Below are 140,000 nucleotides of genomic sequence, written 5' to 3'. Positions count from 1 at the left end.
AGACTTGTTCGGCTTGCGTTCGGGGAGTCGCGTTTTTCAGAATTGTATTGAGATCGTTTTCCACAGAGCTCAGATGTCAAAGCACAGCAGCAGCTCTCCACAGCGATCCTCTATAGCGCCCTTTCTCCCGCAGCTCCGTCCTCATTGGAAGGAAGCAAGAGTGAAAGGCTGAAGTGAAATAGAGCGGGGACGAAGGCAGTGAAGAGAGAGAACGTGGGAAGAAGAGAAAAACGCAAGGGAAATAAAGCAGCGTCGTAAAAGAGGTGACGGAGCTGTCCTCTCTATAAGAAGGGTGCCAGCGAGCCTTGCACTCGCTTACGGCCACACCGCCTTGAGCACGCCTGATCTCGTCTGATCTCGGAAGCTAAACAGGGATGGGCCTGGTTAGTACTTGGATGGGAGACCGCCTGGGAATACTAGGTGCTGTAAGCTTTTAAGCGCAGGAGGCGCCCTATCCCCGCTCGCTCGCTCATTCCCCTGTTCACACGTGCAGTGCGGCTTGTCCGTCTGTTTATTTGTCAGCTTTGGCGAGACACGGGTGCTTGTGTATTCGCGTGAGCGTTTTTTATTCTGATCGTGAACAGTTTTACAAGTCCGCAAAGGATCGAGGAAAGGTTTATCGCCAGCTGAAAAGAGATACAGCGCTTCGGCTGTGGAGACTTGTTCGGCTGGCGTTCGGGGAGTCGCGTTTTTCAGAATTGTATTGAGATCGTTTTCCACAGAGCTCAGATGTCAAAGCACAGCAGCAGCTCTCCACAGCGATCCTCTATAGCGCCCTTTCTCCTGCAGCTCCGTCCTCATTGGAAGGAAGCAAGAGTGAAAGGCTGAAGTGAAATAGAGCGGGGACGAAGGTAGTTAAGAGAGAACGTGGGAAGAAGAGAAAAACGCAAGGGAAATAAAGCAGCGTCGTAAAAGAGGTGACGGAGCTGTCCTCTCTATAAGAAGGGTGCCAGCGAGCCTTGCACTCGCTTACGGCCACACCCCGTTGAGCACGCCTGATCTCGTCTGATCTCGGAAGCTAAACAGGGACGGGCCTGGTTAGTACTTGGATGGGAGACCGCCTGGGAATACCAGGTGCTGTAAGCTTTTAAGCGCAGGAGGCGCCGTATCCCCGCTCGCTCGCTCATTCCCCTGTTCACACGTGCAGTGCGGCTTGTCCGTCTGTTTATTTGTCAGCTTTGGCGAGACACGGGTGCTTGTGTATTAGCGTGAGCGTTTTTTATTCTGATCGTGAACAGTTTTACAAGTCCGCAAAGGATCGAGGAAAGGTTTATCGCCAGCTGAAAAGAGACACAGCGCTTCGGCTGTGGAGACTTGTTCGGCTGGCGTTCGGGGAGTCGCGTTTTTCAGAATTGTATTGAGATCGTTTTCCACAGAGCTCAGATGTCAAAGCACAGCAGCAGCTCTCCACAGCGATCCTCTATAGCGCCCTTTCTCCCGCAGCTCCGTCCTCATTGGAAGGAAGCAAGAGTGAAAGGCTGAAGTGAAATAGAGCGGGGACGAAGGCAGTGAAGAGAGAGAACGTGGGAAGAAGAGAAAAACGCAAGGGAAATAAAGCAGCGTCGTAAAAGAGGTGACGGAGCTGTCCTCTCTATAAGAAGGGTGCCAGCGAGCCTGGCACTCGCTTACGGCCACACCCCCTTGAGCACGCCTGATCTCGTCTGATGTCGGAAGCTAAACAGGGACGGGCCTGGTTAGTACTTGGATGGGAGACCGCCTGGGAATACCAGGTGCTGTAAGCTTTTAAGCGCAGGAGGTGCCCTATCCCCACTCGCTCGCTCATTCCCCTGTTCACACGTGCAGTGCGGCTTGTCCGTCTGTTTATTTGTCAGCTTTGGCGAGACACGGGTGCTTGTGTATTAGCGTGAGCGTTTTTTATTCTGATCGTGAACAGTTTTACAAGTCCGCAAAGGATCGAGGAAAGGTTTATCGCCAGCTGAAAAGAGACACAGCGCTTCGGCTGTGGAGACTTGTTCGGCTGGCGTTCGGGGAGTCGCGTTTTTCAGAATTGTATTGAGATCGTTTTCCACAGAGCTCAGATGTCAAAGCACAGCAGCAGCTCTCCACAGCGATCCTCTATAGCGCCCTTTCTCCCGCAGCTCCGTCCTCATTGGAAGGAAGCAAGAGTGAAAGGCTGAAGTGAAATAGAGCGGGGACGAAGGCAGTGAAGAGAGAGAACGTGGGAAGAAGAGAAAAACGCAAGGGAAATAAAGCAGCGTCGTAAAAGAGGTGACGGAGCTGTCCTCTCTATAAGAAGGGTGCCAGCGAGCCTTGCACTTGCTTACGGCCACACCCCCTTGAGCACGCCTGATTTCGTCTGATGTCGGAAGCTAAACAGGGACGGGCCTGGTTAGTACTTGGATGGGAGACCGCCTTGGAATACCAGGTGCTGTAAGCTTTTAAGCGCAGGAGGCGCCCTATCCCCGCTCGCTCGCTCATTCCCCTGTTCACACGTGCAGTGCGGCGTGTCCGTCTGTTTATTTGTCAGCTTTGGCGAGACACGGGTGCTTGTGTATTAGCGTGAGCGTTTTTTATTCTGATCGTGAACAGTTTTACAAGTCCGCAAAGGATCGAGGAAAGGTTTATCGCCAGCTGAAAGGAGACACAGCGCTTCGGCTGTGGAGACTTGTTCGGCTGGCGTTCGGGGAGTCGCGTTTTTCAGAATTGTATTGAGATCGTTTTCCACAGAGCTCAGATGTCAAAGCACAGCAGCAGCTCTCCACAGCGATCCTCTATAGCGCCCTTTCTCCCGCAGCTCCGTCCTCATTGGAAGGAAGCAAGAGTGAAAGGCTGAAGTGAAATAGAGCGGGGACAAAGGCAGTGAAGAGAGAGAACGTGGGAAGAAGAGAAGAACGCAAGGGAAATAAAGCAGCGTCATAAAAGAGGTGACGGAGCTGTCCTCTCTATAAGAAGGGTGCCAGCGAGCTTTGCACTTGCTTACGGCCGCCCAATCATCTCTTATCGCTGACCACCACATAAGCTTCTTTTTCACAGCTCCCTCACACTCAGCACCTTCCCCTGCAATAGCACTCGCTGCATCACTGGCAAATACATATCTAACGACATTCAGGGCATCACAGGACAGTTCCAGATAACCCTGACAACATCCTGTATCTCATTTACTGTATCTCTTGCAAAAAATGCCCAGCTATCTACATTTGGGAAACCGAAAGGAGACTAGGAGAATGCTTCAGAGAACATATTAGGGCTGGGAAGGTTAAAGATTTCTCCAAGCCCATAGTTTTTCTTTTCACCTCAAATAGCCAGGATCTCTCAATGACTGACTTATTTTAATGTAATCTTCTCTATTCTCTTGCAGGTTTTGACTTCACACCTTTCTTCACCTCTCTCCATTTTGCACTTCCTGTGTGGCCTCTCTGCTGCTCCTGCCTCCTCCCCTCTCCCAGCTTTTGTTCTTCTGTGCTATTTAATCTTTGTAATCTGCCTTGTCTTTCTCACACCTGAAGAAGGCTTCACAGCCGAAACATTGAGTTTTCTCTCTTCTCTTTTCAGTATGGAATAAACCTATTACTTGTTCCTTTGCAGACTACACATGCTGACATAGTTTAGTTCAGGTGGGTAGCTGCTTCAATATACATTTGTAAATGTCAATTTAAAACTGTAAAAATAGTAAGATTGTAACTCCACTTTAAAACGTGGCAAGAAATAGACACATGGGAGGCTACACCCTGGAAAGGACATCAGTCCATCCCAGGGCAAAGATATAAAAAATAAACATATAGGCAGCACATATCAAGCCTTACAAGAAATCATTAACAGCCTCAACACACACCACAGGTCCATTAAACTCAAATACACCAAGCATGGTAGCCTGATAGACTTCCTAGACACCACCACATACAAGGTTTCTTCCTTCAACAACACAGACAAACTGGACATCAAGGTATTTTTCAAAGACACATTCACACGGCTTACTGCACAAGGATAGCTTCCACCCAAAACATACTTTAAAAGGACTGGTAAAATCACAACTCCTACACTTCCACAAAATCTGTACACAACAACAAGACTTTGAGGAAGCCAAATACACACTCTTCCAAGCTTTATGCCAGAGAAGATACACACAAAGTTTCCTCAAAAATGTGGTACAAACATTTCTAAATAGAAAAACTCCAGATGACAGAAAAATACCCCTCAACACATCATATTCTCAACTCAGCATAAAAAACAACCAAAAACCATGATATTAGAAAACACAAACATACTAAGGGAGCACAAAATCATATCTGCACACAGAAAAAAACAAAAACCTTCAGCATTAATTAGTCCAAAGCAAGCTAAAACCTGTACAAAACAGATCATATACACCAAGAGCCAAACATTTCATAACAGAAAACAATGATCCAAAACAAAGAAACTAAAGAAATCTTCCAGTTGCAAAGGGCACTCTCAGAAAACATCAATAACGCCATCTACAGCATCCAGTGCAAAAAGTGCGGGGTGACCTATGTGGGGGGAACGGGTAACTCCATCCGAACCCAGCTGACACAACACAGGTACATCAGGAACCACGGGACTGGAAAGCAACCCCAACTGGACAGAGATAGAAACAAAGAAAAAGGAAAGGGAGTGGATCAAAAGACTTAATACTATCTTTACACAAGACCTGAACATCAGAAAAACCGGGAGGGTTTTAGTCGTTGGAAGGAGAGTGCTCTCCTTGTCCCAGATGGTCCCCTCTCGGATAAAATCTGGGAGAAGGAGCTTTGTTCCCCTCTCCTAACTAGCCAGATCCTACAGGGACTGGAACTCTTCACCATACTAACACGCAACAAACAGAAGAATAACTGAAACCAATCAGCTATGGAAACTCACACAGCTTGCACAGTCCTACTAGGGAGGAAAACAAAAGACCCTGATTGCCTATTGAGATGTTAATGGTCCATGCATAATCCCCACCAGGGAAAGCAGAAACCCATTCACCAACTGAAACTGCACCTACTCATACAGAAAGGTACAGAAGGAACACAGACCATAGGATACAAACTAGCCCCCTAAGAGGAACTACAACACACTGCCCCTTACAAAACAGGATAAAAACAGGCCAGCATGGACACAGTGTTCCAGAACAATGCCTGAAGAAGACCCAGGCAAAAACATACCGACACACAGAAAGGCAAGATTGTCTTCCTATGGAGCCACAGATTCTACAGAGGTAAAGCTGCCTAACAGTGGAAACCTAACGGTGTCAACGAAGCTTTAGGCATTTAAATGGTAAGTATGGATCAATCCAGAGTTGACAACGCACGCAACCGTACGGTCACCCTCCACACTGCCTACACAACAAACATGTCAAACAGACAGGATACCTTCCAACAAGGAACCAGGATCATCTACAAAATGATCCAAACAGTCCACCATTTACAAAACACAGCAGTTTTATTGGACGGGAGAACCGAGCACCCGCCAGCCTACGACGGAAGACCGAGGAACTCATAAAACCTGCCAAGCCACCCAAACTCACATATTTGAAGCTGGTAAGCAATGCCAAAAATTGGCTTCACACCACACTGCAGATCCTCGAAGAGCAAAATCTGTCATACAACTAGAGGATCTTGAGCTTCCCCACTGGGAGGAAGCTTTCACACTTGCTTCCAACTGATCAAAGAAACATTATGGGAGGAAATTGCAGAACACCACCTTTGGACCCTACAGTACACAAGCTATCAATACTGGGTTAGGGAAGGACACTCGGGCAGATCAAATTATCACACCAGTTTTTAAATTCTACAACGACTTCTACTGGAAAGACTGCGAACAAGACCAAGTAAGAGTTAAGTTGTTTTATAAAGTCATTATTTTAGAGCAAGGTATAATTCTGATAAAAATACAATAAACAATATGGTGAAGCTATTGGAGAGAAAATTAAGGCTCGGTTAAGAAACTGAAACAGTCTTGACTTGTTCCTTTACACAAAAGTTATTTATTTTCAAAAGAGACCCATGAGAATTCATCTGGTGTGCAAGACCTGCCTGAAGACATTTGACCAGTTTCCTCTTCACCTAAAGAGGGTGTGTATGAAATGAGCCTCAGCAGAGGAGATCAGCAAGGTCCTTCTCCAGGCCAGGAAGGACTTGTTGAATCACCTGAGGAATGGGCAGGTCGGGGATTACAAGAGCATAGGGCTCATGTGTGGTGAGAATGTGAGACTGGCAGAGTCCATGGGTCCATGGACTGTTTTATGTGGAATCCTGAAGACACATCAGCAAGGTAAGATATTTATAATTTATAAGGGTTCTTCTGTTTCATTTCTAACCTTTACCTTTATGTAAGGGTATGTTAAAATGATATACCAGTGGTCCAGATGCCCTGAGCAAGAGGCTGCTGTCAGGGAGGAAGAGATGCCAGAGACTGAAGTGGAAGAGGAAGGGGAAGATGTGAGTTCTGGAGAACTTTCTATTTTTTCCAAATGTATCTTTTGTTTTATACTTGTATTCTAGTTTGTCTTAGAAGTAAAAATGTTTAAATGTGTATTTTGTATTCCTACTGTCCCCCCAGTTCTTAAAAGCCATCAGCAGGCTCTCAGGAAGACGGTGACCCAGGCTGGACTGGACAGAACGCACTCCCTGGATGCTCCTCACCTGACTGGGTTTAAACAGGACCTTACCAAGGATCTTGGAGTGGCAGATTGCTCTCAGGAGGTATTTATTTTTAAAGGCATTTAAAATTGAGCAGTGATATTTCCATAGCACATGTTTTTACTCCTTAGCTTAAAATTCACCCATGTGAAATCTCAGCCATAAACATAGTGACTCTACATTTGTCAGGTAGAAAATGTTTCCAGATTCCTGTTTTTATGGATCCATCTGCATCTTCCTTAAACTTTGTAAAGGGCCTATCCAAAACAACAATTATTTTAACCAAATGAAGACCACTGGACTGTCTCACCAAATCATTGCTAATTATATTAGGAACATAAACCATTTTCCGGGCTACATCCTAAATGATATCGGTGTGAAAGTAGAGGATCCCAGCCTGGCTAACCTCATCATCAACTTCCAAAGTATCCTAAAGGATATTCAGAAGAAGAACAGTAAGAATGTTGCCAAGAGATTACTAAAAATAGGTCATTTTCATTTTAAAACTTCTTTTAGTTGTACTTTTAATTTGAATACAAAAAAAGTTGATGAGTATTAATTTCTCCCACAGATATAGACAGTTGCAGAGTCCAGAACCAAGTACGAAGGATTGCTGGAAGGTGCTGATGGTTGCAAAGAGAGATGTGTTGCACAGACTGGGCAAGACATCACCTTGCCTGAGCAGCTTCTTGTACTGTATTACCTGCAGGCCTTTCTCCAGCTGAAGCACCTGTAGCACCCAGGGGTGGTAAAGAACATGACAGTAAGAATACTTTCATACAACAAAAGTAAGAAATTACATATATAGGATTTTTACAGTTTGGTGTATTCATTTTTATTTTCTCGCTATTACAGGTTGAGGAATGGGTGCAAAGAAAGTGTTGTTTCAACAAGTGGGCACAAAAATGGTCATAATTCCTGTTAAAGAGCACAAAACCTCAAACAACAGCTGGCTTCCTTTGCATTGAGTGAAGAAGAGGAACATGCAAGTTGATGGCTACATTGATATACCCATCCACTCAATTCAGGGTTGTGGTAGAACTGGAACCATCCTGGCAAGCTGTGGATGCAAAGTACTGTATCACCCATAATGTGACACCAGTCCATCACAGGACTCACTCACACCATGGCCAGTTTTCATAGAAGCCAATTAAAATCCATGTTAATACCGAACAAAAGACCTCCACCTGCATAGCTCCAATCATGTACAGTATTTAAGAAAATCTGGAATGTACCTTAATTGCATTTTATTTGTGTTTTATCAGCCGTTTCATCTTTACTTCACTAAACTGCGCTGTAATGCCCAGGTCAGCAGCTGTGAAAGGAGAGGGAGAAGATGGACTGGTCAGCCAATGTATCAACAGTGTCTGAAGTGCTTGAGAAGTGGAAGCCCAACACAGGACTGCCACCAAATGGCATGCAAATTAAAAAGTTGATAAAGTATCAAATCTGGGAAGGCCTGAGCATCACTGACGATCCTGTGAAGGAGAAGAAGTTTGTGACTTCCAGGTGTTTCCAGAAGGGAGAGGTGGTGTGTGATTACAACGGCAAGGTCATCACAAAGACAACTGCTGAAGCTCACAGATGACAGAGGGAGACATGAGATGTCTTTTCTTTTCAGATGAACCTGCACAAAAACTGTGCATTGATGCTCGTGAAAAACACTGAGCCTGCCTCCCGGATAAGGAGGCAAATCGGAAGATGGATAAATCCATCAAAGAGAAAAGACAATGTAAGGGCTGTAAGAAAGTCATTTATAATCAACGAACAGCCTGTCATAATTCTGTCTGTGACAAAAAGGGACATTGTTGAGGGGAGAAGAGCTCCTCTGTGATTACAGCATTTCCAGGAAATAATTTCAAGGTGAAGGACAAGCTCTGGAGTGGTTGGTTCACTGACCATTTCCAAAAAAGGGACTAAGTAAGTATATTAAAGTGCATATTTTGAAGATATTCATTTTCTTGTACCTTGGAATTAATGTAAAAATTATATTCGTGTTAATGTCTTGAAAATAGCATTTCTCATTCTCATCAGCAAGGATATAAGGAAGGGATATGGGACTGCTAAAAAGATACATGATTTTCAGAAGAGTATAGAAGGCAGATAACTATCCCACTCAATTGTTACTGCAAAGAAATGCCACAGTGTAAACAAAAAGGTGAACCATTCTTGAAATTTATTGACAGAATCTGAATAGCACGGCATTCCCAGACCAGGCACTGGAGTTTCCTGCAGCGTTAGATGGGTAGTCTCTTGGTAAGAGAGAGATCGACAGAGTACTGGACTTCATGAACGACACCTTTCCAATTCATCGAGAACAGAGCCCACAAGATCTAGAGTCTAGAGAACAATTTCTTACAATATTAGTGGTAGTTTCTGAATAGGTTAAGGACAACATAGTTGTAGAGCTATCTTGCAACTTCTTAAAAGTTGTAAAAGTGATTACCATATTGCCAGTGGTTTATATTTAAAACCTAAAGATTTTAAATTGAATCTTTCTTAAACAAAGGACATTTTTCACAGGAACAGCAGCCTAAATCAGTTGATGACTGTAAATATGACAAGCTTGTGATAAATTGTAAAGTGCAAAACAAAGTTGTATTGTTTTGGTTTTGTCTTCAACATCATATTAATAGGCATGTTATTTTTAGAGCAGCTGCCTGCCATTCACCACCAGCCAAGATGCCACGAGGTACATGAAATGACCCAGAAGTACTTAATGATACAGAGAAGAGCATATGGGGGGAAAAAAAAGAAGACAAGAAATATCCATTAACACGTGCATCTAGAAGCCAGAAGACGGGTGATGATCAGCATTTCAAAAGCAGACACTGGAGGTTGAATTCAAGTTTTAACAGTGATTGTCTATGTTTGGCTTCAACACAAATCATATTAATATGCTCACATTATTAATTTGTACAAAGTCCCCAATATTCATTACAGGCGATGTTCCCAGGAGTACACACGACCCAGCCAGAACGTGGCTAGCTGACGTGCAGTGGACCTCAGGGAAAGAACTCTTGCCCACACGGATGTCTCTGCTCTGAAAACCACTGGATAAAGGTATATGGCGGTCTGTTCTCAGCTGTTGATTTTGTGAAAAATATTGAATATGAAAGATTGAAGTGTCACTATTCAATGAAGTTCAGACATAAGTATTATGTTGAGAAGCTAGATCTGTTCTACTAATAGCTTTAGTACCTTAATATTGTACTGTTTGCTCTGGTTTTCAGACATCAGTCCAAGATCATTGGTGGGTTAATTGATTTCTGGTAAGATTGGCCCCACGTGTGAGTGTGTGTTTACATTTCTATCTGGCATCCTCAAAAGATGGTTTTGTTTCCTTTTCTTAATTGCTCTTGATTACTAGAGTTTATTTGGCATGATACATTTGTGATAAATGCTTTTTCTTTGTGAATAGTCTTATTTTAATCTACATAATGTCAATGAGTTAGTACCTTAAAGAACAAGCAGTAAAAGAAATGACATTTCAGGTTTATTAGCTAAAGTTACTGAGATTCCTTTACAGCGCAGAGACCCATCTTTAATATGCTGTGTGTGCTCATAATGGACTTGAAATTTGTTTTTGTCACAATGTAAAGGTATAATAAATAGATAATATACTCTATTTATCAAGACTTGACTATTTTAATTCCATACTTCCATTGACTGCTTTGGAATGCATTCCTTACAATTTTCCTAAATAATCATTGTCTCACAGTGTAGACCTGGGTGACATAACAGGGGTCAGGGCTGTGTTTTACTGAAGGTTTGTGTAGACTGGCCATTGTCTATGTGAGACTGTGGGATCACTAGGGGTTCCCCCCCCCAACACCTGTAACATTGTCAAGTGGTATAATTACCTACAAAAGCTAAAGTTTCCTCCATTAAGGGGTCACTATTTGTCAGTCACTATCAGTCCGGGACACTCTATGCTAGATTGGACTGTTGTCTTTGGAAGATGGGGTCACAGGTGATGAAATAGACCACAGTGGCAGTCCTGCCTAGCTGTTATATCACTGACAGACTCACCCACACATTGAGAAGAGAGCACTGGTTTCTGTGCAGAAAGCAGAACAACTCACTTTAACTGGTCAATTAGGTCTAATGAGTTTTATTGCCCTTGACATCTAACTTACTCCAGCCCCCCTTGTGGAAACAACCCCTAATTACTGTTCATGAGCTCCTGGCCACACTTGTTCCCAGTGGAACCAACCTGGAGCAGCAGAACAGAGGTTTTTGTTTCTTTAAGTTGTCTGTTGTTGTAAAACAAGTCATCCCTTACGAATAAAAACTCTCCCTCTAGTCTGGTTGCTATCTCCTTTATTTGCCCCATATTCCCAGGGCAAAGCAGCTGAGTAATCAAAAGCTGAACTGCAAGGAGCTGAATTTCACACTGGGTTACAACAGACCCTGGTGGGAGAATGGGCAGGAGAGGGCCGGTTGTGCTCCTGAACTAGTCCCCTCCTCTCCTACTCTCGTATTTGCATCACAGTCTATAAACTCCAGCCCTATTGCTTTTCTTCCAGTTCATTTTTTTTAATACAGCTCGTGAATTATGTATACTCTTGTGAAGTATCAAGAAAGCACTCTTATCTTTATTCCCGACGGTCTAGCACAGTAACCACAACTCCAATAACTTTAACTAGAGGAAGAAACCCAGCTTCTGCTCAAAAGGAAAAAAAACATTGAAATCATAAATCTCCAACACTGGCTGGAGACTCTGTGTGTCCGTGCTCAGCGGTTATATAGGACAGAACTCAGCGCGCAGCAGGTGCGGCTCATTGCTCTACGCTCCCCGTGCGGAATGCGCGTCTCCTCCTTCCAGACTCGTAACACCGCTGCATACATCCCTCTTAAATCCCAGAAACACAGAAACTCCGGGGTGTTTCTGTGAGTCAGTACTGGGTTTCTCTGTTCAAGGTTACAAGCAGAAACAAATAAAGCGCTGAAAGCAGGAAGTTATTTCTGCTCGTAGGCATAAACGTGTAAAAATAAATTTTCTGATTACTAAACCCCTAATAAAATCCATCTAAGTCTCCCTTTCGTTCCCAATGCACATAACTGAATATAAACCAGTCAAGTTCAGGTACTTTTCTGATGTACAGTATCTGAATAGTTCTGGCGCGGCTGTTGTAACAAAGATACTTACGAACTTTTTTTTCATAAGAGCTCTTGCCGTTTTTAAAATGAATATTTTTTTGAATTCGCTAAATCACACGAAACACCAGCATCACTTATCGTAAGCATCTGACCAATTACATTCCTGAATGTTAAACCCATTTAGCATTTATTTTTAACTTGTTTTTTTTTAAATTACACACCTGTTAACTTAGTCCGGATCGCGGTCACCGAGGACCACTCCTGTCTCCCCAGATGACACTTATTATTTTTAAGATAAACGCGAGATAAACAACGTTTGTTTGAAACCGCTCCACAAATTTTCTCACATGCACGTATTCTCAAATATCACCACAACAAAATCATAAAGTTTGTTTCCACAGACATGACACTATTATGCAATAAACCAATAAATTAATGAACTAGCAGAATCCCAATAAAAACACCCGATCACCTGGCCAGCCCAGCATGTCAGTATCATACATTTTTACCAACAAAACCGCAAAAGCAAAAACCAGCATATATATATCCCATGTTTTTACCTTATTCTGGAGCATGATATATATCCAAAATAACCCAGACTAGTTTATCTCAAGAGCTAGAGACTAGTAAACGTTACTGATTACGTAGTAAATGTTTGAAGAACGAGCGCCAGAAATAAGGCGATTTGACTGGTAAAAACCGCTGTCATTCTTTGTATTTTCAGCCACCCTTAGGGGGTGAGACTTCCTCTAGACGCTTCAGGCTGCATTTTTAGCTGTCAATCATTGACTCAGAAGGGATAATCAATCAGTTTTTTATCAGTTTCTTATCAGTGCTCCTTTTTTTCACACCAGAAGGCAACTCTGAGGTTTTTTTCATTGCATAACAGCAGGTAAAGGCTCTCTAGCAGTGTCTTAAGGTTTTTATAGCAATTGCAATGGTTTTTATTCTTATTATTTTCAATATTTTTATGATTTTTTATTATACTGTAGGTGTGAAATTTCATTCCAGGTCCAGTCTTCACAAAACATGATGTAGAATTTTTTCTAATTGATCAATTTGTCCCAAATTTTTATCCAAGCTAGTAGCCACCTAGAACAAGGTTTTCAAATCATTCCCAGGCCCTTGACATGCATATAGTTGAAAACTCTGACCTCTGAAGACCGAAAAAAAATGTTCGCCAGCTGTTTTTTTTGTTTTTTTTTCATATGTTTGTCTGCTGAGTGGACACATTAAGAAATATAAGAAATTTGACTATTCACACTCAAAGCCAAGGGGGTTAGCTTCAATTTAAGACCTGAACCAGGCTCCTGCTATGTTCTGCTGCAGAGATATAACAAATGTTTAAGGGGGAGGAAATTCCAGGCGGACATTGGCTAAATATGTCACTGGTAGTAAAAGGTTAAGTATTCTTGCCATTTTTAGCATATTGTAAGTGGATTTTTTGCAAACATTTTATTTTTTAAATCACATGAAACACAATCAACCCATTGTAACTTCACATTGATAATTCCTGAGCTTTATAACTGTGTATTATTTCTTTGTACCTTGTTTTAATATTTTTTTTATTATTTTTGAATTTTACAGAGCTTTTTAATATATTGTGAGCATTTTAGTGTCATTTTAAAATAGGACTATCAATGCTCCTGACTTTTAAACCTGTATTTATTCTGACATTATTCTCTCCACCTGCAGATGAGGGAGGTATTTGATTTTTAATTTGTTGATTTGGGGGGAAAATATACATTCATTTCCTTGTATGTATCACCAGTGGGAAACTTGGCATTTTTGGATGAATTGCAATCTTTACTGCAAGGCCTTCAGACTGATATAGAAATGACTGGAGATTTAAATGACACATTTGATAAATCAGACAGGAACAGCATAACATCTAAAATGGCAGAACCCTCTAAAGTACTGAAAAATTTCCGGCACATTCATAATAAATAAAATTTATTTAACTTAAAGCATAAAATTTGCTTTAAAAAGAAAACCACAATTTGTACGATATCATATTTCAATATCGACGTTCAGATGAAGAATTTGAGGATTTGAATATCAATGGAGAGTACATTGATTTTGGGACAATGTTTGCATCTGAATAATCCTTCCTCCTGGAAAGAAGGGAAAAAAAAAGTTTTGAGTCTCAGTCTTCAGGATCCCCCCCAAAAAACGTGCAAATATGTTTCCGATGTATTTTGGATAAAGATATAACTCTCATAGAAGATACATTTTATCAGTTGAATGCAGTCGATACTTTCGACTTTTTATATGATGATAGGACCTACATTTAGGGCTCAGTACTGATAACACTGCTGCTATTGATGGAGTAGAAATAATCAATAGCTGGCAAGTACTGGCAGTTTTTTTTCTGAGGCAAGAAGTCCTAGAACACCTCCTATAAAAATGTTAAGATTCAGAGCAAGAAATATTTTTCCACCTCACCTAATGCTATTGCATTAACGAGGCTGAAGTTGGCTTCTTATTCGCCAGCTGCTGCTTTGCGTTTTTCGTTCCGTCTTAAATGCTGCTGCTGTGATGTTATGTCGTCTTTCGCCTGTAGATGGCTCTCTACAGTCTTTTTTAAAAATACTTATCCGGATGTATTACTGTACATTTCCTCAGTAAAGGGGAATATGTAAGTAGAGACTGTCCAAATTGCATTTTTGTATGAAACACATTTCAGAAACACAACTCACAATAAAACAAACTGGCATGTTATACCAGGAGTAAATAAGACAAAGGCAAAACGTAAATTCACTGGCACTTTCTGCATATTTTCCACAACCTTGCCTTCTGATCATAAAAAGTCTCAAACTCTTGCATTTTACAAAGAAATTTTAATATAGCAGTTTTAAATGGGACATTTAGAACATGGCATATGAGACTATATGGTTAACTGAGGATGAGCAGAGGGTGATCGAACCTACCTCCTGGTTATAAAAATGTCTAAAAATTCTGACACAGATGTGTGAGAGACAATGGAAAAGACTATCAAAATCCTGAACTTCAGGACATTGTACTGTACCGTTTTTTAAATACGACCCTCTGAACATGGCATGAGAGAATACATTGTCAAATGGTCAATGCAATGTTTGCTAAATTGCTAGGGCCCTCCCTTCTTATTTTAAAATCGTCTCATATTTCTGACATCAAGGTGTGAGACACAATATAACAGACTGTCAAAATCCTGAACTTCAGGACATTTTATGATACCATTTTAAAAATATGACCCTCTGAGCATGGCATGTGAGAAAATGGCATGTAAGAATGCATTGGGAAAAGGTGAATGCAATTTCTGCTGAATGGCTATGGCCCTCCCTCCTGATTACAAACTCGTCTCACAATTCTGACACTGAGGTGTGAGACACAATGTAACAGACACTATTAAATTGTGAAGTACAAGAGATTATACTGTTACGTTTTTTTTAATATTGACCCTCTGGCATGTGAGGACTTGTAGTCAACAAAATAGCACACATTCTGCCAATTTGCTTTGTCCCTCCTTCCTCGTTACCAAAACATCTTAGTATACCGACACTAAGGTAAATGTCTCTAAATCCAGAAGTTAAGTTGTCAAAGTATATCGGAGTCAACCGATATTGATCAGGTTCTGCTGATGCCGAGCCCGCAGCCTTCACCATAAGGTCCAATTCCCCAAGCCTACTGACCTTATATGTCCATCCCTTCTCGTCAAAATTCGTATTTTCACAGGGTACCCTTCAGAAATTGCAGTATAGAATGAAAAAACTCCAATTGATCTGTTGGCGATTTTCCTTTAAAAACAAATGATTCTCCAGAAATTTTACGGAGTGTATCACTTACACTGAGACCGAGAAGTGTTAAGCTGTACATGAGTCTTTGTGGCTCGGTTGTTAACCAAAAGGGTGGTGGTTTGAGACCATCCAGGGATGCTATGAGCCTTTTAATGAACACACCCTCTTCACTTCATTTCTCCACGGCCGGTCTTGTACCGCAATCAAATACAGAGCCCGTAGGGGGCAGTAAGCCCGCATATATAGCTCACTGTGTATATAATGAAGAAGCAGAGGTTAGTTTCTCATCTGCATGTTGCAGAGCCTTACGCAACTCGTACCAACAGCTGGGGTTTGATCCCTGCACGGGCGATTAGTTGAAAGACCATTGTAAATGACGTGTAACGGCTTTATCCAGCTGGCTTTTATGTTTCATCCTAAATTGCTATCTTGAAACCAAAATAATTAGAAATATGGAACACAACCGTTGTTCCCCAAGAAGGAAAGCTGTTTTACACTGACGTCACTCCTTTTTATTTAATCCAGATTTTAAAGACAACTCCGCCCTCAAAGGAAATCAAAGGAAAATGTTGTATTAGCACGAGCTGCACAGGCTCTGAATCAGACCATTTCAATTAGTCTGATCAGTGCAGGACAAGTTAATGTAGAATTATTGCTTTGTCTATCTCTTGTTTGTATATAAATGAATGTCTCTGAAAACTTAATGTTAGTTTTTAATTTAGTTTTAGTTTTACGATGTAGGTCATGCGTTGACATATGCACAAACACACGAAATGTCTCATTCCTGATTCAGCTCATGCTCCATAGGAGAGAAAAGATTCCTCCTGTTTCTCGTACAACCATATCAGAACAGAAGCCCGTGTCACCCAGCTCTGATTCAAGATTGAGTCGCATCTTCAACATTTTGTTTTTGTTTCTGATCATTATTTTCTTTAGTTATGATCAATATTGAACTTTTTCTAAATAAAACAAAAATAATCAAACATGCAGGTAGATTTTTTTTAAAAGTATTAGGAGTTGACAGGGCGCTCCTTCGGAATAGTCGTCAGAAAATGTGAGAAAAGGAAAGTTACGTAAACTCTCACACACAGCATTAAAGATTGGAATCTGATCATAAAAAACTAGCTGTCTCCCCGTCGGTAATCAAACCCCAGTTTCCCGCGTGACAGGCAGGGACACAAACAACTTTACTAACTAGGAGCGTTTGCTAGCTATTAGGAGGCATTTACTCTTAATTATGTAACTGTTTTGGGTTTCGACTTTAATTTTCCCAATACCAGTTTTTTACAAAAGTAAAGGCACACGGCATATGTGTGCCACATCACGTCCGAGTTTAGTGACAACTACCTCAGAGATTGTAAGCTGGGTAGTTTCAGATCAGATCACTTTTTTTTTATCAAAGGTTCAAGCAAACCCGAATACTTTTGCAAGAGACATTTCAGAATCCCTGTCAAATCCAGTACGATTGCTGGATCCTTCGAATTCGACTGAACTATAGCACAGATCTGCAGTCCACCATTAGAATACTGTGGGTGCGTTGTATAAGCCACATGGCCAAAATAGTTCTAAAACAGGAGATGCATCCTCGTTTAGGAATGTGGTATAAAGTGAAATGGTCTGGGAAGAGTCCTACGTTTGAACAGTTCAAAATAGACGTAAAGGGGTATTTACGGACTCTTTCGAAATGTAAGAACAAGCTGTGCGGACCTTATCTTTATTTACCTTGTGTAATCGTTTTTCATAAAGTGTAATTGTATTATAGCATGTGCCCCTGATGATTTTCTTGATACGTTATATGTGCTCTTGTTTGTATTGTATGTAGTTTTGTTGTTCAAATAAAACGTAAAAGACACAACTTTCCGGATGCGGCTGCTGTAAAGATAAAATGACATCAAGGGTGCTGTACGCAGAGGTCTGAAACCTGCTCCACAGAAGATCTTTATCCAGAGGTGTTAAAGAAGTCGAGATCTCGCCATGAGAGGGGAAGCATCTCAGAAAAAGCAGGTGCAGTCGGTTCCACGGTCATAACGCCACTAAGTCGGGCGACAAGAGCAAAACCCACCCGACCTCCTCCGAGCAAGTAACAAGACAAAGAGACAGCGCACAGCGGGTAGCGTGGCCGAGCGGTCTAAGGTGCTGGATTAAGGCTCCAGTCTCTCCGGGGGCGTGGGTTCGAATCCCACCGCTGCCAGGTGCTTCTGTCGCCACCTCCTTTCAGCTGACTTCAGACCAAAGGGAGGAAACTGCTTTTTGGCAGTCTCTCGAGAAACTAAGCAGTGTTTAAAGATACTTTCTCAGCTTGACATCAAGGCACAAAACAAAAACCTTCTTGCGTCCTCTCAACCCAAAAGCGCTTTGCCACTTTTTGCGTTATGCAGGGAACGACGTCTGCCCAGATCACTTTTGTGTCAATGCAAATCGTAGTGTGCCCTCCGTTTTAATGTTGGCTGTGCTGGCGTGCCGCTTCTGTCTGTGAAACTTGAATGTTCTGCTTCTTCACACCGAATCGTTGGCGGGGGTTGAGCTTGTTAAATCTTTGCGCATAGCGCTCCTTTGGAAGTACTTTGTCCAAGTTCAAAAGCGATCGTGGGATTTACTTCATGCGTTCAAGAAGCATGCCTCGCACGACAGATTTAAATGGGGAATGGAGCCTGCTTCTTGCTGTTTTTCCTGTGGTTGCAGTTACAAAGTTGATCGTGCTTTCACATTCTGTTAACAGTATTCACTGGCTGAGCTTTATCAGTTGGTTCGTAAAGGAATCTCTGCTTCAGTTCCAGAAAAGTCATCTGTAGTGTGTTTTTTTCCGTGCCCATGGCAGTCTTTTAAAGCTGGTAGTAATGGCGGCGAAGTTAATTTTTTATCCTCTTTAAAAGAATAAGGACGGGCTGGGGCGAGCTCCATTTGCCACTCTTTCAGCTAACCGCCAAACTCGCGAACTGATTACACTGCAGAGCCACAGGCGCCTCGCTTTTCTCCATTCTCTGGGTTAGGGTGAAAAAAAAACACTGCTGGTATTAGCTGGCCTGTTGGGAGTACCTCTTCTTCACTGATAAGCAAGATTTGTGTTTCATCTTTCGCAAGCTGTATAGATTTCTTTCAAAACAAGTTGTTCCAGAAAGGAAACGATAACTTGCATTCACCTGAATTAAAAGGCATGGGATTTGCCCGTAAGGATAAATTCTGTACAGTAAGACAGGAAGAAAGGCACCGCTGGGAATCGGACCCAGGATCTCCTGTTTACTAGGCAGGCGCTTTAGCCAACTAAGCCACGGCGCCGGCAAAGGGCCGTCCTTTGACAGCCACTTGGACACGTCTCAACTGCTCTGAGACATCTGCGTTCGGTGTGCACCGAGCCTGCTCGCCTTGCAAGTTGCCTCATTTACATGCGATAGCTCCACCACTAAGAGAAAGGATGAGAAATGGCTTTTATCTGGCACTTTTCATGTCAGAGGATCTCAATCTGCTTTCCGTGTACAAGAGGATGTCCAACTCATGTAGCTAAAGACGTAGACGACAGTGCTCCACTGAAATCTTGATCTCACAACCCTCGGCATGACTCCGCTGTGTTCTGCTTTAGACAAAGGGGGGAAAAGACTTCTTTCATCACACGTTTTGCACTGTTTACGGTGTTTGCAGTGCTCTTTCTTAAATGAAAACCAGGAATCGGCACCATATGAGGTGAGACTAGATAATATTGGAACAAGTAGCCTCGCCATTCCATGCGTGACGTGAGCAAAGTGTAATTCCTGTCTTTATAGTGTGCTTGTTAGAGACTTAGCTGGCACCCAGAGCGCTTTAAATCCGGGAGTCAGCAGTCCAAGACAAGAGAGCTTCCTTCGTCTATGTTTTTTGCGTGAAGGGGGGAAACCATGCGTGTGCTGCAAACGATCTTAGTATCGAAGTGCCGTCCCACATAACGGATCCGAACAATCTGCTTTACAGAGGAGCACTGCCGGAGCTTATTGTGGCAAACTGAAGACCAGGCCGACCTCTTCTGTGACTCTTGAACACTGAATCTCAAGGTTGTGAATTCAAGCTCCACGCTGGCGGGAAATTCCATAGGTAATGATCACATTTTCTTGCATGCTAATCAAAAGAAATATTAGGAAACTTTTCCCGATACCAGTTTTTTACAAAAGTAAAGGCACACGGCATATGTGTGCCACATCACGTCCGAGTTTAGTGACAGCTACCTCAGAGATTGTAAGCTGGGTAGTTTCAGATCAGATCACTTTTTTTTTATCAAAGGTTCAAGCAAACCCGAATACTTTTGCAAGAGACATTTCAGAATCCCTGTCAAATCCAGTACGATTGCTGGATCCTTCGAATTCGACTGAACTATAGCACAGATCTGCAGTCCACCATTAGAATACTGTGGGTGCGTTGTATAAGCCACATGGCCAAAATAGTTCTAAAACAGGAGATGCATCCTCGTTTAGGAATGTGGTATAAAGTGAAATGGTCTGGGAAGAGTCCTACGTTTGAACAGTTCAAAATAGACGTAAAGGGGTATTTACGGACTCTTTCGAAATGTAAGAACAAGCTGTGCGGACCTTATCTTTATTTACCTTGTGTAATCGTTTTTCATAAAGTGTAATTGTATTATAGCATGTGCCCCTGATGATTTTCTTGATACGTTATATGTGCTCTTGTTTGTATTGTATGTAGTTTTGTTGTTCAAATAAAACGTAAAAGACACAACTTTCCGGATGCGGCTGCTGTAAAGATAAAATGACATCAAGGGTGCTGTACGCAGAGGTCTGAAACCTGCTCCACAGAAGATCTTTATCCAGAGGTGTTAAAGAAGTCGAGATCTCGCCATGAGAGGGGAAGCATCTCAGAAAAAGCAGGTGCAGTCGGTTCCACGGTCATAACGCCACTAAGTCGGGCGACAAGAGCAAAACCCACCCGACCTCCTCCGACCAAGTAACAAGACAAAGAGACAGCGCACAGCGGGTAGCGTGGCCGAGCGGTCTAAGGTGCTGGATTAAGGCTCCAGTCTCTCGGGGGGCGTGGGTTCGAATCCCACCGCTGCCAGGTGCTTCTGTCGCCACCTCCTTTCAGCTGACTTCAGACGAAAGGGAGGGAACTGCTTTTTGGCAGTCTCTCGAGAAACTAAGCAGTGTTTAAAGATACTTTCTCAGCTTGACATCAAGGCACAAAACAAAAACCTTCTTGCGTCCTCTCAACCCAAAAGCGCTTTGCCACTTTTTGCGTTATGCAGGGAACGACGTCTGCCCAGATCACTTTTGTGTCAATGCAAATCGTAGTGTGCCCTCCGTTTTAATGTTGGCTGTGCTGGCGTGCCGCTTCTGTCTGTGAAACTTGAATGTTCTGCTTCTTCACACCGAATCGTTGGCGGGGGTTGAGCTTGTTAAATCTTTGCGCATAGCGCTCCTTTGGAAGTACTTTGTCCAAGTTCAAAAGCGATCGTGGGATTTACTTCATGCGTTCAAGAAGCATGCCTCGCACGACAGATTTAAATGGGGAATGGAGCCTGCTTCTTGCTGTTTTTCCTGTGGTTGCAGTTACAAAGTTGATCGTGCTTTCACATTCTGTTAACAGTATTCACTGGCTGAGCTTTATCAGTTGGTTCGTAAAGGAATCTCTGCTTCAGTTCCAGAAAAGTCATCTGTAGTGTGTTTTTTTCCGTGCCCATGGCAGTCTTTTAAAGCTGGTAGTAATGGCGGCGAAGTTAATTTTTTATCCTCTTTAAAAGAATAAGGACGGGCTGGGGCGAGCTCCATTTGCCACTCTTTCAGCTAACCGCCAAACTCGCGAACTGATTACACTGCAGAGCCACAGGCGCCTCGCTTTTCTCCATTCTCTGGGTTAGGGTGAAAAAAAAACACTGCTGGTATTAGCTGGCCTGTTGGGAGTACCTCTTCTTCACTGATAAGCAAGATTTGTGTTTCATCTTTCGCAAGCTGTATAGATTTCTTTCAAAACAAGTTGTTCCAGAAAGGAAACGATAACTTGCATTCACCTGAATTAAAAGGCATGGGATTTGCCCGTAAGGATAAATTCTGTACAGTAAGACAGGAAGAAAGGCACCGCTGGGAATCGGACCCAGGATCTCCTGTTTACTAGGCAGGCGCTTTAGCCAACTAAGCCACGGCGCCGGCAAAGGGCCGTCCTTTGACAGCCACTTGGACACGTCTCAACTGCTCTGAGACATCTGCGTTCGGTGTGCACCGAGCCTGCTCGCCTTGCAAGTTGCCTCATTTACATGCGATAGCTCCACCACTAAGAGAAAGGATGAGAAATGGCTTTTATCTGGCACTTTTCATGTCAGAGGATCTCAATCTGCTTTCCGTGTACAAGAGGATGTCCAACTCATGTAGCTAAAGACGTAGACGACAGTGCTCCACTGAAATCTTGATCTCACAACCCTCGGCATGACTCCGCTGTGTTCTGCTTTAGACAAAGGGGGGAAAAGACTTCTTTCATCACACGTTTTGCACTGTTTACGGTGTTTGCAGTGCTCTTTCTTAAATGAAAACCAGGAATCGGCACCATATGAGGTGAGACTAGATAATATTGGAACAAGTAGCCTCGCCATTCCATGCGTGACGTGAGCAAAGTGTAATTCCTGTCTTTATAGTGTGCTTGTTAGAGACTTAGCTGGCACCCAGAGCGCTTTAAATCCGGGAGTCAGCAGTCCAAGACAAGAGAGCTTCCTTCGTCTATGTTTTTTGCGTGAAGGGGGGAAACCATGCGTGTGCTGCAAACGATCTTAGTATCGAAGTGCCGTCCCACATAACGGATCCGAACAATCTGCTTTACAGAGGAGCACTGCCGGAGCTTATTGTGGCAAACTGAAGACCAGGCCGACCTCTTCTGTGACTCTTGAACACTGAATCTCAAGGTTGTGAATTCAAGCTCCACGCTGGCGGGAAATTCCATAGGTAATGATCACATTTTCTTGCATGCTAATCAAAAGAAATATTAGGAAACTTTTCCCGATACCAGTTTTTTACAAAAGTAAAGGCACACGGCATATGTGTGCCACATCACGTCCGAGTTTAGTGACAACTACCTCAGAGATTGTAAGCTGGGTAGTTTCAGATCAGATCACTTTTTTTTTATCAAAGGTTCAAGCAAACCCGAATACTTTTGCAAGAGACATTTCAGAATCCCTGTCAAATCCAGTACGATTGCTGGATCCTTCGAATTCGACTGAACTATAGCACAGATCTGCAGTCCACCATTAGAATACTGTGGGTGCGTTGTATAAGCCCCATGGCCAAAATAGTTCTAAAACAGGAGATGCATCCTCGTTTAGGAATGTGGTATAAAGTGAAATGGTCTGGGAAGAGTCCTACGTTTGAACAGTTCAAAATAGACGTAAAGGGGTATTTACGGACTCTTTCGAAATGTAAGAACAAGCTGTGCGGACCTTATCTTTATTTACCTTGTGTAATCGTTTTTCATAAAGTGTAATTGTATTATAGCATGTGCCCCTGATGATTTTCTTGATACGTTATATGTGCTCTTGTTTGTATTGTATGTAGTTTTGTTGTTCAAATAAAACGTAAAAGACACAACTTTCCGGATGCGGCTGCTGTAAAGATAAAATGACATCAAGGGTGCTGTACGCAGAGGTCTGAAACCTGCTCCACAGAAGATCTTTATCCAGTGGTGTTAAAGAAGTCGAGATCTCGCCATGAGAGGGGAAGCATCTCAGAAAAAGCAGGTGCAGTCGGTTCCACGGTCATAACGCCACTAAGTCGGGCGACAAGAGCAAAACCCACCCGACCTCCTCCGAGCAAGTAACAAGACAAAGAGACAGCGCACAGCAGGTAGCGTGGCCGAGCGGTCTAAGGCGCTGGATTAAGGCTCCAGTCTCTCGTGGGGCGTGGGTTCGAATCCCACCGCTGCCAGGGGCTTCTGTCGCCACCTCCTTTCAGCTGACTTCAGACCAAAGGGAGGGAACTGCTTTTTGGCAGTCTCTCGAGAAACTAAGCAAAGTGTTTAAAGATACTTTCTCAGCTTGACATCAAGGCACAAAACAAAAACCTTCTTGTGTCCTCTCAACCCAAAAGTGCTTTGCCACTTTTTGCGTTATGCAGGGAACGACGTCTGCCCAGATCACTTTTGTGTCAATGCAAATCGTAGTGTGCCCTCCGTTTTAATGTTGGCTGTGCTGGCGTGCCGCTTCTGTCTGTGAAACTTGAATGTTCTGCTTCTTCACACCGAATCGTTGGCGGGGGTTGAGCTTGTTAAATCTTTGCGCATAGCGCTCCTTTGGAAGTACTTTGTCCAAGTTCAAAAGCGATCCTGGGATTTACTTCATGCGTTCAAGAAGCATGCCTCGCACGACAGATTTAAATGGGGAATGGAGCCTGCTTCTTGCTGTTTTTCCTGTGGTTGCAGTTACAAAGTTGATCGTGCTTTCACATTCTGTTAACAGTATTCACTGGCTGAGCTTTATCAGTTGGTTCGTAAAGGAATCTCTGCTTCGGTTCCAGAAAAGTCATCTGTAGTGTGTTTTTTTCCGTGCCCATGGCAGTCTTTTAAAGCTGGTAGTAATGGCGGCGAAGTTAATTTTTTATCCTCTTTAAAAGAATAAGGACGGGCTGGGGCGAGCTCCAGTTGCCACTCTTTCAGCTAACCGCCGAACTCGCGAACTGATTACACTGCAGAGCCACAGGCGCCTCGCTTTTCTCCATTCTCTGGGTTAGGGTGAAAAAAAAAACACTGCTGGTATTAGCTGGCCTGCTGGGAGTACCTCTTCTTCACTGATAAGCAAGATTTGTGTTTCATCTTTCGCAAGCTGTATAGATTTCTTTCAAAACAAGTTGTTCCAGAAAGGAAACGAACACTTGCATTCACCTGAATTAAAAGGCATGGGATTTGCCCATAAGGATAAATTCTGTACAGTAAGACAGGAAGAAAGGCACCGCTGAGAATCGGACCCAGGATCTCCTGTTTACTAGACAGGCGCTTTAGCCAACTAAGCCACGGCGCCGGCAAAGGGCCATCCTTTGACAGCCACTTGGACATGTCTCAACTGCTCTGAGACATCTGCGTTCGGTGTGCACCGAGCCTGCTCGCCTTGCAAGTTGCCTCATTTACATGCGATAGCTCCACCACTAAGAGAAAGGATGAGAAATGGCTTTTATCTGGCACTTTTCATGTCAGAGGATCTCAATCTGCTTTCCGTGTACAAGAGGATGTCCAACTCATGTAGCTAAAGACGTAGACGACAGTGCTCCACTGAAATCTTGATCTCACAACCCTCGGCATGACTCCGCTGTGTTCTGCTTTAGACAAAGGGGGGAAAAGACTTCTTTCATCACACGTTTTGCACTGTTTACGGTGTTTGCAGTGCTCTTTCTTAAATGAAAACCAGGAATCGGCACCATATGAGGTGAGACTAGATAATATTGGAACAAGTAGCCTCGCCATTCCATGCGTGACGTGAGCAAAGTGTAATTCCTGTCTTTATAGTGTGCTTGTTAGAGACTTAGCTGGCACCCAGAGCGCTTTAAATCCGGGAGTCAGCAGTCCAAGACAAGAGAGCTTCCTTCGTCTATGTTTTTTGCGTGAAGGGGGGAAACCATGCGTGTGCTGCAAACGATCTTAGTATCGAAGTGCCGTCCCACATAACGGATCCGAACAATCTGCTTTACAGAGGAGCACTGCCGGAGCTTATTGTGGCAAACTGAAGACCAGGCCGACCTCTTCTGTGACTCTTGAACACTGAATCTCAAGGTTGTGAATTCAAGCTCCACGCTGGCGGGAAATTCCATAGGTAATGATCACATTTTCTTGCATGCTAATCAAAAGAAATATTAAGAAACTTTTCCCGATACCAGTTTTTTACAAAAGTAAAGGCACACGGCATATGTGTGCCACATCACGTCCGAGTTTAGTGACAACTACCTCAGAGATTGTAAGCTGGGTAGTTTCAGATCAGATCACTTTTTTTTTATCAAAGGTTCAAGCAAACCCGAATACTTTTGCAAGAGACATTTCAGAATCCCTGTCAAATCCAGTACGATTGCTGGATCCTTCGAATTCGACTGAACTATAGCACAGATCTGCAGTCCACCATTAGAATACTGTGGGTGCGTTGTATAAGCCACACGGCCAAAATAGTTCTAAAACAGGAGATGCATCCTCGTTTAGGAATGTGGTATAAAGTGAAATAGTCTGGGAAGAGTCCTATGTTTGAACAGTTCAAAATAGACGTAAAGGGGTATTTACGGACTCTTTCGAAATGTAAGAACAAGCTGTGCGGACCTTATCTTTATTTACCTTGTGTAATCGTTTTTCATAAAGTGTAATTGTATTATAGCATGTGCCCCTGATGATTTTCTTGATACGTTATATGTGCTCTTGTTTGTATTGTATGTAGTTTTGTTGTTCAAATAAAACGTAAAAGACACAACTTTCCGGATGCGGCTGCTGTAAAGATAAAATGACATCAAGGGTGCTGTACGCAGAGGTCTGAAACCTGCTCCACAGAAGATCTTTATCCAGAGGTGTTAAAGAAGTCGAGATCTCGCCATGAGAGGGGAAGCATCTCAGAAAAAGCAGGTGCAGTCGGTTCCACGGTCATAACGCCACTAAGTCGGGCGACAAGAGCAAAACCCACCCGACCTCCTCCGACCAAGTAACAAGACAAAGAGACAGCGCACAGCGGGTAGCGTGGCCGAGCGGTCTAAGGCGCTGGATTAAGGCTCCAGTCTCTCCGGGGGCGTGGGTTCGAATCCCACCGCTGCCAGGTGCTTCTGTCGCCACCTCCTTTCAACTGACTTCAGACCAAAGGGAGGGAACTGCTTTTTGGCAGTCTCTCGAGAAACTAAGCAGTGTTTAAAGATACTTTCTCAGCTTGACATCAAGGCACAAAACAAAAACCTTCTTGCGTCCTCTCAACCCAAAAGCGCTTTGCCACTTTTTGCGTTATGCAGGGAACGACGTCTGCCCAGATCACTTTTGTGTCAATGCAAATCGTAGTGTGCCCTCCGTTTTAATGTTGGCTGTGCTGGCGTGCCGCTTCTGTCTGTGAAACTTGAATGTTCTGCTTCTTCACACCGAATCGTTGGCGGGGGTTGAGCTTGTTAAATCTTTGCGCATAGCGCTCCTTTGGAAGTACTTTGTCCAAGTTCAAAAGCGATCGTGGGATTTACTTCATGCGTTCAAGAAGCATGCCTCGCACGACAGATTTAAATGGGGAATGGAGCCTGCTTCTTGCTGTTTTTCCTGTGGTTGCAGTTACAAAGTTGATCGTGCTTTCACATTCTGTTAACAGTATTCACTGGCTGAGCTTTATCAGTTGGTTCGTAAAGGAATCTCTGCTTCGGTTCCAGAAAAGTCATCTGTAGTGTGTTTTTTTCCGTGCCCATGGCAGTCTTTTAAAGCTGGTAGTAATGGCGGCGAAGTTAATTTTTTATCCTCTTTAAAAGAATAAGGACGGGCTGGGGCGAGCTCCATTTGCCACTCTTTCAGCTAACCGCCAAACTCGCGAACTGATTACACTGCAGAGCCACAGGCGCCTCGCTTTTCTCCATTCTCTGGGTTAGGGTGAAAAAAAAAACACTGCTGGTATTAGCTGGCCTGCTGGGAGTACCTCTTCTTCACTGATAAGCAAGATTTGTGTTTCATCTTTCGCAAGCTGTTTAGATTTCTTTCAAAACAAGTTGTTCCAGAAAGGAAACGAACACTTGCATTCACCTGAATTAAAAGGGATGGGATTTGCCCATAAGGATAAATTCTGTACAGTAAGACAGGAAGAAAGGCATCGCTGGGAATCGGACCCAGGATCTCCTGTTTACTAGACAGGCGCTTTAGCCAACTAAGCCACGGCGCCGGCAAAGGGCCGTCCTTTGACAGCCACTTGGACACGTCTCAACTGCTCTGAGACATCTGCGTTCGGTGTGCACCGAGCCTGCTCGCCTTGCAAGTTGCCTCATTTACATGCGATAGCTCCACCACTAAGAGAAAGGATGAGAAATGGCTTTTATCTGGCACTTTTCATGTCAGAGGATCTCAATCTGCTTTCCGTGTACAAGAGGATGTCCAACTCATGTAGCTAAAGACGTAGACGACAGTGCTCCACTGAAATCTTGATCTCACAACCCTCGGCATGACTCCGCTGTGTTCTGCTTTAGACAAAGGGGGGAAAAGACTTCTTTCATCACACGTTTTGCACTGTTTACGGTGTTTGCAGTGCTCTTTCTTAAATGAAAACCAGGAATCGGCACCATATGAGGTGAGACTAGATAATATTGGAACAAGTAGCCTCGCCATTCCATGCGTGACGTGAGCAAAGTGTAATTCCTGTCTTTATAGTGTGCTTGTTAGAGACTTAGCTGGCACCCAGAGCGCTTTAAATCCGGGAGTCAGCAGTCCAAGACAAGAGAGCTTCCTTCGTCTATGTTTTTGCGTGAAGGGGGGAAACCATGCGTGTGCTGCAAACGATCTTAGTATCGAAGTGCCGTCCCACATAACGGATCCGAACAATCTGCTTTACAGAGGAGCACTGCCGGAGCTTATTGTGGCAAACTGAAGACCAGGCCGACCTCTTCTGTGACTCTTGAACACTGAATCTCAAGGTTGTGAATTCAAGCTCCACGCTGGCGGGAAGTTCCATAGGTAATGATCACATTTTCTTGCATGCTAATCAAAAGAAATATTAAGAAACTTTTCCCGATACCAGTTTTTTACAAAAGTAAAGGCACACGGCATATGTGTGCCACATCACGTCCGAGTTTAGTGACAACTACCTCAGAGATTGTAAGCTGGGTAGTTTCAGATCAGATCACTTTTTTTTTATCAAAGGTTCAAGCAAACCCGAATACTTTTGCAAGAGACATTTCAGAATCCCTGTCAAATCCAGTACGATTGCTGGATCCTTCGAATTCGACTGAACTATAGCACAGATCTGCAGTCCACCATTAGAATACTCTGGGTGCGTTGTATAAGCCACACGGCCAAAATAGTTCTAAAACAGGAGATGCATCCTCGTTTAGGAATGTGGTATAAAGTGAAATGGTCTGGGAAGAGTCCTACGTTTGAACAGTTCAAAATAGACATAAAGGGGCATTTACGGACTCTTTCGAAATGTAAGAACAAGCTGTGCGGACCTTATCTTTATTTACCTTGTGTAATCGTTTTTCATAAAGTGTAATTGTATTATAGCATGTGCCCCTGATGATTTTCTTGATACGTTATATGTGCTCTTGTTTGTATTGTATGTAGTTTTGTTGTTCAAATAAAACGTAAAAGACACAACTTTCCGGATGCGGCTGCTGTAAAGATAAAATGACATCAAGGGTGCTGTACGCAGAGGTCTGAAACCTGCTCCACAGAAGATCTTTATCCAGAGGTGTTAAAGAAGTCGAGATCTCACCATGAGAGGGGAAGCATCTCAGAAAAAGCAGGTGCAGTCGGTTCCACGGTCATAACGCCACTAAGTCGGGCGACAAGAGCAAAACCCACCCGACCTCCTCCGAGCAAGTAACAAGAAAAAGAGACAGCGCACAGCGGGTAGCGTGGCCGAGCGGTCTAAGGCACTGGATTAAGGCTCCAGTCTCTTCGGGGGCGTGGGTTCGAATCCCACCGCTGCCAGGTGCTTCTGTCGCCACCTCCTTTCAGCTGACTTCAGACCAAAGGGAGGGAACTGCTTTTGGGCAGTCTCTCGAGAAACTAAGCAAAGTGTTTAAAGATACTTTCTCAGCTTGACATCAAGGCACAAAACAAAAACCTTCTTGCGTCCTCTCAACCCAAAAGCGCTTTGCCACTTTTTGCGTTATGCAGGGAACGACGTCTGCCCAGATCACTTTTGTGTCAATGCAAATCGTTGTGTGCCCTCCGTTTTAATGTTGGCTGTGCTGGCGTGCCGCTTCTGTCTGTGAAACTTGAATGTTCTGCTTCTTCACACCGAATCGTTGGCGGGGGTTGAGCTTGTTAAATCTTTGCGCATAGCGCTCCTTTGGAAGTACTTTGTCCAAGTTCAAAAGCGATCGTGGGATTTACTTCATGCGTTCAAGAAGCATGCCTCGCACGACAGATTTAAATGGGGAATGGAGCCTGCTTCTTGCTGTTTTTCCTGTGGTTGCAGTTACAAAGTTGATCGTGCTTTCACATTCTGTTAACAGTATTCACTGGCTGAGCTTTATCAGTTGGTTCGTAAAGGAATCTCTGCTTCGGTTCCAGAAAAGTCATCTGTAGTGTGTTTTTTTCCGTGCCCATGGCAGTCTTTTAAAGCTGGTAGTAATGGCGGCGAAGTTAATTTTTTATCCTCTTTAAAAGAATAAGGACGGGCTGGGGCGAGCTCCATTTGCCACTCTTTCAGCTAACCGCCAAACTCGCGAACTGATTACACTGCAGAGCCACAGGCGCCTCGCTTTTCTCCATTCTCTGGGTTAGGGTGAAAAAAAAAACACTGCTGGTATTAGCTGGCCTGCTGGGAGTACCTCTTCTTCACTGATAAGCAAGATTTGTGTTTCATCTTTCGCAAGCTGTATAGATTTCTTTCAAAACAAGTTGTTCCAGAAAGGAAACGAACACTTGCATTCACCTGAATTAAAAGGGATGGGATTTGCCCATAAGGATAAATTCTGTACAGTAAGACAGGAAGAAAGGCACCGCTGGGAATCGGACCCAGGATCTCCTGTTTACTAGACAGGCGCTTTAGCCAACTAAGCCACGGCGCCGGCAAAGGGCCGTCCTTTGACAGCCACTTGGACACGTCTCAACTGCTCTGAGACATCTGCGTTCGGTGTGCACCGAGCCTGCTCGCCTTGCAAGTTGCCTCATTTACAGATGCAGCCATTCAAAATGCGCGGGCGATACCGCATTATTTTCCGGTACAGATGCAGCCATTCAAAGTGCGCGTCACAGACACGTACCGCAGGTGACGTCGCTCAGTATGATGCAAGATGACGCGTGGCACCGCAGTACGTGATTGGTTGACCGACAGGGGCACTCGTGGTCCGTTGGTCTGTCGTAGAAAGACTTACAGTAAACGTCTTTGCTGTGCCCGTTGTAGATGTTGAATTTTACCACTGAAGGGAAATCTTAGTAGCTGAGCATAAAAAGAATAGGAGCATACTGTAACGCGTGTGAAGGCCATAAACGATATTAATTTTGGAACATAAACATACAGTATATAGCTGGTCTTGGTACTTTAAAGAAAAAAATACACACCAGTATCCATTTCTCCCTAAACATTTTAAGCTTTGAAGTCTTTAACTAACGTGATACCGGAGTCAACAAGCATACTTTTAGAATTTGATTAAAAGGGAATATAATATGGAATCGCGTATCTAAACAATTTAATAACGGTATTCGTGTGCTGTGACAGGGCTGTGTAGGGCTGTTTCGCCTGTCTGTTCATGCGAGCTGTCTTGTAGCCGACTGGTCTAGGTGCTTGACTACCATCTGGCAGGTTGTGTGTTTAAATCCAGCTGGTGCCTGACGTTTCTCTTAACAAACATTTCTTCGAAAAAATAGAATAGCGATATTATGGACAATCAATTGACTTTTATATTTCAAAATATCGCAACATGATCAATATTTGCGATATTTTGAACATATCTTCCCTTCTGACAGCGGTTCCTCCTTCTATTGTGTGTGTGTGTGCAACAGAGTAAATTTTTATAGAGAAATGGAGGCTGGACAGTATGCGTTACAATACAAACATTTATATTGATTTAAATCGTGTTCTGATTTAAATCGCAAACGCGTGTTTAATTATGTGTTTTTTAATCATAATCAGGCTAATGCATTTCTACATTTTCTGTATGAACCAGCTTAGAGGTTCATACAGAAAGACAGCTTGTGTTTAAATTGAGTGTAAGGTAATTTATGCTTCTAAAGTCATGGTCAGCATTTATTATTGTACTGTGCTGTAAACTTTTTCTGTGCCTAGTCACATTATTTTATAGCGTTTTTATTGCGTTATTAAATCTGGTGGCGCTGTGTGTTACAGTAGTTTCCTGACTCCCATGTCACATGGTCTGTGATTGAATCCCATAGAACTATGACTTTATTTTTTAACAAACATTTCTTTGAAAAAATGAAACGTTTCCCTTGGTCAGAGATTAAATAAAACCTCACTCGCACCAAACAAATTTATATTTCTAAATATCACAAAATACGTTCATTGTCTTCCAATCGAGTCGAGTTGACATTGGAAGCCTGCCACACCCGGACTGTTAAACCAACGCATTAGCACGTCAAAGCCCATCGAGGGTATTGAGCCAGTATTGGCTTTAGTATTCCCCCCCTCTCCCCTCAATTCAATTCAATTCAAGGTGTTTTATTTGCATGACAGATGGGTACAAGCAGTGTTGGGTATGTATATTGTAACGCTTACGGCAGACAGCCACTGTGTAAGAGCCGGCGCACCAGAGCAGCGCACCGAGGGAGCGTCTGCATTTCTAACTTAGTTTTTAAAATTAGTCAAGCAATATGAAGCATCTCCTTTTACTTAGTGCCTGAGCATAAAAAGAATAGGAGCATACTACAACGCGTGTGAAGTCCATAAACGATATTAATTTTGGAACTTAAACATACAGTATATGGCTGGTCTCGGTGCTTTAAAGAAAACATACACACCAGTATTCCATTTCTCCCTAAACATTTTAAGCATCAAAGTCTTTAACTAACGCGATACTGGAGTCAACAAGCATACTTTTAGAATTTGATTAAAAGGGAATATAATATGGAATCGCGTATCTCAAGAAATTAATAACGATATAATTATATTCATGTTGCAAAAGAACTGCAACAGACATAAAAACTCCCTTGCTTTTAACAGAGCGTTCCATAATTTCTAACTACGAAAATGCCAGGTGAAAGGATTTGTAAACATATTTTGTTAAAGCGAGTCAGATTTTTCCGCAACACATAAAAGACATTTTTCCAAGAAAGTTTAGCCTTTGTCACTAATGAAACCACTAAATAAAGACATAAATATAGAAATCTTAAGATTTGTTTTATTTAATGTTGGTAGCAGGATGAACTGTCAGAGTGTATATTTTGTCACAGAGTTGCTGCAAGATGTTAACAGTGAAAAAGGTATTTAGAAATGAATTATTTCAAGATGAAAATTTTCAGAATAATTGCAAATCTAGCAGGATAGAGAAAGCACAGAAAACTGGCAGTTAGATTGATCAGATTAGTATGAAAAGTCATTTAGCAAAGGGAATGAGAAGAGTGACAAACTAGTATACTTTAGATCTTTTTAAATCTGATCATGTTTCCCTATAACAGTAATAAAAAACTTTATTTGATTTATCACCATTAAAGGTGGCATCTCAAAGCAATACAGTAGATGTAAAAACAGATAAAAGGACCACAGATTACAAAGTAAATGCATATAAGAAAGACAAGCAGTTAGAGGTGCTACCAAAATTAGAAAATGAAGCAGATACAGACACTAAGTCTTCTGAAAAGAAAGGTTCTGAGGTTAGATTTAAACTGGCCCTGGTGTGTGTGTGTTTGTGTCTGTCTGTCCTGTGATGGACTGGCGCTATGTCCAGGGTGTATTCTGCCTTGTGTCCGTCGCTTACTGGGATAGGCTCCAAATCCTCTGTACTGGATAAAGAGATTAGAAATGGATGGAAGTAAAGGCACTGTGTGGATGGAACTATACACAGTGTTAGAAACCCACTATGAAATGGCAGCATCTCACTGAGAATAAAACATTTTATAGTGCTGGCTTAAGGAAACAGCCTTTCCACCCCTCTTGCACATCAGTATCCATACCTAGTTATTTAAACAAATTGCCTCTAATTATAAACATCTTAATATGCTGGCTCTGTGGATCCGCATCAGCTATGTTTGCTAATTCCTTCAATTCATGTGCATCCAACACACAGTTCAACGCTAGCAACTACACAAAATCTAAAATATGAGCTCTACTTGCCACTTACAATACCAACAGTACCAGCTAACTTTAGTAGTGACATTTTCATGGATCTTTTTAACAATAAAATTTACAACATCAGACTTCAGACACAATTAAACAGGCCTCAAAAAAGTCTGGTACAAACATATTCAGCATGGAATAAACCGTTACTTTAATGGTATAAACCTTAAATGGATTCATATTCTCAATAAGATTTGGTGCTCAGTAACATGACTTAGAAAATGACAGAAGACATACGTATCATGCTTATCCTTCTATTTTTCATAATCGTAAACTCCTTAAGGCAGTTACATTTTCTCTGTTCTGACCTGGAGTTACAGAGAAATTTAAATTCTAATAAGAGATTTGTAATGAGGAAAGTCATACCAATCACTCATACAGTACCAGGATTTGCAATTACAATACAAATACTTTCTTTCTGTATGTTTATTTTGCAGTTTGAGTCTATGGCATTCCTTTGGGGGTCTATACTCCAAGGCATGACTTTTTTATGTATAAACATCAGTATTTACTGCTATTAATTACTGTACGATTTATAGTTGAAATCTGAGCCTAGATATAAAGTTAAAATCTCGACAAAGCAATGTAGGAAATACAGAGAGAATAAATCCTTTCTGACATCTAAAATCAGTTTCGATCAAGGTCTCTAAAACGAACAAGAAAAAGAGGATTTTCGGAGGGCAATTACGCTGTGTTTATATAGAATAAGTGATTTATGAGCAATCTAATTTCTTGTTCGTTTAAAACAGTGAAATGTCAGCTGCAAAAGATCGCACCAGAAACAGCACTCTCTCTGCCTGTCATAGACGTTCAGGAAAGGCTGAATGAAGTCATGTCAAGTACAATAATTCTGAGATCAATAATAACAGTTGTAGGACAGTATATAAGGAGGATAAGGATTTTGAAGTTGACTCGAAATCTGATAGGTAACCAGTGCAAGGACTTGAAAACAGGTGTAATGCATCCCTGATAGGATTCTTGCTGTCATATTCTGAACATATTGAAGATTGCTCAGTGTGGATTTAATTTCCCCAGTGAACAGGATGTGCATTTATTAATTCTAGAAAAAAAGCCTTTCTTGATTTCTCTAGTTCTTAGTTTCTCTAGTTCCCTTTAAAATAAACTATTATTCCACAATGCAGAGTATTACATGGCCAGTATTTACACATGATATTTGTGATTTAAAGAAATTAACACAAGCAGCTTTTGGAGATTTAAGTGTTGGCTGAGTTATTGCAGGATAAAAGACTAGAGATGTTGGCAAGAAGAAGATAATTTGGGGAAAGCTGAGGAATACACTTATAACAAGAACACTTCCTAATGGGGTTAGGCATAATTTTGATGAAGATGATGAAGTTAACAGACTATATGTTTACATAGATACTGAAATAAGGATTGTATTTTAGATTATGTGTAGTTGCTGGCATTGAACTGTGTGTTGGATGCACATGAATTGAAGGAATGGGCAAACATAGCTGATGCGGATCCACAGAGCCAGCATATTAAGATGTTTATAATTAGAGGCAATTTGTTTAAATAACTAGGTATGGATACTGATGTGCAAGAGAGGTGGAAAGGCTGTTTCCTTAAGCCAGCACTATAAAATGTTTTATTCTCAGTGAGATGCTGCCATTTCATAGTGGGTTTCTAACACTGTGTATAGTTCCATCCACACAGTGCCTTTACTTCCATCCATTTCTAATCTCTTTATCCAGTACAGAGGATTTGGAGCCTATCCCAGTAAGCGACGGACACAAGGCAGAATACACCCTGGACATAGCGCCAGTCCATCACAGGACAGACAGACACAAACACACACACACCAGGGCCAGTTTTCCCATAAACCAATTAACTTACCAGTATGTTTTGGAGTGCGAGAGGGAGTCATATCACACATATGGAGAAAAAACATGTAACCCAGAGAGAACATGTAAACCCCCCCACACACGATGGCAGGAATTGAACCTAGGACCCCAGTGCTGCAAAATAGCAATGCTAACCACTTTGCCACCATTATAAATGGATGGATATCTTAGTTATCTTTCTAGTTCACAGGTTTGCATGCATAACTTAATTTTGAAAGCCACTGAGACATCAGGTACTACTGTTGTATTTATGAAAAAGAAACAAAACAAAAAACATACTAACAACTGTGCCATCCTACTCCTTAGTTAATACATTTTATTATTCATAAACAGTTAACATTGTTAGCAAAATATTTTGAATTATATTTAACCCTATTTTTTCTTTAGTTTTGTATTTAACTTATTATATGATAGTCAGACTTAATGTATATTTGAACAATGAAAATATATTTTTACAAGATTTTACATTAAGCACTTAAAATTAATATGGTTAATAATAGTAAACTGTAACATGCTGTAACAAGATCGGTTAAACTGCGAAGAAAATGCTTTCAGAGAAAATGTTTCAGGTGTGAAGAACATAGATCTCCAATGCAATTTCAACCAAACCTGTTCCCACACACCCTGCCCCCACTACCATTAGAATATACACAAAGCACTCAAATCTTTCGAGCTAATGATCAGGTGACCCGAGAGAGAGCGAGAGAAACACCAAGGGGTGCGGAACCAGGGAACTATTTACATGGAAAACGGGCGATCTCCCCAAACTGTCCGCCCGTTTCACTGTTACCTGGATACCTCTTTATTTAGAACTCACTAACACTGATTTTTAGTTTAGAAGGATTCAAGTAGGGTTTTAGATAAAAGGCAGTGACCTTAATCAAGCCCAAATCATAATTGAACCCATTCAGAGCCTACATTACATTTTAGCGTTTCATTCTGAGCAGAAGACCCTCACACCTGAAGAAGGGGGAGGTGTTTTTCGCTAGAAATCTCGCCTGCTTCTACTTTACAACCGGAGTGCTGGCTGTGACGAATTAAACCGGTTTTACAAGTTTCAATCACAGACCATGTGACATGGGAGTTGGGAAACTAACACACAGCGCCACCGGATTTGATAACTCTATAAAAACGCTATAAAATAATGTGACTTGGCACAGAACAAGTTTACAGCACAGTACAATAATAAATGCTGACCATGACTTTAGAAGCATAAATTGCCTTACACTCAATTTAAACACAAGCTGTCTTTAGCCCTCTAAGCTGGTTCATACAGAAATGTAGAGATCCAGGCTCAGAACACACAGCTTCATTAGCGAATACATATGCAGGACAACTAGAGAAGACGTTTTACAGAGGATGGATTTTTAGAAACATCCCATCAGTGACATCACTGAAGTCAACTCCTAGGTACTGTAACTGTCGTGTGGATAGTTTCACAAGAATCAGACAAAGGTTTAAGCATCGCTTGTTCTAGATAAAACTGCAAAAAAAAAACAACAACCCATAATGTACTTCTTTGCGGCTCTGTTTGCCCAAATCATATATTCACAACGTGAAATCTAGAAAATAATATTACGTAACCAAAATCCGCAATATGGAAACAGAACCTGTGTAATTGTTGATAGATGATGTACTCGTAACATTTTTTCAAGATGAACTACAACATTTAAAAAATGACTTGTATGTACTTGATATCTCTAATCAATCCACGGGTCCCAGCACAAAACGAAACTAAAATGCATACCGTTTCGCGCTTCTTATTAGTTGCTCAAAAGTAATTTGACCGTATGAAATGCATAATATAAACCTAGAAACATATACGTGAGCAGTACTTAAGCACTGTAGTATCGGTGTTAAGACATACCTCTCAAATACTGTAAATCAAGTTAAAAATATCTCAAGACCGATTCTGGTCATAATGAAACCATGTTTCGTGTATGTTTTCTTTAAAGTACCGAGACCAGCCATATACTGTATGTTTATGTTCCAAAATTAATATATTTTATGGCCTTCACACGCGTTGCAGTATACTCCTATTCTTTTTATGCTCAGCTACTAAGATTTCCCTTCAGTGGTAAAATTAGATATGAATATTCAATACTTAAACGGGCACAGTTAAGACATTAAATATACATATACATACTGTATACAGTACAGTTTGCATACGGTAATATGTTTATGTTCCTAAATCAATCTCTTTTATGAGCATGTGAAAGGCATGGTGAATCACTGTACTTTGCATGATTGGAAACAAACGCGTGATTGCGAAATGCTGTGGTGTTACTTTTACAAAGACGGTCAATGAAAAAAAGAATGTTGACCAGGGCAATACTTTGAGTTTACACTTACAGCTTGTCCAAGGTCATTCATTATTAATACTATTAGTAATATCTTCGTTAAAGACTTTGATGGCCACAGCTCAAACATGAGAGGTTGAGCTTTATTAGCTCCACCTTGCGGAAATTCCGGATACTATTATTTTGCTTGTCGTATTATAGGAGAATTTACGGTAACTTGCGGTATTTACCGGTAGCTTGCGGTAGACTGCGTACAGCATACCGCAAAATAATGCGGTATCGCCCGCCCATTTTGAATGGCTGCATCTGTAACCTTTGTACATTATCTAAAATGTGACTGGTTAAATTTCAGCATAGTTGCAACCCCCTTTATAAAGGGTGTGCACACGTAAACAACCAAGGCATTAAAAGTTTTTTTTTATTTATTGTTCCAAAAAACAATATTAAAATTGATTAAAAGATCTTATTAAATGTGAAAAAATCTGATTGTGAAAAGGTCAAATTCTTAGTGAAAAACTGAGTAATGTGAGGAAAGATGAAATGTGGGAGCCCCTTGACTCCTCATGTTGTTCTGTATTTCTCTCTCATTCTACTGGGAGTGGTGCCGTCGCTTCTGGATAAAGTCTGTCAGTGGTCATTCCAGACGGGTCAGGTATGACTGTGCTTCAGCACAAGAAGAAACATGTGACTTGCGAGGATCCCAACAGTGTCTGCTTTTTTTCCAGAGCCTGGATAGCGCAGTGGGTAGAGCATCAGACGTTTAGTCTGAGGGTCCAGGGTTCAAGTCCCTGTTCAGGCGGTTGTGCTTTTCTTAAATCTATTGTGAATGTCATTCTAAATCGTCTTTTATCTTTCACTCTTCTAGCTGTACTGTGGTTATTTTAAATGTTCATCACTTGTATTTTCTTTAGTTTTTCCTTTCACAAACCGAAAATGTTCAAGGTGATCTTGTCACCTGACTCCATGTAGATAAATTAAAAGAAATCACAGTAGAGTAAACGACACGCAGTGAGGAGCTCACGCAGTGAATACTTTTGAATACGACAAAAGGAAAGGCACACTACACATCTGCGGAACATCACAAAGTAATTTTTTTAATTAAAGGTTCAAAGAAACCTAAATATATTTGCTAGAAGTATTTCAGAATAACAGTCAAATCGAGCACGATTGCTGCATAGATCTGCCGTGTGAAATTAGAATACTGTTTGTGCATAGTATAAAATACGCTGTTCAAAGCTTTTCTAAAACTACAGAGAAACGTTTCAGAATGAGTCTTCCTGTAAAAATAAAATCTCTGCATGGGCGCTATAAGCAGAGTCTGAAGCCTGCTTAACAGAAGAACTATATTCAGAAGGCCAAAGAAGTTAATATTTCACCAAGTGAGAGAAAGCATCTCAGAAAAAGGAGGTGCAGTCTCTTCCATGCAGCTCAACACCACAAAGTCAGACTACAAGTGCTGAAAAGCCACTATCAAGGGTAACCCGGCCGAGCGCTCTAAGGAGCTGGATTAAAGCTTCATCTCTTCGGGGGCTTGAGTTGGAATCCCACTGCTCCCCAGTATCTCCTTGTTAAGAATCATGGTTTTGTTGTTGTAGATTCTGCGTGATTAAATCAGTTTCAGTAGAATTAATTTGAACAGTCATATTTGCTTTATTCCTTCTACCATGGCAATTTGTGCTCAAAGATTTAACTTTTTTGTATTTTAAAAAACGTGCTAGCCTTGATGGGAAAGTAAGCAGAACCGCAAGCGTGGTGGACAAGTGGTAAGACGTCAGTATCAATTAGGTCAATAATCTGTTAAACATTTTATGCCATTTTTTCCATAGATGTTCACGTTAGAACAATGAGAAAGGTGTGCCTGGATGCACTTGAACCATCACCTTACTATCATTTTAGTCCCAACCTGGCCGCACTAAGCAATTGTACCACAGAGACTCCAACGAGTTGGTTTTCTCCATTTGCAGTTTTGGGTAAAAAATAATCTGCACTTTTAAGCAAGTATTGTATTTCAAATTTTGCAAATTTCTTGAAAAACGTTGTTTCAGAGAAGTAGACAGGAATAGCCCAGCCAGTAGAATATCGAACTTTTTATCTCTAGGTCCCTAGTCAGGCGACTGATTTTCTTGCAACTACTGTGAACCTGCGAAATAGATGGTCTTTTGTCCCTCAGTTTTTCAAGTTGTTCTATGAATGTTTAAAATGTTCAATATTTTTCATGCTCTTCAGCACTTTACGTCACAAAGTTTATGGTGTTCTTGGTGCTGTTCTGCATGTAGATAATGTAGACGAGAGCACAGGTAACAATACAGGACAAGCAGTGAGGAGCTCCCGTAGCTTTTAATTCAGTGCAGAGTCCAGAGGGAGGCCTAGGTCGCTAAACGATCAACAGGTATCTAATAATGACGTTCACAAAGGTGACAATATGTTTTTTTCTACATATCCTTACATTTACCCGTACAGCACAACGCATTTTCTATACCCTCAAATCCCCAATGTAACTACTTTCTCCTGAGAAACACAAGTATAGAGTGAAATCACAATAACTTATACAACAAATCTATTCAAACGCCCAGATATGACAGAACACACCCCTTTAAATATGTATTTCCTTCATTTCAGTTTTCTTCCCTCCCCAGGATACCTGAAAATTCACTATCGCATATTAAAGGCTGTACATGTAATACATCTACTAATAAAGATGGACATTAAAGTTAATTATTAAAAAATTACACTTTTCATTAAGACATGTATTGATAAAATTATTGTGAATAGTTGTGGTGTCTGGAAAGCAATTTTTGTTAAATATAACAATTTTCAGGCAAGTGGTGCATAACCTTGTTATTTAGTGACTAAATTATTTCCACTGCATTCACAACAGTTCTAATGTGTTTGCTTGTTCCACATGGCCTGCTACTGAGTTGTTTTCGGAACTGAAACCTATAAGAACATTAAGATGCACCATGGCCCAGAATCGTTCATTGGAACTAGGATTAATATCAATTGAAAGTACTCCAAAATAAAAGATTTAACCTGAATATTAAAAGGGTAGGAAAGTATTAAAACGACACCATAACGTCTTAACTTCCAATCTTCTTCCTGGTTCAGGTCATGTACAGTAAAATGACATAATCAGTGGAGTCATGCCGAGGTTGAAAGTTTAAGCCTCACCTGGAGCCTGGTTTTCTGTCTTGAAAAAAAAAAATTTTGTTCCACAACGGCATGAAATGATCACGTCTTTCACTCTACTTCTCTCTTGTAGTAAAGCAGATCTTGCTAGGCGAGCATTTGCTCCGGTAAATTAGGTCACTTTTCATGTTAACTTACGTCTTCTAAACACAACATTTCCTGGTGCATGTTTTCTCCATGAAAAAAAAGTCATTTTCCCTTACATGATTTCTCGCTTTGTTTCATCAAAGAGTGCAGAAAGAAGAAAGAAAGGAAAAGCGTCGTAAATGAACTCTGCAGCCCTTGGGAGATGTCAAGCGCATTGGACATGAAAAGTGCCCAATAAAGCCATTTCTCTTCGTTTCTCTTACAGTCGGGGCTCCTGTTGCGTGTAAAGGAGGCAACTTGCTCAGCCAGCAGACTCAGTGCTTACTAAACGCAGATGGCTCAGAGCGCTGTGTCCAAGCGGCTGTAAAAGAGGAGAATTCTGCTGGCGCCGTAGCTTAGTTGCTTTAAGTATGTCTCGTTAACTGGAGATCCTGGCTCCACATCCCAGCTGTGCCTTTCTTCCTGTCTTTTCGTGCAGAACGTACCATTTTGGACAACCGCATAGGGCTTGATTTAGTTTAATGCATGAATGCATTTCCTTTCTGCAACAACTTGTTTTTCAAGAAATTCATACAGCTTGTGAAAAATGAAATTTAATTCTTGGCTATCAGAGCAGAAGGAATATTGCCGACTGGCAAGAAAATGCAAGCAATGTTTATTTTTTGACCGGAAAGGTGCGAATGGAGAAAACCCTCTCTCGTCAGTCTCTGTGGCGCAATCGGCGAGCGCGTTCGGCTGTTAACTGAAAGGTTGGTGGTTCGAGCCCACCCAGGGACGATCTTCTTATTATTGTCAATGTGAACACTGGCTCCGCTAAAGCCGAAACCTTAACCCTCTTTATATTTGCCGAAAATGCGAGTCTTTTGCCCGTGTCCAACAACAACACTTGAGACCGGGGAAGTCCAATAGTGACCAACACCGCAACTCCCCAGACAACCATATTCACCCATGGAAAAGTATCTTTGAAGGGCTGGCGGGAGATATCATTTATGCTCCTGTTGCGTCCTCTGCTAAAATAGTTTAGAAATACATGCGGATTTGTTTGAGAATTTGACAAGCATTGTTACGTTAGCACTGTGAAGTTGGATGTTGATATTTTGATATATTTACCTTCATTTTAACATAAATGCTGTACAATCTATGCTGTACAATCAAACACAGGCATATTTTGAGTCTCGTGCTGATCGTCCTGTGGATCCAAAAGAAAATTTTAAAGCTGATACATTTTCGATTGTAATTTGCATCTAGCTACAACGTCCCTGGAAAAGAGATTTTATTAGTTGCGTGCAATCGGTATCTTTTACTTTACGTATGGTCGTGGAAATAGTTTTAAAAATGTTTTCTAAAGAAGATTGTATTGCCAGGACCTGCCTTTAGCGCTCAGTAGCGATTACGCTGTTGATATAGATGGAGAAGAAATGTCAGATGAATTGATGATCTAAGCTAAAATAGCCCTAACACGCCTCCTGTAACAGTGTTTGTATTCATAGCAAGAAATATTAGTTTTCAAACCCGAACGTTGCTTTTGCTTAAGTGTTATGTAACCATTAGCGGTTTCGGTAGCTTCTGAAGAGCGCACTTTTCCAAACTGAAGCCTATAAGAACATTATTCAAGATGCACCATGGCCCAGAATCGTGCATCGGGACAAGGATTAACATCAACTGAAAGTACTCCCAGATAAAAGATTTGATCGAAAAAAATTGAAAGAGTAGGCAAGTTTTAAAACAACGCCATGACATCTCGATTTCCAATCTCTTTCCTGGTTCAGGCCATGTCCAATGACATGAACAGTGGAATCATACCGAGGTTGTGAGTTCAAGCCTCACCTGGAGCAGCCTGGTTTTCTGTCTTGACAGGTAAACAGTGTTTTGTGTTATTTGCTAAATGGAGAGAGGATTCTGTGTTAATTGTGCTCCTCCTGGGAGAGGTCAAGATGAGAAGTTCACGAGGCTGGTGGTAAATATCCTGTCCAGGAATATCGTGGCTGTAGGGGGTCAGATCTATAGATGTAGTAAACACATCAGTGGAGACGGTGTGTCTGCTCTCTGTGAGAGAGCCGGGCGGAAAGAATAATCTGTGGTCTGGGAAGAAGAGACCCTCGTTGGAAGAGCGGTGCTCCTCACAGGAGAGAATGAAAAAAAACTTTTCCAGGGACGCTGATTGTTCTCTTTGGGGGAATTAAAAGCACTTGAAGCGAGTGACCTCGTGGCGCAACGGTAGTGCGTCTGACTCCAGATCAGAAGGTTGCGTGTTCAAATCACGTCGAGGTCAGTTGGTGATTTTGCAGGTGCTGCTGGTGCCGAACCCGGAACTTACACCACGCAGTCGGGTTTTATCTGTACACCGCATGGGTAATCTGAACGAAGTAACAGCGCAGTACGGAACACCCAGTCAGGAGCTTATGCAGCGAAGCATCTTGAACACGGCAAGAGAAAAAGCACAATGCACTTCCGCGAAACATCACGTCCGGCTTTAGAGACAGTAACATCAGAGAATGGAAGTTAACGACCTCCTTTTTGTTACAGGTTCCAGCAAACCTGAAAGTTAGGGAGTGTTTGGTCACTTTTGTATGAAAAAGTGTCTGAAGCCTGTAATAATAATTTGCTCTTTTTTAATTGTGGTTGAAATCCACTCCCATGTACCAAGACCTTACAGTATATTCATGTTTACTTAAATGACTAACGCTATTGGACATTAGTTGGTGTTTTTTTTGTAACGATTTGCTATTTCATGCAGGAAAGAAAGGAACCCAGACCCAACGTTTGCTTTCAGGTGCGGTTCATTTACATAACGGACATCTATTTCTGTGGAGCCTGATTTAAATCACACAACCCCGGTAGAAGTCGAATCGACAATCTAATAAACCGAAATCAGACGCCTTATCCATTAAACCACTAGCCTGTCACGTAAATGAATTGCACCATGGTGAGTTCAGCGCCGCTACTAGTAATACCCCACCCCCATCTTAAATATCTACGTGAGAAACGTGTTTTCTACATTTTTATCAGTTTTTAAAAATCATCACTTTCAAGCAGACAAAGCCTTTATGTGTCGCTCTGAATTTCTAATTGATTTAGAATTCCAAGAAAAAAGCGTTTTGTTCCACAACGGCGTGAAATGATCACGTCTTTCACTCTACTTCTCTCTTGTAGTAAAGCAGATCTTGCTAGGCGAGCATTTGCTCCGGTAAATTAGGTCACTTTTCATGTTAACTCACTTCTTCTAAACACAACATTTCCTGGTGCATGTTTTCTCCATGAAAAAAAGTCATTTTCCCTTACATGATTTCTCGCTTTGTTTCATCAAAGAGTGCAGAAAGAAGAAAGAAAGGAAAAGCGTCGTAAATGAACTCTGCAGCCCTTGGGAGATGTCAAGCGCATTGGACATGAAAAGTGCCCAATAAAGCCATTTCTCTTCGTTTCTCTTACAGTCGGGGCTCCTGTTGCGTGTAAAGGAGGCAGCTTGCTCAGCCAGCAGACTCAGTGCTTACTGAACGCAGATGGCTCAGAGCGGTGTGTCCAAGCGGCTGTAAAAGAGGAGAATTCTGCTGGCGCCGTAGCTTAGTTGCTTTAAGTACCTGTCTCGTTAACTGGAGAGCCTGGCTCCACATCCCAGCTGTGCCTTTCTTCCTGTCTTTTTGTGCAGAAAGTACCATTTTGGACAACCGCATAGGGCTTGATTTAGTTTAATGCATGAATGCATTTCCTTTCTGCAACAACTTGTTTTTCAAGAAATTCATACAGCTTGTGAAAAATGAAATTTAATTCTTGGCTATCAGAGCAGAAGGAATATTGCCGACTGGCAAGAAAATGCAAGCAATGTTTATTTTTTGACCGGAAAGGTGCGAATGGAGAAAACCCTCTCTTGTCAGTCTCTGTGGCGCAATCAGCAAGCACTTTCGGCTGTTAACTGAAAGGTTGGTGGTTCAAGTCCACCCAGGAACGATCTTCTTAATATTGTCAATGTTAACACTGTCTCTGCTAAAGCCGAAACCTTAACCCTCTTTATAAAGACCCGAACGTTGCTTTTGCATTAAGTGTAATGTAACCATTAGCGGTTTCGGTAGCTTCTGAAGAGCGCACTTTTCCAAACTGAAGCCCATAAGAACATTATTCAAGATGCACCATGGCCCAGAATCGTGCATCGGGACAAGGATTAACATCAATTGAAAGTACTCCAAAATAAAAGATTTGACCTAAAAATTAAAAGAGTAGGCAAGTTTTAAAACAACGAGATAACTTCTCGTTTTCCAATCTTTTTCCTGGTTCAGGCCATGTCAAATGACATGAGTAGTGGAGTCATACCGAGGTTGTGAGTTCAAGCCTCACCTGGAGCAGCCCGGTTTTTCTGTCTTGACAGGTAAACAGTGTTTTGTGTTATTTGCTAAATGGAGAGAGGACTCTGTGTTAATTGTGCTCCTCCTGGGAGAGGTCAAGATGAGAAGTTCACCAGGCTGGTGGTAAATATCCTGTCCAGGAATATCGTGGCTGTAGGGGGTCAGATCTATAGATGTAGTAAACACATCAGTGGAGACGGTGTGTCTGCTCTCTGTGAGAGAGCCGGGCGGAAAGAATAATCTGTGGTCTGGGAAGAAAAGACCCTCGTTGGAAGAGCGGCGCTCCTCACAGGAGAGAATGGAAAAATATCTTTTTCAGGGACGCTGATTTTTCTCTTTGGGGGAATTAAAAGCACATCTTGCGGGTGATTTCGTGGCGCAGCGGTAGTTCGTTTGACTCCAGATTAGAACCTTGGGTGTTCAAATCACGTTGAAATCAGCTGATGTGTTTGCAGGTTCTGCTGGTACCAAACCTGGAAATTACACCATGCAGTTCAGTTTTATCTGAACGAAATAACAGTAGTACACAACACCCAGTCAGGAGCTTATGCAGCGAATCATCTTGAACACGACAAGAGAAAAGCCACACTGCACATCCGCGAAACATCACATCCGACTTTAGAGACAGTAACATCTGAGAACTGAAGCTTCAGACCTCGTTTTTATTACAGGTTCAAGCATACCTGAAAGTTAGGGAGTGTTTGGTCACTTTTGCATAAAAAAGTGTCTGAAGCCTGTAATTATAATTTGTCCTTTTTTAATTGTGGTTGAAATCCACTCCCATGTACCAAGACCTACAGTATATTCATGTTTGACTAACGATATTGGACATTAGCTGGTGTTTTTTGTAACGATTTGCTATTTCATGCAGGAAAGAAAGGAACCCAGACCCAACGTTTTCTTTCAGGTGCGGTCTATTTAAATACTGAACATTTATTTCTGAGGAGCCTGATTTAAATCACACAACCCCGGTAGAAGTCGAATCGACAATCTTATAAACCGAAATCAGACGCGTTATCCATTAAACCACTAGCCCCTCACGTAACTGAATTGCGCTTTGGTGAGTTCAGCGCCGCTACTAGTACACCACCACATCTACAATTTGTGAGAAACGTGTTTTCTACATTTTTATCAGTTTTAAAAAAATCATCACTTTTAAACAGACAACGCGTTTATGTGTCGCTCTGAATTTCTAATTGATTTAGAATTCAAAGAAAATAGCGTTTTGTTCCACAACGGCGTGAAATTATCACGCCTTTCACTCTGTCTCTCTTGTAGTAAAGCAGATCTTGCTAGGTGAGCATTTCTTCCGGTAAATTAGGTCACTTTTCATGTTAACTCACTTCTTCTAAACACAACATTTCCTGGTGCACGTTTTCTCCATGAAAAAACACATTGTCCCTTACATGATTTCTCGTTTTTTTTTCATCAAATAGTACAGAAAGAAGAAAGAAAGAAAGGAAAAGTGTCGTAAATGAACTCTGTCGCCCTTGGGAGATGTCAAGCGCATTGGACATGAAAAGTGCCCGATAAAAGCCATTTCTGTACGTTTCTCTTAGTGTCGGGGCTCCAATTGAATGTAAAGGAGGCAACATGCTCAGCCAGCCGACTCAGCGCTTACTGAACGCAGGTGTCTCAGAGCGGTGTGTCCAAGCGGCAGTAAAAGAGGAGAATTCTGCCGGCGCCGTGGCTTAGTTGGTTAAAGCACCTGTCTAGTTAACGGGAAATCTTGGCTCCAAATCCCAGCAGTCCATCGCCTGTGTTGCACTGGACACCCTGTAGATCATCAAAAGCATATTGAGCTAAATGGGTAAAAGCCATTTCACATCCTTTCTTAACTTGCTCAGCGAGCAGGCTCACCGCACACCGAACAAAGATGTGACAGAGCGGTGTATCCAACTGGCTGTAAAAGAGCAGTGCTTTGCCAGCGTTCTGGCTTAGTTGGTTAAAACGCCTGTTTAGTAAACCGGTGATCTTGCGTTCAAATCCCCGCGCTGCTTTTCTTCCTGTCTTCTCGCACCGTTTATTGTTATAGACAACATGCTTCTGCATTATGTTTAAAAGAAGTGTTCATTTCGTTTTTGGCACAACTTATTTTTCAAGAAATCCACAAATTGCGAAAAATAAAGGGCTCATCTTTCTTATCAATGCAAAATAATTACTGCCAGCTGGAAAGAAAATGACAACGATTCGTTTTTACTTTAGCCAAAAATCTGTGAATGTAGAAAAAATACGACACGTGTCAGTTTCTATGCCACACTTAGTCAGGGTGTTCTTCAGTTAAACACAACGTTGGTAGATCAAACGCACCCAGAGACACACTTCGAATTAATCCGATCTAAACATTACCTTCTCTAAATGTGACTGAGTTTCTTTCCACGTCCTTAGCCATCTTGATGTTTGGAGAGATTTTCAACTTTGGACACAAGTCAAACTACAAGTAAATAGTTGAGTACCTAAGTCAATATCACCGGGAATGTGAATATAAATGTAAACATCAATATTTCTGCTGTCTCCTGAGAAACACAAGTATAGAGTCAAAACACAATAAATAATGCTAAAAAAATATTCAGTTAACACCCAGATGTGACAAAACACATTTAAGACTTACATCCCCTTTAAATATGTATTTCCTTAATATCAGTTCTCTTCCCTCCCCAGGATACCTGCAAATTCACTATCGCATATTAAAAGCTGTGTGTAAGTCTTACATGTGTTCTGTCACATCTGGGTGTTAAATAAATAGATGTGTTGTGTTATTTAATATGATTTGACTCCAAGATTGTGTTTCTCGGGAGACAGCAGAAATATTGGGGATTTGCGGCTACAGAAAATAATGTGAACTTTACAGGCAAAAGTAAGGTTACATTAAAGAAACAAAAACGTATCGTCACCCTTTTAAACGTGATTTTTTAAGACATTTGTTCGGAATAGTATATCTTCTCGTGTCTGTGGCTGTTATCCTACAATAACGGTGGTGAAATAGCAGGAATGGGCGGAAAGAATCGGAGATTGAACAGAAGACTCATCCAGTCGATAGTAAGGTTGTGTAGGACCGCATACACTACGATGTCAGTGTTGAGTAGTGTGGTTTAAAAGCTTTTTCACTAACCAGTAAGGAGTCGAAACCTACAGTCTTCTGATCCGTAATCAGACACGTTATCCATTGTGCCACTGGCGTTTGCATCGCATTCCCATACAGCACCACATTGAGTTCAGAGCAGCTAGTAATACTGTACATCGCCACGGTCAACATTTTCTCAATTAGATTCATGTGTTTTGTACGTGTGTCTAATTACTCCGTCTTTCATTATGTCTGGTTTAAAATAATGTATCTTTAAAACAGACAAAGGGTTTATGTGTCTCCCTGAAATTCACACACGAAGAATAAAAGATATCGCGTTTAAAAAGAATACAAAGATGCCGGCGATAGAAAACGGAGAGTCTTAAGTGCGCGCTATCACTGAACTAAACTCCCGATCGGTAACTTGTCGGCGGGTTTTTAATTGTGTTAGGAAGCGCAAACAGTCAACAGTGTACATTTTAAAGGTCTAAGCAAAACAATCAGACTTGAGGATTATTCAGAACAGGAGCCTCTACTTCTTTGTATACTGAGGTTTCGGGTGAACATCAAAGTGAAAGACAAATTCGCAATTTTCACTTTTTGATTAAGGAACAAGAAAACACCATCATTTGAAATGGATTCAAACTAGGGACATAAGAAATGCCTGCTGTTTTTGTCTACAGTCTTAAGAGCTAGCAACTGAGCTATCGAGAGGTCGGAAAGTAAATGTTTTGTCACACGCGTAGCCCAATGCAGTGTAGTGTTCCTCTTTATTTAAATCCCAGTTCGATATCAAAATACTCACTCCCATAGTCTCGTTTAGTAGAAGAAATGGACCAGGCTTCTACTCTATAAACGTCCAGAGTTCTTATAAAACATTTGAAGGGACATCAGTGCAGGCAGAAATTGACTCTTTTTCTAGTGGGATCAGGATCACATAAAACCTTTCTTTTGAATTGAGAAGAGGATCATGGTGACACTCAAAACATACTTGCCTTTGCTTCTTTCGAGGACGAATGGATTATTGAACTGCAAACATTGGAACATCGGATCAAATCTCTCCACTACTGCAGTTGCTTCTTTGAGAGTTTCTATAAATATTTCAACTGAACGTCAATTTCAATCTTACGGATTTTGGTTTTCTTTTGATCGAAATTGTATTAAAATCCGAGCCTCTTTCACAGTTGTATAATACTTTCCCCTGCATCCTCAGATAAAAATTCTAAATACCACAAAGTTACAATATATGTAATAGCATTTATTTTTAAATGTATTTTAAAATTTGCATTTATTTAGAGCTACATTTAGTGCTAGGTAAAGATAACATTGCTAATATTGATGGAGTACAAATGGAAGATGGATTTATGAGCTAAAAGTCCTAAAATGCCTCTTGTAACAACTAAGGACTCGTAGCAAGATTTTTTTTCAAATCCAAACTTTGCTATTGCATTGCGTATTATGTAAACACGACCAGTTCCGGTTTCTGGTGCATGCATTTTTTTCAAACTGAAATTCACAAGAATATTTTTCAAGATGCGCCATGTCCCAAAACCGTTTATCAGGACTACTATTAATATCAGGTGAAAGCAGTACAAAACATAAATTTAGCCGAAATATTAAGAGACTATTGTCTGTCAGCTACTAAGCCATGTTCTCCAACGCTAGAAATATTGCTGCTCTCCTAAAGTAGCAAAAGACCGCCAACCCAACTTAGAAACAGAACACAAAGGCTCAAACCGACGGGAGTTGGATTCGAGCCCACGCGTGCAGAGCCCAATAGATTAGCATTGCAAATTCGTGCCAAAACTATTGAAATACATCAGAATCGTACCTGTACGTGGCTGGACTTCTTTGGATTTTAGGAAATTTATTTCAGCGTGTTTATTTTTTCTGCCTGTGATCTCGGAAAGAAAGACCCACTACCTGTTCACCGAAATATTCCGGGAGTTTGCTGTGGTTTAAGAGGAGTGTATGAAGGTAATAAAGGAGGGAGGACACGTGAATTGTATAGCTGCTGAACCCGGACACACACCGTCTCGAGCTACTGTTGGAGATTTACAGTTCAGAAAACTGCTGTCTCGAGCAGAAACTGATCTTCCTGCTTTAGTCAAGGTTATTGGAATCGGAGGTTACCGTGGGGTATAGCGCTTATATCTCTCTTCTCTGGCTAAACGGACAAGTTTAAGTTTACAACTGTAAAGTATAGAAATAGACAAAAAAAAGCTAAAATACTTCAGTAAGGCCGAGTAGATAGGAAAGTTTAATAAAATGTTCTGTAAAATCAATTTCCCTCGATTTCCGAACTCTCTGTTCGAGCTCTGATATAATCTCTCTGCTCCTGCCGCTGTCACTGGGAGAGTGACTGCATTCCGTAGGGCTACAGGTTGATTTCACAATGCCACATTTAAAGGATAAACCGCAAGGAAAACAGATATGTTTTAATAAATCTTCTTCTGGCTTTATATTTCGGTCTTTCACATTTGAATACATACTTTGCAGTAAATCTTTACTCGATTACAGGCAGCCCGAACGTAAGGGAGAATCGAAGCCTATTTGACTTTCTGCTAATCACATTGAAGTGTTCACGAAGCATTTCCCTGCCCATTATGTGCCCGCAAACCGGTTTATCTGTTTTCCTCTTCCTGTCATTGTCAGCGAGAGCAACAAGACGGGAAAATGCAGGACAGAGAGAAGGTATTATTTGTCAGGAGTGGGATTTGAACCGACACCTCTATTCAGAGACCAGAACACCCAAGCAATGGAAAGAAAGGAGCCAGTGAGTCTGGCGCCTTAGACCGCTCGGCCATCCTGACGAACTACAATTAGACATCTTAAAAGCACCAGTAGTTCACTAAACTGAGAAATGCTTTGCTGGATAAACGTAAAATTGCCTGTTGTAGCCTAAACGGACCGGGAAATTAAATATTCGGATCGATTCAGAGTGTGCTTTACAGCCTTCTTGTAATATTTTGATCTGCTAGGGCGCAGTCGTTTTTACAATCTGGATTATTTCAAAAAGACCGACATCAGAGTAATACAGCTTTCACGTTTGGGAACAGACCTTGTATTGTACATTTCTTATAGGTTTATTTTCCTGATTGCAACATACTGTAACATACAGCTGCATAAATCTCTATTACACGTCATTTATGAAGGCGTTTCAAATGGCAGCCACTGCAGGATTAACGCTTTTGGAGCATGTATTATATTGTAAATAATCTTATTTAAATAAGTTTAAATTCGCATACTGTTTTTCAGACAGCGCAAACTGTCTGAACTGTCTGAACTGTCTGACCTCCTACAACTTTCTGTGCCGCTGTCTAGATCTTAAAACAGCTGCAGCCAGAGTAGCCGTAATGGCAACACAGTGCTTTGAGTTCGGCTTTTCTTATTTCTTCTGCAGAACCACCGGCATCGGAATATACTGATCCGCATAAGAAGCGCTTTCGGTTTCTGATCGTTTTTATTGAGCGCTGCTCTAACTTTACATTTGCTCGTAAAAGTTTTTCCCATGAAAAAAGTCATTTCCCTCATTACATGATTTCACTTTTTTTCTTTTCAACCAGTAGAAAGAAATAAAATATAATTCCATATAAGAGACACAGGTTGGATGGTTGGTGGTCTAAGGCATTGCGTTTAGGTTGCAGCTTTTCCTGGAGACCTTTGTTTAAATCCCACTTCTGACAAAGTAGAAACGATAAAATCCCTAAGTAGAAAGCATCTCGCATTTCACGTGTTTAATGTTAATTGTCTCAGCGGTTGCCTCGGTTAATGATGGATCTTCTCTCTTGCAGGGTGACGGCAAACTTCTTCAGAGAGGGGATCTCCCACGCACGGCTTTTCTTCATCAAAAGCGGAGACAAAAGAAACAGACTTCAAACTGAAATTAATTACTTCTTGATCGTTTATGACCGTCTTTAAAAAGCTGAGAGAAGGCGAAAACGTCTTTCGAAATGAGGAAATGTCTGCTGACAGTAAACACAGCTCCTCTTTAGTACAGTGCTAAGTACCCGTTTGTTGCGCGGCAGAACGGGGTACGTTTCTGTGACAGGGCCCTGGTTTATTTTTTTAAATAGTTGAATCATATTGAAATGTTAAACAACGGAGAAAAAGTCGCTGTTGATCAGGATGGCCGAATGGTTAAGGCGTTGGGTTTAAAATCCAATGGACAAATGTCCACGTGGGTTCAAACCCCACTTCTGGTAGAGTCTTGTAAATATTTTGAAGTGAGAGATAACTTTTGAGACTTACACTCTATTTAAATGTCATTTTACTTAATTTCAGTTCTCTTCACTCCCTGGGATAACTGAACTCACAATCGCATACTGAAGGCTTTACATGCATTACCTGTGATACAGCTTCTAATAAAGACGGAATGAAACTGTATTAATAATAATTCAGGTGGGTAGCTGCGTCAGCATGCGTAGGCTGCAAAGGAACAAGTAAGAGGTTTATTCCATGCTGAAAAAAAGAAGAAAGAGAACACAACGTTTCGGCCGTGGAGCCTTCTTCAGGTGTCACCTGAAGAAGGCTCCACGGCCGAAACGTTGTGTTCTCTTTCTTCTTTTTTTCAGCATGGAATAAACCTCTTACTTGTATTAATAATAAATGACATTGTTTTAAATAAACGTGTATCGATAAACTTCATAATTAATAAAAGTGGTGTGACAGGAAAGCAAATTAAATATTACAATGATATTCCAAGCAACTGATGCGTAAATTCATTATGTCGTGACAGTTTTATTCCCACTATAAAGGGTAATATTCTAATGTGATCCAGTGTTCCGCTTAGTCTGCTTCTGAATTTCTTCATTTCAGTCAGTCCTCTATTTCAGTAACCTCTGGAGGGCTCAGGATTGGGCTCCTTGAAGTTAAGAACAGGTTAATTAAGGAGCTGCGGGCTGAGTTCGTTGTAGTCTTAAATTCAAGAATTCTTCGATTTTAAGAAAAAAGACAGGTATGTTTTGTGTCTCATGGGGATCCTCTTCTCGATCCAAATGAAAGGTTTAATATGATCCCTCTAGAAAAAAATAAGTCAATTTCCGCCTGGAGTGATCGATGCCCCATCAAACATTTCGTAATAGTCCTGGACGTTTATACAGTAGAATCCTGGTTCGTGTCTTAAATTCAAGGTAAACAAGACTAAGGAAACGAGTTGGAAACTTGATGTTAAACTGGGATTTAAATCACCCGGAACATGACACTACATTGGGCAGTATGCGTGAAGAAACGACTTCTCTCATTCATTCGATAGCTCAGTTAATAGAGCGGAGGACTGTTGTGAAAACAGCGTTGAATCCTTAGGTTACTGGTTTGACTCCGGCTTGTAGGAAGGTGTCTTTTGTGTACTTTAATCAAAGACAATAAATAATTTTCACTCAGACGTTGATCAGAAGCTCAATAAACGACGAAGCAGAGGCTCCTGTTCTGAATTCCCCTCACGTCTGATGGTCTTGTTCTGACCGAGATCAATCTAAAGTGGTACAAGGGATTTTAACAAATCTGTTCTTTGAATTCAGGGCCTGCTCTGTCTGCTTTGTAATTCAAAAATAGATGCAAATGTCAAGTTTTTTGTAGATAAAAAGTATTTTCAAAAGTTAGGTACTTAATTGACTTTATGATTTGGTTTTGATTTTGAATCGTTATATTATTAAGTTTGTGCTTTCTCTGTTTTTATCGTATTGTGAACTTATTTTTTAAACAAATGCTTGCAAAGGCAAACAGGACACACAGTACAAGCTACTGTGCACTTTTGGGAGTATAACAGGTTCGATATAAAATCGCAAAAATGTAAAAGGGGAAAATACCCCAGACTGCGTGTGAAGCCCTCCTTGAGGTAGGCTGTTGTTCTTTTGTTAGATAAATACGACGTACTGCGCACAAAATGCTGCATAAAACAACCTGATATTTTAATAATTATTATTTTATAATTTGATAAGCGTGAAGCCCCGGATTCAGTTCCCGTTATCTTCAGTCCTGATTTTTTTTAAACATGAGATCTTCCCTTCCTCTAGTTGAAGTCACACGATGAGAGCGAGTGTTTTTTCACGTTGCGATCCAAACAGTCCGACAGTGACCAAACCAGAACGGATTCTGCTGGGAGCCGAACTGAGCTCATTCTCACTCCCTGTGCTGAAAATGGAATTAGTTCTTCCACGAGCACCGTCTACAGCTGCTGGACAGTGCTCTGCGTTCTACTGCTCCGGCAATGCTTTTGACGAAAGACAGCTCACATGTGCGCTTTTAACCTTCTCGCAGCTACAGGCGAGACTGAAGCTGGCGATATGAAGACCCGCTGGTACACCTTATCTAATTTTCACAATCGCGATAGACTTCTTAAAAAAAGTAGCTATAGCCCTGAAAAAAAGCATTACCTTTATCAGTTTTTACATGAATCGATTTTGACTCAAAATCGATTTTTTGATAGGTTCAATGTATATTTAAATTGAAATATAGCGTGCATACCTCATCAACCAACGGGCAGAGCAATATTTTACGTTGCCTTCCAGAGCTTCCAACATGTGGTGGATTTGTATGGTACCACTACAGCACTGGCGCAGGTGCAAAATCTACTTTCACACGACTATTTCAGTGTCTCTCACACATGATCCGGAGCGCAGGAGCCTATATCGCAGAGTTCAAATGTTATTGATTGGTGATCGTTCAGCGGGGGTCCGGACGTGTATAAGCGTATAGATGAAAACTTTAATGTATTGTTCGGTTTCAATCAAAATGCTTTACTACTACAAGAGAGAAGTATAGTAAGAAGGATGGAACAAAATGTATGATTTATTGGAAGAAAATTGTTTTTATTTGCATTCAAAATGAAGCAGAATTTTAGCGCAAACCCTTTGTCTTCATATTTTTAAACAGACATAAGTGTAGAAAACGTGTTTTTTTTTACTTAGAAATTTTGGACTGGGGGCAATGTATTAGTAATAGTAATTAGTAATAGTGTCGCTGAGCTTACTATGGTGCAATGGAGTAATAAGACCAGGGCCAGTGATGTAATACCTTTTCACCAAGAGATCGTAGGTTCAACTCCTGCCTGGTTCGGATTGCGTTATAACGGTTTACCTTCCTTTATATTGTAACGCCCTCGCCTGGTGGTGAGGAGGAAGCGCCCCTAGGCGCTCGTAGTACCGCGGGGCATGCTGGGAGTGGTAGCCGGGGAGAGTCTGAGGGTCAGCACGATGACCAGCGGCTGACCCTACCTGTGTAAATAATGTCCTAGTAATTCTAGTGCCCTGTGTAGTCCTGTAAAAGTGTAGTGTGTTGTTAGGTAATTACCACCCTAAAAATGTGTACGTGTTCCGTCAGTCTCCTCCTGTGTGTGTAGATCCTGTGTTTGGTTTCGTGTGGTTTCAAACAAATAAAGCTAATGCTTGTTTGCTGATACCTTAATCAGCCTGTAGGTGGAGTTGTTGGATTGTTTTCTTGTTTTGTGGAAGCAGTGTTTGTTTTGCAGTTTACGAAATGGCAACTTTTGGATCCCGCAAGAATGCTGTGCGTTTTGAGCTTTTGGATGACTTCTTCATGGATCGTATGCAGTTCAGCAGAAAAGTGTTGCAGAAGGAACTTGGCTTTGAACCTCGGCACTTGGATTTCATCTTTGCTCTCCCAGGTCAGAAAGCATTTGAGGTTGTATTTGCTACCTATCCTCTGTTTGAACAATGTGTGGATGTGTTTGAGGCAAAAAGAGGGAAAGTTCCTTATCTTGAGAAGATCAACTTGCAGCCTTTGACACAGAGAGAGAGGAAAACCGTGCATGTTGTTATGTTCTCGGAACTGGCAAAGACGGAGGACATTCACACCTGGCTTAACCAGTATTGCACCGTCCACCATGGAACTGAGGTTAGAGATGTTGACGGTATAAAAACAGGAGCAAGGAAATTCGAGGTTCGCTTGCTACCGGACAATGTAAATGGAGGCTTAAGGCACCTGCCCTCTACAATCCGGCTGGGCGCCTGCAATGGCTATGTTTTTTATGTGGGACAACCAAAGGTGTGTCGGCGCTGTGGTGCAGTGGGACACCTGGCATCGTCCTGCACTGTGAAATTCTGCAAGACCTGTGGCAAACAGGGACATTTAGCCTCTGACTGTTCAATGCTGCCAAAGTGCAATTTATGTGGCTCGGAAGGACACGTTTTTAAGAACTGCCCTCACGCCTACGCCAATAAACTCAAAATGAGAAAGGATGAGGCAGTGCTTGTTTCAGCCAAACCGGCCCGAAAAGCCAAAGCAAACAACAAGTCAAACAAAGAACCCTTGTTGGACAAAGACTCTCAGCCTCCAGCCAGGATCAGTCCTGCTGTGGCTCCGGGGCCAGTGGAAGAGAGATCCACTACGCCCCCACAACCGCAGACTGCACCAGACAAGCACGAGGGTTTGAAAACCCCCGAGAACAGCGAGGACCCCTCCCCCACTCCTGCTCCTCAGAAAGAGGGCCAGTGTGGGGCCCCCTGGTGGAGCGGGTCCAGCGAGGATACCCAGGATTCAGCGGAGCTGCTTTTCTCAGACTCTGCAAGTGCTACAGATGCCCTCCTCTCCTCCATCCAGTCCATCACGGAGGATCTGCAGCAGCTGGTGGGTGAGGGGGAAGAGGAGACTGGTGCATCGGCTGCACCCCTTTCCCCTCAGTGCTCCCAGGAGCTGGACGTGAGAAAAAGGAAAAATGACTCTGTTTTCTCCCCGAGCGAGGAGGAAGGAGAGCATGGTGATGGGAACAGCTGGAACCCCTCCACCCCTCCCTCTACCCCCTTCCATGAAATGGACTCCGTGAACGCTTTTACTGCTGCCACCCTGATGAAGGCTCATTCAGAGGATGGCTGGCAGGAAATTGGTAAGAAGAAAAAGAAAAAGAAGAAGGTAACAGGTGAGACAGAAGAGAAATGTGTTTTGTAAAGACTGGTTCCACTTTCTTACGTAATACGGCTCTAAACATAATTTCTCTTAACACCAGAGGTATCAATGACAGAGTTAAATGCCAGTCTGTCTTTGATTACCTCCAGCAGAGAGAGGGAGATGTGTTGATGTTGCAGGTGTGTCCTTTAGCCTATCAAGAGAGGTATAAAAGCTTTGAAGATAGGTGGGATAAAGGGCCTTCTGTTTGGTCAGGGGACAATAACAACAGAGCCTCTGGCGTGGCCATTCTTTTCAAAGGATGGGCATTCATATTGAAAAGTATTCAGAGGGTCATAGATGGCAGGTTGCTTTGTGTGGCTGTCGAATGGGGGACCGTTAACCTGCGTCTAATCAATGTGTATTGTCCTACTGACGTGGGAGGAAGGGTGGAGCTACTCAAGGCACTCTTTCCCCTATTGTTATGTAGCACAGATGTGATAGTGGGAGGGGATTTTAATTGTATCTTAGAGCACACAGACAGGCAGTCTAGCTCTCCGATAAAATTGGATTCCAGCTCACTGGCCCTGCAAAACTTAGTTCAAGACTTTAAACTCTCAGACACATATAGATGTATATATCCCACAACAGCAGGATATACATGGTCAGGGAGGAATAGCAGCCCTAGAATTGACTATTGCTTTGTCTCAGAGAGAGTGAAAGTTGTTGGGGTCACTCTTCAGCCTGTCTTCTTCTCAGATCATCAGGCTTTAGGGTGTAGAGTGGAACTCCAGGGTGGGACTGTCTTTGGCCCAGGCCTCTGGAAACTCAACACAAAGCTGCTAGAGAACGAGGGGGTAGTATCCCACTACAAGGAGAAACTATCACAGTGGCTGTCCTTGCAGTGTCTGTACGGGTCAGTAGGAAAGTGGTGGGAGGAGGTGAAGGTGAGGACGAGGGCCTTTTTTATGGTGAGGGAAGGAAGGCTGCTGCCAGATGGAGAGGAGTGCTAGCCAGGAAAATAGCCAGCTACAGGTTGGCTATTTATCAGTCTTATTGCCTGGAGGTAGAAGCTGTTCTGTAGTCTGTTGGACTTGGACCGAATGCTTTGGTACACTTTACCGGACGGTAGGAGGGAAAATAGTTTGTGAGTTGGATGACTGGAGTCCTTGATAATGGACCTGGCCTTCTTCAGACATCTAGCTGAGTAGATCTCCGGGATGCTTGGTAGCTCAGAGCTGGTGATAAGCTGCGCTGACTTCACCACCCACTGCAATACTTTGCGATCCTGGGCGGAACAGTTCCCATACCAGGCACTGATGCAACCAGTCAGGATGCTCTCAATAGTGCACCTGTAGAAGTTGGCCTGGATATGTGATGGCATGCCGAACTTCTTTAGCCTGCGGAGAAAGAACAGGCGCTGCCGTGCTGTCTTGACCACAGTGTTGGTGTGGTGGGTCCAGGTTAAATCCTCTGAGATGTTAACTCCCAGGAACTTAAAGGTGCTGACCCTCTCCACTGCAGTCCCATTGATGTAAATAGGTGTGTGGGCTCCTCCCTGATGTTTCCTATAGTCCACAATCATCTCCTTAGTCTTACTGATGTTCACAGAGAGGTTATTCTCCTGGCAACATACTGCCAGGGTTTCAACCTCCTCCCTGTATGCAGACTCCTCACCATCTGAGATCAGGCCAATGACTGTTGTATCGTCCGCAAACTTGATGATGGAGTTTGAGTTATGCCTGGCGACACAATCATGGGTAAATAAGGAGTACCTTCACCACCTGCGGACGTTCCGTCAAGAAGTCCAGGATCCAATTACAGAGGGAGGTGTTCAGTCCCAGGTCCTGGAGCTTGATGACGAGCTTTGAGGGCACTATGGTATTGAATGCTGAGCTGAAATCAACAAACAGCATTCTCACATATGTTCCTTTCTTATCCAGGTGTGAGAGGGCAGTATGGAGGGCAGTGGCAATAGCATTTTCTGTTGACCTGTTCTGGCAGTATGCAAATTGCAGTGAGTCTAGGGTGTCAGGCAGTGAGGAGGTGATGTATGCTTTGACCAACCGCTCGAAGCACTTCATGATAACTGATGTGAGTGCAACAGGGCGGTAGTCATTTAGGCAGCTGACTCTGGATTTTTTAGGAACAGGGACAATGGTGGTTTTCTTAAAGCAGGAAAGAACTATAGACTGAGCTAGAGAGAGATTAAAAATGTCTGAGAAGACATCTGCCAGCTGATCTGCACATGCCTTCAGAACGCGGCCAGGGATGGCATCAGGGACAGGAGCCTTGCGTGGATTGGTCTTTTTAAGAAACTTTACAAACATCCGCTCTGGATACAATCAGTGGGTTTCCGTTTTGGATTTCTGGAATCTTCCTGACTGGATCTGCGTTGCTGACCTCAAACCGAGCATAGAATGAATTTAGCTCATCAGGAAGAGAGGCAGACTGTTGTGCGATATACAGTGGTGTGAAAAAGTGTTTGCCCCCTTCCTGATTTCTTATTTTTTTGCATGTTTGTCACACTGAAATGTTTCACCACTGTTCCATGTTTTGTGGATAATGGCTCTCACTGTGGTTCGCTGAAGTCCCAAAGCTTTTGAAATGGCTTTATAACTTTTTCCAGACTGATAAATCTCAATTACTCTGTTTCTCATTCGTTCCTGAATTTCTTTGGGTCGCAGCATGATGTCTAGCTTTTGAGGATCTTTTGTCTACTTCACTTTGTCAGGCAGGTCCTATTTAAGTGATTTCTTGATTGAGAACAGGTGTGGCAGTAATCAGGCCTGGGTGTGGCTAGAGAAATTGAACTCAGCTTTCCAAAGATGTGATAAACCACAGTTGATTTATGTTTTAACAGGGGGGGCAATCACTTTTTTCACACAGGGCCATGTAGGTTTGGATTTTTTTCCCCTTAATAATAAAAACCTTCATTTAAAAACTGCATTTTGTGTTTACTTGTGTTATCTTTGTCTAATATTTCAATTTGTTTGATGATCTGAAACATATCAGTGTGACAAACATGCAAAAAAATAAGAAATCAGGAAGGGGGCAAACACTTTTTCACACCACTGTAGCTGGGTTGCGTTTTGTAGTCTGTAATGGTGCGTATACCACTCCACATTGTCCGTGTGTTGCAGCCGTGATAATATGACTCTAGTTTTACTCTGTAGTTGTATTTAGCTCTTTTGATGGCTTTCCTGAGGTTGTATCTGGATTTTTTGTATTTACCCATATCGCCAGAATTGAAAGCAGCTGTCCTAGCTTTCAGTTTGGCACGTATCTCACCATTTATCCACTGTTTCTGATTTGGATATGTGCGAACAGTAATCCTGGGAACCACGTCTTCAATACATTCGCTGATGTAGCCAGTAACATAGTCCGTATACAGATTGATATTATTTTCGGCAGCTTCGCGGAAGATCTGCCAGTCAGTGGTAGCAAAACAGTGATTTAGTATAAAATCTGATTCATCCGACCAACGTTGAATGGTTCTTAACGCTGGCCTCTCCTGTTTAAGCTTCTGCTTGTAAACGGGAAGTAGCAGAACGGAGGCGTGATCAGATTTGCCGAAAGGAGGAGGGGGGAGGGCTTTGTAACCATCCCGGAAGGGAGTGTAAACATTGACCAACGTGTTTGTTCCGTGCGTCGGGCAATCGATGTATTCATGTAGATTAGGCATTGTTTTTTTCAAGTTCGCACTGTTGAAATCACCCGCTATGATGAATGCCCCCTCAGGATGTGTATTCTCCTGTCTGTTAAGGTGAGAGTGTAGTTCATCCAGTGCCTTTGTGTAATTTGCCTGTGGTGGAATATACACCACTGTGAGAACTACCGATGTGAACTCCCTCGGGAGATAGAAAGGGCGACATTTTATTGTCAAATGTTCAAGATGTGTAGAGCAAGATGTTGAAATAATCTCCACGTCTGTACACCAGGAATTGTTTACCATGAAGCATACCCCGCCCCCTTTGCTCTTACCCGAATCCGTTGTTCTGTCCTGACGGTGAACAGAAAATCCTCCCGGGAGGATAGCAGAGTCCGGAACAGACGGGTCAAGCCAGGTTTCAGTTAATGCCAGCACATTGCTGTTCTTGATGTCCCGTTGGAAAGTAAGTCTTGCTCTCTGTTCACCCAGTTTATTGTCCAGTGACTGAACATTAGCAAGAAGTATACTCGGGGCTGGGAGCGATTTGCTGCGTTGCCTCAATCTTACCAGAACGCCTGCCCGTTTACCCCTCTTCCTATGATGCCGTCTTCTTCCCAGTACAGGTACAGGTGAGACACCACAGTCCAGATAGTCGGCAGTAATTATTGGTGTAGATTTAACTGTGCCAATATTCGATCTTATGTTTATAAGTGTTTGTCGGTTATAACTAATCACTGAGCAAGCAGTATGTGCAGTTAGCAGTACGAAAAACAACAAAAAATAAAAAAATAGACAAGGACGAATGGGAGCTCGCAGGACGGCAGCCTTCCCTGTCGGCCCCATCTTGCATGTTTTCTCCTGTGTCTCGGTGCAGTGTCAGTGAACTGTAGCATCCACTCAGTTTGTGAATATTGGGGTGACAAGTGCTCTGTGCTAGTCTATCTAGGTGCTATAAAATCCCTTTCATTTGTAGGAGAACAAGTCTTGTTCTGCATCTGCAGTTCATGCTTTTCTGATCACTGTGGCTGAACATTTCCTTTTGTTGGATTCAGAACCTCACCCGGACAGAAACTAGGATGAAAATTATTTTATTATTTTCAGTTCCTTTTCACGTTATCTATGTTCAGGCAACTCAAGTGTGTTTGACTACTTGGTGTATATCTAGTTTAAAAAATGAGCTTTGACAATTTAATTTAGACAAGGTTATTGATGATATTTCCTTGCTATCTCAAAATTAAATTTTTAAGCCTCTTATGTATGAATATTATTTCCTTTTGAATTCTCCTCTAAGATCACATTAAAGGTTTTATTCTCTTCTCCTGTGTTTTCAGGGTCAGAGGCCAGTGCTCTCCCTGAAGCTGGGGAAAGGGCTCCTCTTGAACAGCAGCACAGTGAGGGGGAGTGGGGCTCCAGTCTGATGCAGGAGACAGAGCTCACTGCTGCAGAAGAGAAAGAAGCACTCAGTGAGCAGCACACAGACAGCAGACAGAGTGTCAAGGATCTGGACTCTGTGCCCATGATGAAGGCAGAGCCGGAGAGTGAGACACCTGGGCTCTTAGTAGCTGAGGACTTTACAAAGAAGATTAATAATCTAGATACTAACAATATTAGACAAGGTTGTAAAGAACTTGACTGTGACTCTGTACAAAATCACAAAAAACAACTGTATGCATTTAATCTTAAAAAGCAGGATGTGGATCCTCAGTTGATTGACCCTGCAGATCAGCAGACTGATGTACCTGAAGAGAACAGTACTGAGTCACACACAGAGTTAGGACAGGGAGGAACAACAGCAGCTCCTACAGCGCTTGATGATAATAAGGCCTTGTTCTGTTAGAGTGGAGAGACTGTCATTGCAGAAGTGTTTTAAACAAATGAATAATGCTTTAGTATATAAGAACTTTACAGAGATGTATAATAATGTGGACACTAAGATTATATCAAAGATTATATCTGATGTGCTTGGTCCAATATCAGATATGGAAGAGTTACGACACCACGAACTGCGTGGCTGCGATAGGATCCCAGTTCGAAAGGAGTCGATGATACTGCTGGTTCTCGGTTTCTTTTAGTTAGAGGTCCGGAGAGGCATTTCAAGCTGGTTCCGGACATTCATTCCCTTTTCAAAGTCAGTTGTTTTGCTGTAGTCTGCATTATTTAGGCTGATTATCGAGGTTAGCCTTTATTTGGTCATGGGGACCTCGGTACTGTATGCTAATTCTAAAGACAGTTTCACCCATTTTCTGATTGCTAGGTTCTGTACCAGTGCAGACATGTCAAACAGTGAATGGCTGTACCTCTATTGTATCCGTGCTCAATGAATGAAATCAGTAATAAATGAATATATGTATAGTTGTACGAAAAACAAGTGGTTTATCGACTCATCTTCATTTGTAGATTTCGAGGCAGCTTCGATATTCGTTTTACAAACGGGGTTTTTTTTATATGGGTCACACACATGCCATAGCAACAAAACATCTCTAGAGATGAGGCTATAGATCACCTTTCCATCCTCCAGGTTTTCCTCCCAAAGCCTACGGCACCAATGGCGACCCCTGCTGGCCGAGAGAGCAAAAGCTTGCAGCACCAGGTATTCCCAGGCGGTCTCCCATCCAAGTACTAACGAGACCCGACCCTGCTTAGCTTCTGAGATCAGACGAGATCGGGCGCGTTGAGGGTGGTGTGGCCGCAAGTGAAAGCAGTGGCGCCTGACTCGCTACTTGAAGCTGTGTGTGGCTGGGGCTCCGTGCTCCCCGAGCAGGACTGAAGGATCGATCGTGTGCAACTCTTTGGAAAGGAGCTTCATTCCAAATCGCATTGCGTGCCTGGATGTTGGCGAATGTGCTCCCTAGTGTTGGCTTGTCTCGCACTGGAGGAGGACAAACAAACTGCACGGAGGAGCACAAGGCAAGTCTTCACAAGACAAAAACCTCCAGTGCACAGCACTCTGAAAACATTTCTGGGCTGTCGCGTGTTTATTTCAGCACATAAAGCGCACCAGTCCAACACGTCGGCCGGGCGCGCGGCGCCTCCGCCCTCTTGTGGCCTTGCGGCGTCAGAGCAAGAGGTTCCTTCTCGCTGCCTTTCCGCTGTGTTGCAGAGCCCCGAGAGGGAACCTGGAGCGCACACTTTGCGGGGGGCGGGGGACCGCGTTCGCGCTCTGCCCCCGGTCTCTTGCGCAAGGACTAAATCTCACGGCGCCAGCCAGCGGCCAGGAGACAAGTACAATATCGCAGGACAGGAGGGCCTCGTCATTGATTGTTACATATGAGACGCTGATTAGGAGGAGACCCCGACTGATTGGTAAAGGGGAACACTAACACCAGAGTGACACCTCCGGCATCTCTTTTTGAGAGACGCCTTGGAATTTCTTAATGGCCAAGGAGGGTCGGGACCTCGGTTTTACGCCTCCCCCGAAGAGCGGCGCCTGTTTGTGCAGCAGAGTGTTGCCATCAGGATGCTGGGGCATAAGAAAGCCACACAGACCGCAGGGTGAGCGCTCCCTACTGGTCCCAGTCACACCTCTTGCAGGAGCAGCAGCAACCTGAGCTTTTCTGGGGGGAATCTCCCATCCGGGTGCCAGCTAGGCTCACACCTGCTGGGCTGCCGTGGGTGAGCCCAGTCGAGAGTCGCAGGGTGAGATCTAGTCACCGGGGAGAAACGATACAAGCGAAGGATTACTCGGCTCCCAGCACTTGAAAACACTGACAAATGACTCGTTCCGGCCGGAACTGAATGTACCTGCATGTGTCGTGTCGTCTTCTTCCCCTGCCCCGTTGTGTTTGCTGTATTGTCTTTGAAGCCGGCCCCCGAGACAAGACGGGCTGTTCCTGTGCCCCAATTAACACTTTACAGGTGCCATTCCCCGGCTTTGTGGCCATTGTCGGTGGTCACACACTCTATTATTATTATTATAATTATTATTATTATTATTATTGAGAGACAGGCTCACTGTCTGTTCCTCAGGCTGGGACAGGAGATCACAAACTGTTTTTTTATTATTGAGAGACGGGCTGACTGTCTGTTCCCCAGGCTGGGACAGTGGATCACACTCTTTATTATTATTACTGAGAGACAGGCTCACTGTCTGTATCTCAGGCTAGGACAGGAGATCAAACAGTTTATTAATATAATTGAGAGATAGGCTTACTGTCTCTTCCTTTGGGCTGGGACAGGACATCACACACTGTATTATTATTATTGAGAGACAGGCTCACTGTCTGTTCCTCAGGCTGGGACAGGAGATCACAAACTGTATTTTTATTATTGAGAGACAGGCTCACTGTTCCTCAGGCTGCGACAGGAGATCACACTGTATTATTATTATTGAGAGTCTGGCTCACTGTTCCCCAGGCTGGGACAGGAGGTCACACACTGTATTATTATTATTGAGAGACAGGCTCACTGTCTGTTCCTCAGGCTAGGACAGGAGGTCACACACTGTATTATTCTTATTGAGGGAAAGGCTCACTCTCTGTTCCTCAGGCTTGGACAGGAAGTCACACACTGTATTATTATTAATGAGGGAAAGACTCACTGTCTGTTCCTCAGGCTGGGACAGAAGATCACACACTGTATTTGTATTATTGAGAGACAGACTCACTGTTCCTCAGGCTGGGACAGGAGATCACACTGTATTATTATTATTGAGAGTCTGGCTCACTGTTCCCCAGGCTGGGGCAGGAGGTCACACACTGTATTATTATAATTGAGAGGCAGGCTCACTGTCTCTTCCTCAGGCTGGGACAGGAGGTCACACACTGTATTTTTATTATTTTGAGAGACTGGCTCACAGTCTGTTCCTCAGGCTTGGACAGGAAGTCACACACTGTATTATTATTATTGAGAGACAGGCTCACTGTCTGTTCCTCAGGCTAGGACAGGAGATCACACACTGTATTATTATTATCGAGAGACCTGCTCTTTCCTGACTGTTCCTTAGGCTGGGACAGGAGATCATAATCTGCTTTATTATTATTGAGAAACCGGCTCACTCCTATCTGTTCCTCAGGTTGGGACAGGAGATCACACACTGTATTATTATTAATGAGAGACGGGCTGACTGTCTGTTCCCCAGGCTAGGACAGTGGATCACACACTATATTATTATTACTGAGAGACAGGCTCACTTTCTGTTCCCCAGACTGGGACAGGAGATCACACTCTGTATTATTATTATTGAGAGAGAGGCTCACTGTCTGTGTCTCAGGCTGGGACAGGAGATCACACAGTTTATTAATATTATTGAGAGATAGGCTCACTGTTTCTTCCTTTGGGCTGGGACAGGAGATCACAAACTGTATTATTATTATTGAGAGACAGGCTCACTGCCTGTTCCTCAGGCTGGGACAGGAGATCACACTGTATTATTATTATTGAGAGACAGGTTCACTGTCTGTTCCTCAGGCTAGTACAGGTGATCACGCACTGTATTATTATTATTGAGATATAGGCTCACTGTCTGTTCCTCTTGCTGGGACTGGAGATCACACACTGTTCTATTATTATTGAGAGACATGCTCACTGTTTGTTCCTCAGACTGGGACAGTACATTCCACACAAGGTTATTATTATTGAGAGACAGGTTCACTGTCTGTTCCTCAGGCTAAGACAGGAGATCACACACTGTATTATTATTATTGAGAGTCAGGCTCACTGTTCCTCAGGCTGGGACAGGAGATCACACTGTATTATTATTATTAAGAGACAAGCTCACTGTTCCTCAGGCTGGGACAGGAGGTGACACACTGTATTATTATTATTGAGAGACAGGCTCGCTGTTCCTCAGGCTGGGAAAGGAGGTAACACACTTTATTATTATTATTGAGAGAGAGGTTCACTGTCTGTTACTCATGCTGGGACAGGAAGTCACACACTGTATTATTATTATTGAGAGACAGGCTCACTGTCTGTTCCTCAGGCTGGGACAGGAGGTCACACACTGTATTATTATTATTGAAAGACAGGTTCACTGTCTGTTCCTCAGGCTAGTACAGGTGATCACGCACTGTATTATTGTTATTGAGATATAGGCTCACTGTCTGTTCCTCTTGCTGGGACTAAAGATCACACAGTTCTATTATTATTGAGAGAAATGCTCACTGTTTGTTCCTCAGACTGGGACAGGACATTCCACACAAGGTTATTATTATTGAGAGACAGGTTCACTGTCTGTTCCTCAGGCTAAGACAGGAGATCACACACTGTATTATTATTATTGAGAGTCAGGCTCACTGTTCCTCAGGTTGGGATAAGAGATCACACTGTATTATTATTATTAAGAGACAAGCTCACTGTTCCTCAGGTTGGGATAAGAGATCACACTGTATTATTATTATTAAGAGACAAGCTCACTGTTCCTAAGGCTGGGACAGGTGATGACACACTGTATTATTATTATTGAGAGACAGGCTCGCTGTTCCTCAGGCTGGGACAGGAGGTCACACACCTTATTATTATTATTGAGAGAGAGGCTCACTGTCTGTTCCTCATGCTGGGACAGGAAGTCACACACTGTATTATTATTATTGAGAGACTGGCTCACTGTCTGTTCCTCAGGCTGGGACAGGAGGTCACACACTGTATTATTATTATTATTGAGAGACAGGTTCACTGTCTGTTCCTCAGGCTGGGACAGGAGATCACACACTGTATTATTATTATTGAGAGATAGGCTCACTGTCTCTTCTTTTGGGCTGGGACAGGAGGTCACAAACTGTATTATTATTATTATTGAGAGACAGGTTCACTGTCTGTTCCTCAGGCTAGTACAGGTGATCACGCACTGTATTATTGTTATTGAGAGACAGGCTCGCTGTTCCTCAGGCTGGGACAGGAGGTCACACACCTTATTATTATTATTGAGAGAGAGGCTCACTGTCTGTTCCTCATGCTGGGACAGGAAGTCACACACTGTATTATTATTATTGAGAGACAGGCTCACAGTCTGTTCCTCAGGCTGGGACAGGAGGTCACACACTGTATTATTATTATTATTGAGAGACAGGTTCACTGTCTGTTCCTCAGGCTGGGACAGGAGATCACACACTGTATTATTATTATTGAGAGATAGGCTCACTGTCCCTTCTTTTGGGCTGGGACAGGAGATCACACACTGTATTATTATTACTGACAGAGAGGTTCACTGTCTCTTCCTCAGGCTGGGACAGGAGGTCACGCACTGTATTATTATTATTGAGATATAGGCTCACTGTCTGTTCCTCTTGCGGGGACTGGAGATCACACACTGTTCTATTATTACTGAGAGACATGCTCGCTGTTTTCTCCTCAGACTGGGACAGGACATTCCACACAAGGTTATTATTATTGAGAGACAGGTTCACTGTCAGTTCCTCAGGCTAAGACAGGAGATCACACACTGTATTATTATTATTGAGAGTCGGGCTCACTGTTCCTCAGGCTGGGACAGGAGATCACACTGTATTATTATTATTAAGAGACGGGCTCGCTGTTCCTCAGGCTGGGACAGGAGGTCACACACTTTATTATTATTATTGAGAGAGAGGCTCACTGTCTGTTCCTCAGGCTGGGACAGGAGATCAAACTGTATTATTATTATTGAGAGACAAGCTCACTGTTCCTCAGGCTGGGACAGTAGATCACACTGTATTATTATTGTTGAGAGTCTGGCTTACTGTTCCCCAAGCTGGGACAGGAGGACACACACTGTATTATTATTATTGAGAGACAGGCTCACTGTCTGTTCCTCAGGATGGGACAGGAAGTCACACACTGATTATTATTGAGAGACAGGCTCACTGTCTGTTCCTCAGGCTGGGACAGGAGGTCACACACTGTATTATTATTATTATTGAGAGACAGGCTCACTGTCTGTTCCTCAGGCTGGGACAGGACGTCACACACTGTATTTTTATTATTATTGAGAGACAGGATCACTGTCTGTTCCTCAGGCTAAGACAGTGGATTACTATTATTATGAGACAGATTTACTGTCTGATCCCTGGCTGGGAAAGGAGATCACACACTGTAATATTATTATTGAGTGGCAGGCTCACTGTCTCTTCCCCAGGCTGGGACAGGAGGTCACACACTGTATTATTATTATTGAGAGACAGGCTCACTGTCTGTTCCTCAGGCTGGGATAGGAGGTCACACACTGTATTATTATTATTGAGAGACAGGCTCACTGTCTGTTCCTCAGAATATTGCAGGAGATCACGCACTATTCTATTATTACTGAGTGACATGCTCATTGCTTGATCCTCAGACTGGGACAGGACATTCCACACTAGGGTATTATTATTGAGAGACAGGATCACTGTCTGTTCCTCAGGCTGAGACAGGAGATCACACACTGTATTATTATGATTGAGAGACAGGCTCACTGTCTCTTCTTTAGGGCTGGGACAGGAGATCACACACTGTATTATTACTACTGATAGAGAGGTTCACTGTCTCTTCCTCAGGCTGGAAATGGAGGTCACACACTGTATTATTATTATTGAGAGACAGGTTTACTGTCTGTTCCCCAGGCTGAGACAGGAGATCACACACTGTATTATTATGATTGAGAGACAGGCTCACTGTCTCTTCTTTAGGGCTGGGACAGGAGATCACACACTGTATTATTACTACTGATAGAGAGGTTCACTGTCTCTTCCTCAGGCTGGAAATGGAGGTCACACACTGTATTATTATTATTGAGAGACAGGTTCACTGTTACTCAGGCTGGGACAGGAGATCACACTGTATTATTATTATTATTAAGAGACAAGCTCACTTTCCTCAGGCTGGGACAGGAGATGACACACTGTATTGTTATTATTGAGAGACAGGCTCGCTGTTCCTCAGGCTGGGACAGGAGGTCACACACTTTATTATTATTAATGAGAGAGAGGCTTACTGTCTGTTCCTCAAGCTGGGAGAGGAGGTCACACACTGTATTATTATTATTATTGAGAGACAGGTTCACTGTCTGTTCCTCAGGCTGGGACAGGAGATCACACACTGTATTATTATTATTGAGAGATTGGCTCACTGTCTCTTCTTTTGGGCTGGGACAGGAGATCACACACTGTATTATTATTACTGACAGAGAGGTTCACTGTCTCTTCCTCAGGCTAGGACAGGAGGTCACACACTGTATTATTATTATTGAGAGACAGGTTCACTGTCTGTTCCTCAGGCTAGTACAGGTGATCACGCACTGTATTATTATTATTGAGATATAGGCTCACTGTCTGTTCCTCTTGCTGGGACTGGAGATCACACTCTGTTCTATTATTATTGAGAGACATGCTCACTGTTTGCTCCTCAGACTGGGACAGGACATTCCACACAAGGTTATTATTATTGAGAGACAGGTTCACTGTCTGTTCCTCAGGCTAAGACAGGAGATCACACACTGTATTATTATTATTGAGAGTCAGGCTCACTGTTCCTCAGGCTTGGACAGGAGATGACACACTATTATTATTATTGAGAGACAGGCTCGCTGTTTCTCAGGCTGGGACAGGAGGTCACACACTATATTATTATTATTGAGAGACATGCTCACTGTTTGTTCCTAAGACTGGGACAGGACATTCCACACAAGGTTATTATTATTGAGAGACAGGTTCACTGTCTGTTCCTCAGGCTAAGACAGGAGATCACACTGTATTATTATTATTAAGAGACAAGCTCACTGTTCCTCAGGCTGGGACAGGAGATGACACACTGTATTATTATTATTGAGAAACAGGCTCGCTGTTCCTGAGGCTGGGACAGGAAGTCACACACTGTATTATTATTATTATTGAGAGACAGGCTCACTGTCTGTTCCTCAGGCTGGGACAGGAGACCATACTGTATTATTATTATTGAGAGACAAGCTCACTGTTCCTCAGGCTGGGACAGTAGATCACACTGTATTATTATGACTGAGAGTCTGGCTCACTGTTCCCCAGGCTGGGACAGGAGGTCACACACTGTATTATTATGATTGAGAGACAGGCTCACTGTCTGTTCCTCAGGCTGGAACAGGAGATGACACACTGTATTATTATTATTGAGAGACAGGCTCACTGTCTGATCCTCAGGCTGGGACAGGAAGTCACACACTGGATTATTATTATTGAGAGACAGGTTTACTGTCTGTATTCCAGGCATGGACAGGAGATCACACTGTATTATTATTATTGAGAGACAAGCTCACTGTTCCTCAGGCTGAGTCAGTAGATCACACTGTATTATTATGACTGAGAGTCTGGCTCAGTGTTCACCAGGCTGGGAGAGGAGGTCACACACTGTATTATTATTATTGAGAGACAGGCTCACTGTCTGTTCCTCAGGCTGGGATAGGAGGTCACACACTGTATTATTATAATTGAGAGACAGGCTCAATGTCTGTTCCTCTGGCTGGGACTGGAGATCACACACTATTCTATTATTATTGAGAGACATGCTCATTGTTTGTTCCTCAGACTGGGACAGGACATTCCACACTAGGTTATTATTATTGAGAGACAGGATCACTGTCTGTTCCTCAGGACTGGAGATCACACACTGGATTATTGTTATTGAGAGACAGGTTTACTGTTCTTCAGGCTGGGGCAGGAGATCACACTGTATTATTATTATTGAGAGACAAGCTCACTGTTCCTCAGGCTTGGACAGGAGATGACACACTGTATTATTATTATTGAGAGACAGGCTCACTGTTCTTCAGGCTGAGAAATAATAATACACAATAATACACACTGTATTATTATTATTGAGAGACAGGCTCACTGTCTGTTCCTCTGGCTGGGACAGGAAGTATCACACTGGATTATTATTATTGAGAGACAGGCTCACTGTACCTGAGGCTGGGACATGAGATCACACTGTATTATTATTATTGAGAGTCTGGCACACAGTTCCCCAGGCTGGGACAGGAGGTCACACACTGTATTATTATTATTGTGAGATAGGCACACTGTCTGTTTCTCAGGCTGGGACAGGAGGTCACACACTATATTATTATTATTGAGAGACAGGCTCACTGTCTGTTCCTCAGGCTGGGACAGGAGATCACACACTGTATTATTATTATCGAGAGACCTGCTCTTTCCTGATTGTTCCTTAGGCTGGGACAGCAGATCATAATCTGCTTTATTATTACTCAGAGACTGGCTCACTCCTGTCTGTTCCTCAGGCTGGGACAGGATATCACACACTGTATTATTATTATTGAGAGACGGGCTGACTGTCTGTTCCTCAGGCTGGGACAGTGGATCACACACTATATTATTATTACTGAGAGACAGGCTCACTTTCAATTCCCTAGACTGGGACAGAAGATCACACACTGTATTATTACTGAGAGACAGGTTCACTGTCTATTCCTTATGATGGGACAGGAGATCACGTTCTGTATTATTATTATTGAGAGACAGGCTCACTGTCTGTTCCTCAGACTGGGACAGGAGATCACACAGTTTATTAATATTATTGTTGAGAGACATGCTCACTGTCTCTTCCTCAGGCTGGGACAGGAGGCCACACACTGTATTATTATCATTATTGAGAGACAGGTTCACTGTCTGTTCCTCAGGCTGGGACAGGAGATCACACACTGTATTATTATTATTGAGAGACAGGCTCACTGTTCCTCAGGCTGGGACAGGAGATCACACTGTATTATTATTATTATTGAGAGACTAGCTCACTGTTCCTCAGGCTGGGACAGGAGATCACACTGTATTATTATTATTGACAGATAAACTCACTGTTCCTCAGGCTGGGACAGTAGATCACATTGTATTATTATCATTGAGAGTCTAGTTCTCTGTTCCCCAAACTGGAACAGGAGGTCACACACTGTATTATTATTATTGAGAGACAGGCTCACTGTTCCTCAGGCTGGGACAGGAGATCACACTGTATTATTATTATTGAGAGTCTAGTTCACTGTTCCCTAAGCTGGGACAGGAGGTCACACACTGTATTATTATTATTGAGAAACAGGCTCACTGTGTGTTCCTCAAGCTGGGACAGTAGATCACACTGTATTATAATTATTGAGTGGCTGACTCACAGTTTCCCAGGCTGGGATAGGAGATCACACACTGTATTATTAGTATTATTGAGAGACAGGCTCGCTGTCTGCTCCTCAGGCTGGGACAGGAGATCACACACTGTTGTAGTGTGCTCTCACAAAGCACCAGTTCTGTAGGGGTTTGGGCATTTACTGGGACAATTATTAATTGTGGCAGTAAATCACAAAATTGATTATTTTAATGGTCTTAGAATCTAACCATGCGATATAACTCAAACAACGCACACACAGGTACTAATACACGAGGATGCATTTATTATTATATAGAATATGCATGTAAACCTAACAGATCTTATCGTAAGGGTTATCAGAATACAAAAGATATAAATTCATTCAGTTACAAAAAGTTACATATATCAAGAGGACATAAGTTCGGTATATCATTCATTTAGACCGTATCGTAATTGAACTTGTTTACAACTTCTACATTAGATACTCAAAACAAGTACATAACCTTTGGAATTAAATTGATATCAACTGGTTGGGATAACAATTGAATTCTCGAGCACTAATGCTGTGAAGTTGAATACTAACTGCCGGGGGACCCCTTTTCCCACTGTTTCCGTAGTGTAGCGGCTATCACGTTCGCTTAACACGCGAAAGGTCCCCGGTTCGAGACCGGGCGGAAACAGCCTCTTGTTGCACGCTCCTGTACTTCACAGAGGTCTTGAGCGACCGGTCATTTGTTCCCAATGTATTTCCGGTGCCTTCATGCACTCTTGTACCAAACGCACGTTCCTTCTGTACGCGGAGCCGATCATTTGCAATTGGGCTGTGCCGACAGACCAGGACGAGCTCTGTCGGCTCAAAAGCAGCGCAGGACCTGCAAGAACAACAGAAAGATTAGCATCCAGTGAGCCCAAGATCTCATCAAGAATCGGCTCCAGCAACAGGGCTGGGCGCATTGTTCCATTCTCCGACCACTCTCGGTGTAAACAAGTCCCTCCTGGTCTCTGCTTGAAATGCACTTTCCTGCGTTTGCTTTGGTGTAACTGGCTTCCCCTGCATGGGCGAATGTGAAGAAGATCCTTAGTAAGTCATTGAAGAAAACCGAGAAGAGGTCGGAGTGGCCTCTGTCGTTCATCAACGATCCAGTCAGGCAGTACTCCTCTGTAAAGCGCCGTTCGTTCACATCGATTGGCTTTTTTTTGCCTTCATTCGCGCAAGTAGTAAAAGCAGACGCCCCTATTCTGCCGTGACCCGGATTCGAACCGGGGTTGTTGCGGCCACAACGCAAAGTACTGACCACTATACGATCACGGCGAGTTACCGATACACACATGGTAGGGCGGAAAAGGCTGTGCTCTCTTCGTGTGACCTAATTCGGAAAAGTCCTGACGTTGCATTTCAACTGAGCCCCAGTATACATCGACCCTTCGACACTCTGAGTGACAACTCTCTTGCGTGTTTTCTCATATTTATGTAGTTTGCTTGCATGATGCCCGGAACAGCGGGGTTGTGTGCTCCCATATGGTCTAGTGGTTAGGATTCCTGGTTTTCACCCAGGCGGCCCGGGTTTGACTCCCGGTATGGGAACGTGTCAGTTTTGCCTCCTGCTTTCCAAAAGATCAGCACCGTGTACGAAGGAGCCGCATTAAAACCACTCGAACGTGCAAAACGCGCGAGAAGAGGGGGCGCTTGTTTCCAACCGAAGACTTCTCGCGTGAGAGACGAGCTGATCATCGCTGCAGGAGGTGGGAGGGTTACTCTGGTAGACAGGGCTGACCTTCGGCAATAGGATTTATACTCTCCAAGATGATATTTGCACTTTCTGGAGAGGCGATTTTCTCCACTTCAGTAGCCCGATTTCGTCGATTGCGTGGAGAGGGCTGTAGAATGTGGCGCCGCATTTCCTGCTCCGTCCATGACAGGCGTGCTGGTCTCTGGAGAGAGAGCACGGTCCATCAGCGCACTCCAATAAAGGCACTGGAAGCAGCTGAATCGCATTGGCGAAGCTCAGCACTGGGCCGCTGGGAAGGGTTTGCTACCGTTTCCGTAGTGTAGTGGTTATCACGTTTGCCTCACACGCGAAAAGTCCCTGGTTCGAAACTGGGCGGAAACAGACCGGCTTCTTTTGTCGCCACGCACAAAAGGGGATTGGGGATTCGCCTAGCGCTGTGATCGCACAGACCCACTCACCTCTAAGTGTGGCGGGATCTGCACAGTGCATGTCGCAGCGCATCCTGCTTTCACTCCAATGCGCGTCCTGATGTACCCCAGTCTCCCGCGTGACAGGTGGGGATAATCACCACTATACTAACGAGGAAGACATCGCTCTCTCCGACCCCCGGCATCGTGTCCCGACCCACCGTGCTGGAAGCCGACGCGTGCTGTGATTTCTTTACGGAGCAGAAATGACAACCGAGGAGCCGAGAGATCATTTCAGCATTTCGCGTCTGAACAGAAAACACAAACGACCAACTCGGAATGACTTGCCTTTGACGCTTATCAAAGCGTTCTTTGTGCATCGAACAGACCCACTCACCTCTTAGTGTGGCTGGATCTGCACAGTGCATGTCGCAGCGCTTCCTGCTTTCACTTCAATGTGCTTTCTGATGTCGAGTCGTGTGCCGTGCGGAGGCTCTGAAAGCGAGAGCAATGAAAAGGTGCACGACGCTGTGAAAGAAAACAGAGAAGTGAAAGGCAGTCCTTTCTCTAAGGAGGTAAAAGAAAAGCTTGCTTTCTACTCCCCGTCAGGGAATCGAACCCCGGTCTCCCGCGTGACAGGCGGGGATACTTGCCACTATACTAACGAGGAAGACATCACACCCTTCGATCCCCGGCATCGTGTCCCGACCCAGCGTGCTGGAAGGCGACGCGTGCTGTGATTCCTTTACGGAGCAGAAATGACAACCGAGGAGCCGAGAGATCATTTCAGCATTTCGCGTCTGAACGGAAAACACAAACGACCAACTCGGAATGACTTGCTTTTGACGCTTTTCAAAGCGTTCTTTGTGCACGACGACTGCGCCGCCTAGCAGATACAAATGGGTTGTACAACTCTGAACTAGCAAATGGAAGAGGGCTAAGCCCCCTCTCTTTTAGCCCAGGTTCGATCTGTCTCCCAGAATCACCAGGGCGCACGCACACACACACACCCGTACCGTTGAAGTGCTCTGCTTCATTTCTAAGGGCAACTCAACATTCACTCCTACCCCGAGAACAGAAAAGACAGCGTCCGCAGCAACAACAGCTCAGGTCTCTGCACAGGAACTAAGCTGCCCCCATCTCCTCTGCTCTGCGGCTCCTGCGGAGTGGAGTCCTGCCTGGAGCCGTGTTTGCAGGCGGCGGCTCCCCGCGCTCTGTCTGTGCGTCGTGTCCAAGAGCTCCTGGGAGGAAGAGAGAGCCCTCCCACTCGGGGGCTTTTCCACGGTCTGTGTGAGGAGGGGCGGGTGTGTCCAGTAGCTTATCGAGCGGAAGCCTGGGGCGGCGGAGAGCTGTGATCGTGCAGACCTTGAGGTGTCACCTCTTTGTCTGCTTTCCCGCCCCCCCTCCGCCCAAGCTCTGCTCCAGAGTAGCCCGGCAACCCCTCACACCTGCACGTGTCACAACCTAAGGTGTGGTCATGAGACACCCATGGGGTGCTGTTCTGTTCTTGCTAATTGTTTCCTGCCCGTCGCAGGCAGGAGTCCATGCGAGGAAGATGCGCTGGACAGAGCTCAGAGGGCGCAGCTGGGTGGCTTTCCTTCTGAGTGACGTTCCTGCAACACTCTCCCGCTCCTCTTGGTGCGCTCATGCCGCAACACAGGAAGGCTGGAGCAGGTGGCTGTGGGCTCTGTGCACTGCCGAAATAGCTCAGTTGGGAGAGCGTTAGACTGAAGATCTAAAGGTCCCTGGTTCGATCCCGGGTTTCAGCATTTTGTTTCATCGCGCCCTTTGTTCCTCTCTCCAGCGCCCCCTGCCTAAAGTGACGCTTCCCTTTCTCAGCCCGAAACGCAAGCGAGACACCAGCAGCAATCCCTGCAGGTTTCCGTAGTGTAGCGGCTATCACGTTCGCCTAACACGCGAAAGGTCCCCGGTTCGAGACCGGGCGGAAACAGCCTCTTGTTGCACGCTCCTGTACTTCACAGAGGTCTTGAGCGACCGGTCATTTGTTCCCAATGTATTTCCGGTGCCTTCATGCACTCTTGTACCAAACGCACGTTCCTTCTGTACGCGGAGCCGATCATTTGCAATTGGGCTGTGCCGACAGACCAGGACGAGCTCTGTCGGCTCAAAAGCAGCGCAGGACCTGCAAGAACAACAGAAAGATTAGTATCCAGTGAGCCCAAGATCTCATCAAGAATCGGCTCCAGCAACAGGGCTGGGCGCATTGTTCCATTCTCCGACCACTCTCGGTGTAAACAAGTCCCTCCTGGTCTCTGCTTGAAATGCACTTTCCTGCGTTTGCTTTGGTGTAACTGGCTTCCCCTGCATGGGCGAATGTGAAGAAGATCCTTAGTAAGTCGTTGAAGAAAACCGAGAAGAGGTCGGAGTGGCCTCTGTCGTTCATCAACGATCCAGTCAGGCAGTACTCCTCTGTAAAGCGCCGTTCGTTCACATCGATTGGCTTTCTTTTGCCTTCATTCGCGCAAGTAGTAAAAGTAGACGCCCCTATTCTGCCGTGACCCGGATTCGAACCGGGGTTGTTGCGGCCACAACGCAAAGTACTGACCACTATACGATCACGGCGAGTTACCGATACACACATGGTAGGGCGGAAAAGGCTGTGCTCTCTTCGTGTGACCTAATTCGGAAAAGTCCTGACGTTGCATTTCAACTGAGCCCCAGTATACATCGACCCTTCGACACTCTGAGTGACAACTCTCTTGCGTGTTTTCTCATATTTATGTAGTTTGCTTGCATGATGCCCGGAACAGCGGGGTTGTGTGCTCCCATATGGTCTAGCGGTTAGGATTCCTGGTTTTCACCCAGGCGGCCCGGGTTTGACTCCCGGTATGGGAACGTGTCAGTTTTGCCTCCTGCTTTCCAAAAGATCAGCACCGTGTACGAAGGAGCCGCATTAAAACCACTCGAACGTGCAAAACGCGCGAGAAGAGGGGGCGCTTGTTTCCAACCGAAGACTTCTCGCGTGTGAGACGAGCTGATCATCGCTGCAGGAGGTGGGAGGGTTACTCTGGTAGACAGGGCTGACCTTCGGCAATAGGATTTATACTCTCCAAGATGATATTTGCACTTTCTGGAGAGGCGATTTTCTCCACTTCAGTAGCCCGATTTCGTCGATTGCGTGGAGAGGGCTGTAGAATGTGGCGCCGCTTTTCCTGCTCCGTCCATGACAGGCGTGCTGGTCTCTGGAGAGAGAGCACGGTCCATCAGCGCACTCCAATAAAGGCACTGGAAGCAGCTGAATCGCATTGGCGAAGCTCAGCACTGGGCCGCTGGGAAGGGTTTGCTACCGTTTCCGTAGTGTAGTGGTTATCACGTTTGCCTCCCACGCGAAAAGTCAATGGTTCGAAACTGGGCGGAAACAGACCGGCTTCTTTTGTCGCCACGCACAAAAGGGGATTGGGGATTCGCCTAGCGCTGTGATCGCACAGACCCACTCACCTCTTAGTGTGGCGGGATCTGCACAGTGCATGTCGCAGCGCATCCTGCTTTCACTCCAATGCGCGTCCTGATGTACCCCAGTCTCCCGCGTGACAGGTGGGGATAATCACCACTATACTAACGAGGAAGACATCGCACCCTTCGACCCCCGGCATCGTGTCCCGACCCACCGTGCTGGAAGCCGACGCGTGCTGTGATTCCTTTACGGAGCAGAAATGACAACCGAGGAGCCGAGAGATCATTTCAGCATTTCGCGTCTGAACAGAAAACACAAACGACCAACTCGGAATGACTTGCCTTTGACGCTTATCAAAGCGTTCTTTGTGCATCGAACAGACCCACTCACCTCTTAGTGTGGCGGGATCTGCACAGTGCATGTCGCAGCGCTTCCTGCTTTCACTTCAATGTGCTTTCTGATGTCGAGTCGTGTGCCGTGCGGAGGCTCTGAAAGCGAGAGCAATGAAAAGGTGCACGACGCTGTGAAAGAAAACAGAGAAGTGAAAGGCAGTCCTTTCTCTAAGGAGGTAAAAGAAAAGCTTTCTACTCCCCGTCGGGGAATCGAACCCCGGTCTCACGCGTGACAGGCAAGGATACTCGCCACTATACTAACGAGGAAGACGTCACACCCTTCGATCCCCGGCATCGTGTCCCGACCCAGCGTGCTGGAAGGCGACGCGTGCTGTGATTCCTTTACGGAGCAGAAATGACAACCGAGGAGCCGAGAGATCATTTCAGCATTTCGCGTCTGAACGGAAAACACAAACGACCAACTCGGAATGACTTGCTTTTGACGCTTTTCAAAGCGTTCTTTGTGCACGACGACTGCGCCGCCTAGCAGATACAAATGGGTTGTACAACTCTGAACTAGCAAATGGAAGAGGGCTAAGCCCCCTCTCTTTTAGCCCAGGTTCGATCTGTCTCCCAGAATCACCAGGGCGCACGCACACACACACACCCGTGCCGTTGAAGTGCTCTGCTTCATTTCTAAGGGCAACTCAACATTCACTCCTACCCCGAGAACAGAAAAGACAGCGTCCGCAGCAACAACAGCTCAGGTCTCTGCACAGGAACTAAGCTGCCCCCATCTCCTCTGCTCTGCGGCTCCTGTGGAGTGGAGTCCTGCCTGGAGCCGTGTTTGCAGGCGGCGGCTCCCCGCGCTCTGTCTGTGCGTCGTGTCCAAGAGCTCCTGGGAGGAAGAGAGAGCCCTCCCACTCGGGGGCTTTTCCACGGTCTGTGTGAGGAGGGGCGGGTGTGTCCAGTAGCTTATCGAGCGGAAGCCTGGGGCGGCGGAGAGCTGTGATCGTGCAGACCTTGAGGTGTCACCTCTTTGTCTGCTTTCCCGCCCCCCCTCCGCCCAAGCTCTGCTCCAGAGTAGCCCGGCAACCCCTCACACCTGCACGTGTCACAACCTAAGGTGTGGTCATGAGACACCCATGGGGTGCTGTTCTGTTCTTGCTAATTGTTTCCTGCCCGTCGCAGGCAGGAGTCCATGCGAGGAAGATGCGCTGGACAGAGCTCAGAGGGCGCAGCTGGGTGGCTTTCCTTCTGAGTGACGTTCCTGCAACACTCTCCCGCTCCTCTTGGTGCGCTCATGCCGCTGGAGCAGGTGGCTGTGGGCTCTGTGCACTGCCGAAATAGCTCAGTTGGGAGAGCGTTAGACTGAAGATCTAAAGGTCCCTGGTTCGATCCCGGGTTTCGGCATTTTGTTTCATCGCGCCCTTTGTTCCTCTCTCCAGCGCCCCCTGCCTAAAGTGACGCTTCCCTTTCTCAGCCCGAAACGCAAGCGAGACACCAGCAGCGGTCCCTGCAGGTTTCCGTAGTGTAGCGGCTATCACGTTCGCCTAACACGCGAAAGGTCCCCGGTTCGAGACCGGGCGGAAACAGCCTCTTGTTGCACGCTCCTGTACTTCACAGAGGTCTTGAGCGACCGGTCATTTGTTCCCAATGTATTTCCGGTGCCTTCATGCACTCTTGTACCAAACGCACGTTCCTTCTGTACGCGGAGCCGATCATTTGCAATTGGGCTGTGCCGACAGACCAGGACGAGCTCTGTCGGCTCAAAAGCAGCGCAGGACCTGCAACAACAACAGAAAGATTAGCATCCAGTTAGCCCAAGATCTCATCAAGAATCGGCTCCAGCAACAGGGCTGGGCGCATTGTTCCATTCTCCGACCACTCTCGGTGTAAACAAGTCCCTCCTGGTCTCTGCTTGAAATGCACTTTCCTGCGTTTGCTTTGGGGTAACTGGCTTCCCCTGCATGGGCGAATGTGAAGAAGATCCTTAGTAAGTCATTGAAGAAAACCGAGAAGAGGTCAGAGTGGCCTCTGTCGTTCATCAACGATCCAGTCAGGCAGTACTCCTCTGTAAAGCGCCGTTCGTTCACATCGATTGGCTTTTTTTTGCCTTCATTCGCGCAAGTAGTCAAAGCAGACGCCCCTATTCTGCCGTGACCCGGATTCGAACCGGGGTTGTTGCGGCCACAACGAAAAGTACTGACCACTATACGATCACGGCGAGTTACCGATACCCACGTGGCAGGCCGGAAAAGGCTGTGCTCTCTTCGTGTGACCTAATTCGGAAAAGTCCTGACGTTGCATTTCAACTGAGCCCCAGTATACATCGACCCTTCGACACTCTGAGTGACAACTCTCTTGCGCGTTTTCTCATATTTATGTAGTTTGCTTGCATGATGCCCGGAACAGCAGGGGTGTGTGCTCCCATATGGTCTAGCGGTTAGGATTCCTGGTTTTCACCCAAGTGGCCCGGGTTCGACTCCCGGTATGGGAACCTGTCAGTTTTGCCTCCTGCTTTCCAAAAGATCAGCACCGTGTACGAAGGAGCCGCATTAAAACCACTCGAACGTGCAAAACGCGCGAGAAGAGGGGGCGCTTGTTTCCAACCGAAGACTTCTCGCGTGTGAGACGAGCTGATCATCCCTGCAGGAGGTGGGAGGGTTACTCTGGTAGACAGGGCTGACCTTCGGCAATAGGATTTATACTCTCCAAGATGATATTTGCACTTTCTGGAGAGGCGATTTTCTCCACTTCAGTAGCCCGATTTCGTCGATTGCGTGGAGAGGGCTGTAGAATGTGGCGCCGCCTTTCCTGCTCCGTCCATGACAGGCGTGCTGGTCTCTGGAGAGAGAGCACGGTCCATCAGCGCACTCCAATAAAGGCACTGGAAGCAGCTGAATCGCATTGGCGAAGCTCAGCGCTGGGCCGCTGGGCAGGGATTGCCACCGTTTCCGTAGTGTAGTGGTTATCACGTTCGCCTCACACGCGAAAGGTCCCCGGTTCGAAACCGGGCGGAAACAGACCGGCTTCCTTTGTCGGCACGCAAAAAAGGGGATTGGGGATTCGCCTAGCGCAGTGATCGAACAGACCCACTCACCTCTTAGTGTGGCGGGATCTGCACAGAGCATGTCGCAGCGCATCCTGCTTTCACTTCAATGCGCGTCCTGATGTACCCCAGTCTCCCGCGTGACAGGTGGGGATAATCACCACTATACTAACGAGGAAGACATCGCTCTCTCCGACCCCCGGCATCGTGTCCCGACCCACCGTGCTGGAAGCCGACGCCTGCTGTGATTCCTTTACGGAGCAGAAATGACAACCGAGGAGCCGAGAGATTTCAGCATTTCGCGTCTGAACAGAAAACACAAACGACCAACTCGGAATGATTTGCCTTTGATGCTTTCAAAGCGTTCTTTGTGCATCGAACAGACCCACTCACCTCTTAGTGTGGCGGGATCTGCACAGTGCATGTCGCAGCGCTTCCTGCTTTCACTTCAATGTGCTTCCTGATGTCGAGTCGTGTGCCGTGCGGAGGCTCTGAAAGCGAGAGCAATGAAAAGGTGCACGGCGCTGTGAAAGAAAACAGAGAAGTGAAAGGCAGTCCTTTCTCTAAGGAGGTAAAAGAAAAGCTTTCTACTCCCCGTCAGGGAATCGAACCCTGGTCTCCCGCGTGACAGGCGGGGATACTTGCCACTATACTAACGAGGAAGACACCGCACTCTCCGATCCTCGGCATCGTGTCCCGACCCAGCGTGCTGGAAGGCGACGCGTGCTGTGATTCCTTTACGGAACAGAAATGACAACCGAGGAGCCGAGAGATCATGTCAGCATTTCGCGTCTGAACGGAAAACACAAACGACCAACTCGGAATGACTTGCTTTTGACGCTTTTCAAAGCGTTCTTTGTGCACGACGACTGCGCCGCCTAGCAGATACAGATGGGTTGTACAACTCTGAACTAGCAAATGGAAGAGGGCTAAGCCCCCTCTCTTTTAGCCCAGGTTCGATCTGTCTCCCAGAATCACCAGGGCGCACGCACACACACCCGTGCCGTTGAAGTGCTCTGCTTCATTTCTAAGGGCAACTCAACATTCACTCCTACCCCGAGAACAGAAAAGACAGCGTCCGCAGCAACAACAGCTCAGGTCTCTGCACAGGAGCTAAGCTGCCCCCATCTCCTCTGCTCTGCGGCTCCTGCGGAGTGGAGTCCTGCCTGGAGCCGTGTTTGCAGGCGGCGGCTCCCCGCGCTCTGTCTGTGCGTCCAAGAGCTCCTGGGAGGAAGAGAGAGCCCTCCCACTCGGGGGCTTTTCCACGGTCTGTGTGAGGAGGGGCGGGTGTGTCCAGTAGCTTATCGAGCGGAAGCCTGGGGCGGCGGAGAGCTGTGATCGTGCAGACCTTGAGGTGTCACCTCTTTGTCTGCTTTCCCGCCCCCCCTCCGCCCAAGCTCTGCTCCAGAGTAGCCCGGCAACCCCTCACACCTGCACGTGTCACAACCTAAGGTGTGGTCATGAGACACCCATGGGGTGCTGCTCTGTTCTTGCTAATTGTTTCCTGCCCGTCGCAGGCAGGAGTCCATGCGAGGAAGATGCGCTGGACAGAGCTCAGAGGGCACAGCTGGGTGGCTTTCCTTCTGAGTGACGTTCCTGCAACACTCTCCCGCTCCTCTTGGTGCGCTCATGCCGCAACACAGGAAGGCTGGAGCAGGTGGCTGTGGGCTCTGCGCACTGCCGAAATAGGTCAGTTGGGAGAGCGTTAGACTGAAGATCTAAAAGTCCCTGGTTTGATCCCGGGTTTCGGCATTTTGTTTCATCGCGCCCTTTGTTCCTCTCTCCAGCGCCCCCTGCCTAAAGTGACGCTTCCCTTTCTCAGCCCGAAACGCAAGCGAGACACCAGCAGCGGTCCCTGCAGGTTTCCGTAGTGTAGCGGCTATCACGTTCGCCTCACACGCGAAAGGTCCCCGGTTCGAGACCGGGCGGAAACAGCCTCTTTTTGCACGCTCCTGTACTTCACAGAGGTCTTGAGCGACCGGTCATTTGTTCCCAATGTATTTCCGGTGCCTTCATGCACTCTTGTACCAAACGCACGTTCCTTCTGTACGCGGAGCCGATCATTTGCAATTGGGCTGTGCCGACAGACCAGGACGAGCTCTGTCGGCTCAAAAGCAGCGCAGGACCTGCAACAACAACAGAAAGATTAGCATCCAGCGGGGGCCTCTTAGTGAGCCCAAGATCTCATCAAGAACCGGCTCCAGCAACAGGGCTGGGCGCATTGTTCCATTCTCCGACCACTCTCGGTGTAAACAAGTCCCTCCTGGTCTCTGCTTGAAATGCACTTTCCTGCGTTTGCTTTGGTGTAACTGGCTTCCCCTGCATGGGCGAATGTGAAGAAGATCCTTAGTAAGTCATTGAAGAAAACCGAGAAGATCCAGTCAGGCAGTACTCCTCTGTAAAGCGCCGTTCGTTCACATCGATTGGCTTTTTTTTGCCTTCATTCGCGCAAGTAGTCAAAGCAGACGCCCCTATTCTGCCGTGACCCGGATTCGAACCGGGGTTGTTGCGGCCACAACGCAAAGTACTGACCACTATACGATCACGGCGAGTTACCGATACCCACGTGGCAGGGCGGAAAAGGCTGTGCTCTCTTCGTGTGATCTAATTCGGAAAAGTCCTGACGTTGCATTTCAACTGAGCCCCAGTATACATCGACCCTTCGACACTCTGAGTGACAACTCTCTTGCGCGTTTTCTCATATTTATGTAGTTTGCTTGCATGATGCCCGGAACAGCAGGGGTGTGTGCTCCCATATGGTCTAGCGGTTAGGATTTCTGGTTTTCACCCGGGCGGCCTGGGATCGACTCCCGGTATGGGAACCTGTCAGTTTTGCCTCCTGCTTTCCAAAAGATCAGCACCGTGTACGAAGGAGCCGCATTAAAACCACTCGAACGTGCAAATCGCGCGAGAAGAGGGGGCGCTTGTTTCCAACCGAAGACTTCTCGCGTGTGAGACGAGCTGATCATCCCTGCAGGAGGTGGGAGGGTTACTCTGGTAGACAGGGCTGACCTTCGGCAATAGGATTTATACTCTCCAAGATGATATTTGCACTTTCTGGAGAGGCGATTTTCTCCACTTCAGTAGCCCGATTTCGTCGATTGCGTGGAGAGGGCTGTAGAATGTGGCGCCGCCTTTCCTGCTCCGTCCATGACAGGCGTGCTGGTCTCTGGAGAGAGAGCACGGTCCATCAGCGCACTCCAATAAAGGCACTGGAAGCAGCTGAATCGCATTGGCGAAGCTCAGCGCTGGGCCGCTGGGCAGGGATTGCCACCGTTTCCGTAGTGTAGTGGTTATCACGTTCGCCTCACACGCGAAAGGTCCCCGGTTCGAAACCGGGCGGAAACAGACCGGCTTCCTTTGTCGGCACGCACAAAAGGGGATTGGGGATTCGCCTAGCGCAGTGATCGAACAGACCCACTCACCTCTTAGTGTGGCGGGATCTGCACAGTGCATGTCGCAGCGCATCCTGCTTTCACTTCAATGCGCGTCCTGATGTACCCCAGTCTCCCGCGTGACAGGTGCGGATAATCACCACTATACTAACGAGGAAGACATCGCTCTCTCCGACCCCCGGCATCGTGTCCCGACCCACCGTGCTGGAAGCCGACGCCTGCTGTGATTCCTTTACGGAGCAGAAATGACAACCGAGGAGCCGAGAGATCATTTCAGCATTTCGCGTCTGAACAGAAAACACAAACGACCAACTCGGAATGATTTGCCTTTGATGCTTTCAAAGCGTTCTTTGTGCATCGAACAGACCCACTCACCTCTTAGTGTGGCGGGATCTGCACAGTGCATGTCGCAGCGCTTCCTGCTTTCACTTCAATGTGCTTCCTGATGTCGAGTCGTGCGCCGGGCGGAGGCTCTGAAAGCGAGAGCAATGAAAAGGTGCACGGCGCTGTGAAAGAAAACAGAGAAGTGAAAGGCAGTCCTTTCTCTAAGGAGGTAAAAGGAAAGCTTTCTACTCCCCGTCAGGGAATCGAACCCTGGTCTCCCGCGTGACAGGCGGGGATACTTGCCACTATACTAACGAGGAAGACACCGCACTCTCCGATCCTCGGCATCGTGTCCCGACCCAGCGTGCTGGAAGGCGACGCGTGCTGTGATTCCTTTACGGAACAGAAATGACAACCGAGGAGCCGAGAGATCATGTCAGCATTTCGCGTCTGAACGGAAAACACAAACGACCAACTCGGAATGACTTGCTTTTGACGCTTTTCAAAGCGTTCTTTGTGCACGACGACTGCGCCGCCTAGCAGATACAGATGGGTTGTACAACTCTGAACTAGCAAATGGAAGAGGGCTAAGCCCCCTCTCTTTTAGCCCAGGTTCGATCTGTCTCCCAGAATCACCAGGGCGCACGCACACACACCCGTGCCGTTGAAGTGCTCTGCTTCATTTCTAAGGGCAACTCAACATTCACTCCTACCCCGAGAACAGAAAAGACAGTGTCCGCAGCAACAACAGCTCAGGTCTCTGCACAGGAGCTAAGCTGCCCCCATCTCCTCTGCTCTGCGGCTCCTGCGGAGTGGAGTCCTGCCTGGAGCCGTGTTTGCAGGCGGCGGCTCCCCGCGCTCTGTCTGTGCGTCCAAGAGCTCCTGGGAGGAAGAGAGAGCCCTCCCACTCGGGGGCTTTTCCACGGTCTGTGTGAGGAGGGGCGGGTGTGTCCAGTAGCTTATCGAGCGGAAGCCTGGGGCGGCGGAGAGCTGTGATCGTGCAGACCTTGAGGTGTCACCTCTTTGTCTGCTTTCCCGCCCCCCCTCCGCCCAAGCTCTGCTCCAGAGTAGCCCGGCAACCCCTCACACCTGCACGTGTCACAACCTAAGGTGTGGTCATGAGACACCCATGGGGTGGTGCTCTGTTCTTGCTAATTGTTTCCTGCCCGTCGCAGGCAGGAGTCCATGCGAGGAAGATGCGCTGGACAGAGCTCAGAGGGCACAGCTGGGTGGCTTTCCTTCTGAGTGACGTTCCTGCAACACTCTCCCGCTCCTCTTGGTGCGCTCATGCCGCAACACAGGAAGGCTGGAGCAGGTGGCTGTGGGCTCTGCGCACTGCCGAAATAGGTCAGTTGGGAGAGCGTTAGACTGAAGATCTAAAAGTCCCTGGTTTGATCCCGGGTTTCGGCATTTTGTTTCATCGCGCCCTTTGTTCCTCTCTCCAGCGCCCCCTGCCTAAAGTGACGCTTCCCTTTCTCAGCCCGAAACGCAAGCGAGACACCAGCAGCGGTCCCTGCAGGTTTCCGTAGTGTAGCGGCTATCACGTTCGCCTCACACGCGAAAGGTCCCCGGTTCGAGACCGGGCGGAAACAGCCTCTTTTTGCACGCTCCTGTACTTCACAGAGGTCTTGAGCGACCGGTCATTTGTTCCCAATGTATTTCCGGTGCCTTCATGCACTCTTGTACCAAACGCACGTTCCTTCTGTACGCGGAGCCGATCATTTGCAATTGGGCTGTGCCGACAGACCAGGACGAGCTCTGTCGGCTCAAAAGCAGCGCAGGACCTGCAACAACAACAGAAAGATTAGCATCCAGCGGGGGCCTCTTAGTGAGCCCAAGATCTCATCAAGAATCGGCTCCAGCAACAGGGCTGGGCGCATTGTTCCATTCTCCGACCACTCTCGGTGTAAACAAGTCCCTCCTGGTCTCTGCTTGAAATGCACTTTCCTGCGTTTGCTTTGGTGTAACTGGCTTCCCCTGCATGGGCGAATGTGAAGAAGATCCTTAGTAAGTCATTGAAGAAAACCGAGAAGAGGTCAGAGTGGCCTCTGTCGTTCATCAACGATCCAGTCAGGCAGTACTCCTCTGTAAAGCGCCGTTCGTTCACATCGATTGGCTTTTTTTTGCCTTCATTCGCGCAAGTAGTCAAAGCAGACGCCCCTATTCTGCCGTGACCCGGATTCGAACCGGGGTTGTTGCGGCCACAACGCAAAGTACTGACCACTATACGATCACGGCGAGTTACCGATACCCACGTGGCAGGCCGGAAAAGGCTGTGCTCTCTTCGTGTGACCTAATTCGGAAAAGTCCTGACGTTGCATTTCAGCTGAGCCCCAGTATACATCGACCCTTCGACACTCTGAGTGACAACTCTCTTGCGCGTTTTCTCATATTTATGTAGTTTGCTTGCATGATGCCCGGAACAGCAGGGGTGTGTGCTCCCATATGGTCTAGCGGTTAGGATTCCTGGTTTTCACCCAGGCGGCCCGGGTTCGACTCCCGGTATGGCAACCTGTCAGTTTTGCCTCCTGCTTTCCAAAAGATCAGCACCGTGTACGAAGGAGCCGCATTAAAACCACTCGAACGTGCAAAACGCGCGAGAAGAGGGGGCGCTTGTTTCCAACCGAAGACTTCTCGCGTGTGAGACGAGCTGATCATCGCTGCAGGAGGTGGGAGGGTTACTCTGGTAGACAGGGCTGACCTTCGGCAATAGGATTTATACTCTCCAAGATGATATTTGCACTTTCTGGAGAGGCGATTTTCTCCACTTCAGTAGCCCGATTTCGTCGATTGCGTGGAGAGGGCTGTAGAATGTGGCGCCGCTTTTCCTGCTCCGTCCATGACAGGCGTGCTGGTCTCTGGAGAGAGAGCACGGTCCATCAGCGCACTCCAATAAAGGCACTGGAAGCAGCTGAATCGCATTGGCGAAGCTCAGCGCTGGGCCGCTGGGAAGGGTTTGCTACCGTTTCCGTAGTGTAGTGGTTATCACGTTTGTCTCACACGCGAAAAGTCCCTGGTTCGAAACTGGGTGGAAACAGACCGGCTTCTTTTGTCGCCACGCACAAAAGGGGATTGGGGATTCGCCTAGCGCTGTGATCGCACAGACCCACTCACCTCTTAGTGTGGCGGGATCTGCACAGTGCATGTCGCAGCGCATCCTGCTTTCACTCCAATGCGCGTCCTGATGTACCCCAGTCTCCCGCGTGACAGGTGGGGATAATCACCACTATACTAACGAGGAAGACATCGCTCTCTCCGACCCCCGGCATCGTGTCCCGACCCACCGTGCTGGAAGCCGACGCGTGCTGTGATTTCTTTACGGAGCAGAAATGACAACCGAGGAGCCGAGAGATCATTTCAGCATTTCGCGTCTGAACAGAAAACACAAACGACCAACTCGGAATGACTTGCCTTTGACGCTTATCAAAGCGTTCTTTGTGCATCGAACAGACCCACTCACCTCTTAGTGTGGCGGGATCTGCACAGTGCATGTCGCAGCGCTTCCTGCTTTCACTTCAATGTGCTTTCTGATGTCGAGTCGTGTGCCGTGCGGAGGCTCTGAAAGCGAGAGCAATGAAAAGGTGCACGACGCTGTGAAAGAAAACAGAGAAGTGAAAGGCAGTCCTTTCTCTAAGGAGGTAAAAGAAAAGCTTTTTACTCCCCGTCGGGGAATCGAACCCCGGTCTCCCGCGTGACAGGCGGGGATACTTGCCACTATACTAACGAGGAAGACATCACACCCTTCGACCCCCGGTATCGTGTCCCGACCCACCGTGCTGGAAGCCGACGCGTGCTGTGATTTCTTTACGGAGCAGAAATGACAACCGAGGAGCCGAGAGATCATTTCAGCATTTCGCGTCTGAACAGAAAACTCAAACGACCAACTCGGAATGACTTGCCTTTGACGCTTATCAAAGCGTTCTTTGTGCATCGAACAGACCCACTCACCTCTTAGTGTGGCGGGATCTGCACAGTGCATGTCGCAGCGCTTCCTGCTTTCACTTCAATGTGCTTTCTGATGTCGAGTCGTGTGCCGTGCGGAGGCTCTGAAAGCGAGAGCAATGAAAAGGTGCACGACGCTGTGAAAGAAAACAGAGAAGTGAAAGGCAGTCCTTTCTCTAAGGAGGTAAAAGTAAAGCTTTCTACTCCCCGTCGGGGAATCGAACCCCGGTCTCCCGCGTGACAGGCGGGGATACTTGCCACTATACTAACGAGGAAGACATCACACCCTTCGATCCCCGGCATCGTGTCCCGACCCAGCGTGCTGGAAGGCGACGCGTGCTGTGATTCCTTTACGGAGCAGAAATGACAACCGAGGAGCCGAGAGATCATTTCAGCATTTCGCGTCTGAACGGAAAACACAAACGACCAACTCGGAATGACTTGCTTTTGACGCTTTTCAAAGCGTTCTTTGTGCACGACGACTGCGCCGCCTAGCAGATACAAATGGGTTGTACAACTCTGAACTAGCAAATGGAAGAGGGCTAAGCCCCCTCTCTTTTAGCCCAGGTTCGATCTGTCTCCCAGAATCACCAGGGCGCACGCACACACACACACCCGTGCCGTTGAAGTGCTCTGCTTCATTTCTAAGGGCAACTCAACATTCACTCCTACCCCGAGAACAGAAAAGACAGCGTCCGCAGCAACAACAGCTCAGGTCTCTGCACAGGAACTAAGCTGCCCCCATCTCCTCTGCTCTGCGGCTCCTGTGGAGTGGAGTCCTGCCTGGAGCCGTGTTTGCAGGCGGCGGCTCCCCGCGCTCTGTCTGTGCGTCGTGTCCAAGAGCTCCTGGGAGGAAGAGAGAGCCCTCCCACTCGGGGGCTTTTCCACGGTCTGTGTGAGGAGGGGCGGGTGTGTCCAGTAGCTTATCGAGCGGAAGCCTGGGGCGGCGGAGAGCTGTGATCGTGCAGACCTTGAGGTGTCACCTCTTTGTCTGCTTTCCCGCCCCCCCTCCGCCCAAGCTCTGCTCCAGAGTAGCCCGGCAACCCCTCACACCTGCACGTGTCACAACCTAAGGTGTGGTCATGAGACACCCATGGGGTGCTGTTCTGTTCTTGCTAATTGTTTCCTGCCCGTCGCAGGCAGGAGTCCATGCGAGGAAGATGCGCTGGACAGAGCTCAGAGGGCGCAGCTGGGTGGCTTTCCTTCTGAGTGACGTTCCTGCAACACTCTCCCGCTCCTCTTGGTGCGCTCATGCCGCAACACAGGAAGGCTGGAGCAGGTGGCTGTGGGCTCTGTGCACTGCCGAAATAGCTCAGTTGGGAGAGCGTTAGACTGAAGATCTAAAGGTCCCTGGTTCGATCCCGGGTTTCGGCATTTTGTTTCATCGCGCCCTTTGTTCCTCTTTCCAGCGCCCCCTGCCTAAAGTGACGCTTCCCATTCTCAGCCCGAAACGCAAGCGAGACACCAGCAGCGGTCCCTGCAGGTTTCCGTAGTGTAGCGGCTATCACGTTCGCCTAACACGCGAAAGGTCCCCGGTCCGAGACCGGGCGGAAACAGCCTCTTGTTGCACGCTCCTGTACTTCACAGAGGTCTTGAGCGACCGGTCATTTGTTCCCAATGTATTTCCGGTGCCTTCATGCACTCTTGTACCAAACGCACGTTCCTTCTGTACGCGGAGCCGATCATTTGCAATTGGGCTGTGCCGACAGACCAGGACGAGCTCTGTCGGCTCAAAAGCAGCGCAGGACCTGCAAGAACAACAGAAAGATTAGCATCCAGTGAGCCCAAGATCTCATCAAGAATCGGCTCCAGCAACAGGGCTGGGCGCATTGTTCCATTCTCCGACCACTCTCGGTGTAAACAAGTCCCTCCTGGTCTCTGCTTGAAATGCACTTTCCTGCGTTTGCTTTGGTGTAACTGGCTTCCCCTGCATGGGCGAATGTGAAGAAGATCCTTAGTAAGTCGTTGAAGAAAACCGAGAAGAGGTCGGAGTGGCCTCTGTCGTTCATCAACGATCCAGTCAGGCAGTACTCCTCTGTAAAGCGCCGTTCGTTCACATCGATTGGCTTTCTTTTGCCTTCATTCGCGCAAGTAGTAAAAGCAGACGCCCCTATTCTGCCGTGACCCGGATTCGAACCGGGGTTGTTGCGGCCACAACGCAAAGTACTGACCACTATACGATCACGGCGAGTTACCGATACACACATGGTAGGGTGGAAAAGGCTGTGCTCTCTTCGTGTGACCTAATTCGGAAAAGTCCTGACGTTGCATTTCAACTGAGCCCCAGTATACATCGACCCTTCGACACTCTGAGTGACAACTCTCTTGCGTGTTTTCTCATATTTATGTAGTTTGCTTGCATGATGCCCGGAACAGCGGGGTTGTGTGCTCCCATATGGTCTAGTGGTTAGGATTCCTGGTTTTCACCCAGGCGGCCCGGGTTTGACTCCCGGTATGTGAACGTGTCAGTTTTGCCTCCTGCTTTCCAAAAGATCAGCACCGTGTACGAAGGAGCCGCATTAAAACCACTCGAACGTGCAAAACGCGCGAGAAGAGGGGGCGCTTGTTTCCAACCGAAGACTTCTCGCGTGTGAGACGAGCTGATCATCGCTGCAGGAGGTGGGAGGGTTACTCTGGTAGACAGGGCTGACCTTCGGCAATAGGATTTATACTCTCCAAGATGATATTTGCACTTTCTGGAGAGGCGATTTTCTCCACTTCAGTAGCCCGATTTCGTCGATTGCGTGGAGAGGGCTGTAGAATGTGGCGCCGCTTTTCCTGCTCCGTCCATGACAGGCGTGCTGGTCTCTGGAGAGAGAGCACGGTCCATCAGCGCACTCCAATAAAGGCACTGGAAGCAGCTGAATCGCATTGGCGAAGCTCAGCACTGGGCCACTGGGAAGGGTTTGCTACCGTTTCCGTAGTGTAGTGGTTATCACGTTTGCCTCACACGCGAAAAGTCCCTGGTTCGAAACTGGGCGGAAACAGACTGGCTTCCTTTGTCGCCACGCACAAAAGGGGATTGGGGATTCGCCTAGCGCTGTGATCGCACAGACCCACTCACCTCTTAGTGTGGCGGGATCTGCACAGTGCATGTCGCAGCGCATCCTGCTTTCACTCCAATGCGCGTCCTGATGTACCCCAGTCTCCCGCGTGACAGGTGGGGATAATCACCACTATACTAACGAGGAAGACATCGCTCTCTCCGACCCCCGGCATCGTGTCCCGACCCACCGTGCTGGAAGCCGACGCGTGCTGTGATTTCTTTACGGAGCAGAAATGACAACCGAGGAGCCGAGAGATCATTTCAGCATTTCGCGTCTGAACAGAAAACACAAACGACCAACTCGGAATGACTTGCCTTTGACGCTTATCAAAGCGTTCTTTGTGCATCGAACAGACCCACTCACCTCTTAGTGTGGCGGGATCTGCACAGTGCATGTCGCAGCGCTTCCTGCTTTCACTTCAATGTGCTTTCTGATGTCGAGTCGTGTGCCGTGCGGAGGCTCTGAAAGCGAGAGCAATGAAAAGGTGCACGACGCTGTGAAAGAAAACAGAGAAGTGAAAGGCAGTCCTTTCTCTAAGGAGGTAAAAGAAGAGCTTTCTACTCCCCGTCGGGGAATCGAACCCCGGTCTCCCGCGTGACAGGCGGGGATACTTGCCACTATACTAACGAGGAAGACATCACACCCTTCGATCCCCGGCATCGTGTCCCGACCCAGCGTGCTGGAAGGCGACGCGTGCTGTGATTCCTTTACGGAGCAGAAATGACAACCGAGGAGCCGAGAGATCATTTCAGCATTTCGCGTCTGAACGGAAAACACAAACGACCAACTCGGAATGACTTGCTTTTGACGCTTTTCAAAGCGTTCTTTGTGCACGACGACTGCGCCGCCTAGCAGATACAAATGGGTTGTACAACTCTGAACTAGCAAATGGAAGAGGGCTAAGCCCCCTCTCTTTTAGCCCAGGTTCGATCTGTCTCCCAGAATCACCAGGGCGCACGCACACACACACACCCGTGCCGTTGAAGTGCTCTGCTTCATTTCTAAGGGCAACTCAACATTCACTCCTACCCCGAGAACAGAAAAGACAGCGTCCGCAGCAACAACAGCTGAGGTCTCTGCACAGGAACTAAGCTGCCCCCATCTCCTCTGCTATACGGCTCCTGTGGAGTGGAGTCCTGCCTGGAGCCGTGTTTGCAGGCGGCGGCTCCCCGCGCTCTGTCTGTGCGTCGTGTCCAAGAGCTCCTGGGAGGAAGAGAGAGCCCTCCCACTCGGGGGCTTTTCCACGGTCTGTGTGAGGAGGGGCGGGTGTGTCCAGTAGCTTATCGAGCGGAAGCCTGGGGCGGCGGAGAGCTGTGATCGTGCAGACCTTGAGGTGTCACCTCTTTGTCTGCTTTCCCGCCCCCCCTCCGCCCAAGCTCTGCTCCAGAGTAGCCCGGCAACCCCTCACACCTGCACGTGTCACAACCTAAGGTGTGGTCATGAGACACCCATGGGGTGCTGTTCTGTTCTTGCTAATTGTTTCCTGCCCGTCGCAGGCAGGAGTCCATGCGAGGAAGATGCGCTGGACAGAGCTCAGAGGGCGCAGCTGGGTGGCTTTCCTTCTGAGTGACGTTCCTGCAACACTCTCCCGCTCCTCTTGGTGCGCTCATGCCGCAACACAGGAAGGCTGGAGCAGGTGGCTGTGGGCTCTGTGCACTGCCGAAATAGCTCAGTTGGGAGAGCGTTAGACTGAAGATCTAAAGGTCCCTGGTTCGATCCCGGGTTTCGGCATTTTGTTTCATCGCGCCCTTTGTTCCTCTTTCCAGCGCCCCCTGCCTAAAGTGACGCTTCCCATTCTCAGCCCGAAACGCAAGCGAGACACCAGCAGCGGTCCCTGCAGGTTTCCGTAGTGTAGCGGCTATCACGTTCGCCTAACACGCGAAAGGTCCCCGGTCCGAGACCGGGCGGAAACAGCCTCTTGTTGCACGCTCCTGTACTTCACAGAGGTCTTGAGCGACCGGTCATTTGTTCCCAATGTATTTCCGGTGCCTTCATGCACTCTTGTACCAAACGCACGTTCCTTCTGTACGCGGAGCCGATCATTTGCAATTGGGCTGTGCCGACAGACCAGGACGAGCTCTGTCGGCTCAAAAGCAGCGCAGGACCTGCAAGAACAACAGAAAGATTAGCATCCAGTGAGCCCAAGATCTCATCAAGAATCGGCTCCAGCAACAGGGCTGGGCGCATTGTTCCATTCTCCGACCACTCTCGGTGTAAACAAGTCCCTCCTGGTCTCTGCTTGAAATGCACTTTCCTGCGTTTGCTTTGGTGAAACTGGCTTCCCCTGCATGGGCGAATGTGAAGAAGATCCTTAGTAAGTCGTTGAAGAAAACCGAGAAGAGGTCGGAGTGGCCTCTGTCGTTCATCAACGATCCAGTCAGGCAGTACTCCTCTGTAAAGCGCCGTTCGTTCACATCGATTGGCTTTTTTTTGCCTTCATTCGCGCAAGTAGTAAAAGCAGACGCCCCTATTCTGCCGTGACCCGGATTCGAACCGGGGTTGTTGCGGCCACAACGCAAAGTACTGACCACTATACGATCACGGCGAGTTACCGATACACACATGGTAGGGTGGAAAAGGCTGTGCTCTCTTCGTGTGACCTAATTCGGAAAAGTCCTGACGTTGCATTTCAACTGAGCCCCAGTATACATCGACCCTTCGACACTCTGAGTGACAACTCTCTTGCGTGTTTTCTCATATTTATGTAGTTTGCTTGCATGATGCCCGGAACAGCGGGGTTGTGTGCTCCCATATGGTCTAGTGGTTAGGATTCCTGGTTTTCACCCAGGCGGCCCGGGTTTGACTCCCGGTATGTGAACGTGTCAGTTTTGCCTCCTGCTTTCCAAAAGATCAGCACCGTGTACGAAGGAGCCGCATTAAAACCACTCGAACGTGCAAAACGCGCGAGAAGAGGGGGCGCTTGTTTCCAACCGAAGACTTCTCGCGTGTGAGACGAGCTGATCATCGCTGCAGGAGGTGGGAGGGTTACTCTGGTAGACAGGGCTGACCTTCGGCAATAGGATTTATACTCTCCAAGATGATATTTGCACTTTCTGGAGAGGCGATTTTCTCCACTTCAGTAGCCCGATTTCGTCGATTGCGTGGAGAGGGCTGTAGAATGTGGCGCCGCTTTTCCTGCTCCGTCCATGACAGGCGTGCTGGTCTCTGGAGAGAGAGCACGGTCCATCAGCGCACTCCAATAAAGGCACTGGAAGCAGCTGAATCGCATTGGCGAAGCTCAGCACTGGGCCGCTGGGAAGGGTTTGCTACCGTTTCCGTAGTGTAGTGGTTATCACGTTTGCCTCCCACGCGAAAAGTCCCTGGTTCGAAACTGGGCGGAAACAGACCGGCTTCCTTTGTCGCCACGCACAAAAGGGGATTGGGGATTCGCCTAGCGCTGTGATCGCACAGACCCACTCACCTCTTAGTGTGGCGGGATCTGCACAGTGCATGTCGCAGCGCATCCTGCTTTCACTCCAATGCGCGTCCTGATGTACCCCAGTCTCCCGCGTGACAGGTGGGGATAATCACCACTATACTAACGAGGAAGACATCGCTCTCTCCGACCCCCGGCATCGTGTCCCGACCCACCGTGCTGGAAGCCGACGCGTGCTGTGATTTCTTTACGGAGCAGAAATGACAACCGAGGAGCCGAGAGATCATTTCAGCATTTCGCGTCTGAACAGAAAACACAAACGACCAACTCGGAATGACTTGCCTTTGACGCTTATCAAAGCGTTCTTTGTGCATCGAACAGACCCACTCACCTCTTAGTGTGGCGGGATCTGCACAGTGCATGTCGCAGCGCTTCCTGCTTTCACTTCAATGTGCTTTCTGATGTCGAGTCGTGTGCCGTGCGGAGGCTCTGAAAGCGAGAGCAATGAAAAGGTGCACGACGCTGTGAAAGAAAACAGAGAAGTGAAAGGCAGTCCTTTCTCTAAGGAGGTAAAAGAAGAGCTTTCTACTCCCCGTCGGGGAATCGAACCCCGGTCTCCCGCGTGACAGGCGGGGATACTTGCCACTATACTAACGAGGAAGACGTCACATCCTTCGATCCCCGGCATCGTGTCCCGACCCAGCGTGCTGGAAGGCGACGCGTGCTGTGATTCCTTTACGGAGCAGAAATGACAACCGAGGAGCCGAGAGATCATTTCAGCATTTCGCGTCTGAACGGAAAACACAAACGACCAACTCGGAATGACTTGCTTTTGACGCTTTTCAAAGCGTTCTTTGTGCACGACGACTGCGCCGCCTAGCAGATACAAATGGGTTGTACAACTCTGAACTAGCAAATGGAAGAGGGCTAAGCCCCCTCTCTTTTAGCCCAGGTTCGATCTGTCTCCCAGAATCACCAGGGCGCACGCACACACACACACCCGTGCCGTTGAAGTGCTCTGCTTCATTTCTAAGGGCAACTCAACATTCACTCCTACCCCGAGAATAGAAAAGACAGCGTCCGCAGCAACAACAGCTCAGGTCTCTGCACAGGAACTAAGCTGCCCCCATCTCCTCTGCTCTGCGGCTCCTGCGGAGTGGAGTCCTGCCTGGAGCCATGTTTGCAGGCGGCGGCTCCCCGCGCTCTGTCTGTGCGTCGTGTCCAAGAGCTCCTGGGAGGAAGAGAGAGCCCTCCCACTCGGGGGCTTTTCCACGGTCTGTGTGAGGAGGGGCGGGTGTGTCCAGTAGCTTATCGAGCGGAAGCCTGGGGCGGCGGAGAGCTGTGATCGTGCAGACCTTGAGGTGTCACCTCTTTGTCTGCTTTCCCGCCCCCCCTCCGCCCAAGCTCTGCTCCAGAGTAGCCCGGCAACCCCTCACACCTGCACGTGTCACAACCTAAGGTGTGGTCATGAGACACCCATGGGGTGCTGTTCTGTTCTTGCTAATTGTTTCCTGCCCGTCGCAGGCAGGAGTCCATGCGAGGAAGATGCTCTGGACAGAGCTCAGAGGGCGCAGCTGGGTGGCTTTCCTTCTGAGTGACGTTCCTGCAACACTCTCCAGCTCCTCTTGGTGCGCTCATGCCGCAATACAGGAAGGCTGGAGCAGGTGGCTGTGGGCTCTGTGCACTGCCGAAATAGCTCAGTTGGGAGAGCGTTAGACTGAAGATCTAAAGGTCCCTGGTTCGATCCCGGGTTTCGGCATTTTGTTTCATCGCGCCCTTTGTTCCTCTCTCCAGCGCCCCCTGCCTAAAGTGACGCTTCCCTTTCTCAGCCCGAAACGCAAGCGAGACACCAGCAGCGGTCCCTGCAGGTTTCCGTAGTGTAGCGGCTATCACGTTCGCCTAACACGCGAAAGGTCCCCGGTTCGAGACCGGGCGGAAACAGCCTCTTGTTGCACGCTCCTGTACTTCACAGAGGTCTTGAGCGACCGGTCATTTGTTCCCAATGTATTTCCGGTGCCTTCATGCACTCTTGTACCAAACGCACGTTCCTTCTGTACGCGGAGCCGATCATTTGCAATTGGGCTGTGCCGACAGACCAGGACGAGCTCTGTCGGCTCAAAAGCAGCGCAGGACCTGCAAGAACAACAGAAAGATTAGCATCCAGTGAGCCCAAGATCTCATCAAGAATCGGCTCCAGCAACAGGGCTGGGCGCATTGTTCCATTCTCCGACCACTCTCGGTGTAAACAAGTCCCTCCTGGTCTCTGCTTGAAATGCACTTTCCTGCGTTTGCTTTGGTGTAACTGGCTTCCCCTGCATGGGCGAATGTGAAGAAGATCCTTAGTAAGTCGTTGAAGAAAACCGAGAAGAGGTCGGAGTGGCCTCTGTCGTTCATCAACGATCCAGTCGGGCAGTACTCCTCTGTAAAGCGCCGTTCGTTCACATCCATTGGCTTTTTTTTGCCTTCATTCGCGCAAGTAGTAAAAGCAGACGCCCCTATTCTGCCGTGACCCGGATTCGAACCGGGGTTGTTGCGGCCACAACGCAAAGTACTGACCACTATACGATCACGGCGAGTTACCGATACACACATGGTAGGGCGGAAAAGGCTGTGCTCTCTTCGTGTGACCTAATTCGGAAAAGTCCTGACGTTGCGTTTCAACTGAGCCCCAGTATACATCGACCCTTCGACACTCTGAGTGACAACTCTCTTGCGTGTTTTCTCATATTTATGTAGTTTGCTTGCATGATGCCCGGAACAGCGGGGTTGTGTGCTCCCATATGGTCTAGCGGTTAGGATTCCTGGTTTTCACCCAGGCGGCCCGGGTTTGACTCCCGGCATGGGAACGTGTCAGTTTTGCTTCCTGCTTTCCAAAAGATCAGCACCGTGTACGAAGGAGCCGCATTAAAACCACTCGAACGTGCAAAACGCGCGAGAAGAGGGGGCGCTTGTTTCCAACCGAAGACTTCTCGCGTGTGAGACGAGCTGATCATCGCTGCAGGAGGTGGGAGGGTTACTCTGGTAGACAGGGCTGACCTTCGGCAATAGGATTTATACTCTCCAAGATGATATTTGCACTTTCTGGAGAGGCGATTTTCTCCACTTCAGTAGCCCGATTTCGTCGATTGCGTGGAGAGGGCTGTAGAATGTGGCGCCGCTTTTCCTGCTCCGTCCATGACAGGCGTGCTGGTCTCTGGAGAGAGAGCACGGTCCATCAGCGCACTCCAATAAAGGCACTGGAAGCAGCTGAATCGCATTGGCGAAGCTCAGCACTGGGCCGCTGGGAAGGGTTTGCTACCGTTTCCGTAGTGTAGTGGTTATCACGTTTGCCTCCCACGCGAAAAGTCCCTGGTTCGAAACTGGACGGAAACAGACCGGCTTCTTTTGTCCCCACGCACAAAAGGGGATTGGGGATTCGCCTAGCGCTGTGATCGCACAGACCCACTCACCTCTTAGTGTGGCGGGATCTGCACAGTGCATGTCGCAGCGCATCCTGCTTTCACTCCAATGCGCGTCCTGATGTACCCCAGTCTCCCGCGTGACAGGTGGGGATAATCACCACTATACTAACGAGGAAGACATCGCTCTCTCCGACCCCCGGCATCGTGTCCCGACCCACCGTGCTGGAAGCCGACGCGTGCTGTGATTTCTTTACGGAGCAGAAATGACAACCGAGGAGCCGAGAGATCATTTCAGCATTTCGCGTCTGAACAGAAAACACAAACGACCAACTCGGAATGACTTGCCTTTGACGCTTATCAAAGCATTCTTTGTGCATCGAACAGACCCACTCACCTCTTAGTGTGGCGGGATCTGCACAGTGCATGTCGCAGCGCTTTCTGCTTTCACTTCAATGTGTTTTCTGATGTCGAGTCGTGTGCCGTGCGGAGGCTCTGAAAGCGAGAGCAATGAAAAGGTGCACGACGCTGTGAAAGAAAACAGAGAAGTGAAAGGCAGTCCTTTCTCTAAGGAGGTAAAAGAAAAGCTTTCTACTCCCCGTCGGGGAATCGAACCCCGGTCTCCCGCGTGACAGGCGGGGATACTTGCCACTATACTAACGAGGAAGACATCACACCCTTCGATCCCCGGCATCGTGTCCCGACCCAGCGTGCTGGAAGGCGACGCGTGCTGTGATTCCTTTACGGAGCAGAAATGACAACCGAGGAGCCGAGAGATCATTTCAGCATTTCGCGTCTGAACGGAAAACACAAACGACCAACTCGGAATGACTTGCTTTTGACGCTTTTCAAAGCGTTCTTTGTGCACGACGACTGCGCCGCCTAGCAGATACAAATGGGTTGTAGAACTCTGAACTAGCAAATGGAAGAGGGCTAAGCCCCCTCTCTTTTAGCCCAGGTTCGATCTGTCTCCCAGAATCACCAGGGCGCACGCACACACCCGTGCCGTTGAAGTGCTCTGCTTCATTTCTAAGGGCAACTCAACATTCACTCCTACCCCGAGAACAGAAAAGACAGCGTCCGCAGCAACAACAGCTCAGGTCTCTGCACAGGAACTAAGCTGCCCCCATCTCCTCTGCTCTGCGGCTCCTGCGGAGTGGAGTCCTGCCTGGAGCCATGTTTGCAGGCGGCGGCTCCCCGCGCTCTGTCTGTGCGTCGTGTCCAAGAGCTCCTGGGAGGAAGAGAGAGCCCTCCCACTCGGGGGCTTTTCCACGGTCTGTGTGAGGAGGGGCGGGTGTGTCCAGTAGCTTATCGAGCGGAAGCCTGGGGCGGCGGAGAGCTGTGATCGTGCAGACCTTGAGGTGTCACCTCTTTGTCTGCTTTCCCGCCCCCCCTCCGCCCAAGCTCTGCTCCAGAGTAGCCCGGCAACCCCTCACACCTGCACGTGTCACAACCTAAGGTGTGGTCATGAGACACCCATGGGGTGCTGTTCTGTTCTTGCTAATTGTTTCCTGCCCGTCGCAGGCAGGAGTCCATGCGAGGAAGATGCTCTGGACAGAGCTCAGAGGGCGCAGCTGGGTGGCTTTCCTTCTGAGTGACGTTCCTGCAACACTCTCCAGCTCCTCTTGGTGCGCTCATGCCGCAATACAGGAAGGCTGGAGCAGGTGGCTGTGGGCTCTGTGCACTGCCGAAATAGCTCAGTTGGGAGAGCGTTAGACTGAAGATCTAAAGGTCCCTGGTTCGATCCCGGGTTTCGGCATTTTGTTTCATCGCGCCCTTTGTTCCTCTCTCCAGCGCCCCCTGCCTAAAGTGACGCTTCCCTTTCTCAGCCCGAAACGCAAGCGAGACACCAGCAGCGGTCCCTGCAGGTTTCCGTAGTGTAGCGGCTATCACGTTCGCCTAACACGCGAAAGGTCCCCGGTTCGAGACCGGGCGGAAACAGCCTCTTGTTGCACGCTCCTGTACTTCACAGAGGTCTTGAGCGACCGGTCATTTGTTCCCAATGTATTTCCGGTGCCTTCATGCACTCTTGTACCAAACGCACGTTCCTTCTGTACGCGGAGCCGATCATTTGCAATTGGGCTGTGCCGACAGACCAGGACGAGCTCTGTCGGCTCAAAAGCAGCGCAGGACCTGCAAGAACAACAGAAAGATTAGCATCCAGTGAGCCCAAGATCTCATCAAGAATCGGCTCCAGCAACAGGGCTGGGCGCATTGTTCCATTCTCCGACCACTCTCGGTGTAAACAAGTCCCTCCTGGTCTCTGCTTGAAATGCACTTTCCTGCGTTTGCTTTGGTGTAACTGGCTTCCCCTGCATGGGCGAATGTGAAGAAGATCCTTAGTAAGTCGTTGAAGAAAACCGAGAAGAGGTCGGAGTGGCCTCTGTCGTTCATCAACGATCCAGTCGGGCAGTACTCCTCTGTAAAGCGCCGTTCGTTCACATCCATTGGCTTTTTTTTGCCTTCATTCGCGCAAGTAGTAAAAGCAGACGCCCCTATTCTGCCGTGACCCGGATTCGAACCGGGGTTGTTGCGGCCACAACGCAAAGTACTGACCACTATACGATCACGGCGAGTTACCGATACACACATGGTAGGGCGGAAAAGGCTGTGCTCTCTTCGTGTGACCTAATTCGGAAAAGTCCTGACGTTGCGTTTCAACTGAGCCCCAGTATACATCGACCCTTCGACACTCTGAGTGACAACTCTCTTGCGTGTTTTCTCATATTTATGTAGTTTGCTTGCATGATGCCCGGAACAGCGGGGTTGTGTGCTCCCATATGGTCTAGCGGTTAGGATTCCTGGTTTTCACCCAGGCGGCCCGGGTTTGACTCCCGGCATGGGAACGTGTCAGTTTTGCTTCCTGCTTTCCAAAAGATCAGCACCGTGTACGAAGGAGCCGCATTAAAACCACTCGAACGTGCAAAACGCGCGAGAAGAGGGGGCGCTTGTTTCCAACCGAAGACTTCTCGCGTGTGAGACGAGCTGATCATCGCTGCAGGAGGTGGGAGGGTTACTCTGGTAGACAGGGCTGACCTTCGGCAATAGGATTTATACTCTCCAAGATGATATTTGCACTTTCTGGAGAGGCGATTTTCTCCACTTCAGTAGCCCGATTTCGTCGATTGCGTGGAGAGGGCTGTAGAATGTGGCGCCGCTTTTCCTGCTCCGTCCATGACAGGCGTGCTGGTCTCTGGAGAGAGAGCACGGTCCATCAGCGCACTCCAATAAAGGCACTGGAAGCAGCTGAATCGCATTGGCGAAGCTCAGCACTGGGCCGCTGGGAAGGGTTTGCTACCGTTTCCGTAGTGTAGTGGTTATCACGTTTGCCTCCCACGCGAAAAGTCCCTGGTTCGAAACTGGACGGAAACAGACCGGCTTCTTTTGTCCCCACGCACAAAAGGGGATTGGGGATTCGCCTAGCGCTGTGATCGCACAGACCCACTCACCTCTTAGTGTGGCGGGATCTGCACAGTGCATGTCGCAGTGCATCCTGCTTTCACTCCAATGCGCGTCCTGATGTACCCCAGTCTCCCGCGTGACAGGTGGGGATAATCACCACTATACTAACGAGGAAGACATCGCTCTCTCCGACCCCCGGCATCGTGTCCCGACCCACCGTGCTGGAAGCCGACGCGTGCTGTGATTTCTTTACGGAGCAGAAATGACAACCGAGGAGCCGAGAGATCATTTCAGCATTTCGCGTCTGAACAGAAAACACAAACGACCAACTCGGAATGACTTGCCTTTGACGCTTATCAAAGCATTCTTTGTGCATCGAACAGACCCACTCACCTCTTAGTGTGGCGGGATCTGCACAGTGCATGTCGCAGCGCTTTCTGCTTTCACTTCAATGTGTTTTCTGATGTCGAGTCGTGTGCCGTGCGGAGGCTCTGAAAGCGAGAGCAATGAAAAGGTGCACGACGCTGTGAAAGAAAACAGAGAAGTGAAAGGCAGTCCTTTCTCTAAGGAGGTAAAAGAAAAGCTTTCTACTCCCCGTCGGGGAATCGAACCCCGGTCTCCCGCGTGACAGGCGGGGATACTTGCCACTATACTAACGAGGAAGACATCACACCCTTCGATCCCCGGCATCGTGTCCCGACCCAGCGTGCTGGAAGGCGACGCGTGCTGTGATTCCTTTACGGAGCAGAAATGACAACCGAGGAGCCGAGAGATCATTTCAGCATTTCGCGTCTGAACGGAAAACACAAACGACCAACTCGGAATGACTTGCTTTTGACGCTTTTCAAAGCGTTCTTTGTGCACGACGACTGCGCCGCCTAGCAGATACAAATGGGTTGTAGAACTCTGAACTAGCAAATGGAAGAGGGCTAAGCCCCCTCTCTTTTAGCCCAGGTTCGATCTGTCTCCCAGAATCACCAGGGCGCACGCACACACCCGTGCCGTTGAAGTGCTCTGCTTCATTTCTAAGGGCAACTCAACATTCACTCCTACCCCGAGAACAGAAAAGACAGCGTCCGCAGCAACAACAGCTCAGGTCTCTGCACAGGAACTAAGCTGCCCCCATCTCCTCTGCTCTGCGGCTCCTGCGGAGTGGAGTCCTGCCTGGAGCCATGTTTGCAGGCGGCGGCTCCCCGCGCTCTGTCTGTGCGTCGTGTCCAAGAGCTCCTGGGAGGAAGAGAGAGCCCTCCCACTCGGGGGCTTTTCCACGGTCTGTGTGAGGAGGGGCGGGTGTGTCCAGTAGCTTATCGAGCGGAAGCCTGGGGCGGCGGAGAGCTGTGATCGTGCAGACCTTGAGGTGTCACCTCTTTGTCTGCTTTCCCGCCCCCCCTCCGCCCAAGCTCTGCTCCAGAGTAGCCCGGCAACCCCTCACACCTGCACGTGTCACAACCTAAGGTGTGGTCATGAGACACCCATGGGGTGCTGTTCTGTTCTTGCTAATTGTTTCCTGCCCGTCGCAGGCAGGAGTCCATGCGAGGAAGATGCTCTGGACAGAGCTCAGAGGGCGCAGCTGGGTGGCTTTCCTTCTGAGTGACGTTCCTGCAACACTCTCCAGCTCCTCTTGGTGCGCTCATGCCGCAATACAGGAAGGCTGGAGCAGGTGGCTGTGGGCTCTGTGCACTGCCGAAATAGCTCAGTTGGGAGAGCGTTAGACTGAAGATCTAAAGGTCCCTGGTTCGATCCCGGGTTTCGGCATTTTGTTTCATCGCGCCCTTTGTTCCTCTCTCCAGCGCCCCCTGCCTAAAGTGACGCTTCCCTTTCTCAGCCCGAAACGCAAGCGAGACACCAGCAGCGGTCCCTGCAGGTTTCCGTAGTGTAGCGGCTATCACGTTCGCCTAACACGCGAAAGGTCCCCGGTTCGAGACCGGGCGGAAACAGCCTCTTGTTGCACGCTCCTGTACTTCACAGAGGTCTTGAGCGACCGGTCATTTGTTCCCAATGTATTTCCGGTGCCTTCATGCACTCTTGTACCAAACGCACGTTCCTTCTGTACGCGGAGCCGATCATTTGCAATTGGGCTGTGCCGACAGACCAGGACGAGCTCTGTCGGCTCAAAAGCAGCGCAGGACCTGCAAGAACAACAGAAAGATTAGCATCCAGTGAGCCCAAGATCTCATCAAGAATCGGCTCCAGCAACAGGGCTGGGCGCATTGTTCCATTCTCCGACCACTCTCGGTGTAAACAAGTCCCTCCTGGTCTCTGCTTGAAATGCACTTTCCTGCGTTTGCTTTGGTGTAACTGGCTTCCCCTGCATGGGCGAATGTGAAGAAGATCCTTAGTAAGTCGTTGAAGAAAACCGAGAAGAGGTCGGAGTGGCCTCTGTCGTTCATCAACGATCCAGTCGGGCAGTACTCCTCTGTAAAGCGCCGTTCGTTCACATCCATTGGCTTTTTTTTGCCTTCATTCGCGCAAGTAGTAAAAGCAGACGCCCCTATTCTGCCGTGACCCGGATTCGAACCGGGGTTGTTGCGGCCACAACGCAAAGTACTGACCACTATACGATCACGGCGAGTTACCGATACACACATGGTAGGGCGGAAAAGGCTGTGCTCTCTTCGTGTGACCTAATTCGGAAAAGTCCTGACGTTGCGTTTCAACTGAGCCCCAGTATACATCGACCCTTCGACACTCTGAGTGACAACTCTCTTGCGTGTTTTCTCATATTTATGTAGTTTGCTTGCATGATGCCCGGAACAGCGGGGTTGTGTGCTCCCATATGGTCTAGCGGTTAGGATTCCTGGTTTTCACCCAGGCGGCCCGGGTTTGACTCCCGGCATGGGAACGTGTCAGTTTTGCTTCCTGCTTTCCAAAAGATCAGCACCGTGTACGAAGGAGCCGCATTAAAACCACTCGAACGTGCAAAACGCGCGAGAAGAGGGGGCGCTTGTTTCCAACCGAAGACTTCTCGCGTGTGAGACGAGCTGATCATCGCTGCAGGAGGTGGGAGGGTTACTCTGGTAGACAGGGCTGACCTTCGGCAATAGGATTTATACTCTCCAAGATGATATTTGCACTTTCTGGAGAGGCGATTTTCTCCACTTCAGTAGCCCGATTTCGTCGATTGCGTGGAGAGGGCTGTAGAATGTGGCGCCGCTTTTCCTGCTCCGTCCATGACAGGCGTGCTGGTCTCTGGAGAGAGAGCACGGTCCATCAGCGCACTCCAATAAAGGCACTGGAAGCAGCTGAATCGCATTGGCGAAGCTCAGCACTGGGCCGCTGGGAAGGGTTTGCTACCGTTTCCGTAGTGTAGTGGTTATCACGTTTGCCTCCCACGCGAAAAGTCCCTGGTTCGAAACTGGACGGAAACAGACCGGCTTCTTTTGTCCCCACGCACAAAAGGGGATTGGGGATTCGCCTAGCGCTGTGATCGCACAGACCCACTCACCTCTTAGTGTGGCGGGATCTGCACAGTGCATGTCGCAGCGCATCCTGCTTTCACTCCAATGCGCGTCCTGATGTACCCCAGTCTCCCGCGTGACAGGTGGGGATAATCACCACTATACTAACGAGGAAGACATCGCTCTCTCCGACCCCCGGCATCGTGTCCCGACCCACCGTGCTGGAAGCCGACGCGTGCTGTGATTTCTTTACGGAGCAGAAATGACAACCGAGGAGCCGAGAGATCATTTCAGCATTTCGCGTCTGAACAGAAAACACAAACGACCAACTCGGAATGACTTGCCTTTGACGCTTATCAAAGCATTCTTTGTGCATCGAACAGACCCACTCACCTCTTAGTGTGGCGGGATCTGCACAGTGCATGTCGCAGCGCTTTCTGCTTTCACTTCAATGTGTTTTCTGATGTCGAGTCGTGTGCCGTGCGGAGGCTCTGAAAGCGAGAGCAATGAAAAGGTGCACGACGCTGTGAAAGAAAACAGAGAAGTGAAAGGCAGTCCTTTCTCTAAGGAGGTAAAAGAAAAGCTTTCTACTCCCCGTCGGGGAATCGAACCCCGGTCTCCCGCGTGACAGGCGGGGATACTTGCCACTATACTAACGAGGAAGACATCACACCCTTCGATCCCCGGCATCGTGTCCCGACCCAGCGTGCTGGAAGGCGACGCGTGCTGTGATTCCTTTACGGAGCAGAAATGACAACCGAGGAGCCGAGAGATCATTTCAGCATTTCGCGTCTGAACGGAAAACACAAACGACCAACTCGGAATGACTTGCTTTTGACGCTTTTCAAAGCGTTCTTTGTGCACGACGACTGCGCCGCCTAGCAGATACAAATGGGTTGTAGAACTCTGAACTAGCAAATGGAAGAGGGCTAAGCCCCCTCTCTTTTAGCCCAGGTTCGATCTGTCTCCCAGAATCACCAGGGCGCACGCACACACCCGTGCCGTTGAAGTGCTCTGCTTCATTTCTAAGGGCAACTCAACATTCACTCCTACCCCGAGAACAGAAAAGACAGCGTCCGCAGCAACAACAGCTCAGGTCTCTGCACAGGAACTAAGCTGCCCCCATCTCCTCTGCTCTGCGGCTCCTGCGGAGTGGAGTCCTGCCTGGAGCCATGTTTGCAGGCGGCGGCTCCCCGCGCTCTGTCTGTGCGTCGTGTCCAAGAGCTCCTGGGAGGAAGAGAGAGCCCTCCCACTCGGGGGCTTTTCCACGGTCTGTGTGAGGAGGGGCGGGTGTGTCCAGTAGCTTATCGAGCGGAAGCCTGGGGCGGCGGAGAGCTGTGATCGTGCAGACCTTGAGGTGTCACCTCTTTGTCTGCTTTCCCGCCCCCCCTCCGCCCAAGCTCTGCTCCAGAGTAGCCCGGCAACCCCTCACACCTGCACGTGTCACAACCTAAGGTGTGGTCATGAGACACCCATGGGGTGCTGTTCTGTTCTTGCTAATTGTTTCCTGCCCGTCGCAGGCAGGAGTCCATGCGAGGAAGATGCTCTGGACAGAGCTCAGAGGGCGCAGCTGGGTGGCTTTCCTTCTGAGTGACGTTCCTGCAACACTCTCCAGCTCCTCTTGGTGCGCTCATGCCGCAATACAGGAAGGCTGGAGCAGGTGGCTGTGGGCTCTGTGCACTGCCGAAATAGCTCAGTTGGGAGAGCGTTAGACTGAAGATCTAAAGGTCCCTGGTTCGATCCCGGGTTTCGGCATTTTGTTTCATCGCGCCCTTTGTTCCTCTCTCCAGCGCCCCCTGCCTAAAGTGACGCTTCCCTTTCTCAGCCCGAAACGCAAGCGAGACACCAGCAGCGATCCCTGCAGGTTTCCGTAGTGTAGCGGCTATCACGTTCGCCTAACACGCGAAAGGTCCCCGGTTCGAGACCGGGCGGAAACAGCCTCTTGTTGCACGCTCCTGTACTTCACAGAGGTCTTGAGCGACCGGTCATTTGTTCCCAATGTATTTCCGGTGCCTTCATGCACTCTTGTACCAAACGCACGTTCCTTCTGTACGCAGAGCTGATCATTTGCAATTGGGCTGTGCCGACAGACCAGGACGAGCTCTGTCGGCTCAAAAGCAGCGCAGGACCTGCAAGAACAACAGAAAGATTAGCATCCAGTGAGCCCAAGATCTCATCAAGAATCGGCTCCAGCAACAGGGCTGGGCGCATTGTTCCATTCTCCGACCACTCTCGGTGTAAACAAGTCCCTCCTGGTCTCTGCTTGAAATGCACTTTCCTGCGTTTGCTTTGGTGTAACTGGCTTCCCCTGCATGGGCGAATGTGAAGAAGATCCTTAGTAAGTCGTTGAAGAAAACCGAGAAGAGGTTGGAGTGGCCTCTGTCGTTCATCAACGATCCAGTCAGGCAGTACTCCTCTGTAAAGCGCCGTTCGTTCACATCGATTGGCTTTTTTTTGCCTTCATTCGCGCAAGTAGTAAAAGCAGACGCCCCTATTCTGCCGTGACCCGGATTTGAACCGGGGTTGTTGCGGCCACAACGCAAAGTACTGACCACTATACGATCACGGCGAGTTACCGATACACACATGGTAGGGCGGAAAAGGCTGTGCTCTCTTCGTGTGACCTAATTCGGAAAAGTCCTGACGTTGCATTTCAACTGAGCCCCAGTATACATCGACCCTTCGACACTCTGAGTGACAACTCTCTTGCGTGTTTTCTCATATTTATGTAGTTTGCTTGCATGATGCCCGGAACAGCGGGGTTGTGTGCTCCCATATGGTCTAGCGGTTAGGATTCCTGGTTTTCACCCAGGCGGCCCGGGTTTGACTCCCGGTATGGGAACGTGTCAGTTTTGCCTCCTGCTTTCCAAAAGATCAGCACCGTGTACGAAGGAGCCGCATTAAAACCACTCGAACGTGCAAAACGCGCGAGAAGAGGGGGCGCTTGTTTCCAACCGAAGACTTCTCGCGTGTGAGACGAGCTGATCATCGCTGCAGGAGGTGGGAGGGTTACTCTGGTAGACAGGGCTGACCTTCGGCAATAGGATTTATACTCTCCAAGATGATATTTGCACTTTCTGGAGAGGCGATTTTCTCCACTTCAGTAGCCCGATTTCGTCGATTGCGTGGAGAGGGCTGTAGAATGTGGCGCCGCTTTTCCTGCTCCGTCCATGACAGGCGTGCTGGTCTCTGGAGAGAGAGCACGGTCCATCAGCGCACTCCAATAAAGGCACTGGAAGCAGCTGAATCGCATTGGCGAAGCTCAGCACTGGGCCGCTGGGAAGGGTTTGCTACCGTTTCCGTAGTGTAGTGGTTATCACGTTTGCCTCACACGCGAAAAGTCCCTGGTTCGAAACTGGGCGGAAACAGACCGGCTTCTTTTGTCGCCACGCACAAAAGGGGATTGGGGATTCGCCTAGCGCTGTGATCGCACAGACCCACTCACCTCTAAGTGTGGCGGGATCTGCACAGTGCATGTCGCAGCGCATCCTGCTTTCACTCCAATGCGCGTCCTGATGTACCCCAGTCTCCCGCGTGACAGGTGGGGATAATCACCACTATACTAACGAGGAAGACATCGCTCTCTCCGACCCCCGGCATCGTGTCCCGACCCACCGTGCTGGAAGCCGACGCGTGCTGTGATTTCTTTACGGAGCAGAAATGACAACCGAGGAGCCGAGAGATCATTTCAGCATTTCGCGTCTGAACAGAAAACACAAACGACCAACTCGGAATGACTTGCCTTTGACGCTTATCAAAGCGTTCTTTGTGCATCGAACAGACCCACTCACCTCTTAGTGTGGCTGGATCTGCACAGTGCATGTCGCAGCGCTTCCTGCTTTCACTTCAATGTGCTTTCTGATGTCGAGTCGTGTGCCGTGCGGAGGCTCTGAAAGCGAGAGCAATGAAAAGGTGCACGACGCTGTGAAAGAAAACAGAGAAGTGAAAGGCAGTCCTTTCTCTAAGGAGGTAAAAGAAAAGCTTTCTACTCCCCGTCGGGGAATCGAACCCCGGTCTCCCGCGTGACAGGCGGGGATACTTGCCACTATACTAACGAGGAAGACATCACACCCTTCGATCCCCGGCATCGTGTCCCGACCCAGCGTGCTGGAAGGCGACGCGTGCTGTGATTTCTTTACGGAGCAGAAATGACAACCGAGGAGCCGAGAGATCATTTCAGCATTTCGCGTCTGAACGGAAAACACAAACGACCAACTCGGAATGACTTGCTTTTGACGCTTTTCAAAGCGTTCTTTGTGCACGACGACTGCGCCGCCTAGCAGATACAAATGGGTTGTACAACTCTGAACTAGCAAATGGAAGAGGGCTAAGCCCCCTCTCTTTTAGCCCAGGTTCGATCTGTCTCCCAGAATCACCAGGGCGCACGCACACACACACACCCGTGCCGTTGAAGTGCTCTGCTTCATTTCTAAGGGCAACTCAACATTCACTCCTACCCCGAGAACAGAAAAGACAGCGTCCGCAGCAACAACAGCTCAGGTCTCTGCACAGGAACTAAGCTGCCCCCATCTCCTCTGCTCTGCGGCTCCTGCGGAGTGGAGTCCTGCCTGGAGCCATGTTTGCAGGCGGCGGCTCCCCGCGCTCTGTCTGTGCGTCGTGTCCAAGAGCTCCTGGGAGGAAGAGAGAGCCCTCCCACTCGGGGGCTTTTCCACGGTCTGTGTGAGGAGGGGCGGGTGTGTCCAGTAGCTTATCGAGCGGAAGCCTGGGGCGGCGGAGAGCTGTGATCGTGCAGACCTTGAGGTGTCACCTCTTTGTCTGCTTTCCCGCCCCCCCTCCGCCCAAGCTCTGCTCCAGAGTAGCCCGGCAACCCCTCACACCTGCACGTGTCACAACCTAAGGTGTGGTCATGAGACACCCATGGGGTGCTGTTCTGTTCTTGCTAATTGTTTCCTGCCCGTCGCAGGCAGGAGTCCATGCGAGGAAGATGCTCTGGACAGAGCTCAGAGGGCGCAGCTGGGTGGCTTTCCTTCTGAGTGACGTTCCTGCAACACTCTCCAGCTCCTCTTGGTGCGCTCATGCCGCAATACAGGAAGGCTGGAGCAGGTGGCTGTGGGCTCTGTGCACTGCCGAAATAGCTCAGTTGGGAGAGCGTTAGACTGAAGATCTAAAGGTCCCTGGTTCGATCCCGGGTTTCGGCATTTTGTTTCATCGCGCCCTTTGTTCCTCTTTCCAGCGCCCCCTGCCTAAAGTGACGCTTCCCATTCTCAGCCCGAAACGCAAGCGAGACACCAGCAGCGGTCCCTGCAGGTTTCCGTAGTGTAGCGGCTATCACGTTCGCCTAACACGCGAAAGGTCCCCGGTCCGAGACCGGGCGGAAACAGCCTCTTGTTGCACGCTCCTGTACTTCACAGAGGTCTTGAGCGACCGGTCATTTGTTCCCAATGTATTTCCGGTGCCTTCATGCACTCTTGTACCAAACGCACGTTCCTTCTGTACGCGGAGCCGATCATTTGCAATTGGGCTGTGCCGACAGACCAGGACGAGCTCTGTCGGCTCAAAAGCAGCGCAGGACCTGCAAGAACAACAGAAAGATTAGCATCCAGTGAGCCCAAGATCTCATCAAGAATCGGCTCCAGCAACAGGGCTGGGCGCATTGTTCCATTCTCCGACCACTCTCGGTGTAAACAAGTCCCTCCTGGTCTCTGCTTGAAATGCACTTTCCTGCGTTTGCTTTGGTGAAACTGGCTTCCCCTGCATGGGCGAATGTGAAGAAGATCCTTAGTAAGTCGTTGAAGAAAACCGAGAAGAGGTCGGAGTGGCCTCTGTCGTTCATCAACGATCCAGTCAGGCAGTACTCCTCTGTAAAGCGCCGTTCGTTCACATCGATTGGCTTTTTTTTGCCTTCATTCGCGCAAGTAGTAAAAGCAGACGCCCCTATTCTGCCGTGACCCGGATTCGAACCAGGGTTGTTGCGGCCACAACGCAAAGTACTGACCACTATACGATCACGGCGAGTTACCGATACACACATGGTAGGGCGGAAAAGGCTGTGCTCTCTTCGTGTGACCTAATTCGGAAAAGTCCTGACGTTGCATTTCAACTGAGCCCCAGTATACATCGACCCTTCGACACTCTGAGTGACAACTCTCTTGCGTGTTTTCTCATATTTATGTAGTTTGCTTGCATGATGCCCGGAACAGCGGGGTTGTGTGCTCCCATATGGTCTAGCGGTTAGGATTCCTGGTTTTCACCCAGGCGGCCCGGGTTTGACTCCTGGTATGGGAACGTGTCAGTTTTGCCTCCTGCTTTCCAAAAGATCAGCACCGTGTACGAAGGAGCCGCATTAAAACCACTCGAACGTGCAAAACGCGCGAGAAGAGGGGGCGCTTGTTTCCAACCGAAGACTTCTCGCGTGTGAGACGAGCTGATCATCGCTGCAGGAGGTGGGAGGGTTACTCTGGTAGACAGGGCTGACCTTCGGCAATAGGATTTATACTCTCCAAGATGATATTTGCACTTTCTGGAGAGGCGATTTTCTCCACTTCAGTAGCCCGATTTCGTCGATTGCGTGGAGAGGGCTGTAGAATGTGGCGCCGCTTTTCCTGCTCCGTCCATGACAGGCGTGCTGGTCTCTGGAGAGAGAGCACGGTCCATCAGCGCACTCCAATAAAGGCACTGGAAGCAGCTGAATCGCATTGGCGAAGCTCAGCACTGGGCCGCTGGGAAGGGTTTGCTACCGTTTCCGTAGTGTAGTGGTTATCACGTTTGTCTCACAGGCGAAAAGTCCCTGGTTCGAAACTGGGCGGAAACAGACCGGCTTCTTTTGTCGCCACGCACAAAAGGGGATTGGGGATTCGCCTAGCGCTGTGATCGCACAGACCCACTCACCTCTTAGTGTGGCGGGATCTGCACAGTGCATGTCGCAGCGCATCCTGCTTTCACTCCAATGCGCGTCCTGATGTACCCCAGTCTCCCGCGTGACAGGTGGGGATAATCACCACTATACTAACGAGGAAGACATCGCTCTCTCCGACCCCCGGCATCGTGTCCCGACCCACCGTGCTGGAAGCCGACGCGTGCTGTGATTTCTTTACGGAGCAGAAATGACAACCGAGGAGCCGAGAGATCATTTCAGCATTTCGCGTCTGAACAGAAAACACAAACGACCAACTCGGAATGACTTGCCTTTGACGCTTATCAAAGCGTTCTTTGTGCATCGAACAGACCCACTCACCTCTTAGTGTGGCGGGATCTGCACAGTGCATGTCGCAGCGCTTCCTGCTTTCACTTCAATGTGCTTTCTGATGTCGAGTCGTGTGCCGTGCGGAGGCTCTGAAAGCGAGAGCAATGAAAAGGTGCACGATGCTGTGAAAGAAAACAGAGAAGTGAAAGGCAGTCCTTTCTCTAAGGAGGTAAAAGAAAAGCTTTTTACTCCCCGTCGGGGAATCGAACCCCGGTCTCCCGCGTGACAGGCGGGGATACTTGCCACTATACTAACGAGGAAGACATCACACCCTTCGACCCCCGGTATCGTGTCCCGACCCACCGTGCTGGAAGCCGACGCGTGCTGTGATTTCTTTACGGAGCAGAAATGACAACCGAGGAGCCGAGAGATCATTTCAGCATTTCGCGTCTGAACAGAAAACTCAAACGACCAACTCGGAATGACTTGCCTTTGACGCTTATCAAAGCGTTCTTTGTGCATCGAACAGACCCACTCACCTCTTAGTGTGGCGGGATCTGCACAGTGCATGTCGCAGCGCTTCCTGCTTTCACTTCAATGTGCTTTCTGATGTCGAGTCGTGTGCCGTGCGGAGGCTCTGAAAGCGAGAGCAATGAAAAGGTGCACGACGCTGTGAAAGAAAACAGAGAAGTGAAAGGCAGTCCTTTCTCTAAGGAGGTAAAAGTAAAGCTTTCTACTCCCCGTCGGGGAATCGAACCCCGGTCTCCCGCGTGACAGGCGGGGATACTTGCCACTATACTAACGAGGAAGACATCACACCCTTCGATCCTCGGCATCGTGTCCCGACCCAGCGTGCTGGAAGGCGACGCGTGCTGTGATTCCTTTACGGAGCAGAAATGACAACCGAGGAGCCGAGAGATCATTTCAGCATTTCGCGTCTGAACGGAAAACACAAACGACCAACTCGGAATGACTTGCTTTTGACGCTTTTCAAAGCGTTCTTTGTGCACGACGACTGCGCCGCCTAGCAGATACAAATGGGTTGTACAACTCTGAACTAGCAAATGGAAGAGGGCTAAGCCCCCTCTCTTTTAGCCCAGGTTCGATCTGTCTCCCAGAATCACCAGGGCGCACGCACACACACACACCCGTGCCGTTGAAGTGCTCTGCTTCATTTCTAAGGGCAACTCAACATTCACTCCTACCCCGAGAACAGAAAAGACAGCGTCCGCAGCAACAACAGCTCAGGTCTCTGCACAGGAACTAAGCTGCCCCCATCTCCTCTGCTCTGCGGCTCCTGTGGAGTGGAGTCCTGCCTGGAGCCGTGTTTGCAGGCGGCGGCTCCCCGCGCTCTGTCTGTGCATCGTGTCCAAGAGCTCCTGGGAGGAAGAGAGAGCCCTCCCATTCGGGGGCTTTTCCACGGTCTGTGTGAGGAGGGGCGGGTGTGTCCAGTAGCTTATCGAGCGGAAGCCTGGGGCGGCGGAGAGCTGTGATCGTGCAGACCTTGAGGTGTCACCTCTTTGTCTGCTTTCCCGCCCCCCCTCCGCCCAAGCTCTGCTCCAGAGTAGCCCGGCAACCCCTCACACCTGCACGTGTCACAACCTAAGGTGTGGTCATGAGACACCCATGGGGTGCTGTTCTGTTCTTGCTAATTGTTTCCTGCCCGTCGCAGGCAGGAGTCCATGCGAGGAAGATGAGCTGGACAGAGCTCAGAGGGCGCAGCTGGGTGGCTTTCCTTCTGAGTGACGTTCCTGCAACACTCTCCCGCTCCTCTTGGTGCGCTCATGCCGCAATACAGGAAGGCTGGAGCAGGTGGCTGTGGGCTCTGTGCACTGCTGAAATAGCTCAGTTGTGAGAGCGTTAGACTGAAGATTTAAAGGTCCCTGGTTCGATCCCGGGTTTCGGCATTTTGTTTCATCGCGCCCTTTGTTCCTCTCTCCAGCGCCCCCTGCCTAAAGTGACGCTTCCCATTCTCAGCCCGAAACGCAAGCGAGACACCAGCAGCGGTCCCTGCAGGTTTCCGTAGTGTAGCGGCTATCACGTTCGCCTAACACGCGAAAGGTCCCCGGTTCGAGACCGGGCGGAAACAGCCTCTTGTTGCACGCTCCTGTACTTCACAGAGGTCTTGAGCGACCGGTCATTTGTTCCCAATGTATTTCCGGTGCCTTCATGCACTCTTGTACCAAACGCACGTTCCTTCTGTACGCGGAGCCGATCATTTGCAATTGGGCTGTGCCGACAGACCAGGACGAGCTCTGTCGGCTCAAAAGCAGCGCAGGACCTGCAAGAACAACAGAAAGATTAGCATCCAGTGAGCCCAAGATCTCATCAAGAATCGGCTCCAGCAACAGGGCTGGGCGCATTGTTCCATTCTCCGACCACTCTCGGTGTAAACAAGTCCCTCCTGGTCTCTGCTTGAAATGCACTTTCCTGCGTTTGCTTTGGTGTAACTGGCTTCCCCTGCATGGGCGAATGTGAAGAAGATCCTTAGTAAGTCGTTGAAGAAAACCGAGAAGAGGTCGGAGTGGCCTCTGTCGTTCATCAACGATCCAGTCAGGCAGTACTCCTCTGTAAAGCGCCGTTCGTTCACATCGATTGGCTTTCTTTTGCCTTCATTCGCGCAAGTAGTAAAAGCAGACGCCCCTATTCTGCCGTGACCCGGATTCGAACCGGGGTTGTTGCGGCCACAACGCAAAGTACTGACCACTATACGATCACGGCGAGTTACCGATACACACATGGTAGGGCGGAAAAGGCTGTGCTCTCTTCGTGTGACCTAATTCGGAAAAGTCCTGACGTTGCATTTCAACTGAGCCCCAGTATACATCGACCCTTCGACACTCTGAGTGACAACTCTCTTGCGTGTTTTCTCATATTTATGTAGTTTGCTTGCATGATGCCCGGAACAGCGGGGTTGTGTGCTCCCATATGGTCTAGCGGTTAGGATTCCTGGTTTTCACCCAGGCGGCCCGGGTTTGACTCCCGGTATGGGAACGTGTCAGTTTTGCCTCCTGCTTTCCAAAAGATCAGCACCGTGTACGAAGGAGCCGCATTAAAACCACTCGAACGTGCAAAACGCGCGAGAAGAGGGGGCGCTTGTTTCCAACCGAAGACTTCTCGCGTGTGAGACGAGCTGATCATCGCTGCAGGAGGTGGGAGGGTTACTCTGGTAGACAGGGCTGACCTTCGGCAATAGGATTTATACTCTCCAAGATGATATTTGCACTTTCTGGAGAGGCGATTTTCTCCACTTCAGTAGCCCGATTTCGTCGATTGCGTGGAGAGGGCTGTAGAATGTGGCGCCGCTTTTCCTGCTCCGTCCATGACAGGCGTGCTGGTCTCTGGAGAGAGAGCACGGTCCATCAGCGCACTCCAATAAAGGCACTGGAAGCAGCTGAATCGCATTGGCGAAGCTCAGCACTGGGCCGCTGGGAAGGGTTTGCTACCGTTTCCGTAGTGTAGTGGTTATCACGTTTGCCTCCCACGCGAAAAGTCCCTGGTTCGAAACTGGGCGGAAACAGACCGGCTTCTTTTGTCGCCACGCACAAAAGGGGATTGGGGATTCGCCTAGCGCTGTGATCGCACAGACCCACTCACCTCTTAGTGTGGCGGGATCTGCACAGTGCATGTCGCAGCGCATCCTGCTTTCACTCCAATGCGCGTCCTGATGTACCCCAGTCTCCCGCGTGACAGGTGGGGATAATCACCACTATACTAACGAGGAAGACATCGCTCTCTCCGACCCCCGGCATCGTGTCCCGACCCACCGTGCTGGAAGCCGACGCGTGCTGTGATTTCTTTACGGAGCAGAAATGACAACCGAGGAGCCGAGAGATCATTTCAGCATTTCGCGTCTGAACAGAAAACACAAACGACCAACTCGGAATGACTTGCCTTTGACGCTTATCAAAGCGTTCTTTGTGCATCGAACAGACCCACTCACCTCTTAGTGTGGCAGGATCTGCACAGTGCATGTCGCAGCGCTTCCTGCTTTCACTTCAATGTGCTTTCTGATGTCGAGTCGTGTGCCGTGCGGAGGCTCTGAAAGCGAGAGCAATGAAAAGGTGCACGACGCTGTGAAAGAAAACAGAGAAGTGAAAGGCAGTCCTTTCTCTAAGGAGGTAAAAGAAAAGCTTTCGACTCCCCGTCGGGGAATCGAACCCCGGTCTCCCGCGTGACAGGCGGGGATACTTGCCACTATACTAACGAGGAAGACATCACACCCTTCGATCCCCGGCATCGTGTCCCGACCCAGCGTGCTGGAAGGCGACGCGTGCTGTGATTCCTTTACGGAGCAGAAATGACAACCGAGGAGCCGAGAGATCATTTCAGCATTTCGCGTCTGAACGGAAAACACAAACGACCAACTCGGAATGACTTGCTTTTGACGCTTTTCAAAGCGTTCTTTGTGCACGACGACTGCGCCGCCTAGCAGATACGAATGGGTTGTACAACTCTGAACTAGCAAATGGAAGAGGGCTAAGCCCCCTCTCTTTTAGCCCAGGTTCGATCTGTCTCCCAGAATCACCAGGGCGCACGCACAGACACACACCCGTGCCGTTGAAGTGCTCTGCTTCATTTCTAAGGGCAACTCAACATTCACTCCTACCCCGAGAACAGAAAAGACAGCGTCCGCAGCAACAACAGCTCAGGTCTCTGCACAGGAACTAAGCTGCCCCCATCTCCTCTGCTCTGCGGCTCCTGCTGAGTGGAGTCCTGCCTGGAGCCGTGTTTGCAGGCGGCGGCTCCCCGCGCTCTGTCTGTGCGTCGTGTCCAAGAGCTCCTGGGAGGAAGAGAGAGCCCTCCCACTCGGGTGCTTTTCCACGGTCTGTGTGAGGAGGGGCGGGTGTGTCCAGTAGCTTATCGAGCGGAAGCCTGGGGCGGCGGAGAGCTGTGATCGTGCAGACCTTGAGGTGTCACCTCTTTGTCTGCTTTCCCGCCCCCCCTCCGCCCAAGCTCTGCTCCAGAGTAGCCCGGCAACCCCTCACACCTGCACGTGTCACAACCTAAGGTGTGGTCATGAGACACCCATGGGGTGCTGTTCTGTTCTTGCTAATTGTTTCCTGCCCGTCGCAGGCAGGAGTCCATGCGAGGAAGATGCGCTGGACAGAGCTCAGAGGGCGCAGCTGGGTGGCTTTCCTTCTGAGTGACGTTCCTGCAACACTCTCCCGCTCCTCTTGGTGCGCTCATGCCGCAATACAGGAAGGCTGGAGCAGGTGGCTGTGGGCTCTGTGCACTGCTGAAATAGCTCAGTTGTGAGAGCGTTAGACTGAAGATTTAAAGGTCCCTGGTTCGATCCCGGGTTTCGGCATTTTGTTTCATCGCGCCCTTTGTTCCTCTCTCCAGCGCCCCCTGCCTAAAGTGACGCTTCCCATTCTCAGCCCGAAACGCAAGCGAGACACCAGCAGCGGTCCCTGCAGGTTTCCGTAGTGTAGCGGCTATCACGTTCGCCTAACACGCGAAAGGTCCCCGGTTCGAGACCGGGCGGAAACAGCCTCTTGTTGCACGCTCCTGTACTTCACAGAGGTCTTGAGCGACCGGTCATTTGTTCCCAATGTATTTCCGGTGCCTTCATGCACTCTTGTACCAAACGCACGTTCCTTCTGTACGCGGAGCCGATCATTTGCAATTGGGCTGTGCCGACAGACCAGGACGAGCTCTGTCGGCTCAAAAGCAGCGCAGGACCTGCAAGAACAACAGAAAGATTAGCATCCAGTGAGCCCAAGATCTCATCAAGAATCGGCTCCAGCAACAGGGCTGGGCGCATTGTTCCATTCTCCGACCACTCTCGGTGTAAACAAGTCCCTCCTGGTCTCTGCTTGAAATGCACTTTCCTGCGTTTGCTTTGGTGTAACTGGCTTCCCCTGCATGGGCGAATGTGAAGAAGATCCTTAGTAAGTCGTTGAAGAAAACCGAGAAGAGGTCGGAGTGGCCTCTGTCGTTCATCAACGATCCAGTCAGGCAGTACTCCTCTGTAAAGCGCCGTTCGTTCACATCGATTGGCTTTCTTTTGCCTTCATTCGCGCAAGTAGTAAAAGTAGACGCCCCTATTCTGCCGTGACCCGGATTCGAACCGGGGTTGTTGCGGCCACAACGCAAAGTACTGACCACTATACGATCACGGCGAGTTACCGATACACACATGGTAGGGCGGAAAAGGCTGTGCTCTCTTCGTGTGACCTAATTCGGAAAAGTCCTGACGTTGCATTTCAACTGAGCCCCAGTATACATCGACCCTTCGACACTCTGAGTGACAACTCTCTTGCGTGTTTTCTCATATTTATGTAGTTTGCTTGCATGATGCCCGGAACAGCGGGGTTGTGTGCTCCCATATGGTCTAGCGGTTAGGATTCCTGGTTTTCACCCAGGCGGCCCGGGTTTGACTCCCGGTATGGGAACGTGTCAGTTTTGCCTCCTGCTTTCCAAAAGATCAGCACCGTGTACGAAGGAGCCGCATTAAAACCACTCGAACGTGCAAAACGCGCGAGAAGAGGGGGCGCTTGTTTCCAACCGAAGACTTCTCGCGTGTGAGACGAGCTGATCATCGCTGCAGGAGGTGGGAGGGTTACTCTGGTAGACAGGGCTGACCTTCGGCAATAGGATTTATACTCTCCAAGATGATATTTGCACTTTCTGGAGAGGCGATTTTCTCCACTTCAGTAGCCCGATTTCGTCGATTGCGTGGAGAGGGCTGTAGAATGTGGCGCCGCTTTTCCTGCTCCGTCCATGACAGGCGTGCTGGTCTCTGGAGAGAGAGCACGGTCCATCAGCGCACTCCAATAAAGGCACTGGAAGCAGCTGAATCGCATTGGCGAAGCTCAGCACTGGGCCGCTGGGAAGGGTTTGCTACCGTTTCCGTAGTGTAGTGGTTATCACGTTTGCCTCCCACGCGAAAAGTCCCTGGTTCGAAACTGGGCGGAAACAGACCGGCTTCTTTTGTCGCCACGCACAAAAGGGGATTGGGGATTCGCCTAGCGCTGTGATCGCACAGACCCACTCACCTCTTAGTGTGGCGGGATCTGCACAGTGCATGTCGCAGCGCATCCTGCTTTCACTCCAATGCGCGTCCTGATGTACCCCAGTCTCCCGCGTGACAGGTGGGGATAATCACCACTATACTAACGAGGAAGACATCGCTCTCTCCGACCCCCGGCATCGTGTCCCGACCCACCGTGCTGGAAGCCGACGCGTGCTGTGATTTCTTTACGGAGCAGAAATGACAACCGAGGAGCCGAGAGATCATTTCAGCATTTCGCGTCTGAACAGAAAACACAAACGACCAACTCGGAATGACTTGCCTTTGACGCTTATCAAAGCGTTCTTTGTGCATCGAACAGACCCACTCACCTCTTAGTGTGGCGGGATCTGCACAGTGCATGTCGCAGCGCTTCCTGCTTTCACTTCAATGTGCTTTCTGATGTCGAGTCGTGTGCCGTGCGGAGGCTCTGAAAGCGAGAGCAATGAAAAGGTGCACGACGCTGTGAAAGAAAACAGAGAAGTGAAAGGCAGTCCTTTCTCTAAGGAGGTAAAAGAAAAGCTACTCCCCGGTGGGGAATCAAACCCCAATCTCCCGCGTGACAGGCGGGGATACTTGCCACTATACTAATGTAGAATTTGGGCATTTAAGGGGACAATTATTAATTGTAGCCGTAAATCACGAAATGGATTCTTTTAATGGCCTTAGAATCCAACCATGCGATATAACTCAAACAACACACACACACACACACACACACAGGTACTAATACACGAGGATACATTTATTAATACATAAAATATGCATGTAAACCTAACAGATCTTATCGTGACGGTTTTCAGAATACAAAAGATATATATTCATTCAGTTACAAAGAGTTACATATATCAAGAGGACATAAGTTCAGTATATCATTCATTTAGACCGTTTCGTAATTGAACTTGGTTACAACTTCTACATTAGATACTCAAAACAAGTACATAACTCTTAGGAATAAAATTGATATCAACTGGTTGGGATAACAATTGAATTCTTGAGCTGTAATGCATTGAAGTTGAATACTCATCCAATCTCTGGGGATTCAGATCTCCTGCGGGCTCTTTGGCTCCGTGCCAGGCTGTGCTGTGCTGCAGATGCTCACTGACCGGCTAGTTAGTGTTGGCTTTAACTAGCAAAGTTTGTGCACAGGAGAAAAGATGACTGTGGGTCCCAGCAAGTCAGGAAGAGGACCGGTTCATTCCTGATGAAGCGCTAGTTCTGATTAGTGATTCAGCTGTCCACAGTTCCGACCTGTTCACAAGGCTTGCTGCTGGTGCTTACCTCAGGTGGATCCTCTGGTTACTCTCTGGCAACCTCCGCTCTAGACTCTTAGAACAAAGGAAAGTTCTGGCACTCGGACACACTGGTCGTTCCGTGGTTGTCCAGGCTGACTCTTAGGATGGTCAGGAGGCGCGCTGCGAGAATGTCCTGCCCTTGGGAGCCTTTGGCTCCTGGGCCGTCCTGCCCTGGAATTCTCCTTTGAATTCCCTTTAGAAAAGTCCAGGAAATAGTCTCTCAGGCCCTCTGTGTTGCCTGTTTTTACCTGGAGGAACTTCAGCTCGTTCATTGGCTGAAAGTTCCATGGGCATCAGAGTCCCACGTAGGTTACTCGGCCCTACCAGTCCCTGATTGGTTGTTGAAGGTGAGATGTGAGTCACTTACTCCTGACACTTAGGAATGCAGTCCAGATGTCCATCTGGCACACCCTAGAAAGATAGGCGCCAATGGATGACCATTGATCATGATAGCTAGGCTTAGCTAAGTGCATCCCCATTTGGGAGCTGTCCCTTATCAAAAGAAAACATCTTTAAATCAGCCTGCATGAATAGTTTCTCTGTGGCTGCACCACAGAGATGAACAGAGAGATGGGGCCTCATTTGAAAAAGCACAGCAACACTTAATTCTGTCTTATTAACAACCATTGCCGCTACAAGTGAAAGGCTGAAGTGAAATAGAGCGGGGACGAAGGCAGTGAAGAGAGAGAACGTGGGAAGAAGAGAAAAACGCAAGGGAAAAAAAGCAGCGTCGTAAAAGAGGTGACGGAGCTGTCCTCTCTAATAGAAGGGTGCCAGTGAGCCCTGCTGTCCCTTATGGCCACACCCCCTTGAGCATGCCTGATCTCGTTTGATTGCGGAAGCTAAGCAGGGACGGGCCTGGTTAGTACTTGGATGGGAGACCGCCTGCGAGTACTAGGTGTTATAAGCTTTTAAGCGCAGGAGGCGCCCTATCCCCGCTCGCTCGCTCATTCCCCTGTTCACACGTGCAGTGCGGCTTTTCTGTCTGTTTATTTGTCAGCTTTGGCGAGACACGGGTGCTTGTGTATTAGCGTGAGCCTTTTTTATTCTGATCATGAACAGTTTTACAAGTCCGCAAAGGATCGAGGAAAGGTTTATCGCCAGCTGAAAAGAGACACAGCGCTTCGGCTGTGGAGACTTGTTCGGCTGGCGTTCGGGGAGTCGCCTTTTTCAGAATTGTATTGAGATCATTTTCCACAGAGCTCAGATGTCAAAGCACAGCAGCAGCTCTCCACAGCGATCCTCTATAGCGCCCTTTCTCCCGCAGCTCCGTCCTCATTGGAAGGAAGCAAGAGTGAAAGGCTGAAGTGAAATAGAGCGGGGACGAAGGCAGTGAAGAGAGAGAACGTGGGAAGAAGAGAAAAACGCAAGGGAAAAAAAGCAGCGTCGTAAAAGATGTGGCGGAGCTGTCCTCTCTATAAGAAGGGTGCCAGTGAGCCCTGCTCTCGCTTACGGCCACACCCCCTTGAGCACGCCTGATCTTGTCTGATTTTGGAAGCTAAACAGGGATGGGCCTGGTTAGTACTTGGATGGGAGACCGCCTGGGAATACCAGGTGCTGTAAGCTTTTAAGCGCAGGAGGCGCCCTATCCCCGCTCGCTCGCTCATTCCCCTGTTCACACGTGCAGTGCGGCTTTTCCGTCTGTTTATTTGTCAGCTTTGGCGAGACACGGGTGCTTGTGTAATAGCGTGAGCGTTTTTTATTCTGATCATGAACAGTTTTACAAGTCCGCAAAGGATCGAGGAAAGGTTTATCGCCAGCCATTTATTCTTATCATGAACCTTATATACTGTATCTCTACATCCCATAACCTTTAACGGCAGGTGCCTGAGTGTGGACATGTTGTGATGTAATATTTATTTTAAAAGTAAACATTTTAGTAAAGTCTGTTATATTGTTAAAATCTATAAGCGTCTATAATCTATAAGATCAATTTTTGCTCGTGCTTATAAGTTATCGCTGCTAAATGTGTCTTATTCAATTATTTTAACACTTTTATGACCTATCCACTAAAATATAAAGACCCGCCCTACAATGCTCTTCTCAAAAGATAAAATAAGTTTTACATTTTTTGATTCAATGTAATTTCTTTTCTAGAGAAACACACATCATTTGAGGCTTGGGTTGCATGTTAATATTTTTAAGGTTTAAAGACTTTACGTTCACGGTACGTGGAAAATCATTTCAAACTTTTGAAAAGTTGTTGAGAATTTGTCATTGAAATAAGCTTACATATTTTAATTCAACGTGATTACTTTTCACTCTCGATAAAACACGTGTGATTTTGGGGCGGGGGGATATGGTGGGGCGTTCTAAAACATCACAACCATTTGAAAAATGTCTTGAGCATGGTTACAAATTTGGAGTTTATGCTTAAATTAGCCGACTTGCCAGTTTTGAAGTGTGACACCTGAGCTGTGAGGCCCCGATATTGACTGCTGCGAAGATGGCTTCTTTGAGTAGTGAATCATCGGATTCCTCTGCTATGCAAACTGAAGAAGTAGGTTGCTAAAATATTTTTTCTGATCGTGGAATTGTTGTTTCAATCTGCGTTTAGCGTATTTCGTTTTCAACACTTTGTCTTCTTTTTAGCAAAAGCTGACTCAGCACTCAGTGGTGTGTGACAGTGGCTGTCATGTGAACTCTGATGGCGATTCAGGTGTTGGGGGTCCGTCAACGACTGATGAAGAGTTGCTACAAATGGTAAATATTAAACCACAGCAAGTTCGAAGCAAACAAAGAACTCTAACACAAAAGAGGCATTACAATTTAAATATTTTAGGTAAAAAGCATGCCTATTTATTTTGTTAAGCCTTCCTTTTCTTTTTTCCTTTAATAGAATAACGAAGAGGTCGATGCATCAATCTTCAAACTACCATCAAGCTTGAATGTTTCGTGTCTGTTCATGTGTGTTCGCCAAAATGTGATTAATGATAATGTTCAACCTAGTTTAGCTAACGATGGCTCTAATGAGCCCGATGCTATGGATCAGATTGTAAAGTGGGTGGTATGTTGCACCTTCAACCATTGTTTAAAGGGGGTTGTGGTTGATGAATGCGCGGCCTGTTTGATTAATCATCCAGGTCAACGGGGTCACACATGCCTGGTTGTCGGGTGCGCGGATGGGTACTGTGGTGTCTCCGGGGGAAAGTTTATGTAAATGAAAGTAGTACTCACACCACACTTTTCTTTCCTGAGTTTTGTGGCGTTTCTTCCTCCAACTATCTTCCAAATACAGTCCGTAATCCGTTCCCTTAATCCTGATCCGATCCGAGTTCCAAAAGTCCGTAATAAAGCCAATCCGCGATGTATCTTTATCCAGTGTCCGTAATCCAAAAACCATAAACCTTTTCTCCTTTCAGTAGTCCGTTATTCTTTAGCCCGATCTTTAACATACACCTCTTTCCTCTCTTTTCCTCCAAACCGCATTCACCTTATCGGCTTCCGCCCTGTTCACTGCCTCCGGGGCACTTATATTTCGGTTCCTGATGCGGCTCAGCTGTGTCTCATTGTTTCTCAGGGTAGACCCTTTCCATTTACCGGTCAGCTGATTCTTTTTGGCAGCCATTTTGCTAAGGTCCATATCTAGTATTTTAAGTAGGTCATTCCGAAAATACCTGTTATGAATGACCCTTCCCCTGGTCATGTTACAGTACAAAGATGTGTTGTTTGCCGCATTAGAAATTTATAAGTGTCTCAGTTTAGCCCGAATTTTATCGGCTGTTCTGTACATCGCCAGTGGCCTGGGTGCCTATACTTTTACAGATGATACTGAGCAGATTATAAAGCACTTGCTGAGAAAAATAATTGACGACCGCTCGCCATATGAGAATGTACGCTCCTTACTTGTAAAGGTAGATGGAAAAATACTACACGTGACTTTTGGTGCGTTGCAAAACTTATTTTATACTTATTTATACTTATTTTTACAGAAAAGAAAAAAGATCTATGTAAAACCAGGGCTGTGAAATACTCGCAATGTGAATAGAGCTTTCACTCTGTTTTACAGACACAGGTGTGCCATTGTGAGAAGAACGAAAAATTTCGAATGTATACGTAAGAATTCTTACAAAAAGTGCTTTACACTCTTCTTTCTGCAAAGCTTGAAATGAAAATCAATTAACTGAATGCTAATGTCCTTGAATTTGTTAAAGAGATAGATGTGCATGTAAAGAACATGAGTGAAATTACTGCGATTCTGATGTTTTCAGATCAGAAACTGAAGCCTGGCGGATTCAGCGGTGTGTATTCCAAAATACAACGTATTTTACATAGAACCTGTGGTAACACCGTCCCTCTGATCACTCAGGCTAATTTATTTGCTCTGTTAGGGTCGCCCAGTTCGGTGTTCATGGCTATAAAAAATGGCAAGAGAAAGGGCGTTATGAATGCTTTTTCAGATGCTGCTGAGTTTCTGAACAATGTTGGGGCGATAGCTACAACTAATTTTCTGCACCAACATTTAATTGGCGATTGCAAGCAGTAGTCTGTAATGTGTGTGAAAAGTTTAAAAGTGTATACTGGGATGTTTCTGTAATTTAAAACCTACCGATGAAATAAAGTGGTTCACATTTCACATGCTATTTGTCCTGCGAGTTCTTTCTGTGACACTTTACTCAGTCAGTCAGTGTGCATGCGTGCGTGCGTGCGCTCACACCCAAGAAACTCGCGGCACTCACCAGACTTCCCACACCGCCGATTCCCTAGGGTTATAATAGATTGCATTCAAACCTGCAGCAGACATGATCACCTTCCATCCCTCGTTGCTAATACGCTCTTTCACACACTTATTTATAAATCGAAGGGGATGCGGTGGTGGGCATTTGGACCCTGAGGCCTGGGGCTGCTAGGGGTGGAAGGCGGGACAACAACACTCATTATGACACACCATTGGCTCTCGAGGGGGCGGGACATCCGCCCATAACATTGCACCATTGGCCGATAAGGGGGCAGGACATCTGCCCATGGCGGCCTCCCATTGGCTGAAAAAGGGGGCGTGGTACCTGTCAAAATGTTTGATGAAAAGTGTCGCTTTATTCTACTCCCGGGCCAAAAACAGCCCTCGGATCATCAACTCAATCAGGAACTCCCAGTCTCACAACTGCATTCCCTCGGTGCTTCCCTACCACCCTAACCCAATTTCTATCCCCAGGACCATCATTAACAATGACTACATTTTACAGGACGATCCCTCCATTGGTACTCTTTTTTCCGACCGCCCAATCATCTCTTATCGCTGACCACCACATAAGCTTCTTCTTCACAGCTCCCTCACACTCAGCACCTTCCCCTGCAATAGCACTCGCTGCATCACTGGCAAATACATATCTAACGACAATCAGGGCATCACAGGACAATTCCAGATAACCCTGACAACATCCTGAATCTCATTTACTGTATCTCTTGCAAAAAATGCCCAGCTATCTACATTTGGGAAACCGAAAGGAGACTAGGAGAATGCTTCAGAGAACATATTAGGGCTGGGAAGGTTAAAGATTTCTCCAAGCCCATAGTTTTTCTTTTCACCTCAAATAGCCAGGATCTCTCAATGACTGACTTATTTTAATGTAATCTTCTCTATTCTCTTGCAGGTTTTGACTTCACACCTTTCTTCACCTCTCTCCATTTTGCACTTCCTGAGTGGCCTCTCTGCTGCTCCTGCCTCCTCCCTTCTCCCAGCTTTTGTTCTTCTGTGCTATTTAATCTTTGTAATCTGCCCTGTCTTTCTCACACCTGAAGAAGGCTTCACAGCCGAAACATTGAGTTTTCTCTCTTCTCTTTTCAGTATGGAATAAACCTATTACTTGTTCCTTTGCAGACTACACATGCTGACATAGTGTAGTTCAGGTGGGTAGCTGCTTCAATATACATTTGTAAATGTCAATTTAAACTGTAAAAATAGTAAGATTGTAACTCCACTTTAAAACGTGGCAAGAAATAGACACATGGCAGGCTACACCCTGGAAAGGACACCAGTCCATCCCAGGGCAAAGATATAAAAAATAAACATATAGGCAGCACATATCAAGCCTTACAAGAAATCATTAACACCCTCAACACACACCACAGGTCCATTAAACTCAAATACACCAAGCATGGTAGCCTGATAGACTTCCTAGACACCACCACATACAAGGTTTCTTCCTTCAACAACACAGACAAACTGGACATCAAGGTATTTTTCAAAGACACATTCACACGGCTTACTGCACAAGGATAGCTTCCACCCAAAACATACTTTAAAAGGACTGGTAAAATCACAACTCCTACACTTCCACAAAATCTGTACACAACAACAAGACTTTGAGGAAGCCAAATACACACTCTTCCCAGCTTTATGCCAGAGAAGATACACACAAAGTTTCCTCAAAAATGTGGCACAAACATTTCTAAATAGAAAAACTCCAGATGACAGAAAAATACCCCTCAACACATCATATTCTCAACTCAGCATAAAAACCAACCAAAAACCATGATATTAGAAAACACAAACATACCGAGGGAGCACAAAATCATATCTGCACACAGAAAAAAACAAAAACCTTCAGCATTAATTAGTCCAAAGCAAGCTAAAACCTGTACAAAACAGATCATATACACCAAGAGCCAAACATTTCATAACAGAAAACAATGATCCAAAACAAAGAAACTAAAGAAATCTTCCAGTTGCAAAGGGCACTCTCAGAAAACATCAATAACGCCATCTACAGCATCCAGTGCAAAAAGTGCGGGGTGACCTATGTGGGGGGAACGGGTAACTCCATCCGAACCCAGCTGACACAACACAGGTACATCAGGAACCACGGGACTGGAAAGCAACCCCAACTGGACAGAGATAGAAAGAAAGAAAAAGGAAAGGGAGTGGATCAAAAGACTTAATACTATCTTTACACAAGACCTGAACATCAGAAAAACCGGGAGGGTTTTAGTCGTTGGAAGGAGAGTGCTCTCCTTGTCCCAGATGGTCCCCTCTCGGATAAAATCTGGGAGAAGGAGCTTTGTTCCCCTCTCCTCAATAGCCAGACCCTACAGGGACTGGAACTCTTCACCATACTAACACGCAACAAACAGAAGAATAACTGAAACCAATCAGCTATGGAAACTCGCACAGCTTGCACAGTCCTACTAGGGAGGAAAACAAAAAGACCCTGATTTCCTATTGAGATGTTAATGGTCCATGCATAATCCCCACCAGGGAAAGCAGAAACCCATTCACCAACTGAAACTGCACCTACTCGTACAGAAACGTACAGAAGGAACACAGACCATAGGATACAAACTAGCCCCCTAGGAGGAACTACAACACACTGCCCCTTACAAAACAGGATAAAAACAGGCCAGCATGGACACAGTGTTCCAGAACAATGCCTGAAGAAGACCCAGGCAGAAACATAGCGACACACAGAAAGGCAAGATTGTCTTCCTATGGAGCCACAGATTCTACAGAGGTAAAGCTGCCTAACAGTGGAAACCTAATGGTGTCAACGAAGCTTTAGGCATTTAAATGGTAAGTATGGATCAATCCAGAGTTGACAACGTACGCAACCGTACGGTCACCCTCCACACTGCCTACACAACAAACATGTCAAACAGACAGGATACCTTCCAACAAGGAACCAGGATCATCTACAAAATGATCCAAACAGTCCACCATTAACAAAACACAGCAGTTTTATTGGACGGGAGAACCGAGCACCCGCCAGCCTACGACGGAAGACCGAGGAACTCATAAAACCTGCCAAGCCACCCAAACTCACATATTTGAAGCTGGTAAGCAATGCCAAAAATTGGCTTCACACCACACTGCAGATCCTCGAAGAGCACTATGAGGAAAATTTGTCATACAACTAGAGGATCTTGAGCTTCCCCACTGGGAGGAAGCTTTCACACTTGCTTCCAACTGATCAAAGAAACATTATGGGAGGAAATTGCAGAACACCACCTTTGGACCCTACAGTACACAAGCTATCAATACTGGGTTAGGGAAGGACACTCGGGCAGATCAAATTATCACAGCAGTTCTTAAATTCTACAACGACTTCTACTGGAAAGACTGCGAACAAGACCAAGTAAGAGTTAAGTTGTTTTATAAAGTCATTATTTTAGAGCAAGGTATAATTCTGATAAAAATTCAATAAACAATATGGTGAAGCTATTGGAGAGAAAATTAAGGCTCGGTTAAGAAACTGAAACAGTCTTGACTTGTTCCTTTACACAAAAGTTATTTATTTTCAAAAGAGACCCATGAGGATTCCTCTGGTGTGCAAGACCTGCCTGAAGACATTTGACCAGTTTCCTCTTCACCTAAAGAGGGTGTGTATGAAATGAGCCTCAGCAGAGGAGATCAGCAAGTTCCTTCTCCAGGCCAGGAAGGACTTGTTGAATCACCTGAGGAATGGGCAGGTCGGGGATTGCAAGAGCATAGGGCTCATGTGTGGTGAGAATGTGAGACTGGCGGAGTCCATGGACTGTTTTATGTGGAATCCTGAAGACACATCAGCAAGGTAAGATATTTATAATTTATAAGGGTTCTTCTGTTTCATTTCTAACCTTTACCTTTATGTAAGGGTATGTTAAAATGATATACCAGTGGTCCAGATGCCCTGAGCAAGAGGCTGCTGTCCAGGAGGAAGAGATGCCAGAGACTGAAGTGGAAGAGGAAGGGGAAGATGTGAGTTCTGGAGAACTTTCTATTTTTTCCAAATGTATCTTTTGTTTTATACTTGTATTCTAGTTTGTCTTAGAAGTAAAAATGTTTAAATGTGTATTTTGTATTCCTACTGTCCTCCCAGTTCTTAAAAGCCATCAGCAGGCTCTCAGGAAGACGGTGACCCAGGCTGGACTGGACAGAACGCACTCCCTGGATGCTCCTCACCTGGCTGGGTTTAAACAGGACCTTACCAAGGATCTTGGAGTGGCAGATTGCTCTCAGGAGGTATTTATTTTTAAAGGCATTTAAAATTGAGCAGTGATATTTCCATAGCACATGTTTTTACTCCTTAGCTTAAAATTCACCCATGTGAAATCTCAGCCATAAACATAGTGACTCTACATTTGTGAGGTAGAAAATGTTTCCAGATTCCTGTTTTTATGGATCCATCTGCATCTTCCTTAAACTTTGTAAAGGGCCTATCCAAAACAACAATTATTGTAACCAAATGAAGACCACTGGACTGTCTCACCAAATCATTGCTAATTATATTAAGAACATAAACCATTTTCCGGGCTACATCCTAAATGATATCAGTGTGAAAGTAGAGGATCCCAGCCTGGCTAACCTCATCATCAACTTCCAAAGTATCCTAAAGGATATTCAGAAGAAGAACAGTAAGAATGTTGCCAAGAGATTACTAAAAATAGGTCATTTTCATTTTAAAACTTCTTTCAGTTGTACTTTTAATTTGAATACAAAAAAAGTTGATGAGTATTAATTTCTCCCACAGATATAGACAGTTGCAGAGTCCAGAACCAAGTACGAAGGATTGCTGGAAGGTGTTGCAAAGTGTTGCAAAGAGAGATGTGTTGCACAGACTGGGCAAGACATCACCTTGCCTGAGCAGCTTCTTGTACTGTATTACCTGCAGGCCTTTCTCCAGCTGAAGCACCTGTAGCACCCAGGGGTGGTAAAGAACATGACAGTAAGAATACTTTCATACAACAAAAGTAAGAAATTACATAGATGGGATTTTTACAGTTTGGTGTATTCATTTTTATTTTCTCGCTATTACAGGTTGAGGAATGGGTGCAAAGAAAGTGTTGTTTCAACAAGTGGGCACAAAAATGGTCATAATTCCTGTTAAAGAGCACAAAACCTCAAACAACAGCTGGCTTCCTTTGCATTGAGTGAAGAAGAGGAACATGCAAGTTGATGGCTACATTGATATACCCATCCACTCAATTCAGGGTTGTGGTAGAACTGGAACCATCCTGGCAAGCAGTGGATGCAAAGTACTGTATCACCCATAATGTGACACCAGTCCATCACAGGACTCACTCACACCATGGCCAATTTTCATAGAAGCCAATTAAAATCCATGTTAATACCGAACAAAAGACCTCCACCTGCATAGCTCCAATCATGTACGGTATTTAAGAAAATCTGGAATGTACCTTAATTGCATTTTATTTGTGTTTTATCAGCCGTTTCATCTTTACTTCACTAAACTGTGCTGTACTGCCCAGGTCAGCAGCTGTGAAAGGAGACGGAGAAGATGGACTGGTCAGCCAATGTATCAACAGTGTCTGAAGTGCTTGAGGAGTGGAAGCCCAACACAGGACTGCCACCAAATGGCATGCAAATTAAAAAGTTGATAAAGTATCAAATCTGGGAAGGCCTGAGCATCACTGACGATCCTGTGAAGGGGAAGAAGTTTGTGACTTCCAGGTGTTTCCAGAAGGGAGAGGTGGTGTGTGATTACAACGGCAAGGTCATCACAAAGACAACTGCTGAAGCTCACAGATGACAGAGGGAGACATGAGATGTCTTTTCTTTTCAGATGAACCTGCACAAAAACTGTGCATTGATGCTCGTGAAAAACACTGAGCCTGCCTCCCGGATAAGGAGGCAAATTGGAAGATGGATAAATCCATCAAAGAGAAAAGACAATGTAAGGGCTGTAAGAAAGTCATTTATAATCAACGAACAGCCTGTCATAATTCTGTCTGTGACAAAAAGGGACATTGTTGAGGGGAGAAGAGCTCCTCTGTGATTACAGCATTTCCAGGAAATAATTTCAAGGTTGAAGGACAAGCTCTGGAGTGGTTGGTTCACTGACCATTTCCAAAAAAGAAACTAAGTAAGTTTATTAAAGTGCATATTTTGAAGATATTCATTTTCTTGTACCTTGGAATTAATGTAAAAATTATATTCGTGTTAATGTCTTGAAAATAGCATTTCTCATTCTCATCAGCAAGCATATAAGGAAAGGATATGGGACTGCTAAAAAGATACATGATTTTCAGAAGAGTATAGAAGGCAGATAACTATCCCACTCAATTGTTACTGCAAAGAAATGCCACAGTGTAAACCAAAAGGTGAACCATTCTTGAAATTTATTGACAGAATCTGAATAGCACAGCATTCCCAGACCAGGCACTGGAGTTTCCTGCAGCGTTAGATGGGTAGTCTCTTGGTAAGAGAGAGATCGACAGAGTACTGGACTTCATGAACGACACCTTTCCAATTCATCGAGAACAGAGCCCACAAGATCTAGAGTCTAGAGAACAATTTCTTACAATATTAGTGGTAGTTTCTGAATAGGTTAAGGACAACATAGTTGTAGAGATATCTTGCAACTTCTTAAAAGTTGTAAAAGTGATTACCACATTGCCAGTGGTTTATATTTAAAACCTAAAGATTTTAAATTGAATCTTTCTTAAACAAAGGACATTTTTCACAGGAACAGCAGCCTAAATCAGTTGATGACTGTAAATATGACAAGCTTGTGATAAATTGTAAAGTGCAAAACAAAGTTGTTTGTTTTGGTTTTGTCTTCAACATCATATTAATAGGCATGTTATTTTTAGAGCAGCTGCCTGCCATTCACCATCAGCCAAGATGCCACAAGGTACATGAAATGACCCAGAAGTACTTAATGATACAGAGAAGAGCATATGGGGGAAAAAAAAAGAAGACAAGAAATATCCATTAACACGTCCATCTAGAAGCCAGAAGACGGGTGATGATCAGCATTTCAAAAGCAGACACTGGAGGTTGAATTCAAGTTTTAACAGTGATTGTCTATGTTTGGCTTCAACACAAATCATATTTATATGCTCACATTATTAATTTGTACAAAGTCCCCAATATTCATTACAGGCGACGTTCCCAGGAGTACACACGACCCAGCCAGAACGTGGCTAGCTGAAGTGCAGTGGACCTCAGGGAAAGAACTCTTGCCCACACGGAAGTCTCTGCTCTGAAAACCACTGGATAAAGGTATATGGCGGTCTGTTCTCAGCTGTTGATTTTGTGAAAAATATTGAATATGAAAGATTGAAGTGTCACTATTCAATGAAGTTCAGACATAAGTATTATGTTGAGAAGCTAGATCTGTTCTACTAATAGCTTTAGTACCTTAATATTGTACTGTTTGCTCTGGTTTTCAGACATCAGTCCAAGATCATTGGTGGGTTAATTGATTTCTGGTAAGATTGGCCCCACGTGTGAGTGTGTGTTTACATTTCTATCTGGCATCCTCAAAAGATGGTTTTGTTTCCTTTTCTTAATTGCTCTTGATTACTAGAGTTTATTTGGCATGATACATTTGTGATAAATGCTTTTTCTTTGTGAATAGTCTTATTTTAATCTACATAATGTCAATGAGTTAGTACCTTAAAGAACAAGCAGTAAAAGAAATGACATTTCAGGTTTATTAGCTAAAGTTTTTATAAGTGAACTGAGATTCCTTTACAGTGCAGAGACCCATCTTTAATATGCTGTGTGTGCTCATAATGGACTTGAAATTTGTTTTTGTCACAATGTAAAGGTATAATAAATAGATAATATACTCTATTTATCAAGACTTGACTATTTTAATTCCATACTTCCATTGACTGCTTTGGAATGCATTCCTTACAATTTTCCTAAATAATCATTGTCTCACAGAGTAGACCTGGGTGACATAACAGGGGTCAGGGCTGTGTTGACTGGAGGTTTGTGTAGACTGGCCATTGTCTATGTGAGACTGTGGGATCACTAGGGGTTCCCCCCCATCACCTGTAACATTGTCAAGTGGTATAATTACCTACAAAAGCTGAAGTTTCCTCCATTAAGGGGTCACTATTTGTTACATTCTGGCGGAACAAGAGACAAGATAAACCTCTCACTGTCACTGACGGAGCAGTCCGGGACACTCTATGCTAGATTGGACTGTTGTCTTTGGAAGATGGGGTCACAGGTGATGAAATAGACCACAGTGGCAGTCCTGCCTAGCTGTTATATCACTGAGAGACTCACCCACACATTGAGAAGAGAGCACTGGTTTCTGTGCAGAAAGCAGAACAACTCACTTTAACTGGTCAATTAGGTCTAATGAGTTTTATTGCCCTTGACATCTAACTTACTCCAGCCCCGCTTGTGGAAACAACCCCTAATTACTGTTCATGAGCTCCTGGCCACACTTGTTCCCAGTGGAACCAACCTGGAGCAGCAGAACAGAGGTTTTTGTTTCTTTAAGTTGTCTGCTGTTGTAAAACAAGTCATTCCTTAGGAATAAAAACTCTCCCTCTAGTCTGGTTGCTATCTCCTTTATTTGCCCCACATTCCCAGGGCAATGCAGCTGAGTGATCGAAAGCTGAACTGCAAGGAGCTGAATTTCACACTGGCTTACAACAGACCCTGGTGGGAGAATGGGCAGGAGAGGGCCGGTTGTGCTCCTGAACTAGTCCCCTCCTCTCCTACTCTCGTATTTGCATCACAGTCTATAAACTCCAGCCCTATTGCTTTTCTTCCAGTTCATTTTTTTTAATACAGCTCGTGGATTATGTATACTCTTGTGAAGTATCAAGAAAGCACTCTTATCTTTATTTCACGTACAGTATACAGCAGACTGCTTGACAAAAAAATAAATAAAAGCGCTATTCCCGACGGTCTAGCACAGTAACCACAACTCCAATAACTTTAACTAGAGGAAGAAACCCAGCTTCTGCTCAAAAGGAAAAAAAAACATTGAAATCATAAATCTCCAACACTGGCTGGAGACTCTGTGTGTCCGTGCTCAGCGGTTATATAGGACAGGACTCAGCGCGCAGCAGGTGCGGCTCATTGCTCTACGCTCCCCGTGCGGAATGCGCGTCTCCTCCTTCCAGACTAGTAACACCGCTGCATACATCCCTCTTAAATCCCAGAAACACAGAAACTCCGGGGTGTTTCTGTGAGTCAGTACTGGGTTTCTCTGTTCGAGGTTACAAGCAGAAACAAAAAAAGCGCTGAAAGCAGGAAGTTATTTCTGCTCGTAGGCATAAACGTGTAGAAATAAATTTTCTGATTCCTAAAACCCTAATAAAATCCATCTAAGTCTCCCTTTCGTTCCCAATGCACATAACTGAATATAAACCAGTCAAGTTCAGGTACTTTTCTGATGTACAGTATCTGAATAGTTCTGGCGCGGCTGTTGTAACAAAGATACTTAAGAACTTATTTTTCATACGAGCTCTTGCCGTTTTTAAAATGAATATTTTTTTGAATTCGCTAAATCACACGAAACACCAGCATCACTTATCGTAAGCATCTGACCAATTACATTCCTGAATGTTAAACCCATTTAGTATTTATTTTTAACTTGTTTTATTTTTTTTTAAATTACACACCTGTTAACTTAGTCCGGATCGCGGTCACCGAGGACCACTCCTGTCTCCCCAAATGACACTTTTTATTTTTAAGATAAACGCGAGATAAACAACGTTTGTTTGAAACCGCTCCACAAATTTTCTCACATGCACGTATTCTCAAATATCACCACAACAAAACCATAAAGTTTGTTTCCACAGACATGACACTATTATGCAATAAACCAATAAATTAATGAACTAGCAGAATCCCAATAGAAACACACGGCAACCCGGCAAGCACAACATGTCAATATCATACATTTTTACCAACAAAACCGCAAAAGCAAAAACCAGCAAATATATATATATCCCATGTTTTTACCTTATTCTGGAGCATGATATATATCCAAAATAACGCAGACTAGTTTATCTCAAGAGCTAGAGACTAGTAAACGTTACTGATTACGTAATAAATTTTTGAAGAATGAGCGCCAGAAATAAGGCGATTTGATTGGTAAAAAACGCTGTCATTCTTTGTGTTTTCAGCCATTCAGAGCCCTTAGGGGGTGAGACTTCCTCTAGAAGCTTCAGGCTGCATTTTTAGCTGTCAATCATTGACTCAGAAGGGATAATCAATCAGTTTTTTATCAGTTTCTTATCAGTGCTCCTTTTTTTCACACCAGAAGGCAACTCTGAGGTTTTTTTTCATTGCATAACAGCAGATAAAGGCTCTCTAGCAGTGTCTTAAGGTTTTTATAGCAATTGCAATGGTTTTTATTCTTATTATTTTCAATATTTTTATGATTTTTTATTATAGGCCGGAAATTTCATTCCAGGTCCAGTCTTCACAAAACATGATGTAAAATTTTTTCTAATTGATCAATTTGTCCCAAATTTTTATCCAAGCTAGTAGCCACCTAGAACAAGGTTTACAAATCATTCCCAGGCCCTTGACATGCATATAGTTGAAAATCTGACCTCTGAAGACCAAAAAAAATGTTCGCCAAAACTGTTTTTTTTGTTTTTTTTCATATGTTTGTCTGCTGAGTGGACACATTAAGAAATATAAGAAATTTGACTATTCACACTCAAAGCCAAAGGGGTTAGCTTCAATTTAAGACCTGAACCAGGCTCCTGCTATGTTCTGCTGCAGAGATATAACAAATGTTTAAGGGGGAGGAAATTCCAGGTGGACATTGGCTAAATAAGTCACTGGTAGTAAAAGGTTAAGTATTCTTGCCATTTTTAGCATATTGTAAGTGGATTTTTTGCAAACATTTTATTTTTTATATCACATGAAACACAATCAACCCATTGTAACTTCACATTGATAATTCCTGAGCTTTATAACTGTGTATTATTACTTTGTACCTTGTTTTAATATTTTTTTTATTATTTTTGCATTTTACAGAGCTTTCTAATATATTGTGAGCATTTTAGTGTCATTTTAAAATAGGACTATCAATGCTCCTGACTTTTAAACCTGTATTTATTCTGACATTATTCTCTCCACCTGCAGATGAGGGAGGTATTTGATTTTAAATTTGTTGATTTGGGGGGAAAATATACATTCATTTCCTTGTATGTATCACCAGTGGGAAACTTGGCATTTTTGGATGAATTGCAATCTTTACTGCAAGGCATTCAGACTGATATAGAAATGACTGGAGATTTAAATGACACATTTGATAAATCAGACAGGAACAGCATAACATCTAAAATGGCAGAACCCTCTAAAGTACTGAAAAATTTCCGGCACATTCATAATCAATAAAATTTATTTAATTTAAAGCATAAAATTTGCTTTAAAAAGAAAACCACAATTTGTACGATATCATATTTCAATATCGACGTTCAGATGAAGAATTTGAGGATTTGAATATCAATGGAGAGTACATTGATTTTGGGACAATGTTTGCATCTGAATAATCCTTCCTCCTGGAAAGAAGGAAAAAAAAAGTTTTGAGTCTCAGTCTTCAGGATCCCCCCCAAAAAACGTGCAAATTTGTTTCCGATGTATTTTGGATAAAGATATAACTCTCATAGAAGATACATTTTATCAGTTGAATGCAGTCGATACTTTCGACTTTTTATATGATGATAGGACCTACATTTAGGGCTCAGTACTGATAACACTGCTGCTATTGATGGATTAGAAATAAGTGATGTACTGGCAGTTTTTTTTTCTGAGGCAAGAAGTCCTAGAACACCTCCTATAAAAATGTTAAGATTCAGAGCAAGAAATATTTTTCCACCTCACCTAATGCTATTGCATTAACGAGGCTGAAGTTGGCTTCTTATTCGCCAGCTGCTGCTTTGCGTTTTTCGTTCCATCTTAAATGCTGCTGCTGTGATGTTATGTCGTATTTCGCCTGTAGATGGCTCATTTTTAAATGAGTAATTTAAATAGTCATTTTTAAAAATACTTATCCGGATGTATTACTGTACATTTCCTCAGTAAAGGGGAATATGTAAGTAGAGACTGTCCAAATTGCATTTTTGTATGAAGCACATTTCAGAAACACAACTCACAATAAAACAAACTGGCATGTTATACCACGAGTAAATAAGACAAAGGCAAAACGTAAATTCACTGGCACTTTCTGCATATTTTCCACGACCTTGCCTTCTGATCATAAAAAGTCTCAAACTCTTGCATTTTACAAGAAATTTTAATATAGCAGTTTTAAATGGGACATTTAGAACATGGCATATGAGACTATATGGTTAACTGAGGATGAGCAGAGGGTGATCAAACCTACCTCCTGGTTATAAAAATGTCTAAAAATTCTGACACAGATGTGAGAGACACAATGGAAAAGACTATCAAAATCCTGAACTTCAGAACATTGTACTGTACCGTTTTTTAAATACGACCCTCTGAACATGGCATGAGAGAATACATTGTCAAATGGTAAATGCAATGTTTGCTATATTGCTAGGGCCCTCCCTCCTGATTTTAAAATCGTCTCATATTTCTGACATCAAGGTGTGAGACACAATATAACAGACTGTCAAAATCCTGAACTTCAGGACATTTAATGATACCATTTTTAAAATATGACCCTCTGAGCATGGCATGTGAGAAAATGGCATGTGAGAATGCATTGGGAAAAGGTGAATGCAATTTCTGCTGAATTGCTATGGCCCTCCCTCCTGATTACAAACTCGTCTCACAATTCTGACATCAAGGTGTGAGACACAATATAACAGACTGTCAAAATCCTGAACTTCAGGACATTTAATGATACCATTTTAAAAATATGACCCTCTGAGCATGGCATGTGAGAAAATGGCATGTGAGAATGCATTGGGAAAAGGTGAATGCAATTTCTGCTGAATTGCTATGGCCCTCCCTCCTGATTACAAACTCGTCTCACAATTCTGACACTGAGGTGTGAGACACAATGTAACAGACACTGTTAAATTGTGAAGTACAAGAGATTATACTGTTAGGTTTTTTTTTAATATTGACCCTCTGGCATGGGAGGACTGTAGTCAACAAAATAGCACACATTCTGCCAATTTGCTTTGTCCCTCCTTCCTCGTTACCAAAACATCTTAGTATACCGACACTAAGGTAAATGTCTCTAAATCCAGAAGTTAAGTTGTCAAAGTATATCGGAGTCAACCGATACTGATCAGGTTCTGCTGATGCTGAGCCCGCAGCCTTCACCATAAGGTCCAATTCCCCAAGCCTGCTGACCTTATATGTCCATCCCTTCTCGTCAAAATTCGTATTTTCACAGGGTACCCTTCAGAAATTGCAGTATAGAATGAAAATAACTCCAATAGATATCGGCCACTGTTGGCGATTTTCCTTTAAGATAGATAGATAATACTTTATTAATCCCGTAGGGAAATTGACAAATGATTCTCCAGAAATTTTACGGAGTGTATCACTTTCACTGAGACCGAGAAGTGTTAAGCTGTACATGAGTCTTTGTGGCTCGGTTGTTAACCAAAAGGGTGGTGGTTTGAGACCTCCCAGGGACGCTATGAGCCTTTTAATGAACACACCCTCTTCACTTCATTTCTCCATGGCCGGTCTTGTACCGCAATCAAATACAGAGCCCGTAGGGGCCAGTAAGCCCGCATATATAGCTCACTGTGTATATAATAAAGAAGCGGAGGTTAGTTTCTCATCTGCATGTTGCAGAGCCTTATGCAACTCGTACCAACAGTTGGGGTTTGATCCCTGCGTGGGCTATTAGTTGAAAGACCATTGTAAATGACGTGTAACAGATTTATCCAGCTGGCTTTTATGTTTCATACTAAATTGCTATCTTGAAACCAAAATAATTAGAAATATGGAACACAACTGTTGTTCCCCATGAAGGAAAGCTGT

The 140,000-nt window shown here is 46.4% G+C and overlaps 33 non-coding genes and 6 pseudogenes across 33 annotated transcripts; 29 read left to right on the top strand and 10 right to left on the bottom strand.

The window, feature by feature from the left end:
* The first annotated feature begins 313 nt into the window (after positions 1 to 313).
* On the top strand, positions 314 to 432 carry LOC148805365 (5S ribosomal RNA). The gene has a single exon (XR_016090366.1). It is a non-coding gene; the product is annotated as a 5S ribosomal RNA (ribosomal RNA).
* A 535-nt stretch (positions 433 to 967) lies between these two features.
* Positions 968 to 1,086, top strand: LOC148805364 (5S ribosomal RNA; annotated as a pseudogene).
* A 537-nt stretch (positions 1,087 to 1,623) lies between these two features.
* Positions 1,624 to 1,742, top strand: LOC148805363 (5S ribosomal RNA; annotated as a pseudogene).
* Positions 1,743 to 2,279: 537 nt separating this feature from the next.
* LOC148805362 (5S ribosomal RNA) lies at positions 2,280 to 2,398 on the top strand (annotated as a pseudogene).
* Positions 2,399 to 17,587: 15,189 nt separating this feature from the next.
* trnal-aag (transfer RNA leucine (anticodon AAG)) lies at positions 17,588 to 17,669 on the top strand. The gene has a single exon. It is a non-coding gene; the product is annotated as a tRNA-Leu (tRNA).
* A 2,764-nt stretch (positions 17,670 to 20,433) lies between these two features.
* trnal-aag (transfer RNA leucine (anticodon AAG)) lies at positions 20,434 to 20,515 on the top strand. The gene has a single exon. It is a non-coding gene; the product is annotated as a tRNA-Leu (tRNA).
* A 2,764-nt stretch (positions 20,516 to 23,279) lies between these two features.
* trnal-aag (transfer RNA leucine (anticodon AAG)) lies at positions 23,280 to 23,361 on the top strand. Its single transcript has one exon. It is a non-coding gene; the product is annotated as a tRNA-Leu (tRNA).
* A 2,767-nt stretch (positions 23,362 to 26,128) lies between these two features.
* trnal-aag (transfer RNA leucine (anticodon AAG)) lies at positions 26,129 to 26,210 on the top strand. Its single transcript has one exon. It is a non-coding gene; the product is annotated as a tRNA-Leu (tRNA).
* Positions 26,211 to 28,974: 2,764 nt separating this feature from the next.
* Positions 28,975 to 29,056, top strand: trnal-aag (transfer RNA leucine (anticodon AAG)). Its single transcript has one exon. It is a non-coding gene; the product is annotated as a tRNA-Leu (tRNA).
* Positions 29,057 to 41,506: 12,450 nt separating this feature from the next.
* On the top strand, positions 41,507 to 41,580 carry trnan-guu (transfer RNA asparagine (anticodon GUU)). The gene has a single exon. It is a non-coding gene; the product is annotated as a tRNA-Asn (tRNA).
* A 1,423-nt stretch (positions 41,581 to 43,003) lies between these two features.
* On the top strand, positions 43,004 to 43,075 carry trnaw-cca (transfer RNA tryptophan (anticodon CCA)). The gene has a single exon. It is a non-coding gene; the product is annotated as a tRNA-Trp (tRNA).
* A 9,251-nt stretch (positions 43,076 to 52,326) lies between these two features.
* Positions 52,327 to 52,409, top strand: trnal-uaa (transfer RNA leucine (anticodon UAA)). The gene has a single exon. It is a non-coding gene; the product is annotated as a tRNA-Leu (tRNA).
* A 10,863-nt stretch (positions 52,410 to 63,272) lies between these two features.
* LOC148805353 (5S ribosomal RNA) lies at positions 63,273 to 63,391 on the bottom strand (annotated as a pseudogene).
* Positions 63,392 to 74,222: 10,831 nt separating this feature from the next.
* On the top strand, positions 74,223 to 74,294 carry trnae-uuc (transfer RNA glutamic acid (anticodon UUC)). Its single transcript has one exon. It is a non-coding gene; the product is annotated as a tRNA-Glu (tRNA).
* A 5,639-nt stretch (positions 74,295 to 79,933) lies between these two features.
* trnaf-gaa (transfer RNA phenylalanine (anticodon GAA)) lies at positions 79,934 to 80,006 on the top strand. The gene has a single exon. It is a non-coding gene; the product is annotated as a tRNA-Phe (tRNA).
* Positions 80,007 to 81,021: 1,015 nt separating this feature from the next.
* On the top strand, positions 81,022 to 81,093 carry trnae-uuc (transfer RNA glutamic acid (anticodon UUC)). The gene has a single exon. It is a non-coding gene; the product is annotated as a tRNA-Glu (tRNA).
* Positions 81,094 to 81,546: 453 nt separating this feature from the next.
* trnav-cac (transfer RNA valine (anticodon CAC)) lies at positions 81,547 to 81,619 on the top strand. Its single transcript has one exon. It is a non-coding gene; the product is annotated as a tRNA-Val (tRNA).
* A 3,301-nt stretch (positions 81,620 to 84,920) lies between these two features.
* Positions 84,921 to 84,993, top strand: trnav-cac (transfer RNA valine (anticodon CAC)). Its single transcript has one exon. It is a non-coding gene; the product is annotated as a tRNA-Val (tRNA).
* Positions 84,994 to 89,021: 4,028 nt separating this feature from the next.
* trnad-guc (transfer RNA aspartic acid (anticodon GUC)) lies at positions 89,022 to 89,093 on the bottom strand. The gene has a single exon. It is a non-coding gene; the product is annotated as a tRNA-Asp (tRNA).
* A 416-nt stretch (positions 89,094 to 89,509) lies between these two features.
* Positions 89,510 to 89,581, bottom strand: trnad-guc (transfer RNA aspartic acid (anticodon GUC)). The gene has a single exon. It is a non-coding gene; the product is annotated as a tRNA-Asp (tRNA).
* Positions 89,582 to 90,607: 1,026 nt separating this feature from the next.
* Positions 90,608 to 90,680, top strand: trnaf-gaa (transfer RNA phenylalanine (anticodon GAA)). Its single transcript has one exon. It is a non-coding gene; the product is annotated as a tRNA-Phe (tRNA).
* A 2,233-nt stretch (positions 90,681 to 92,913) lies between these two features.
* Positions 92,914 to 92,985, bottom strand: trnad-guc (transfer RNA aspartic acid (anticodon GUC)). The gene has a single exon. It is a non-coding gene; the product is annotated as a tRNA-Asp (tRNA).
* A 1,026-nt stretch (positions 92,986 to 94,011) lies between these two features.
* trnaf-gaa (transfer RNA phenylalanine (anticodon GAA)) lies at positions 94,012 to 94,084 on the top strand. Its single transcript has one exon. It is a non-coding gene; the product is annotated as a tRNA-Phe (tRNA).
* A 1,540-nt stretch (positions 94,085 to 95,624) lies between these two features.
* On the top strand, positions 95,625 to 95,697 carry trnag-ccc (transfer RNA glycine (anticodon CCC)). The gene has a single exon. It is a non-coding gene; the product is annotated as a tRNA-Gly (tRNA).
* A 620-nt stretch (positions 95,698 to 96,317) lies between these two features.
* trnad-guc (transfer RNA aspartic acid (anticodon GUC)) lies at positions 96,318 to 96,389 on the bottom strand. The gene has a single exon. It is a non-coding gene; the product is annotated as a tRNA-Asp (tRNA).
* Positions 96,390 to 97,415: 1,026 nt separating this feature from the next.
* On the top strand, positions 97,416 to 97,488 carry trnaf-gaa (transfer RNA phenylalanine (anticodon GAA)). The gene has a single exon. It is a non-coding gene; the product is annotated as a tRNA-Phe (tRNA).
* Positions 97,489 to 99,721: 2,233 nt separating this feature from the next.
* On the bottom strand, positions 99,722 to 99,793 carry trnad-guc (transfer RNA aspartic acid (anticodon GUC)). Its single transcript has one exon. It is a non-coding gene; the product is annotated as a tRNA-Asp (tRNA).
* Positions 99,794 to 100,813: 1,020 nt separating this feature from the next.
* trnaf-gaa (transfer RNA phenylalanine (anticodon GAA)) lies at positions 100,814 to 100,886 on the top strand. Its single transcript has one exon. It is a non-coding gene; the product is annotated as a tRNA-Phe (tRNA).
* A 2,233-nt stretch (positions 100,887 to 103,119) lies between these two features.
* Positions 103,120 to 103,191, bottom strand: trnad-guc (transfer RNA aspartic acid (anticodon GUC)). Its single transcript has one exon. It is a non-coding gene; the product is annotated as a tRNA-Asp (tRNA).
* Positions 103,192 to 104,211: 1,020 nt separating this feature from the next.
* On the top strand, positions 104,212 to 104,284 carry trnaf-gaa (transfer RNA phenylalanine (anticodon GAA)). Its single transcript has one exon. It is a non-coding gene; the product is annotated as a tRNA-Phe (tRNA).
* A 2,233-nt stretch (positions 104,285 to 106,517) lies between these two features.
* trnad-guc (transfer RNA aspartic acid (anticodon GUC)) lies at positions 106,518 to 106,589 on the bottom strand. The gene has a single exon. It is a non-coding gene; the product is annotated as a tRNA-Asp (tRNA).
* Positions 106,590 to 107,609: 1,020 nt separating this feature from the next.
* On the top strand, positions 107,610 to 107,682 carry trnaf-gaa (transfer RNA phenylalanine (anticodon GAA)). Its single transcript has one exon. It is a non-coding gene; the product is annotated as a tRNA-Phe (tRNA).
* A 2,233-nt stretch (positions 107,683 to 109,915) lies between these two features.
* On the bottom strand, positions 109,916 to 109,987 carry trnad-guc (transfer RNA aspartic acid (anticodon GUC)). The gene has a single exon. It is a non-coding gene; the product is annotated as a tRNA-Asp (tRNA).
* A 1,026-nt stretch (positions 109,988 to 111,013) lies between these two features.
* On the top strand, positions 111,014 to 111,086 carry trnaf-gaa (transfer RNA phenylalanine (anticodon GAA)). The gene has a single exon. It is a non-coding gene; the product is annotated as a tRNA-Phe (tRNA).
* Positions 111,087 to 113,319: 2,233 nt separating this feature from the next.
* On the bottom strand, positions 113,320 to 113,391 carry trnad-guc (transfer RNA aspartic acid (anticodon GUC)). Its single transcript has one exon. It is a non-coding gene; the product is annotated as a tRNA-Asp (tRNA).
* Positions 113,392 to 116,518: 3,127 nt separating this feature from the next.
* On the top strand, positions 116,519 to 116,591 carry trnag-ccc (transfer RNA glycine (anticodon CCC)). The gene has a single exon. It is a non-coding gene; the product is annotated as a tRNA-Gly (tRNA).
* A 3,331-nt stretch (positions 116,592 to 119,922) lies between these two features.
* Positions 119,923 to 119,995, top strand: trnag-ccc (transfer RNA glycine (anticodon CCC)). The gene has a single exon. It is a non-coding gene; the product is annotated as a tRNA-Gly (tRNA).
* Positions 119,996 to 122,172: 2,177 nt separating this feature from the next.
* LOC148805328 (5S ribosomal RNA) lies at positions 122,173 to 122,291 on the top strand (annotated as a pseudogene).
* Positions 122,292 to 122,828: 537 nt separating this feature from the next.
* Positions 122,829 to 122,947, top strand: LOC148805327 (5S ribosomal RNA; annotated as a pseudogene).
* Positions 122,948 to 140,000: the final 17,053 nt, after the last annotated feature.

The sequence above is a fragment of the Atractosteus spatula genome, unplaced genomic scaffold (genome assembly GCF_055471065.1).
Source record: "Atractosteus spatula isolate fAtrSpa1 unplaced genomic scaffold, fAtrSpa1.hap1 Scaffold_73, whole genome shotgun sequence".
NCBI classification, from domain to species: domain Eukaryota; kingdom Metazoa; phylum Chordata; class Actinopteri; order Semionotiformes; family Lepisosteidae; genus Atractosteus; species Atractosteus spatula.
This window is presented reverse-complemented; position numbering and strand designations above follow the sequence as displayed.